The sequence below is a fragment of the Phacochoerus africanus genome, chromosome 1, assembly GCF_016906955.1.
Source record: "Phacochoerus africanus isolate WHEZ1 chromosome 1, ROS_Pafr_v1, whole genome shotgun sequence".
NCBI classification, from domain to species: Eukaryota; Metazoa; Chordata; class Mammalia; order Artiodactyla; family Suidae; genus Phacochoerus; species Phacochoerus africanus.
In genome coordinates this window covers 251,854,446-251,998,624 of record NC_062544.1, presented here as the reverse complement: position 1 = coordinate 251,998,624, position 144,179 = coordinate 251,854,446, and positions in this window count along the sequence as shown.

Below are 144,179 nucleotides of genomic sequence, written 5' to 3'. Positions count from 1 at the left end.
AAAACAATAGAGGAATGGAAAAACTATACATGAAACTCTGTTATCTGCATTCATGTTTTTCTCCAACTGAAAGCATTAATAGTAATGTTTGGATTAATAATAAAGGTAACATTAATGATCTTTGGATTAAAGGTAACATCATTCATGACCTTCCAGGTCATACATAGATATTTTTCAATATTTAAATATAATTCTGTATTTTAGGGTGTTCCTGTTGTGGCTCAGCAGAAACAAACCCGGTTAGTATCTATGAGGATGTGGGTTTGATCCCTGGCCCTGAGTTGCTGTAAGTTGTGTTGTAGGTCACAGATGCAGCTCGGATCTGGTGTTGCTGTGGCTGTGGAGTAGGCCGGCAGCTGCAGCTCTGATTCAACCCTGGAAACTTCCATATGCCACAGCTGCTGCCCTAAAACAAAAAACAAACACAAATTAAACATAATTTTATATTTTAAATAATTTATAGGAATGAGAAAATTTTCATAGTTCACAGACAATATTCAATACAGGTTTCAGAAACATAGATGTTCACACATATTAATATTTCCTTAAGAGATAGAAATCATTTTATTCTCATTATAATCTAGAGTATTTAAAAGTAAGATAGAGTTTCTAATTAACCTAAAGTATTGACAAGTTTCCAGGTTTAAAACTGACATTCATTTGTGATTGCCTTACTTTTGTACTCAACATAAAACGTGTGCCCAGGTAAATCCAGGGTTTTAAATCTTCATATACTGAAAGTATTCCATTGCAAGAGAATCTTTAGTTAACATATTATACGTTTAGTATATATTAAGTCAAAGAAGTCAGAATAAGCTTTCCTAATTGACCTTCCCCAAAGTTTATTTTCAATCATGATGTTTAAATTCTAATTACATTGTTTTATTTCCATATATGAGTGTTCAATCTAGTACTTGAATATGAATGTGTAACATTATTTTAAATAGCTTGAAAAAATATACTTCAAAGCATCAGATGTGCAACCATTTTGAATAATGTATTACTTTAGAGTGATTTTTCCCAGAAGAACTTAAAGTGAATACTATTATATTAAGTATGCTAAAATTATTTCAAATAATTAATGAGGAGAAATATTTTGTTACTTGACTTCTTTACAAATATTATCTCAAACAGTAAAGTCAGCGATATTGTATAACTGAAATAATCATATGTTATCATATTCTCAAAAATACACTAGAACACAAATTGAAAACAAACCACAGTATATTTTAAAACTGGAAACAAACCACAGTATATTTTAAAACCCAAACAATATATGAACTATTTTATATCAAAGACAGATACTGAGAAATTATTTGGAGTGTGCTTTTGAAGTTTTTATTAGATGTAAAGTTATTTCCTTTCCTTCAAAGTATCTTCTAATGTGAGGACTATATATTTGATTCTTTAATTTTTAATATGAATCTGAAGTCTACCACAGTAAACTGATAAAGTTTGGAAATGATTAGCTACTTGCTCAGCAATCCTTAGTTTTTTCACAGGTTCATTTTTTTCCTTTCCCAGGAGGAACACACCATTAAATTTTCTAAATCCTTAACTTGTAATGATCTTCCATTTTTAACCTGTTGCCAATTATTAGCCCCACAGAAGCTATCTGAACATGTGCTTAGTGCACAGATTAATAGCATTGCCCAACTGTTTTCATTTCATCCCGTGTTCAATCTAGATTCCAAAAACAGAAACAGGCTTGCATTGAATTACTCATAAATTGCTTATTAAGGTGCTAACATTACACTCTTACTGCTTCTTCACATTCCATGGGCCTTAGGAGCGATCAACCATGGCATTTTATTATTATACTTGCTCTCCATTTTAGGTCTGCTGTGGAATAGCTTTCAGTGATACCTTTCTAATTGGTTTCAGCTCCTTAAATATGGTTGGCTTCACATCCTCCCCATCTGCTGCTTCTTTATTTCATCCCTCTGTGCTTAGTTCTTGACCATTTAGTATTTGCAAGGCAAAAGTTTTCTATTTTAAAATTGCCAAAATATTGCTTGAAAGTATCTATAACTTTATCATAAAAATATATTTAAAAAACTGTTCAACCAGCAGACATTACTCTATTGTGTACTTGAGTTAAAATAACTACTTTTTAAAAATAACAAGGGCATGTCATGGTTATAATTCAAATCTTAAATAGGATATTTGGTGTATAAACATTTTCTGAATGCCTTGCTTCTTAAGCATATTACCTACATAAATAATAAAATTAAAATTTAAGTATATTGTAAGAATTATTGGTTTGAACTGATAAACATCTAATTATTTTACATGTAACAACTTTAACTTTCATATATTAACTTTCTTAATCAATACAATGTAGCTTCATATTCAAAATAATTCCTTCATGATCATAAAGAGAAATGATGACATATTTGCTACCATTATCAGCATATTAATTAGCCTGAAAGCAAGTTTAGACTGGACATTTTTATTAGTTGTTCAAATGTTAAAATAATACTTCCTGCTTTCCTATTAACACTTCTCAGAGGGCTGGAATCCTTAGTAATTTTGAGTTCTGACTGAACAACATTAAAAAATCTACATCTTAGAAAATAAAAATCATTTTTCCAACAGGAGCCAGAATATCTGCCACTTCATTAACCCTTTTACCAAATAAAACTACTAAAATTCATGTAGACATTTTACCCAGCAAAATGGACCACATGAATAATTATATAACTTATTTTCATTGGTTTAGAATTTAAAATTTTGAAGGTCACAACTGAAAGACTTTGCATGCTTTACCTGGAAAACTTCTATAAGTTCTTAGCATATTAATTGTTATATATTTTAATATATGAAATTTTTTAGGTATATTTTTGCCTCAGTGTGTTAATATTTTACAGCCATCTCTTAGGAGTATATTAATGTTTCATTTATTTTTCTCACTTTATAATGTTGCACTAAAAGTGTTTTGCTTTAATTAAGGATTTGATTTATTCAAGTATCCCTGCAATGAATTTGGGGAGATTTGAAGATGAATCAGGTAAATCACCTTTCCTAAATTAGCATAAAATCAACTTAATATAGCTTCCAATATATTTGTCAACAAGTCTACCTCCTCTCTTACATTCTGGGGCTTCTTCTTTCTGTGTCACTGGAATAATTTTATGATGTCAAGTTACTTCATACCAAAAATATTTTTCCATAATTTTTTGGATGTTTTCTGCAGGATTGGATGCCAATGCTACTATTTTTTTCTATATTGATAACACCTTCTCTGATTCTTTTGTGCTATTTATGGCTACATATGGCCTGTTTCACTGTTACCACTTTTTTTCTTTAACCATTAACTTAAAAAAATCAGAAGCATTGTAGTATAATGAACCTCATTCTAAACTCTTTTTATTTTCTTTTTATTTCTGGGGGTGGGTACTTAGTTAATACACAATATCCCCATTTATTTTACTCCTTAATAGTTTTGTTGATTCATTATTCATTCATTTACAATCAGAAATGGATTTAATTATAGCAATAAAAATTTAAAATTATAAAATTATTGTACATCACATATTTTCTCTGAAATTTTCACTCATATAATGTTTCACTCTCTCAAAATAAGTCTAGCTCTCCAAGATTTATCCTAGAATCATATACATTAATATATTTTAAAAGTTCTTCCATCAATAAACCTTAGCAATTATGTCTTTGATAAATCTGGATCCCTCACTAACTCATATTTGACAATAGCTATCTTGTTTCTCTTATTTCCATGATTAAATTTTTTGGTTCACAACAAGCTCTAACATAGGTGCCTAGGATTTTCTTTTTCAAATGCTATATACTCTATTACTTTCCTTTGAAATTGATTTCCCCTCTGCAAATTCTTTTTTCTCTGGATTCAAGATTACTCTTAGCCCTCCTCCATATACTACTCCTTAATTTAATTTATACTACATGCCACCACACTAGATAAATTAAATCATCTATGTGAAAAGAATGCATATTTAATTTTGCTCATCTTCTTTTCTTGCTCCCAAACTTACATTTATCAAAGATGATCTAAAGATGTAGTTTGTAGAAATCAGTTATTCTTCTACATATAAAATGATGGCAGGTTGAAATATTGATGATCTAGTACCTTTATTTTTGTCTGTGTTCTCTTCAGTCTTTTTTCAAGTGAGTGAGCAGCACCCATGATTCCTTTGAAGAGAAGCAAGATTTTATATGTTACATAAAAACAAATGAATATTTAATCTTTTTTGTTTGCTTGGTTTTGCTGTGGCTTATTTTCCATTTCTTCTTTGGAAAACCATAAAAAAAGTGACCCTGTAAATGGATACTTTCAGGCATGGTGGGAGAAGAGCTGGGGGAGGCCATGTGAAAGAACCTACACAGAGGAGAGGAGATGAAGGTGAGGCATGATCACCATCTAAGGCCAGCACCAGGGAGTTTCTAGTGAGTGGAATGATGCTGGTGGACCACCTATCCATTGAAAATAAAAAGACCATTTTATCTACTCCGAAGAACAGGTATTTAGGTCATGATAGGCTCCTTAAAAGGGCCTGAATTAGTACCTCATCCAGGAAAAGGCCAAATTCTAGTTCGGGGACTCTCTATCCGAATGATATTGAGAAAATTGCCTTACTTTTCTGCATTCTTAGTTTACAAAACTGTAAAATGGTCAGTAATTGTAAGAATACCTACTCTTCGAGTATAATGAGAAATGATGTAATGATATAAAGAGTTAAATTCTTGATACATGGTCTTTAATAAAGTAAGGCAATTTAAAATTACTTTGTTTAATGGTATCCTTAGGGAAATATGTTTATAGCAATCAACTATTTCTGTATGATTTCTGGTTCCTATTTTTTTTTTTCAAATAAACACCAAATTTAAAAAAATAGCTGTTTTTTTGCTTATTTCCCATTTTAAATCTCTTATGTCCCATCTTTGACTATAGAATCCAACTACTCTTCTTTTGGCTGTGATTTGAGAACTTGATTCAAGTCCAAGTTTTCTTCTATTCCACAAAATATGGAGGGCTGTGGGAATCTGGTCAATCGGTACCTGCTGAATAGCACAGGGGCTCTACCCAATATATTGTGATAACCTCTATGGGAAAAAAAAATCTGAAAAAAGAATTGCAAGGTATATATATATATATATATATATATATATATATATATATATATATAAATAACTGAATCACTCTGTAGGAAACAGAAATTAACACAACATTGTAAAAATCTATAATAAAAAATTGTTTTTAATGGAAAAGAAAAATGAAAACACTCATAAGTACAACCCCTAGGTTACAGGAAGTTAGGGGAGGGTGGGAAATAATTTTTGTTACTGGGGAATGAAAACCAATGCTTCTCCCTCTTCTCCACCAGATAAGCACTTCTGAAATAAAGACTTCTAAAGTGTCCCCAGATATTACTGTGGGATTCAACACAAATTAGGAGTTGCCATCCTATTTTTGGATCTCCCACCTTCCCAATTTTACTACCTCCCAACACCTATGTATACTTCTCCACTCCTCCCCTCTGCTCTCTGGAATCAACCTCCAAATAAATTCTGTACATGCAAGATGGCCTTGCTCATAAGAAAATATGAGCTATGACAAGCTGCTAAACCCCTGCCTAGATAACTGAAACAATTTATCATCCAGATTCTAAAATTAATTCATAACTTAAACTGTTCAAACACCTTTGTAATGATGTGTTTTAACTGTTTCATATAGCAATGTTTTGTTCTCAGCAAAATTTGAAATTCTTAAATTTAGGGAATTTTATTTTCAATAAGCACTGGTAATATATCAAAACAGTATATATACTGATCTAAAAATAATTTTCCACAAACACATTCTTAGACATAGGAAATCACCTCAAAATGGTTACAATCTCATAAGGTTTCCAAGACCAGGCCCAGTTGTTTTACCTCAACAATATCTCCAGATGCACCTCTGATGCTTGCCAGTAGTCAATTAAGAAAGGGAGACAACAGAGATGACAACAAGGAGTTAGGCACAGGCCCTGGTGCCTTGAATAGAACATACATTCAGACTTTGGCATCTGGTTCCCACTTTTGCCAAATGTGCCTTGTTTGTATCCACAGCTGTTAAATGTGTTTGTTGAAAAAGGATAGACCAGGGGAAAGAAAACGATTGGTGAGGGATATGCCAGCTTCTGTGGGAGGCAGGGTAAAGCCAACATGCAATTGACTCACAGATAATTATTTGCTTTAGAAATCTGGTGTCATTTATTAGAATAATTGTGGTATGTGGTGAGTAGGAACCTCATGTTATAGCAGTGTCCCTTATATTTCATTGTAAATTAGGAACTTATAATTGCATTCAACTAATGAACATCTAAAGAGCAAACTTATCTTCATTTACCTCAAATAATATAAACTGACTGTTTAGATTGAATTATTAAAAGCAGGATTTATATAATCTCTAATCACACTTATAATTTTGGGTTTTTCTAAACAAATTAGCAAAAAAGGGCTTTTCCTGTGATACTCTATTAAGTACATGAAATTGTAAACCACTGAAAAATGACTAATATGTGGAATATTTAAACTTTTAGAGGTGTGCATATTTATTCCTACTCTATGCTTTATTTCTACAGCAAATAAAAGTATTTTAAAATATTTTGAAAGTGAGAGGTCAGTGCAATTGTGTATTAGAATAATTGGTATAACGAAAATTTGCTGAATTCACAGTTCTTTTATATTATTAATTAATTTTTAAAAATAGGATAATTTGTCATGAAAAGGTGGAGTATATATATATTTAACAAGTACTCAAATAAGTCATTCTACTATTCATTATTATTTAAGTTTCTAAAAATTACTGATGCATCTTATCAAAGGATAGTGTAAAATTTATCACAGTTGGATAGGTTGAATATATAGAGTGATAAAAAATATAGTTTTTCAACTACAAAGTCAATTTTTGCCTGTCATTTCAGATCAATGACAGTTAAATAAATTTAAAAGCACCTCTACTTACTCTGACACCCTACATTAGTTTACATTGCATATATCGTATAGTTTAAGATTTTATAACGCTCTATTTCCAGTCCCCTTAGAGTACTCTGCTAAACTAAAGAAATATAGGAGTGGATAAATGAATTAGGAATCACCATCTTTTTAATTATTTTAATGAGTTAACTATTGGGATTAAGTCCTTAGGTAGGTTTTTTTGGTTGACAAAAGCAAACTTAGAGATGTAAGCCACTTTTCCATTTTAGAAAACAGGCTTAGAAATTCTAAATATTCTCAGAATCTTAGTCTTCCTTCCTAAACTTTATGACCTTCTTATTCCAAAAGTTGTTTCAAAAGGAGATATGGGAAAAGAAATTCACTTTGCTCATGATAAAGGGAGAGTCCTGCTGCTCTTGTGATAAAAGAAAAAAAAAAAACCTTTTTATAACTCTCCTCTTCCTTTGTGATTAAAGTATCTCTTATGATCATAGAAAAGTTTCTCCTCCTCTTGTGACAATAAAAACTAATGACAAGAACCTTGATAATAAAAAGAGAAAAATTTTCTCCACCTATGTCCTTTTTTAAAGGTAACACATAAGTGAGAAGTCTAAACTGACATTCTGTTTTAGTATAGTCTAAAAGAATGCTTAATCCCACGGACAAGTTTATTTGGGGTAACTAGGCTGATATTGAATATGCTGTATAATTGTAAAAAAATACTTAATATTAGATTGGATATTTCTACTCACTGTTGTTGAGGGCAATGTGTTATTAGGCATAGCCAGTAGACCATGTTCATTGCATCCTTAGTTCAACTCTCTTTTTGGTAGTGCATGATTTGTGTGCATGTATGTGTGTGTTTTGCCTACCTATAGATTGTTGTCAGTTTAGTATCTTATTCCTAATGATTTTATCTTGATCTTTAAAAAGAGTTCATGATATAGAATGATGGCATCTAATGATATCTTGACACTGAGGGAGATGAAGTACATAAAAATTACGTAAAAACTAGAGAGGCAAAAGAGGGATTATTTATTATTTAAAAATAAAATTTAAATTATAAGCTTAAATGCTTTCCTTTGAAGCTAAAACAACCCCAACTAAACTTCTTTAAACAATATAAAGTTTTACTTCGTATGTAACTGAAAAATGAACATTTAGATTGGGCTTCAGGGCTCTGGTTCCCAATTTGAGAGGGTCTCTATCTCACTCACATTTGCATGATCTGTGTCCTGGGTTTCTTCATTTATTTTTTATTTATTTATTTTTCGCTTTTTAGGGCTGCACCTGTGGCATATGGAGGTTCCAAGGCCAGGGGTTGAATCAGAGCTACAGCTGCTCCATATCAGTGCAGCATCCAAGTCACATCTGTGACCTACACCACAGCTCATGGCAAGGACGGATTCTTAACTCACTGAGCAAGGCCAGGTATCGAATACACATCCTCATGGATCCTAGTCAGGTCTATTAACCACTGAGTCATGAAGGGAACTCTGGTTTCTTCATTTATAATATGCTGTCAACAGTTACAAGCTACATGCTTCCTCCTTTATACCTAAAGGAAATATAAAATAATAATTATTTTCCATAAGCCAGAATAAAATCCTGAAACTTGATCTTATTGGATCAACTGAACCCAATCACTGCAGCCAGTGTAATATCAGGAGATGACTGGTTTAATTAATTAGCTTAACCTGGATTGCTGCTCACTCCAGATAAAACCATCATTGTAATGCTTGACCTAACCAATGTGCCAAGTAGTATTATTTCAAGAGAATGGTTAATTTTCTAAAACTTGGTTAATGTTAAAAAGGAGATATAAACTGGGTAAGCTACGATTTTCTCTTTCTAATATTTACAGAAAAAAGAATGTTAATGTTTACAAAAACACTGAATGTGAGTTTTCAGACTTAATTATTTCTGCCCATATAAAATAGTTATTTATTACAATAATTTACATTCAATTTACTTCAAAATATAATGCATTTTACATGTATATTTCTAAAATTGCAGGAGTTTTAATTATTATAATTTATATCATGAATATTTAGTCAAAGGCAATAAAATCATTATTTTAAAAATAATGATACAGAATATACAAAAAATATACAGAATAAAATGTCTGTTGAGATAACAGCACTAAATTTCTAGTGGCTTTTCTCATTATTCACCTTCTAGGAGAAAATCAGGATATATACACACACACACATATATACAATTATATATCCAATTATGTATATATACATATGTATCATGTACACATGTATACACAAATATGTATATGTGTAAGTATCCATATATAAATGAATACATATAGGCAAGTGACAGAGAATACACACCAATGAATTCATCTACTTTTTAGTCATTTTCAGTAAGTGTCAGTCTGTATTTTGCAGAGAAAAAATATATATTTGAGGGATTATGAATTTTAGAAATATTAAATGCTCTAACTGGAACCCTACCACTGTTTGTTATGCAGTGCTGGTTGTTAGGACCATAAATCTGGATATATAATATTAAGGACAGGGTTGGAGCTGTTTGATTTGAAGCATATTAGGTTTTAACTGCCACAGATAATGTCAACCCAAATTATCATTTCCATTTCAACACAGATTAGAGGACAGGAAGACATAAATGAAAATTAAAAAAATAAATTCAGCACATATTTCAGAAAGTACCTTTTCATGTAGAGAATAATAAATACTTAGAAGAGCCTGAAGGCAAAGTTGTTAGGCAAAAAGCAGGCATGTCATTCAAGAAACAATTAAATGCCATCCTTGGGGAAATGGAGTACTAAAAAAGATATGTCTTGATGGGCCAAATGACCTTTATTCTCTCTCCAAAAATCTCTCATGTTCTTATAATTCTAACGGAGAAATATTTCAGCAATTTGGCCTCCAGCAATGTCAATTCTTACTTGAATTATTCACCTCACCAGTTCACTGCTGAGGAAGAACCTTGCTCATAGTGCTTACAAAGATTGCATATTGACCAAATGTAATCCCCAAAACTGTTGTTCATAGGCATTTTATTCACAAGGATGCTTTAGGTCTGATGCTACAAAGTGTTTGATTATAGAAGATTGCTTTAAATCCAAAGTGATTGCAAACTGGCCCAAACTGGAGAAGAGAGGTTCAATTAATGTCAGGAATCAGAGAAGGTTATGAAGATTATTTAAAATATATTCTTGGCAAACATTATTTCGACATGTGTGTGGTTCTTGAGGAATGTAGTCTATATAAATCTGTTTCTTAATTATTTTGGATATGTTAATGGGCTATCTATAACTATAGACTTTATTTCAATAAAATATTATGGAAATAAAAATAAGAAAATAGGTATCTTAAAAGAGGTTAACTGTAGTTAATCTAAAAACACATGCACATTTTAGAAAGTTAGCAATTGATGCTGAAGATATGTTACATACAAAATTTATGTGGTGAATTTGAGTAAAGTTAGAGAAATCAGCTACCTATAGGCTTCTGATTTTCGATAGATTTAGCTGAACACAGAATTTTTAAGAACCCAGGGACATTGTAAAAACTACATTCTCGCTATTATATTCTTAAAGTGACATTCAGTGAAAGAAAAAGAACATGTTTCTATCTGTCATTGAAATGGACTCCTAGAGTTCTTTCTCTGTTTATCACAAATTGGAACTCTGTGGTGAACTGAGTATCAAGAGCACATTTTTAAAGGCTAACAGAAGGTCACATAAATTGGATGGTTCAAAGCAAAAGAAAGTAGAGGCTTGAAGAACACCAGTATATTTAAGTGATTTTTAAAACAAATTAATATTTTATGAATTATTGCCCACTATGAAAATATTTAAAAATATATATATATTCATTATAGGGTAAATTATTTTTATAATGGATGAAATCTGCTAATAATGTGATACTTTTATAAAGTACTGTAACAAAGTATTATACTCATAATGTAAATGATAAAATTTATAAATCATCTTGTGCTAAAGAGATAATAGGTAAAAATATTATGCTAAATAATATGTTCTGTGGACTTTATCCTAGAACATTTTAAATCATAGCTAAAATAATGATTCAAACTGAACTTCCTATATGATAGATTATTTTCCATTTAGAAAATAAATTTTAACCCAGTTTTGAATGTATAGAAAACTTTATGACATAATTTATAAACAAGACAAAAACATTAAATTGAATAATTATCATACTTTGCACAAATGAGAATTTCTGTAACAAAAGTAGTAAACAGTTAATTACTACTCTTGTTCAAAATAATTATGTCAATTAGGTTAGTATTTCATTAGTTTATGAAATGCTAAAAAATATTTAAATATGAAATAGTTATAATTAATCCAATACTTTGTAAAATTGCCTATTACTCAATTTACTACAGTTAAAAATGGCATTTGGTCACTCTGACAGTTTTTTTGATATTTGAAGATAGCTAGAAGTCATTCAACTGTCTTATGAAAAATTTACATGTTCATTCTGGATAAGTAATCCACATTTTGTTCAATAATCTTCTATGGTTATAGTATGAGACCAAGTCTGTACTATTCTGGAATAAAAATTAGTATCAATACTGGTTTAGACTGATATTTTATGTTTAGCAAGTATATGGTTTGTTATCACAGCTACTTTACCTGAGAAAAGTCTCGTCCAATCAATAACCAACATTTCATATTGGTTTTGTTCTTATTTATAACTTCCTTACCTGATTGATTTTTCTAGTTATTGGAATTAGTCTAAAAGCAGTGAAATTTCTAATATTTAAAAAATCTTAATAAATTAAAATTTGATTTAACTCTAAGAAATAAAGTTATACATTTTTTAAAATGATGGGAAAACATTATTTTACTGTATGAATAAAAGAGGTGATATTAGATACAGAATTCTATAATTTGGAGATTAATAAAATATTTTGAAGACATTTTTCTTCCCTGCCAAGCCATGCAAGTTGATAAGTAGAAATTTTTAGGCTAGATAATTGATTCTGAAATAACAAAAATCCTGACACTCTTGAAAAGTGAATTGTATGTTCTGTTTCTGTTAAAGGAGGTCTATATAAATTGGACTAACACTTCCACTAAGAATTGGAAAAACTTGGCAAACTATTGAAAAAAACTTTGATGGTATCAGAGAAAGTACAAAGCAGTGAAAAATGACAGTGTCAAAAACTGAGAGAAAAAAGAGAAGAGAGCCTAGTATTTAGGATTACTTATCTCCTAGAACACTTCTATTTAAAATGTGGTCCATAGACCAGCTGATAGTCCTTGAACTGCTTGTTCTAGTCAGTGACAAAGTAAGAAGTCGTTTTGTGAAAAAAGATTTATGGTTAGACTACAAGCATATGAAAAGATGCTTTACATTTTTAGTCTTCAGACAAATGCAAATTCATACCATAATTAGGAGTCCTCATATACTGCTGGTGGGAATATAAATTGGTTATACAATTTTGTAAACTTACAAATCTTGCAGAATTGAACTCATGCAAATTTTTGAAGCAAAAACGACACTCCTTGACATATATCCCTAAGACTTTTCATTCCTCTTATCAGTTCTTCAACATTCAAATATCTAATACTTCTGTTTTAAATTTCTGGACATGTTGAATGAACTTACTGTAGGATTTACATCTGCTACCTGATGGAAACTTTCTCACAGGGCATATTTTGTTCTTGGTCTTTGAATTTTTCTGCAGCTTCTTGGCAGAGTTGAGGAGCATTCCTTTCTCTTCTAGCAATAGGAAATTTGAGTTGAATTTTTATAACATTTCATTTTAATTAATTTATTTTAATTTTATATTACTTTAAAAGTAATAATATCATCACCTTTTAAAGTCATGTAGTATAAGAATGTGTAGATACATGGAAAGTATTTAATCATGTATGGTTTTAGAAATCAGAGTAATATAAGAAACTTGTTTTAGAAAGAGATATATATGTAGGAATAAATATAAAGATGGAAAATACAATGAGAAAAGATTCATTTTGTTTACATATATTATGTTTTGTTAGATTATAGTGACCCCTCTTTTTAAATTTTTCTTGGTTATCAATATTTCTGTCTTAGCTCATTAATCCCCGCTAAATTACCTCAGTCCATATACAACCTCCCTTGAGCCTTGGTCAAGATAAATTAGGTTAATCTTGAAAACATATAGAATAGCTTTGGGAAGTGAGGTTTTCTGGGATGAAACAAATTAAAATGGCTATTGGAAAAAATGACTATTAAAATTTCTTTAAAATAATAATCAATATATTTTACCATTATATTTAGTTCAAAATGTTAATCTTTTACCTTTCAGCCTTTCGTTGTACGCTAAAGCACATTGCCTCAAAGAAAAAGTTGAAATCTCATGTTTGTTCTATACCAGAATATTATCCTTTCCAAGACTGACACAATTAATAGTTTGAAGATAGAGATGCCGTTTTTGAGTCTACAATGTAATAAACCCAAAATTGTAGAATTAAACACAGAAGACTATGTGGCAATTTATTTCCTCAAGTTGGAAGTGCAGGGAATTAACAGAAGTGATTGAGAACCTTAGGGGATAAAGCCATCAAGATTCCCCAGAAAGGAATATTAATAACACAATAACACTTTATAAAGTATTAACATTGCTACTTGGGAGAAGAAAGGTAATTTAAGTAGAGTCAAGGAAAAAAAAAGACATATTTTGCTTTAAATACTATTTGTGGAAAAAAAGCAAGACACTGACAAAAACAACTGTGAATGCAAATTTTCATTTGATACATGATATATGGAAACATATAATATGATTTACTCATAAGTACGTTTTGTAATATGTATTAACTTATAGGGACTTGGAAACATATACTAGTGTCTATTTTAATTTTACTTCTCAGAATATCTTACCACAGAATTTTTCCACTAACTCCAACTTTGCCCAAAATATTGGATTGATTGCTTGTCTGTTCCTTAATCTTCTCATATCTGGCTTTATTGATGGGGAGCAAACTACTGAGTACATGATCAGCATCAAGGGAGTTTTTGTGCCTATGTGAATCAAAAGCTAAAACTCCCTAAAATTGATCCCCAATGATTTAATTCTAAAAATTAGAGTCTATGATATTCAAAAACAGAATTTAAATCATCAAATTGTAATTAAAAAATGCATCAATAGAAACAAAATCAAAACCTTAAAATACATTAAAGAAGGCTGGAGTTCCTGCCTTAGTGCAATTGGTTATGAATTCGACTGCAGTGGCTTGGGTGGATGCATGGATTTGATCCACAGCCCAGTGCAGTGGATCTGGCCTTGCTTCAGCTGCAGCATAGCTATGGCTCAGATTCAAGCCCTGGCCTGGGAACTTCCATATGCCTCGAGTGCAGCCATAAGGGGAAAATTAAAAAAGGAAAAAAACGTTCAAGAAAGCTAAAACCACTATTAAACTTCAATGATATATTTTAAAAATATTGTTTCATTATATACAGTTTATATAGGTAACATTGAATGAAATTCAGATTTTTAATATCTGTAAAATAAGGGAGTCCATTTTATTTTGTCTTAGAATGATCCTTAAATTTATTTTAGCTATCTGTGTCTGTTCAATAAAGAAGTATTATTTGTATTTTAAAGGTTAAATAGTTTGGTTTAGATCAACAATGAATATATTAGTACTTTTACCCATTTTGCATTTACATGAATAACAATAAACCTAATATTTTATTCTTTGATTTTTAATAGTGACTAGTGTAAATAATTTATTGATAGGTAATTATATATTAGTATTGATGTATTAATAGTAATTAGTGTGATATTTATTTCTTTGATAATATTTATTAATATTAAACAATTTAATAGTTTGATTAAATGAGTTTAATTGTGACAAAAAGTTTAAATGATTAGCAATATTATTTTAAGATAATAATCGATAAATGTTAAATATTAATGATATCTTTAACACTTTAAATGAGTAAATTGAGTCTCAGCGAAGTGGGCTTTTTTTTATATCTGTGTCTTTCCTTATAGTTTCATCATACTTTACAAGATAGAAAAAATTTTCTGCACTCATCTTTATGGTCTTTATAAGAATCCTATAAGATAGGCATAGTGACAATTATCTCCATTTTATTGGTGACTCAGAAAAATTTAATAGCTTACTAAATCTCACATATCTTGTTTATTGTGATGTTAGAATTACTTCCAGTCCACTAGAATTTCCAACAAATCACATTTCCTTTGACATTGTCACCTCAATGTCAGTGGAGAAATCACTCAGAACCCTCAATTGCTGTGAAAGCAAAAGCAAATTTATATTCTCACTACAAAGTTCCCTTTGTCACATGGAACTGCAAAATATCAGTAACAATTATTCTGAAAATAGATTTAAAAAACTATAAAATATATGTATTAAACTGGATAAAAGGAAATACAAGAATTTCAAAAGTAAATAATAAGTAGACACATTTATAAGTCCCAGACACAGATGGGCACTGGACACTGCATCCTGTCAGGACTTATTTCTACAGTTACATTATAAATAATTGAAGATCTAAGGAATTAAAGAGAGAGATTGGATGCATCATCTACTATGTATCCTGTGCATCATCTACTATACTACATGCAATTATTTTTTAACTTTATTTGAATTTGCAAAATGGACTCTCCTCAAAATGACACTTCCTTTTATTTTATCATTTCAGATGTTCCTAAAACATTTTTAACACACAATTTCATGCATCAGTATGTTGTTATGTATATTTAATGTCCTTTGACTTAATCATTTGTTATAAGATTATATAATAAGATGAATCTTATTTTAAGCAGAAATGAGATACAGATATAGATTTACAGATGCTATGGCCCCCTGGTTAGAACAATTTCTTCAGGAGAGCATGTAACATTTCAACTGCCTATGAACCTCAAAATCTAATAATATGGGCTTCAAATTACTAATCACAATGACAACCAAGGATCTTATCAGACTATCGTAATGTGAATGAAACGACTAAAACAAGGAAGGTCTGTGGATTTCCTGTTGCAGCTCATGGAAACCAACCCAACTAGTATCCATGATGATGTGGGTTCAATCCCTGGCCTTGAGCAGTGGGTTAAGTATCCGGTGTTGCCTCAGGCTTTGGCATAGGTCTCAGGTGCAGCTTGGACCCATGTTGCTGTGGCGTAGGCCAGCAGTTGCAGCCCAAATTCACCCCCTAGGCTGGGAAGTTCCATAACCACAGGTACAGCTCTAAAAAGAAAAGAAAGAAAGAAAGAAAGAAAAGAAAGAAAGAAGGAAGGAAGGAAGGAAGGAAGGAAGGAAGGAAGGAAGGAAGGAAATCATGTCATACAAATTTCTCAAGTAATAGTGATATCAAACTTTCAAATAGAGATTATTAACAGATGAATTTCATTTACTGCAATATCTAATGCTAATAGATTGAATTTAAAATATTAAACAATTTTTTTTTCTAATACCTATTACTTTTTTTCCAGGTTTATGGCTATATTGCATCATATAAGTTTAAAGTGTACAACATAAATATCTGACATAAGTATATATTGCCAAGTGATTATCACAATAAGTTTCTTTAACATCCATCACCTCACATAGTTACATTTTCTTCCCTTGGATGCAAAACATTCAACATCTACTATATTAGCAACTTTCAAATATTCAGTAAAGTGTTATTAATTATCATCATATACTTTTGACTTTCTCATTTAAAATTTGGCATAGAGCTGTCAAAGTAACAGTTATCTTTAATAAATCTATTTTCTAAAAATGATTTATAGAAACTATTTTAGTAGATGTGAGATCTGTCAGCTAACAATCAAGCTTGAAGACTACAAAAATGCAATTTCTATAAATTACTTTCTTACCCTTTATAAAATATGTTAAATCATTGCTTTCAGCAAGTATTTATTTGTTAGTGTCTTAATATTTCTATTTTCTAAAAAATCATGAATTTATAGTGTCTCAAAATAGATGTATTTCAAATTATACCCTTTAATTAGTTCACTTTATAAGTACTTATTGCTTATTCACATAAACTACATAATTTACAAAAATTAACAGAGGCATTTATTGGTGATCTAATCTAGTGTACATTGATCGAAAGGATATAGATCTGTGCTATTCAATACAGTATACTCTAGCACAGGTGGATAGTTAATATAAACTAATTAAATTAAATGTAAAATTTAAAATTAAATGGCTACCATATTGGGCAGTACAGTTATAGAATATTTCTATCATCACAGAAAGTTTGCTGAATGAAGCTGACCTAGATGGTCTGAAGCATTCCATACAATAATAATTTAAAAGAAAATTACCTAAAATTTTGCAAATATGATGCAACCTACACACAATTTTTTAAGTGGACAATATTGTCTTGTTAACAATAGACACCTCGTTGTACAGAAAATCTCTAGTATAACTGAGACTTTATACTCAAAAGTAACAATTTCTATTTCCCCACCACTTAGTGCCTGGCAACCATTATCATATTTTCAGCTTCTTATGAGCTTACTTTAGATCTCTTATATAAGTAGAATCATATAATATTTGTGCTTATGTGACTGGCTTATTTCATTTGGTATAATGTCCTTCAGGGTCATTTATGTTGTAACAAATGGCAGAATTTCTTTCTCTTTTTTTTTTTTTTTTTTGATGCTATATACACACACATAATGCTGTTTTTATCCATTCATTTCTTGTTGGGCATTTGGGTTGTTTCCATATCTTGGCTGATATGAATAGTACTGAAATAAACACAGGAGTGCAGATACCTCTTCAAGGTCCTACTTTGGTTCTTTTGGATGTATACCCACAGGTGTAATTGTGATCTTGTGTGACCAAATTCACTCTTTCAAGGAGAAGAAGTTAGAATGAAAACCCAACAGGGTTTAAATGTGTGACCAGTAATGATCTAATTATTTGCTTTATACAACATTATGCATTAATTCTAATAATACACACAAATGCTTGGTAGTTCTTTGGATAAGTTTTGTTAATGATTACACTCACATCTAAAAATGTCTTACATGATAAATATTGCATTAAGAAACTCATTTCCATCCTGGAAAACATTCCCGCTTAGCCTTTCTGCTTTGCTTGAATACACACTCACTACTTTTTTTATTAAGAACCTAAAACTCATCAGAATCTTTTTCTTCTTATTGTTATTACTACTATTATACGTAATAGCAGAGAAGACGAATTGTATGAATTACTTTTGTTTGTTTTAATTTCATTAGGAGTATGTGTAGCATCATATAAAATGTGCATATTGGTTAAGAGAAAGCTATGAATATGAAGCTTAATAATCCATTTCTATAGTTTTTTGATGCCGAAGAAAATGAATTCTGTCCACTAAGTCAAAATGATTTATCCTCTTTTATTTTAAATTATTGACATGTTAAGTAAGACATGAAGAACCACTACATTTGCTCTACTTCATTTTAATAAAGTATTTGACTTTTTTGCACTGCTTATTTTGAGATTTAAAAATGGGGTTCCCATTATGGCTCAGAGGTAACAAAACCAACTAGGATCTATGAGGACATGGGTTCGATCCCTGGCCTTACTCAGTGGTTAAGGATCTGGTGGTGCCATGAGCTGTGGGGTAGGCTGCAGACGCAGTTCGGATGCCCCGTTGCTGTGGCTGAGGTGTAGGTCAGCAGCTGTAGCTCTGATTCAACCTCTAGCTTGGGGACTTCCATATGCCACATGTGCAGCCCTAAAAAGCAGAAAATAAAAAAAGAAAAAAGAAAAATGTGCATCAATAAGAACCATGAGAAGGTAATGTTTACTTACTTATTTATTGAATGCATTTTTTTTTTTTTAGGAAACCAGTGAATCCAAAAGTGGTTTTAAGAAACATCTGCATCAAAATAGATAAAATGTTTCATTTTTAATTTATTAATGGGTTTACAAAAGAGATACAAAAACAATATATCCCTTTCATAATAAAATAATGAGCACATTATTACATGATAACTTGAGATCATACTCTAAGGCTCAACAATTTTTCATTTTTCCCTGATCAAGCTACTATGAATATTTTGTTTGTACACAAGGGAAGATGATGGTCACTTGTCACAGTCACTGTGGCAAGCCTATTATGATCCAAAGTTTAGAGAGATGGACTGATAAAAGCTGTATTTTCAAGATTGGAAGGAGCTTTAGCCTCCACAGCGTCACAAGTAGAAATCTGCCTCCAAAGAAGTAGTGTCATCCTTTTTCAAACCACCTGATGAAAAACCAACAACCAGTCTTAATCTTTCCTCTATCATTTAGTTTTTCAGTTTTTTAAAAGATGGAATTATAACTTCATTTCAGAAATCTTTTTCCATCCCTTTTTCAAGACCTCAGACTCCACAGGGACTATATGTTCTACACAGTCTCTAAGAGAGTCACGAGGGGAACTGAGTTTTGAGTGCCCAGGCAGGACCAGTCCATAGCATATGCTTCAATGTCTTTTGTTCTCCATTTAATTCCCTCTAGTTCTTCACTCTGCTGCCTTGAAGCCACCTCCCAATAAACTGCTTGCTTTCAAATTCCGGTCTTAGGCTCTGCTTTTGAAATAATCCAAGAAAGAAAAGATAAGGAAACTGGTTTGTCATGATTTTTCAGTATTTTTAAGAAATCCAAGTGGAAATGTATAGACCATTCAAAAACTTCTGAAACTAAACATGAATGAACTCCTTCCCAGGGAGAGAGACTCTGAACAGCAAAAATAGCCAAGAGCCTGGCTTTGATTAAATGAAATATATCAAGGTAGGTAGAGGAGGATGAGCTGGCAACAGAGGCAGAGAGAGGCTAGGGAAATTAACAGAGTGACTCTAAATGAGGAGAAAAGCTTAGTCAAGCAAAGCATGGTACATTATTTGTGTTTCCAGTGGTTAAATAAAGCAATGACTAAAAATATCTCTATTATGTTTAAGAGACATGAAAGTCATTTTTTTTTGCAAGAGTAATAGGCAGAAGCCACTTGGAATTGGTTTATTAGAAACAATGGAGATCTTCCTTGTAAACAACAAATCCATGCATGAGTAGAGAACCTGCTAGTTCAATGGACAATCGCATTCAATGAAAAATTCAGAGAATCTATTCATTCATGAGATTTAGAAAAATCTGTTTGTTCACATTTGACTAAGAACAGATCTGAGATTTTAACAACAGTGCTTCGGGCATTCAACTATTTATGAATGCTCTAACTTGAAGGCACAACTTCATTTTGTTTGAATATTACCACAAAAATTCATCATGTATTTACACACTTAAACCTACATGAAAAATAGCACATCTTTTTGTATGCTGAATTTTGTCCTCGGTCAGATGTCATGCAGTAAACTCAAATAAGCATGCCTTGTTATCTTGCCTTTAAAACTGATGTATATTAGTACTGTTAAAAAAAACTCCTTTCATTTAGATAAAATAACATTGTGATAAAATAAATATTACTGATAATAATGAAAAGTACTTATATCTTCTCTGAGTGACAAAAGGTATAACGCCATCCTTAGGAATACAAGCTCTGAAATTAAACTACCCAAGTTTAAATCCTTTGTTCACCCTTTCCTGTCTTTGTGATTTTATCTGCTTATGCCATAATAGTCTGAAAACTCAGTATGATTATTAAAAGTGCTTCATAGGATTGGCAGGGGATTTAATGAGCTAATCCAGATAAGCATTTAAAATTTGAGTGGTATGGAGTAAGCACTCAGTTAATATTAACTATTTTATTAAGTATGCATTATATACTCATAAGTATTTTATAGCATTACCACTTTTAAACTACTCTTTGAGACATTAAATTTACTGAAGTCCAAAGACTTTAAATAATGGGTTGATGAGTCTAAACAAAAAATAACTGTGCTTATTTAAAAATAGCTTCACTGGAGTTCCCACTGTGGTTCAGTGGAAGAGAATCTGACTGGTATCCATGAAGATGCAGGTCTGATCCCTGGCTTTGCTCAGTGGGTTAAGGATCCAATGTTGCTCTGAGCTGTGGTGTAGGTCACAGATGCAGCTTGGATCTGGCATTACTGTGGCTGTGGTGTAGAATGGCAGCTGCAAATCTGATTCGACCCCTAGGCTGGGAACCTCCCTATGCCACAGGTGCAGCCCTAAAAAGACCAAAAAAAAAAAAAGCTTCCTTTCTTGTATACTATGAATATTGCAACGCAGAATACATTAAGTTGTTTATCACCTTCCCCTTCGGCAAATTTGTTTTTTTATTAATATACATTTGGGGATATTTACTTTATATCGTTAAAGTAATTTGTTCATGTGACAGGCAGTCTTCATTTTCTTTGAGAATGGACACTTGGGAATTAATAACATTTAAAAGTTTAGACAGTATTACTTTTATTACTTGCATAAGGAAAGAACAGACACATTGCTCAAGAATAACAGAGAATGGAAGATATATTTTCATTTGCAGGGCAATGAAATAAGAAATAGAAATGATGTTATCAGTACAACTTATCTTGCCTGTTATACTTGTCAGGTTTGGCTCTTTCTTTGCCTATGTTCATACCTCTCTCTACTTACATACACATCTGCTGTTCAACTGTGTGTGGCCTAGACTTTTCCTTCAGCATCAATAATCAGAGACTACTACTTTAGGAGAGACCCCAAGATGGTTATACTGATTCATTTAAGTTCCACAATCTCCTGCAAAGTGTAGCACTCCTAGATTTACAGATGAGTCACTGGTTGTTAGGTAGGTGAGTAAATTACACATAAATAAGAGACCTGATAGTTAAAATTAAATGTATCCTTCTCCCTCTAACTTGTGCCTTTCTAAAATACTAGATTATACTATTTTCTACTGATTTAAGGTTTTCTACATTATTCTTTGAAATGATAGTGGAACAGACACATGCTTGGGAATCATAACTCAAATCATAGGAATTGGCACCAAGGCTAATGACAAATGTAGCTAAATATGCTTTCTAACAGTAGACAAAGCCCTAACACAGAGAAATGGTTATTGAATTGTAAGAATTTCCAATACCTTGACAAGCATATGGGGGAGAAATTATGGAGACTCAGAAGCCATCTAATCAGAAGCCCAGCGTTGTACCGGAGATTGTCAATGATTATTCAGGACTGGGCCATGGTCTCAACTCATAAGGAAGCTTTTATTGGAAAACAGTGGTTCAGATGTCTACCAGATTAGTTTTGAAACAGAATTGAAAGTGTACATAAAATAGGAGAGTGAGGCTTGTTTTTCTTGTCTAGTGTTGTGTGCACCTATTTTCAGAGTTATTGCTCTATGGAGTACATCTTGTCCCTAGTGCAGTACCTGAATAAGGGTCATGGCTAACAAAAGTAAAAGATTAATAAATAGCCATAAAAAATAGGAAAATTCTGTGTCTGATTTAGTTATATATTTGAAATTCAGTACATTTTTATGGCTAATGATTATACAAGAATTTATTAGTTTTAATTGCAATTATTTCTAAAGAGACACTGAAATTCACATTAAAAAGTCAAGTCATCTAAATTCCAAGATGCAGAACAATTTATTAAATTTTGGAATCTCTACTTAATGCCTCTTTCAACGTCCTGAAACCATTCTCATTTTAATATTTTTCTCATCTTTTACCTTTTCTTAAATCACTTTTTTTTTCCTATAGTAATGTTCTAAATTAAAAGCTGAAAATCATGTGATCCAAAACACCATATTAATAAAAATACTTCGATCTCTGATTGTCAAAGTAGTTTTCACTGCAAGCTATACTCTTTTATAAAGCAGACTATTCAAATGTAAAAGTGGGAAAATTATATTCATAACAAATCTTATGGTATCTTTCAGGTAGGCTAATAGCACTTTTTTAATTGGGAAAGTGGTAGAATCTTAAACATATTTAAATGATTTGCAAGATTCTCTTTCACTTAAAAGATGAGAATATGCAAAATATGAACAGGCAGTTTTTCAATGAATAATAAATAGATATATGTTTGCAAATAAACAGGATCAACATGAGTGGGCCTAAAATGCAAGTTTCTTATGCAGAGAGGATTTCCCTGGAGAAACTAAGATAACAATCCAATTAAGCTGTTACTGTATGTAAATGAGAAATTGCAACTTAAGTTACCATAATAAGGAAGAAATCCAAAAGCAGAATTATGTATTTCTTGTTTTATTTCAAACAAGTCAAATGATAAGTTATCAAAGAAGTAGGTAAGCTTTAGGTGATCAGGAGCTGAAGGGAATCGATTTGTAAAATATAGTTAATGATGGATGGCTTTGAGTGTTAGCAGAAAACCGTATCATCACTTTACAATTAAAAATTCATTAGAACTTTTGAGGCTAGGATAACATTTAGTAAATAGAAGCAGCATGTGAGAAATTTGAATGAGTAGGAGTGCTTAATAGAATAATCAATGCTCAAACTAGAATACCTCAAATATCAATTTATAAATATTCATACTCCAAAGTCTTACCACTAACTAAAAACTATGTTTTTTGTTCCAAATATTATTAGCATTAAACCACTTAATTATGTGTCATAGTATTTAGTCAAAGCTAAATTGTTTTAAAATAGAAGAGAATATTCAAGTTCAAATGCTATATGCAGGTTGAATATTCAAGTTCAAATTCAAGTTCTACTCTCTTTTAGGGAAAATTTTTCAGTGTCCACTGAATAGGGTGATCCCTCAACTCTCAAACAACTTTTGTTTAAATTATGATATTACTCACATACAGGTAGGCACTGTCCCATTCAAAGGCAGGGTAAACTTTCAGAAAAAAAAAGATTATTATTTTGCAAATCTTAGGAAACTGAACAATAGTCTTTTTACAAAAAAAGAATTTTAAAATGTTGATTAGATTGAATGCATGAACAAAGAGAGTGAAAAGAATGACATACTCAAAGCAAACATTTTATCTCTCTGTACTAATACTGTGAGATGAAGAACCCAAAGCATGCATGTCAAATAAGAGACCTCACTCAAGATTTCCTAGTTTGCACAGAATGTTTAAAAATATTTTAATTTGTTGCTTATATTGAAATCTCAAGAAATTTAATATAGAACATAAATTCATACTCTCAGAAAATAAGATTTGGTAATACTCTCCCCACATTTCATAGGACAATGACATGACGTGTTACCTGAGTCTAGGTTATATCTTAGAACAAATGTTCAGCTATTTACCCATTAGCTCATTTCTCTAATTTACTCTCCTGAACCCTTATCTTTGTTACGGGATTTGTTTACAGAAGAACAAAAATGCAGTTATTCAAAAAATTAACAATGAAATACTGTATAATACCTGTTCTTATTAAAAAAGAAAAGAGGTTTGCTTTATATACATTATATTCTTTAAATATTCAAGAATTAATGTTTAACATACTTGCCAAAGACTGCCATGAGCCAGATAAGAATCAAGTGAGTCTGTCAATTAATTAATGTTTTAGTAAAAGCATAGCACTTTTATAACTTTTTCAGCATCATTTTACTGAAGAAACAGTGAACATAATCTTTGCAATTCTTTCCTTTGTCTCAGAAAACGTGTGTGAGTTAACCAAAGAAATCTTAATAAGCCATAAGGCCTTCTGATTTCAATAATTTTTATCAAAAAAGTACTTACCTATTACACATTCATGAAAAACAGCCCTCAAGTGTATGCTTTTCCATGAAGTTTTTTTTTTCCAATCTTTTGAAGAGTTACCTGTAATTTTATTACAAGTTTTACATTCAGATTTTTCAAGTTTATATGAATTTTATATCTTTCTGAAATGACATTATTTGTCTAAAGGTTCTCTGAAATTTTCCTTTTTATTTCTTTTATTTACACCTTGCATTATATAGCATTACTATCTCCCAGAAAACAAAACAAAACATGTGCTTCCATTGTGTACTGGAGTTTGGCACTTGCCATCTAACTCTACATAGACTGAATCATAAGCCACTGTAGGTGCTGACCCTCAACACACCCTGAGCAGAGCTCAGTGTGGAGACCAGGAGTGAGGCACTCTGTGCTCTGGGAAAACAGGCAGAAAAGCTCTCAGACAGTTAGATATTTTCAGGAAAATATTTTATGAGCTCAATTCTTACATCTTCTCGTATCTAGAAAATCAGTAAAATCTTTCATGGTGACAACTGCTCCTCATGACCAATAATAACCTTCAGGAAACCAGCAACTAACTTCTGTTAAATGTGTGCTTGGTTGCATGTACCCCCCCCTTTGCCAAAATTACCTATGCACTGGCAATTCCCCAGCCTCTTTGGCATGGTATTTCAGAGCTATCTGAAATGCTGCCTCCCAGGCTATAGTTCTCATTTTTTCCCAAATAAAACTTAACTCTCAGCTTCTCAGTTGTGCATATTTAAGTCAACATTATTCACTAAAATAATCAGCTTAATAATTACACAAATTTCAATAATTTCCAATCATCAGTAGTACAGTAACATGACTTTAGCAGTTTTGCTGAAAATGTCAAAGTGACAGTCCCCACCAGCCACTATACTAAACATGTGCCTGTGAAGCACTTTTCTGAAAGGTATGTGAACCTACAGCCCTTATTAGCTACAGGAGCTACATTAATTTATATAGTGCAGAGAAAAAACAGAAAAACAAAGATATCCTTGTCATAGTTGAGTTTTCCTCTAGAAGGAAGAGCTTGATAGATTAAACAAAACAAAAACAACCAAGAAAGCAAAAACATCTAAGGAAAGAATGATTAAAAGCATTTTTAACAAATACATTCACTACTAAATCCCTCCCCCCAAAATTACTCATCCTGAAAAACAAAACTCAGATTTAAAATAATAGCACACAAATGATAATGATTCACTAACTGGTAATTATTTTTACACTGCTTGCTTTTGTGATGAAGTATTTTGTTGTTATTAATAAGATCTAAACAGGCAAATTAAATATTTGAACAGTTTCTTCCAGACTTCATACAAATTCTGTATTTCATCTGTTAATTCGCTCTTTCTATTTGAAGCATTAGGGACTTGAGAACCAAAACACCACCTGTGGTTCTATTTTATTCTTAACACATTCCTCACTTGCATCAAAGGAAGGCTCTTAAGGTGAATGTCCTCATTGTCATTCCAGAAAAATAATATGGTATTATTTCTTAGTGATGTGGCTCACATCTATAATCATGCTAAACCCAACTTATTCCTTTATTTTTTTTCAAAGTCTTAAATGTTTAGCAGGGAGATAGAGTAGGAAACATATCTGATTGCATACTTTCTGTTTTGCTTAAGAAATGCAATTTTATTAACCATAGGCATTCTTCATTTATGCTTTACATTATATCCAGCTATCTTACTGAATATTTCCATAATCTGAATATTTTCATAATCTCTTAGATAATTATTAATGGGCATTTTCCTCAAAATAAAATAAGTTTATCTTTAAGTTGAGTACTTATAAAGTACCTAGGGATTTTTTAAAATGCCCCTTACAACAATAAAGAAAGAAAATCTTTATTCAGAAAGCATTAATATTAATAAATTAAATATCTTAATTATCTATGAGTATTACATCTAAAAATTAATAACAACCATAAACTCCATGTTATATTTAGATTTTCCAATAGGTTTTTAAACACTCTAAATTAAGGATGGCTTGAAGGAAAACTGCCTTGAAAGAAAATAAAAATCTGAGTGAATTTTTGGTAATTTTATGTAGATTATGACAATATTTTTCACATTAATGTGAAGGTAATGGTAAGGCCAGCACATATTTTTCACTCTATATGCAGGAAAATATAACTGATGTTTAAAAAAATTATTCAAAATATTCTGGGTCAGTGGCTTCTCAAAAATAGTATACTTTACTGTAGAAAAAATATATATGCAATCTAAAATATTTACTACCATAGCACCCTAAATTTTTGTTACTCTCACTTTATAACATTTTAATTTTTTTCAGAAAATCTAAAATTTAAAATTTCTTGATTACTGTGGCTTTGTAATGTTGCCTGAGGTCAATCCTGCATGATCTTAGAAAATGTATTGGAATTAAATAAAATTGCTCATTATTTAGTTGAAATCTAAATATTAAGAAATATTTCATTGGAAATGGAGCATAGAATAGCAATTGCTACAGCACTCATGCTACAGAAGAGTGCTTGAATGGTTAGGACCACTCCAACTTTTGCTAGGTAATTTTGCTGTTTTATCATTTAAAATGTGTATGTTTACAGTGAATATATATATTTGCATAAATAATGTCCAGCAAAATACATAAATATCAGAACTAAAAACATTTACATGTACTTTCTAAGATTGTTTTTAAATGCATTCCAATATACAAAATAATAAAAATTGAGCTTCTATAATTTACAATTGTTATTATATCACATTTATCTTAATACATCGAAGCTGTAATTGCAAATAATTGAACTTCCAATACACAAGTAAAAGAAATTGCTGAACCAAAATAAAATTAGCATTGATTGCAGTTTGAATAAAGTGAGCAGATTTGGTAGTTCTGACTTATGAGGTATGAACTAGTCCTAAACCCATTAACACAAAGATTTAATTAAAGTTTTGTGATTTTTAACAACAAATACAAGAAGTGGTAACAACCATAAAAATATCCTTCTATTTTAGTAATGAAAATCAATATGAAAATTGCAAGAGTATCACCCTTAATTTAATGCTAGACAACTAAAAGAAAATTAAACATAAAATTATACTTTGATAGCCCCTAATAATATGAAATAAACTACATGATTTCTATATTGATATTTGTTTACCTTTCATACCTGGAATTAACATTTGGAGCAACAGTACATAATTTCTTAGAACTCTGTAAAATGGAGATACCATCTGTTTACTTATTTCAATAATTAACTCTGCATCTATAAATAACATTGGCCCAGCTGATACAAAGAAAAATTACATTATGTCCACAGTTAGCTAATACTTTTAGCAAAAGAGTTTATTCAACTGAATGAAGATAATTTACACAAATCTCCTCGTCACATTACATAAGTACAACAAAGTTTTTTTTGCAATTGTGTTCATTGGTCCTCCATTAAAAATCATTCCATTATTAGGCAAACAAAAATACCAGCTGCTTTCTTTCTTTAAGTCAATTCTATTTTGTGACAAGTGTTTTCAAGACAAAACTAGTTCAGATTAATTAATTTTATAGGTGAGAAATGTATTCAGCCTGTTACTGTATTTCTTATCATCTAATTTTAATGAATTAATCACTCATTTAAACTTCACTGCTTTCAACCCGAATAAAACCACTGAAGCTGTCACGAGAGTAATTCCGACTGAATTTACAAGTGGCCAGTACAAGTCTTCTTAGCAATACCTATTTTGAACTATCCAAATTAATGAAACTAAAACAAAGCCAATAAAAGAAATTACCCATGTAGTATCCAACCTAATTAAGACCAATCAGCTATGACACTAGGTTAGAATTCCACACGTGTTCGTATTTTACTTGAATTTAACATCTTGAGTAAAGAAGAATGACATTTATATATTTTAATTTTTAGGGTCAAATTCATGTGATGAAGGGAGAGGCAACATAGTAGTCAAAGTATCCAAAATACAATCCTTGTTTCTTTTAAGAAACATATTATTCATAATTAAAGAATCAATTTAAGACTGGAAAATTTATAAAAGGAAAAGGAAATTTATAAAAGGAAAATATAAAGAAGAAAAAAATAAGTAATCTCTACTGAAAATATTCTATACTGAAAGTAACCACACAATGTTCCTAAGAGGGGAAATAGTGTAATTGAGAGATGATATTTTACATGATTTCACTATCTAGGGTCAAGTAAGGTGTTATGAAAAGTCAGCTGAAGATGAATCACCATATTTTGGTGGCCTAATTATCACCCAAATGCAGAAACAACTTTATTGATTCCATGAAAAATAGTTACAGGCTTAAATTTTAAATTATCAACTTTATTGACTGTAAGAATGACAATGGCAACATCACTGATGTTTTTCTGGTGTTAAAAGGAGAATAACTGGCGACAATGTATTTTCCCATAGTAGTTAGCAGGATCTCTAAGCAAATAAACTAGGTTGCTTCATTTCTTGTTAAAAAAGTTACATTGTATTGCAACAGCACTATTGGTTCACAAACTGGCCACCATACCCATGCAGAACCAGTAAAGACTGAAGAGGCAGATCAGTCTAAATTTGTATGGGGTAGTTTCAATAAGCAAGGGAACTTACGTTTAATGCTTGCCTTGCTTGCCTTGGGTGGCCACAAGGCAAGCAGATCTCTGTACCCACCTGCCAGAATTTTTAAAGTTTACGTAGAGGCCTTAACTGAATTCAGTCACGTATGCCATCCAGATGGTCTCGAGATAACAACACATTGCTTCCTCAAGACTGTGTCTTTAAAAATGGCCCCCACTGTGGGATGGGTGGGCCAAACATATATTCTAGGGATAGAGAAGGGGGTGAGGAGCCTTTGATTCCCTGAGCTAAGTTTGCAGGTCAATCAGCTGTGCTCTGCATTCAATGACCTCCTCCAGCATGGTCAGAGAATCGAGATTCTATGACAACCTCTCAAAAAAAAAAAAAAAAAGTACTTCTGGCCACAGGCTCTCAAACTGTATCTAATTCTGCTCTCCCCCATTCTCCCTACACTTTGTCCTAGTTTACTTTTGTTTCATGAACACACATTTTCCTAAGTAAGGAAAGTTACATATGGTGTGCCTTCTTTCTGAGAGGACTCTTTCTTCTTTCTCCACAAGGCTTGATCTTTTCATTTCTTCAGTTATCACTCTCAATTTATACATCACATGCCTCTAAGAGAGGCATAAAAGAGTACAGCTTTTTCCTATTTTTTTCTCTTACATACTACTGTCATTCCTTTTTCAAGGACTCAGAACAAATAAGGAAGGTTAATTTTTAACCTTGATCCACATAAAAGAGTACAGCTTTTTCCTATTTTTTTCTCTTACATACTACTGTCATTCCTTTTTCAAGGACTCAGAACAAATAAGGAAGGTTAATTTTTAATTTTTTTATTATCTATGCTTCACTAAGTTGCTTTATGAGTGCAGGACCATACCTTAGTGTGGTATGTGTGTATGTGTGTGCTGTATTCTAGATAGTAACACATTATCTTCAGTCCATAGCTGCTCAATAAATATTTACAGAATGAATGATTGAATGTATGCCTTAATTTATTAAAAATTTGTGAAGCATCAACACCTAGGTACTTTTCTAGTGATTAATCCTAAAAGCAGATAATCTAATGGACACATTTCACCAGTATACATCTAGCCCTCGGCATCTTATTTTCCTTCAGAGATTTTATTTAAATAAGGTATTGAGGCATCTACCATCTGTCTACCTATCTATCTATTACGGCATTTTGCAATCAACTAAATATGGTATATCAAGCTAAAAAATTGGGTTAAAGAAAAATAGTATAAAATATAAATGGGAGTTTCTGTCATGGCTCGGCAGAAACAAATCTGACTAGCATCCATGAGGATGCAGGTTCAATTCCTGGCCTTGCTCAGTGGGTTAAGGATCTGGAATTGCCATGACCTGTGGCGTAGGTCGCAGATAGGGCTCGGATCCTGCGTTGCTGAGACTGTGGTATAGGCCAGCAGCTACAGTTCCAATTTGACCTGTAGCCTGGGAACCTCCATATGCGGCAGGTGCAGCCCCAAAAAGCAAAGCATTAGTTATATATGTATGTATAACTAATAGCATAATATACAATATAAATTATGAAGATAGGAAGATATGTAAAAATAATTAAAAGAAAACACTTCAAGTTATAGTATACATCCATAAAACAGCTTATGAACTTGCTATTAATACACTCTGCAAATTTAAGCCTCTGCTCCTAGGAGAAATTAGGTAGCTCCATGCATAATAGAAAGCATGATAATGATTAACAAGCAGGAATTATTTTCTTCATCTGGAAATCTCAGTATTTCAGGTTGACATTTTTGCTCTTGTGTTTATTTTTTTTTAATTTGTTTACTATATTTTGACTCAGGGAATCAAGGATAATTTATTTACAATGAAAGACAAGAAGACATATCAAAATAAGTGTTCTATTTGTCAAGACATTAGAGACATGTCTAATAAAGGCATTATAGTAGGAAGATTTTCAGTTATATTATTAGTAGTGCAACTTAAACAGCTTAGTTAAATAACCCAAGTACAAAATCACTGTAGGCCTGGCAAGTCACACATCTCTGAACTGTAAAGCATATGTCAGTCTCATGGTGAGGAAGCAGAGACATAAACCATGTGGCTTTCCTCTCTAACAGACTGAGGGAACAATGGCCAAGAAAAGGTTCTGTCTTAGTGGTAGGACAGCATCTTGGAAAAAGACTTTTAAACATTAACTTAAATTAGAAATGGTGACAATTTTACATAACATTGAGTGACAATAATACTATAAAGATAATATTAAAAAGGGTACACTAAAAGTGGAGCACTTATAATTTGATAAAACAAAACCAGTCACATTTACCATGTTTGTCTGAGGGAAATTTATCATAGATAAGATTATCATGGAAAGCTTTTGAAGAAGTGATATCTGCATTAGTTTCCTATTACTATTCTAACATTACCACAAATTCAATGGCTTAAAAACAAATTTATGTTATAGTTCTAGAGGTCAGAAGTCTAAAAATAGTTCTGCAAAGCTGTATTCCTTCTGGAAGATCTCAGGGAGAATCTATTTGCTTGCCTTTTCTCACTTCTAGATGTTACTTACCTTCCTTGTTTTGTGGTCCTTCTTCCATCTTTGGAATCAGCAGTGAACCATATTTTCTCCTCTCTAAATTCTGCTTCTATTCTCTCTTCTCTTTCTGAGTATTTATAAGAAACCTTGCAATTACATTGGACACAACAGGATAAATCAGGATAATCTTTTCATTTCAAAAACCTGAAGTTAATCAAGTGTGGAGAGTCCTTTTAACCATGTAATATAACATATTTGTAGATTTCAGGAAATAGGACATAGACTGTTTTGAGAGACTACTATCTACTATTCAGCCTAATATTTAAGCTGAATTCTGAAGGAAAATAAGTCAGTGGCATAAAAACTGGAACAGACCATGTCCTAGAAAGAAAATCTTTTGTCAGGTACTTGAGAGGAGGTAGTTTATTTGGGAAGTAATACTAGGAAGCATAAGTGAGAACTGTGAACTGAAAGAGTGAAGAGAAACAAGGATGTGCTAATGAAAACATTATCAATATGAGTAACTGGAGTCCTCCTGGATACTCTTTTAGAAACACATATCAGACTTGTACCAATGGCATATGGAAAGTCTAGTTGTTCCTGACACTCCAGTTTCTCTTCATTTGAAGGACGTGAAATCCTCAGTAAATTGCTGTGCACCAGGGCTAAGGAAGCTTCTCAAGTGTTCAGGAAAGTCTTTAGGCAGAACGGCAAAGAAGTCAGAAGGAGAGAGACAACAATGCTTGATATGGGAGGCTGTCAGCTCCTCATGGGTGCTCTGGGAACTCAGGAAGTTGACTACATATTTTTTTTTTTTAAAGCAATAGTGTCTGGTCCAGATGGCAACAATAAAAACATTACAGGACAAACCCAAGGCATTCAAATATCCTGCAATACAATATAGTATATAAAACAACATTGCTGAAATAATTAGAAAATGATAAAGCATAATAATTCACCACATGTTCTGGAAAAAATATGCACTATTGCAAAAATATTTTTAAAATGGAATAGAGGAGGGATGAGTTTGGTCTAAAAGACAGGTTGACTTATAGACCTATGGAATGGCAAGAAAGAGTTTGTATAGCTCAAGAGAAGAAAGATTTGTAAAGATAGAGAAAACGATATAAGCAAAAAGAATAAAAGTGTGATGATGACATAGCATGTTTTGCAATACATTAGAAGAATACTGGATGATGAACAGTGTTTTAATTTTAAGAGAGAAAGATATGCTAAGTTGCCTGCCAATAGTAAATATTTGTTTCACTCATTCGATCACTCAAAACAGTTATTAAATCTCTAATACGTATTAGACACTATTTTAGACATTGGCTTTATGTTATTGAATGGAATGGTGAAAAGCCCTGGCCCTCAAGCTGTTTTCATATATGACCTTTATGAAAAACTTACAATTACAAAAAGATAACATATGTTGATGTATAAAGTTTATCTTTATATGTATTTATAATACAAGTAATGAATATATTTAAGTAAGACTCATGACATAATCAAACACACATGTACTTTTATTTCCTTGTATCCTTTTAAAATATATTTAGTTTTTCCCCTTTAACTAGATAAAAATTTCTCAGGTGCATGACCTATTTTGTTAGTCTTAAAATATAAGTTTACAAGATAATTTAAATTGCCAAGACAGTGTCACTTTTCTATTCAACATTTCAATCATATTCAATTTGTAAAACTTCCTCTTACCAATGGAAATGACATTTGAGCTCAGAATTGTACCAATGTGCCATCTGAGAGCAGGCACTTCCATCTTGTCCTCTCTGTGAACAAGGACTTTGGCAGATGAAAATCACTGTCATTAGCAATCTTCTCTCCTTCTCAGGTCAACTCCTTTCCTCCTGAACTTTATCAGCTCCCTGGTAGCACTGGCATGGGAGGAAGGCTTGGAGGCTATTGGCTTCCTCCCATAAGCACTCACAAGACAGGATATACCACCTCTCCTGAAAAGAAGATTTTGGAGATGCATCTTCATGCCTACCACATTCTGCCTGTCATGGCTCAGCTCTGTTTCTCTGAATATATTTGTCTGAGGAGCTGCTCCCAAAGAACTCCAGTTGTCCTCTTTTTCAGAGGGAAAATTTGGAAAAGTAAAAATGACAGCCCAGTCTGCTGCAGTTATTCATAAGGACCATGATTTATACACAGCATCTTCCTCAAACTAAGTTGTATTAAATCAAAACAGGAATCACATGTTCTCTATCTAGAAGCCAGATGAATTTGTTAAAATAGTTATTAGGACTTTGTTTTTAGTGATAGGTTTTTATTATATATAGAGTTGGTACTGATGGTATTTGAGGAGAGATCCACCAAGTATATTTTCAGCCTTTCAAATGCAGTAAATATAAATTTGAATCTAGTACTGAATTGTACAGGAAAGTACCAATGAGTCTTGCCAGAGCATCCACATGAGGTAATAAATGTGGAGCATTTGTATAAAAAATAAACTAAGTCTCACTGTGGCATATGTAATAATTGCATATTTCTGATTGTTCACTTTTGTCCTGGCATTACACAGCCACAAATTTCCCATTAAATAAAATGGCTCAATAGCTGTTATAATACTTTAAAACAAACATGCAAGTACTCCGTGTAAAGACAAACACAATTTGTTGCAGATGCCAAATCTTTATTACTTTTCTGGCTAACAGCAGAAAGACTTGAAGAGTGAATCTAAATGTGTTCATACTGGCAATGGAGAGCATATAAATAAAGTGCATTTTAGCCCTTGCCTGAGACACATCAAAGTTACCAAGAAATACCGGAAGTAATAGGTCACAAGGTTTTACTCAGATAACCAGAGAGAGAATGTTCCAAATAGATTCTGGCCCCCAAATTATTTCTATCCCTCTCAACATTTATTTCCTGACTAGGGCAAAGAGCAAATATGTTTCTGCCATTTTGCCAAAGGAGAAAGAGAGAGAGATTAGTTTTCCTCAAGGAATACTAATTTCCTCTCTCTCCTTCCTCCCTTTCTCTCTCCTTACCAGAGGAAGCAGGAATTGTTGAGAAATCATGTGTTGCTATCTACCTGTACTTAGGCAAGTGGTAACACTTACTTAACACTCGCTGCACAATAAACTCTTTCGGAGTCCTAGTATAACTATATAAATTTTCAGCCCCCATCTCTCCCCACTAAATCCCTAGAGGTAGGTTGCCAGCAAAGGTCATTTATTTATTTTTTTGGTAAGACCAATAGATGGTTCTAAGGCACAGCCAAGGTTGGGAACTTCTACCATATCAAAACATATAGGGTGAGTTCCCATTGTGGTTCAGTGGATTAAGAATCTGACCAGTATCCATGAGGATGTGGGTTTGATCCCTTGCCTTGCTCAGTGGGTTAAAGGATCCAGTGTTGCTGTGAACTATGGTATAGTCACAGACACAGCTTGGATCTGGCATTGTTGTGGCTATGGTGTAGCCAAGCAGCTACAGCTCTGATTTGACTCTTAGCCTGGGAACTTCCAAATGCCTCAGGTGCAGCCCTGAAAAGACAAGAAAAAAAAAAGAAAAAAAAGAAAAAAAAAGAAAGTACACCCCCCCACAGATACAAATATACAATTTTTAACTCCTAATTATAAAGATCCATCTGTCCAATGCACAACAAATGTAAACTTTCACTTTATATGAGAACGTATTCAAAGTCATTTATTGCTAGTAGTTTTAAAAGGGTTTGAAAATAACTTGAAAGGGATAAGTTTTATGTGATATGATCATATATAGTGAAAACTAAAAATATAATAATATTCTTTTTTGTATGACCTATTCCAGATATTCTAGGCCAAATGAACTTTTTTTTCTACCCCATAGATCTATACTGATGTAAATTCTATTAAGTTGGTGTCAAATTCAGTTCAGGCTGCTCTAACAGAATATAATAGACAGGTGGCTTAATTAACAGGAATTTATTTCTCACAGTTCTACCACCTGGGGAGTCCAAGATTAAGGGGGCAGCATATCCAGTGTTTTGATGAGGGTACTCTTCCTCGTTTGCTATCAACTGAATTCTAGTTGTGACCTCACATGGCAAAGAACAAGAAAGAGGGAAAGCAAGCTCTCTAGTCTCCTCTTAAGTGGGCACTCTTCTTATTCATGAGACCCCCACCCTCATGACCTAATTATTTCCAAAGACTCCATTTCCTAATACTGTCACACCGTGGCCTGAAACTTTTAACACATGAATTTTGATGGAGACATAATATTCAGTCCATAACAGCAAGCTAAGGGAGTTCTAAATTCTGAGAAGAGAAAGGACAGAGCTTTTCTGTAAAAATACATAAAATAAAAACAGGAGAATTATACATCCATTCTTAAAATGTAACACTGATTCTTCAATTAAGCAAATTTTAATCAAAATATCTACTTGAAAACGTTTATGTTTAAACTGTTATATTTTGACATTTTATTATATTACTACCACAATGATTATTTTACATGGATAAAAATTATTTTATATTATAGATTATTACATAAACATTTCAAACTAATGTCTAATATTGGTATATTCAATAAATAAAAATGTAAAGATTGGCATCAAGATATTTTTAAATATAATATTCTTAAAATAAGTAATCAAAGTCTATGTCCAAAACAAACTAAGCCCAATAGGGTGCAACTTTCATTTATTTTAATGAGGTTTAATTATTGTCCAAAAAGTAATTCTCAGGTTAGACAAATAATGCTTAATGTATACCAGGAATAATATATTCCTGTTTGTGACAAGTTTTTTATTACCTTCAATTTTTATAATCATGCCAATAAATATTCATAATACCTTCTAATATTAGAATTTTAAATAATTGTTATTTGTGGTAATCTAAATCTTACTTATCACATTATGTTCAATTAGATGATTATTTCTAAATATTTGGAGGAAAAATTTTATTTTATCCTCTATTTAGAAGAATACCACTTTTTCTCTAAAAACAACAATCATTTTTATTGTACTTACTATGACAACATCGTGATTATTATGTATGTATGATTTATTTTCAGCAGATGTATAATTATTTCTAAAACAAGCAGATATACATGGTTTTATAAAATGAACTTTTTAAATTTTAAGTTGTGAATTTTAAGTTCTAAGTCATAGAACTTGAACCCTTTAAACTTCCAGTCTTCATCTTTGACATTAAATAAAATTTAGCAGTTCTGACAAAAAGCGTCTTAAAACAGAACTAATTTACTGGAGTAAAGCAGTCCAACAGATAATATGCTTGCCTTCTAACTTTTTCTTCTTGACCCTTGGTGCCAGAAAGGTAGTTTCTTATGATGGCAAGGAAAACACAGTCCCTCTAATGCTCAAAAAAGTAAGTAAATTCTTTCAAATTATGTTTTCATCTTGACTATAACCACATGACTGTTAGATCTCCAGAATTATTCATCTTAGTGTTTGGGGTTATAATCATTGTACAACCACACAATACTTCTAACCAGTCTTGTTATTAAGATAACATAAATTTGTTCCTCTACTTCTGATCTTCCAACAAGGTGAAAGGCCTCAATTGATGGAACTCTTGGAAATACCTAGGGCAGAGTTGTAATCTATCTGTAGATGGTAGAGCCTCTTCGTAATTCCACAGATGAATGGATTAAGAAGATGTAGCATTAAGAAAGACATGGCTGCTGGAGTTCCAGCCGTGACACAGTGGGTTGAGAATACAACTGCAGTGGCTCTGGTCACTGTGGAGGTGCAGGTTTGATCCCTGGCCTGGCACAGTGGGTTAGAGGATACAGCATTTAGCCTGTGAATTTCCATATGCTGTGGGTACAACCTTGAAAATTAAAAAAAAAAAAAAAAAGGAATTCCTTTTGTGGCTTGGTGGTAATGAACCTGGCTAGTATCCATGAGGAGGTGGGTTCAATCCTGGTCCTGCTTAGTGGGTTAAGGATTCCATGTTGCCATGAGCTGCAGTGTAGTTTGTAGACGCAACTTAGATCTGGCATTGCTGTGGCTATGGTATAGGTTGGCTACTGCAGATCTGATTAGACCCCTAGCCTGGGAAATTCCATATGCTGTTAGTGCAACCCTAAAATTAAAAGAAAAAAGAAAAAAAAAAGGAAAGAAAACATGACCGTAGAGAAACTACAACAGCTATTAAAAAGGAAAAAAGGAAAACAAAAAGAGAAGATTTCTGGTACAACTATACTACAAAATTATTTTATAAAAAGCATGCAAATTCAGCAAAATAAAATTTTATTGCCTTGATTTTTAACTTTGAAAATTAGAATTTTTCTATCACTAAGCTAAGAATACACCTTTGCCTACACAGAATAATTTTGGTACTTTCACAATTCTGTCCTTGGTCATTTCAAGGGTTCTAAAAACTTAGGGCTTTCAAAATGTATAAACCATGCCCTACTCATGTATAATCTAGTTATGTCCAACAAATCAATATAGATTCCACACCTATTAGATTTATCAATAATTTAATATACACACCCGTATGTTCATTGCTGCAATATTTGCAATAGCCAAGACATGGAAACAACCTGAATGTCCATCAACAGATAAATGGATTAAGAAGATGTGGTACATATACACAATGGAATACTACTTAGCCATAAAAAGGACAAAATGATGCCATTCGCAGCAACATGGATGGAATTAAAGACTCTCATGCTAAGTGAAGTCAGAAAGGGAAAGACAAATACCTTATGATATCACTTACATCTGGAATCTAACATATGGCACAAATGAACCTTTCCACAGAAAAGAAACTCATGGACTTTGAAGAACAGACTTGTGGTTGCCAAGGGGGAGGGGAAGGGGGAGGGATTGGGATGGATTGGAAATCTGGAGTTAAAGATGCGAACCATTGCATTTGGATTGGATAAGCAATGAGATCATGCTGTATAGCACAGGGAACTATATCTAGTCAATTGTGGTGGAATATGATGGAGGATAATGTGAGAATACTAATATATATATGTGTGACTGGGTGACTTTGCTGTAGAGTAGAAAATTGGCAGAACACTGTGAACCAACTAAAATGGAAAAAGTAAAAATCATTTAAAAATAAATAATTTAAAATATTATCTCAATCTATGGATGCTATTATGTCTTATCTGTTTTCTGATTTAAATAATGATGGCAGATCCTCATTAGAATAGATCTGTAAGCTTTCATGGTTTGTTAATATAAGCAATAATTCAGTCTTTATTTGTTAACAGACTAAGCTATAGCAGGTTGTTGCCATTTGCATTTATGACAATGGATTATCAGCAATGGAATTTTAAATGCTCTAGTCAGACAGTTCCCTAACCAGCCAGTGGTGACACATTATAATTTTAACTGGTACTATTTGAGTTTTGAGAACAGTTAACAAGCAATAGTTAACAGTATATCTCAGCAACATACACAAAATCTTGAGGGTATCCTAAGCTGAAAATTAAAAAAAAAAGCATTGAAAGAAACATGAAAATTAAAACAGCACAAATATGCTACAAATAAAATAGTGCAAAATAATAGCAAACATTTTTAGAGTTTGCTTTTTTTTTCTTGATCATTATTTCCAAGAACTTTATGTATAATCCATTTCTTGTAATAAACTTTGACTTAGATTACATTATTATCCACATTTACAAAGTCTTTGTGATGGTAAGTGGCACTATTTGGACTTCAACCCAAATAGCTTGGTGTCAAAGATGGTCCTTTAAACTATGACATTACATTGCTTCTTTGTGCAATGTTTCTAGGATTATATGCAAAATATACCCATATGTAGGGAGTCTAAAGTATGTTAAGTAGAGTTAATGAAAATTTCTGTTATTTTAAATTATGTGAAAAAGAAATATTTAAGTGCTAATTATTAGGCCAGTGATTATTATGTCATATTGGAAACTGAAGCACTTTAAAAAAACAGATTTTCTAGGTCATATATTTTACAAGTTGTTTTCACAAGATATCCTTAAGGATATTTCATTAGATAAGATATGATAATTTATTACAATTTAAATAAACATAATTTCCTCTGAAGGTGCCGCTATCAATCAATGCACATGTCATGTGTAATCAATAATCTTAATATATTTTATAAGCAGTAATCTACTAAGAATATTCTATGTGTATGACTATTAAATTGAGCACACTAAAATGTGCAAATTGATGTGAGTAATGAAGAACAATTGTTAGAAATGTTCACAGGTAAAAATATATATAATTCATTGCCCAAGCCTACATGATTATATTACTGTCTAAAAAGGTAGGTGGTTGCTTACTTATAAAGTTAAAAGTTATAGGGCCATGAAGTTTACAACGTTCTAATTTATATTATTATATCATTTATGTATTAAAAAGCAAAAGACACATTTTAATGTATCTTTGAAAGTGTATCCATTTTAGGATCATATTACGTGGAGGAAGTATCATATGCATTGCTAAATTCATAAACATTATTCTGCAATAAGGAAAATACAGTTCCAACTGTATTTTAGTAATCCCCTGAATTTTCAGAAATCCCCACCCATACTAATATAGTTCCTCTTTATATACATATTTTTTCTTTCTTGACCACACCTACGGCATATGGAAGTTCCCAGGCTGGGGACTGACTTTGAGCCACAACTGTGAACTATGCCACAACTGTGGCAACACCAGATCCTCAATCCACTGTGCCACAGTGGGCATTCCCATATTTCCTCTTTAATTCACCCATACAGTATCCTAATTTTATTCATCTCTAGTTTCACCTAAATACACATTTCAGCAGGAAATGCTCTGACTAGCAAGACTGCATCCTATAGGAATTTTGGCCAAAAGAGAACAGAAAAGGATGAGCTAAGAGATGTCTGGATTTTATTTTTAGTCACAAACCTTTTCTCCCTACTCTTTCGAACCAACTTGACATTTCTTTAACAATAACAAGAATAACAAACAGAACCATGAAAATGAGGTCCTTGATGTATCTATAATTTCCCCTTTCTTTTTAGCCTTTTTGAAAAGTCATCCTGTTGTAACGGCTTTTGTTCCAAATGATGAAACTATTAAAAAAAATCAGTTAACAGATTACACTTGTTTAAGCAAAAGAGAGGCTTAGATGAATTGAAAATCAGAAATAGTTATTGGAGGTCAGTACATATAAGAGAATATCCAAAGCTTCATGAAATATCAACCCTGCATATAATTTATATGAATGTAGATGCTTACATTTTAGTCTAATGTATGTTCTGGGATAAGACATGAAAAAAACATATGTACACATATACACACAAATATTCACGCAATGGATATATATATTCTGAGTAAATTTCAGATGCAAATTAAATGTTATATCAATTCCTAAACTTCTGTTTTTTTATTAGAATTTGACTATTGATTTCCAACCATGGAAAATTTTCTTACTCAGAATATAAATATTTTTTACTTCTACCAAAATTACAACTGGAATATCTCTGAGAAGTGCTACTCTGTTAATGTCACCATCTATGTGTTTTGACAGGGTAGTTAACTAATATCAGGATTTGGAAAGCCCCTAACGAACAAATAGTGAGTCACAGCATTTCTGTCTTAAGAACTAGAATGTGTCAAGAATGGTTTCCCCACTCCATCAGCAAACCTGCAGTGTGGTGACATTGACACTTTTGGTAACTAAGGTGCTGTAGTGTTTTGTTAGGAATTATAAAGCACTTCAAAAAGACAAGTGGTAATAGTAGTTATTAATTTAACCTTAATCTGGAATATTTACTTATGATTCATTAATCAGAATATTAGAAAAGCACTGATAAATTTATCTGCATTCACTGAATTAGAAAATTAACAAAATCATAAAAGGTTATTCAAGAGAAAAACATAAAACAAGTATAGAAATAGGCTATTTCTTTTGACATGCATGTTTCATATTACACATAAAATAAAGGACAATATTTTATTTTCACCTAAAGGCATTTTCATGCAGTGACTTTGAGTTAGTCATTATGTGCACTGAAAATCTTTGTTCAGTGCATACATGCAGCTAGGTCTTAAAGAATTCCCATGGATCCAAATTATTTTAAGGCTACTATAAAAGGAATAAGTTCAATTATGTGAATTTTTGAAGAGGTTGAAGGTTTTGAGATTAGGAAATTTTATGAAAAATAACTTTTTCATCAAATGTGATTTATTGTGAAGTTTTATTATTTCACTTTGAAAAAGTTTATGACTGAATATTTTTTTTTAAACTGTAATCATTCCCTGGGAGATAACCTCTGGTTTTCTGCCAACAGCATAGTTTATTAGAAGATCAACTCATAACTTGCTGGAAAGCCGATAGGAAACATAAGGATAACTTTGGAATGAAGTCAAAGATAGGTGTTAAAGAAAGTAGACCAAAGTTTTAAGAAGGAAAACAATAATATCTTAATGACAAACACTTCTGTAAAAGCAGTAAGGGTATATTTTGCCTAGTAAACAGTTTTGTCCAAATTTTGCTCTGCTTAAAAAAAAGAAACAACCAAGATTGAAACTTGTGTGACAAAGTGCTCTGTGAGAGTATGGGAAAACATAAACTTATGATTTCAGTCAGAAAATTTTTAACCCTGTTGTAGTAAACATAAGGGTGAGAATGCAAATGGTCAAATGCATAAAGTATTTTATACTATAGATGAACACAAGCTTCTTTGCTAAATACCAGCATAGTAAGATCAAGGGGAGCTTAAAACTATATTAAAGACAAAATAAAATGTTTCATAAAATGGGTAGGAAAGTTTATAGAATTCAGAGCAAATCCATGGAAAATGGTACAGACAAGAAATTTCTTTGCACATAGAAGAGTTGGAACAAAACTATGAATGATAGGGTAATAGTATTTTAACTAATATAATCTATAATCTATAAACCTAAACCTTAAGGTTATAGCCAGGGAGGCTAAGCTCTCTCATCATGCTTATTTGGAAAACTCTATGTAAAACAATTTGAAGCTTCAAGAACCATATTTGTATCACACTAAATTGTGAGAACTCCATGATCCAGCCATGTAAGGAGATGCTAAATTGTATTTACCAGTTTATTAATACAAGGAATAAAAAAGAATGGGTTTCAAGTCCCAACGTTTATGAACTTAACATGGAATGTTAAAAGCAGAGGTGAATAAGGCCTAAAAGAATAATAAATAAAATTCAACACTGCCTTAAAATAGCAGGTGATAGTCTTATAACCTCACTAGCTCCATGCATTACTTTCTATTGATGTGGTAACAAATTGAATTACTACAGATTTGGTTGATTAAAACTTCACAAATATATTCTGTTATCATTATGAGTGCTGGAGGTCAGAAGTACCAAATTGATTTCACTGGGTAAAACCCAAGAAAACAGGGCTGCTCTTTTATGGAGGCTCTAATGAGAGAAGCTCTTGCCTTGCATTTTTTAGATTCTAATCACCATCTGTATTCCTTGACTTGTAGCCGCATCCTCCATCTTCAAAGTGCATAAGTCAAATCTCTGTATCAAACATTGCATCTTTTCACTGTGACTCTCTTGCATTCCTCCTAAACAGACCCTTATGACTATAGAAGTAATAGACTATCTCCTCATCTGGAGATTCTTAATCACATTTGCAAAGTCCTTTTCATGTCATGTAAGAAAGTACAGGTTCAACAGATTACAATGTGGACATATTTTGTGACCATTTTTCAGTTGCCTCTAATACCCTGATACATAGGAATAAGCATACATACATTAGCAAATTCTTAAGCTCATTTTTTTTTGTCTGTTGTTGTTGTTGTTGTTGTTGCTATTTCTTGGGCCGCTCCCGGGCATATGGAGGTTCCCAGGCTAGGGGTTGAATCGGAGCTGTAGCCACCGGCCTACGCCAGAGCCACAGCAATGCGGGATCCCAGCCGCATCTGCAACCTACACCACAGCTCACGGCAACGTCGGATCGTTAACCCACTGAGCAAGGGCAGGGATCGAACCCGCAACCTCATGGTTCCTAGTCGGATTCGTTAACCACTGCGCCACGACGGGAACTCCCTAAGCTCATATTTTAAAATAACTTGTTGCAGGGAGCCGAGGAGATGCAGGGACTCAAAAAAAAAAAAAAAAAAAAAGACCTTGCCTGATGGCAAAAAAACCTGAAGGCAGGTTCCTAACCAAGGAAGGGAGCTCACCTGAATGCTACATGCCGAAGGTGGGCTTCTGGTCAGGATAAAAGCCTGCCTGTATGGTACAAGCTGAGGGCAGGCCTCAGGTTACGCAGCTCTCATTTTGATGTTTTTGGGAAAGAATTGGGGCTTTCCTGGGAAAACAATTTCCATGTTTGCGCTGGAGAACATGGATTGTTTCTTGGGTGACCTAGTCTTTCCTGTTGTTTTATTTGTTATTCAGTTTTCCTCAGTCTTTCCTGATTATTTGCTTATTATTCTTATTTCCCATTCTTATTTTCCTGTGATGATTTGTGATTTAACAAAATTACAATAATAATATAATAAGAATTTCATCCTGAAGGACTTCCCCCTATTTAAATCCAACTTAATTAAAACATAGTATTTATCTACTAACTAGTTATATAGTAAACTTTAGAGTTAGAATTTTAATGAGGTCCATAGAAGTTAGACATATATTATTCTTGATCAAAAGAAACCTAGCTGTGAGTTTTGTCCTTGATTTTAGAAACTTTTAGCAGTAGCTAGCTAAGTTGATTTGTATTTTCTCACACTGTCTCCCTGCAAAAGACGCTTTGAAGATAGACACTAGTTTGAAGACAGGATTTTTTGTGCCTGTAACTTCTTCAGCTTGTGGGAACTGGCTGGCCATGAGATGGTTTGTGCTGGGTCTCCTCTTTCCCACATGATATGCTGCGCCTGTTTGTCCTTGAATTGTACTCACTAAATTTAGTTAGACTAAAGATTTTAAAACATGACGTATTGCTGTTGTACCATGTGATCAAAAAACAAAGCCTAATAGTTTACCAATGTACTTTTAACACTATGATGTAATCTGCAGTAAAAAAACTGTCTATATAATTAACCACTTATGCCAATAAAATTTGAGCAGTCCAGCGCCCTGAAAGAAGGGACAATGAGGCTGTCTCCGTTCCTTCACCGACACTGTCCATCACCTTCAGGATGTATACTCCCTGGCCGCTGGAGCTGGCCTCCGGCAACTTGTTGCAAATTCTTCAGAAGTTAGTTATATTGACTACTTGGCCATTATGTTGAACCTGATTTTTTGAGAAAAAATGTGCACATAGTTTCAAAATTTCAATATTAGAAAACAGAATTCATCGTAAGATTCAAAAAAATATGTATAGGAGTTCCCATAATGGCTCAGAGGTAACAAATCCAACTAGTATCTATGAGGACACCAGTTCAATCCCTGGCCTCGCTCAGTGGGTTAAGGATTCATCATTGCTGTGAGCGGTGGTGTAAGTCTCAGACACAGCTTGTATCTGGTGTTGCTGTGGCTGTGGTGTAGGCCTGCAGAGCAGATTCGGTCCCTAGCGTGAGAATTTCCACATGCTGCAGGTGCAGCTCTAAAAGACAAATATGTACATATGTGTGTGTATACACACACACACACACACATACATGCACACACATACATGCATATATATATGTATACACACACACACACACACACACACACACATATATGTATATATTTTAGGAGGAAATTATAGTGACTCAGTGTTGTGCTCCAAGACACTTCTATAATATACAATCTTGGAAAAGGAGGGAGGAAAAACTTTTATTTATGCATTTTTATTTTTTCAATGAATTTCACATTTAAGGGATCAGAAAGTATGGGAAAAAGTCAGGCACCTCAAATGAAAATAGGCAGATTTTTCTCTATCCCTTTGTTAATTGATTCCTGTTCTAAAAACTCTTAAAGAACAAGCTATAGAGAAATCCATAGGGAAAATACTTCAGAGAATTCACCTGGGATATCCATAGAACAGTTGATGAGGTCAGATTTTGGTTCACCATGAGGACACAAAAAGGATGCTACCAATTCTCTTATAGTTTGTGTGAATTTTTCAGATATTTTAATAGAGATGATTCAATCTTGAATTAACTATTGCCAATATTTTCTTAGAAAAAAATGTTGTATTCATAATTTAATAGTGTAAGATTAGCAAGTTCCTAAAAGAAGGAAGAAACAAGCAATAAAATAAAATCAATGCCATATTTTTTCTGTGTGACTACTTTGACCTCCATTATCTGACACTCTAGTGCAACATAACAATAACAAGAATAACAACAAAAACGAGCCCTCACAAGACAATAGTGGCATATATAATATATTGTCTACTTATATGGATAGTTATAAAGGTGCTTCACCTTGGCTGTGATTGTTCACATGTCCAGTTGTCAGTGTATCTAAGATGTCATTGGTTGGAACAACTGGGGTAGTCTGACTTTCATGTTTTCATATTTTACCCTCAAGCAGACCATTCTGAGTATGTGCTCAAGGTGATAGCAAAGAAGCAACAGAGCAAACAGTAACATTCAAGTACTCCCTCAAGCCTTTCCTGGTTGAGTATGCTAAAATTTAATTTCCAAAGCAAGATTCAGAAATTAAACTTGGAGTCAGTGGTGAGAGAATGCAACAAAATTACGGGTCACTGATTCAATCAACATAGACATCTCAAATCTGAAAATTTTGATTATTCAAATTTGAATATTTGTTTTAGTCAATTCATACAAGTAGGAATTTTTATAAAATAAATATTCAAGGAAGTGTTTTATAAGAATGAGCAAAAGAACAGTCTCATAATGCTGTACATTCTACATATTATCCCATGATATTTATTTTACTATTAATTCATAAAACATAATATGGTAAAATAAACTCTTGCTCCATCTCAATTCAGCAAAGCATTACTCACATATTGAATCTAAAGACATAGTTTCTTTTTAAAAAGTCTACAAGAAACTATGTGTTTAGATTCAATAACAAGTCTACAAATACAAAATGGTTTGGAGGGTGTGGAGAAAAGGGAACCATCCTACACTATTAGTGGCAATGTAAATTAGTATAATACTATAGAAAACAGTATGGAAGTTCCTCAGAAAACTAAATATAGAAATGCTATATGATCAGCTATACCACTCTTGGACATATATCGGACAAAACTACAACTGAAAAAAAGATTTATGCAACCATATGTTCATTCACAATAGCCAATATATGGATAAAATCTCAATGTCCATGGACAGATGAATGGATTAGGAAGTTTTGTTACATATACACATTGGACTACTACTCAGCCATAAAAAGTAACAAAATAATGCCATTTGCAGCAACATGGTTGCAACTACAGATTCTCATTTAAGTGAAGTAAGTCAGAAAGAGAAAAACAAATACCATAGGATATCACTTATACATGGAATCTAAAATATGGCACAGATGAACCTATTTACAAAACAGAAACAGACATAAAGAAATGAGGAACAGGCTTGTAGTTGCCAAGGGGAAGGAGGAAGGAGTACAATGGACTAAAAGTTTGGGGTTAGAAGATGCAAACTATTACATTTAGAATAGATAAGCAATGAGGTCTACTGTACAGCATAGGGAACTATGTCCACTTTGATAGAACATAATGGAAAATAGTATGAGAAAAAGAATATATATATATATATATATATATATATATATATGACTAGGTCACTATTGCTGCATGGCAGAAATTGGCACAACACGGTAAATCAACTATATTTTAATTAAAAAAAAGTCAAAAAAATAAAAAGGAAACTAGCTGCTAATTAAAAAGACAGTTTCAAACTTAAAATTCCCTAATAATGTTTGTCAATGTTATAAATTACTGCATTTCTCATTTGAATGTTATTTGAGTCAGAATTCCTTTGTTAGTTTAGAAAAAAGCAAAAAAAATTTTTTTTCACTGATTTGTTTGAAAAGTTTTAGTTTAAAATTAATATATTATAATTATTATATGTTTTCCTCAGGTGACAACTTCTGCTGACCAGCTTGAAGTTTTTAGTTGGAAGAGACTAGCTTGGTAGCATCACTGCAAACTAAGCTTTCTTCCCTCCACTTACAACTTCTTTATTTCATCATGAAATTATTTGTAAAGGATAACAGGAATGGGGTAGCACTGTGTATACTCTGCTTTTGAACACAGTAACCAATTTGCCATCTTTGCCAAGAGGTGAATAAAAATATGTCTGTTGCTAAATAGCTACTTGTATCTGAGAGAATCTTTGCATCTTTCCATAGAGTTGAGAGCAGTCACAGATTTATATAAATGATATTAAAGCCCCTTTATGGTCCCTTTTACTTCCTGTGATTATGTTGCTAAGATCTCTAACTCCACTGTTTGGAAGCTGACCTTCTTGTTTATTGAGTGCTTGGTGACAGATAAATTGCTATTGTTCTTTATCAATGAAATAATCTGTCTTTTGGTTTCTTAAACCTAGGCTCTGACACTAGCTTTCAAGGTTGTTGGTCTTTTTTATTGTTATTTTTTTAAATAGGCTTAAGTTAAGAAGAATTTCTCTTTCCCCAAGAAAGCTATTCTTAGCATAGTTACTGGTTTCACAGAAGTCCCATATTATGCTGTATTTTATTGAATAAGTTGAATAATGTATTGCACTCAAGAAGGTTTTATTGTGGTAGAAACCTTCTATTTTCAAATGCTTTTGTAACAGGATCTACTCAATTCTTCAAAAAGAAATGAGTAATGCATATGCAGGGCAAGACCCCAGGAAACTAAACTCTAAGGTTTCCATTATATAATTATCCCTCAAACATTCCTAAAAGCTAAGAGAAGGACTTCATTTAAATGTACAGGCTCCAACCAACTTAGCTATTTGTAAAATAGGAATAATAAGAGAACTCATACCCATAGAGATGCTGGGAGATTGAATAAGAATATTCTCAACAATCTTTGCAAAAACTCAAATTCTTTGAAAAATAAGAGTGCCATTTACATGTGTGATGCTTTTATGAAGGCTTGAGGTTGGGGAGCAGGTAACTGTATTTAGAAGGAAGGCTTTGTCACCTAGTCCTTGAATTCTTCTTTATCACCAGTCTAAGCACCTGGAACCATTTTTCAAAGTTGTTGCTATTTTGCACCAGAGAGTTTTCAAGTGGTGGGATACAGAAGGAGGAGATATTAATTACATGTCTGTGGATATTTTTAAAGGGAAAAAAAGTTTAAATATAATGACCCCAAACCAGGTCACAGTTTATATACATTATCTGCCACCATCAAGAAGAGATTTTCATACAAATTTCAGGTGTAAATGTGGTTTCATAAACAATATTTTAGCTTGGGTCTTTACACAGTATATTTTATTCCTAGTACAAAAGGATAATAATAAATCAACTGACCAATATCTTCAGTCACAAAGTATAAGGATATTCTCACAGGTTTCTGTGGCTTTTTGATTGGATATATAGAGATCATATTTGGAAAGAGTGAAATATAAGGCTGATGAGAGAGCAGGTTTGCTGATGCAAATGAGTTAATTGTAACTCTGAAAAACAAGGGAGTGAGAGCTGTCAAATTATAAAAATAAAATCTGATAAATAATAAAAGAATACACATCCATAAAGTATTTATTGTGAATTGTAGAACTACACAATCAATCATGCTTTCTAAAAATATAAACACTTTAAATAAAAATAAAAATTTCAGTTTAATTCAACATTTCCTTAAACACCTCTGAATTTTTTTATATTTTCAGGCACTTTAGCAGTTTTTCTCACCCTATTTTAAAATGCAACTGTTGATCTTGGAAATGTTCTTCCACTAAGGAATCCTAATATACTTAAGTTTCAATGATTTTGTTTCTGCCAAAGTGTACAAAAGATCACATTCTGAACAGTGTATTACATTGCTTCATGCTAAGTACAGTCACAGAATGTCCAGCATAGCAGATTCTAGAAATACAGCATTTGTTAGAAATAAGATTGATAGCAAAAAAGAAATGAATACATATTCTCCTAGGGAATTAGGGCATCTGTAATACAGCCTGAGAGAAAGATAAACAGTTGCACAGCCTGACAAATTTCTTCTGACAAGCATATGATGAAATATAAGAAAGTTTGTTGAGGTCAAAAAGCCAATACTTCCCACAACAAAACTAAACAACACAAGAAAATGGATAGACTACCACTAGTCTAAATTTATGATTAATTTTCAAAACTTCAAAACCAATTTAACAACCTCATTTTCCTGGATTTGAATACTCAAGCACATCTGATGTCATATCCTCTGAACTCATAATAATTCCTGGACTTCATCCTAATCAGTTGAGAACAGCTTAGCCTCTCATGTTCGTGTTCTCTTATTGAATCTGGAAATCCATGAATCTGGCAAAATATAGAATAATGATGACCTTTTGTGCTTGATGTCTAGCCTGAGCTACCTAATTCTATAGAGAATATCTAGATCATGCTAAGTTTACTCATTTGGTAAATCTCATTATCTCAGGAACTTTGAGGGCTTATGCTTCAATTTATACAACACAGAATATGCCACAATTGGACAACTAGATATTGCTGGCTACAAGGTTCTGACAAGCATTCTACATATTAGTCATTTTATGAGGTAAATTTTTAAAATGACAAATTGCAGTGGATTATAATACATGTGGCAATGCCCCTACTAACATAGATTTTATTTGTGAAGTTTAAGTCATTTATACTCTCTTGTGGCTTTTTATATTCTTTATGATATTTTAAAAATATAGCAAATATTACAATTCTTAGTGAAATAGGACCTTATGTGTGTTTGTGATCTACATATTTTAATAAACATAGCAGTGCTTTGGGCTTTATATCTCCTGGTCATGTTTTTCTATTCTGTATATTTAGTCACAATAGAAATGAGTAGGGTGTAGTCTTTTTTCTGACACCTCCCAGGGGTCTTTAAATAGATTGATATTCCTCACAATTCCCAAATTCATTTCTCTTGAGAGGATTTTATCTTAGTGATAATAAGTAGAGAGTTTCTTCTGAGACTTATTTTATTCAGTGATATTTATTGCTGTTTCCATTCTTCTAAAATAGATATATAGGGACTTGAAACTAATAATCTAAAGTGAAGTAAACAGACCATTTTCCAATTAAAATAATACAATAGCACTCATTGATACATATAGGAATTTTCAAATTACAACACCAGGTATACATAGAAAAAGCAGTACTGACTTATTGGGCACTTCATATTTTTTTAAGCCAGGTTTTTACAGTGCTTCTCTTTTTACAAAGAGTACTTTTACCATAATTCCCAAGTTATTAGCCTGACTGTTTCATCAACTTCATTTCTGAAACTGCAATTTTAATATATTAGATACTCATTCTCCTGTACACATTCCCCACATTTTTTCCACTACTTATCCCTCTAATCTTATCTCAATATTTACTTATATTTCCATTTGATAGACTATATTTTAATTGATATCCTGGGTCTAATAAACAAATAAATACCACTTTTAACATATTATGAAAACTACAGGCACTGACTTTGGACAACATCACCAAGCAGGTAAATATGACAATTTAGAAGAGTTTTTAAAACACCTGTCACTACTTCCAAATTTCCATAATTTCCAGTGGTGTAAATAGCCTCTCAGTGGAAGCTGATATTGTAATGCTACTTCTCAGCAGTAGCTCTAGACTAATGATGTGGGAAAGATATAGAGTATGCAGAAACTATTTGAATGCATTAAGCCATTTTGGGATAAAATAGAAAAAGACCAAATAATAGAACTCTTCTATTACAGGCTTGGAAATAACTTCCAAAAGTATTCTGATATTTTCAATGCTTTTTTACAGATATTTTCAAATTATATATGAATTATTATTGAAAATCTGTGTGTATAACAAAGAGATGTATATAGAATCATACTTATTCTTAATATCAAAGACGCATTTTCCAAAACACATTTCTGTATTCCAAAATGCTGGTCTGCATATACAATTAAAAACATTCAGGGTAAAAAAAGTTGTGAATGTCTTGACAGATCTTAACTAGACTTGTTAACTATTAGACTATTGTTAACTATAAAATTTGTGGTGATCAAATCATTATGTTGTACACCTGAAACTAATGTAATGTGTCGATTATACTTCAATAAAAAACAAAAACAGAAAGCATGTTTAAAAAAAAAAAAGCCAAAAACACAATTTAGGAAATGAGTTTTACTTCATGAAACACTAATTTTGCCAGCAGAAAAGCTAGCAAATTTGACTAGAACTGTTAATTTTATACTTAATACTTGAATATCCAATCTGAAATATGAATTAAATTTAATGTCATTGTCATTCATATAAACTCCATTATCTGTTCTGCCATGCTCCCTACTTTATTTCCTTATTCTGCTTCATTTAACTTCATATCAACATTTATTGCATAATGTTTATTAATTTCTATATCCCTCCAATAGAATCAAATTTCAAGAAAGTAAGAAAGTAAGAAAGAAGACTTCTGGGCATGTCACGATGCCATGGAAATAACAATATTTGACTAAATAAATGAATTCTCTAGCTGAAGCAATTCATTCAAAAGTCAGTTTTTAGAAGAATTACTTGACAATTATTTACTGTTATATTATTTTTTGTACAAAATTGATGTTCCATTTATTTTAAAAGTTTATTCTTTATGTAAAACTCTTATTTAGTGCTAACTTAATTTTTTTTCCCTCTTTCCAAGTCATCAAAGACAGTGCTGAAATGATAGGCATGATCCAAATAAAATCAGATGGCCAAGTGGCATGTATACATAACCACCTTCAGTGGTGTTCACTGGAGAAAACTTATAGACAATACGACCAGTAGCAGTTAGCCCACCGTGACCAAAAAATCTGGCAAATCAAAATCAGACTCTGGGAAAGTGATCTCCAACATGTGGATTTTTGTATTTTAAGTGGCATGATTGGGAAGCATTGGCCTTTGTTACTGTTGGGAGCAATGGTAAGGATGCAAGAAAATAGAAACTTGGTTTTCCCCCATCCTGTCTACTCAGTGTATAGTTGGCAACAGCATCATTCCTGTGTTGTGATCAGGGGATGGTGAGTTGCAGATATTATGAGAAGGTAGTGGTAGAATTTATCACATCTTCTTTTCTTCTGGCAAAATTATAGAGATAAATTGGGGGGTAGAGGCACCAACATTCACATCGTGGTTGACAAGGACTAAATGGTTTCTTGTGCTTTTTAAGAGACCTGTTCCTTTCCTCAGAGTCAAGACTACAGATGATGAATTTTATACAAATTAATCCTTACTATTTAGTAAAATATAAAATTGGTTAGATGTTATTACCCAGGACACAAAGATTGTAGGTGAAAGATCGATGAGGTTTGAAAATAGTGGGAGTCAGAAAATAGAATATGGGAATTTTTCTCGAATATTTTGAGAAAAATTATGGCCTATATGTGAAAAAAAGTTATAGATTTTTTCCAAATTTGCATAAATCCTAATTTTCATTAAATTATTAATAATGTGTTGTGAAGATGAAAAATACTAACTTACTAATAATTTTTTAACATATGTTGATCAATCATGCTAGAGGAAAATATAAATTATGTTTCTCTTTTCTCTATAGATGATATTATATCCAGTAATACTTAATCCAAATAGAAAAAGCATTTTAGAATATAGAAATCTATTAAATAATTCATGTCTTAATTTTTTTTTTGTCTCTTTTCTATTTCTTGGGCCGCTCCCGCGGCATATGGAGGTTCCCAGGCTAGGGGTTGAATCGGAGCTGTAGCCACCGGCCTACGCCAGAGCCACAGCAACGCGGGATCCGAGCCGCGTCTGCAACCTACACCACAGCTCACGGCAACGCCGGATCGTTAACCCACTGAGCAAGGGCGGGGACCGAACCCACAACCTCATGGTTCGTAGTTGGATTCGTTAACCACTGCGCCACGACGGGAATTCCCATGTTTTACTTTTTGAATTTTGTGAGGTTTGTGGCACTTGTTATCACTTTACCACTTATAATTTATCATGATGTATCATGTCATTTTAAATAAATATTCATATCTAATTTTAAATTTTAATTGCTTTATTTTTCTTAAAGAGAACCTCCCCAAACCTGATTTTCCCTGTTATTAAAGATTTTTAAAATTAATAATTTCAGCTCATCTACAGCTAAAATTGTTTCTAATTTACATTTAATAAAACTTCTTATTGTTAACACATGGGGCAAATTTCAATAAACAGAAACACTTATTATATTTTATTCAGTAACTTTTAACCTCTGTCCCTCAACAGAATGCAATATCTCTTAATGCACAGTCACCTTGAAATTGAACCTGTAGTTTCTTATTTCATCTAAGATAAGGAATAGGTCTGTCATATATATCACCTTCAACCTGCCTTAGTGTAAAGGATAAAGGTTATATCCTCTCAGAAATGAAAATGTCAAATATCCAGGCAAGGTTCAATTATTTCTGAAAAGAGATTTCTATAAATGGGCAATCTATAGTGGTGAAATTCACATAATAGAATTATAAACAGTTCTGATTTTTAAATCATCTCTGAAAAGGTATATAATATTGTACAAATTTCAGAAGAATAACACAGAAAAACAATGCATGAATTCATAAATATGGGAGCAATTTATTCAGAGAATCATCATTTAAAATACATGGAAATGTCTTTCCTTCTGGAATATATACTTTTGATTAAAACCATAGTATAAAAGTGACTGGCTACACAGCAATATGAATTCAGATTAATAGTAACAGTCAATCATTGTTTATATAGGAATTGTACAACAAGCTGTAATCATTTTTCTGTTTTAATATTAAGTTAGGACTTCAGAAAATTAATGGATTGCTAGTTCACTTCAATCATGGGCCTCTTTTGTTTCCTCAAATGGTATACTATCTGTGGCTACTCAATAACTTAATACTTTGCCTTATTTTCCTTCCTAAATTATTGCATATTTAGAATGTCATCTTTCAATTAAGACAGTAATTTTGACACTCAGGAACTACTATATATTAAGATTAGCCAAAAAATTATCAAAAAAAGAGGATAACCCTATAGAGTCCCTGAGTATTTCAATTTTGCTGAAAATAAATAGAACAAATAGGGATACAGGAATTTTCAACCCTGGTTACCACTGGCACAATGTGCATTACTTAGAGTACAGTAATGAACATCCCTATGCCAAAGATTAGCTATAACTATGACCCTACTGTTTAACCTTGTTGTTGCTGCGTTCTTCCTTGATTTAATTGCTTAAGCAACTGGAATTTTCACGTTCCTGTGGGGAATGCCTAATAAAGAAATCTTTATTGTATTACCATCTTAAATAGTTCAATTCAATAAGTACTTTATTAAACACATCTAGCTCTAGATGTACAGTGAAGACTAAGAAAAAACATTTGGCATCTCTGGAAGTTTTGCCTATAGCCAAGAAAGTGAGGCATATCAATATTATTAATGTTATAAGCAATATGAAAATATTAACACACAATACTAACCACATGAGCATATATAATATTAATAATGTAATCAACACCTGAGTAGATGATAACTAAATTTTGAGTTATTGGGGGAAAAAAATTAACCTGAGATGGAGGTAAAATAAAAAGAAAAAAAGTGAACAATAAATTTGAGACAGTATTATGTGCTTCATCTCTACTCTTAAAGTTATCTTTCAAATTATACATATATATATGTGTGTATGTGTATATTATATACTCATTTATTTATTAATCTCTAAAATACCCTTTTTCAAAATACATATTCAAACATTAAATACATTTTCAGGGAAATTAACTAAAACTAAATATTGCTGATTTATAGTTGAAGACTTCTAGTGGAATAACTGAACAAGTAACTTGAGATGACTGGGATTCCTATAAACAAATTGCATAAAATGTATTATAAAACTATGTAAACAGTACAGTTTCTATAAATGAGAAAAACATACTTTTCCTAGAAAACATTTCTGAAACTTTGATCATATATAGTATTAAGGAATGCTAAAGACCAAGAGTTTCTAAACAAACACGAGTATCTAATTAAGAATTATATCTTCATGTCTTTCTTATTTTGTAATTTAATGAACAATAAATAGTTTTCTTTATTTTAAGGCATACTTATTACCTGAATTTTAAGTACAGCAGGACTAAAAGTAACTATTTATGTTTGTTACTTGTTAACATATTTACTGTTTGTTTTCTTGTGGCACCTAAGTAATCTTATTTCTCCAAGTGGCATTATGTTATGAAATCAAACTGCTTAATATTAAGACAAATTCCTTTTGGGTTCCCCAAGCTGCTAACTTGGACTAATTCTTTACCAAAGATCAAAAAAGTATTAATTATTTGTCACAAATGGCTAACCTAGAGGATTTGGATCTTCATAGATGTCCTGGAAATTAAACCCATGAAAGCAATTCCAGGCATTTCAGTATGATGATTTTCTAACGGAAGAGAATTTAGACATTGGGTACATCAATAATTGTTAATACAAAATGTTCAGGTAAAATTTCTACTGTGGGATTACTAAAATTGGTTTGCAGAGGAGAAGGCAACATTTACATTCTACAAGTTAACTATCTAATAAATTATTCATCTTAAGGGTTCAGTTTATTCAGGAAAAGCATATGTATAACTCACATCAGAACCTTTAAATAACTCATCTATTGCTCTGGAAATAAGGTTGGACTGCTTCCTTGGGTGTCAATGGATCTCCATCCTACAGATTTGGAAGACTTTGCATTCTGAGCTTTACTTCACACATACTGTCTTTTCTTCAGTGAGTGATTGCTATTCTCCATACTTATCAATAATGAAAATGTCTATCTCAAAATATATGGCACAAAATACTGTATTATTTTAGTTATGTAATAATTTGAGGCATAAATCTTGTAATGTTGATAGTTTGAAGTAATTTCCCAGTATTTCATTAATTCGGAAAATTCTCAATCATAAAGGCAAAACTATGTATTGACTTTTTTTTTTTTTTAGGGCTGCACTCGTGGCTTATGGAGGTTCCCAGGCTAGGAGTCTAATCAGGGCTGTGTTTGTCAGCCTACGCCATAGCAACAGCAATGCCAGATCTGAGCCATGTCTGTGATCTACACCACAGCTCACAGCAATGCCAGATCCTTAACCCACTGAGTGAGGCCAAGGATCGAACCTGCCACCTCATAGTTTCTAGTTGGATTCATTTCCACTGCGCCACGATGGGAACTTCCAAAACCACGTATTGAAAATTTTCAATCAGTATAGCAATGACAGAAAATTCTAATTCAATTACCACAGGTGAGAGTTTGTATACTTTAATGGTCACACATTTTATAGTATTATTTTAGTATAAAGATTAATATACAATTATGGATTTTCTATTTCCCAGAATATATTTATTTGAATAAATATTTTCCAATATAAATAATAGTTGTCAGTTGAGTGGTTCATAACTAAATTTGTATTTTACCCCAAAAACTCAGTAATGGAAAGAGTTACACAAAGAAACAAAAATATAGCAATCAGAAAAAAAAATTAAAAAAAGAACTGAATTATATCTCAACCTATTGGTTTAATTTCTCCCTGTAAATTATTTTTATTATTTTATTTACATATACTCCTCTATAAAATGTGCATTATTTGTCCACAAAACATTACTTTTCCAAATATAACCTTAAATAAATTATAGGAAAATTTACTAGACTAGAATTAAATCTATAGATAGATCCTAGTTCCAGTTTTTCAGTTGAAAGACTAAACAAGACACTGGATATACATCTATTTAGAATATTCAATGAAATGTCTTACACAACCATTTAAAATTAGCAACCAGTTACAAAGCAGCAAAAATACTTTCAGATATACGTGTGTGCGTGTGTATTTCATATATAACTATTAGGTTTTTGGATTATAAAATACTTTGAATCTGTAGACATACTTCCTAGCCTCCAAGTAAATTGTGAAGCCCAGGGGACGGAATACCCAGCAGATGGCTATGTAAACATAACACTCAGATAGCTGAGTAGTTCCTTTACATTGCCATCTGCCATGTAATCCTCTCAGAGATTGAAATCTTTCAACTATAAAATGTTCTGCCAAGGTTTCACAATGCCCATCAGCCCAAATAACAGGTAAGAAGAATTCTGCAATGGATGAAAAGACCTCTAAAATATCTCTTAATGTAAATTTTCTGGAAAAATTATTAATATATTTAAAATTAATTAAATGTGTCACTATGTCAAGCTTTAGTAGAACAACTACATTTACATTTTCATAGCCATCTGCTAGTATTTACATAGTCATACCTCCTGGGTTGCAAAAACTTACTCCACAAAGATCACAGTGTTTGTCAGTATGCTTGCACACCTGCCAATCAGTTCTGTTATCTACATATCCAGAAAAATAAAAAGTTGGGGAGAGGAGAAATCAACTTAGTTGTCTCAGTATATCAGTGATTGACAATTCTATTCAAAGGTAAAAAAAAAAAAAACTGTTTAGACCCCTTATCACACACATTTTTATTAATTTAAGACACAAACTGTTCCTAATATTTACTTCTACATCTTTTTAAATGGGGGAAAAAGAACAATATTTCCTTAAGCATGAATTAAATATTAAGAAAAATTGATAATAATTGTTATGAAAAAATGTTTCTGATATCTATTGCACCATCTACTCAATACACATATAATTCTCTCTTCCCTTAATGCAAGTGTAAGTGTAAACATGTATATTTGTTTACACTGTGGAACTAATCTAAGATATGATTTTTTCTGCTCTAAAACTGCAAACTCCTAAACAACATCACCATACTAAAATGTGTGTGTATCAAATGCAAACACTGTCCAGTAGTTATTTAATATTTATATCCAGAGAACCTAAATAGTATAAGAATAAAAAAAAGATTTGCAGGGAGTTCCCATTGTGGCCCCATGGGTTATGAACCTGACTAATACTCATGAAGATGTAGGTTCAATCCTTGGCCTTGCTCAGTGTATTAAGGATCTAGCCAGTGCTCTGAGCTGTGGTATAAGTTTCATATGGGACTTGGATCCCATGTTGCTGTGGCTGTGCTGTAGGCCAGCAGCCGCAATTCTGATTCAGCCCCTATCCCGGGTATTTTCATTTGCTCACAGACGGAGCTTTAAAAAAAAAAAAAAGATTTGCAGTGGAAAGGACAAAATAATTTGAACTAGTAGATAAAGGAATATTCATAAGTAAATACAGAACTCTGATACCTGTATTAGAAATGAAATTAGGTAGAAAGTCAATGTAAAAAGTTAAAATAAAATAGCACTTTAAAATCAGAGAAGGTAGGATGCATAAAAGGAAAGTGAACCTATAAGAAAAATCTCAGAAATCAAAAGGTTTGTTCTTAAAAAAAATAATAAAAATACTAAATACTACTACTAATAATAATATTACTAAAAATAATAAAAATACAGCATATGATAGATTAAGTTTAAAAAAATAATCTAACAATTTCAAGAATGAAAAATATGTATCAACTAGAGTGACATGATGAAAAGAAAGTAAGTATATTTGATAAGCAACTCCATCCAATAAATTTCACATTTTACATGAAAAGAATCAAGTCCTTATAAAAAGCCAACTTTCCAAAATAACACATAAAAGAAATACAAAATTATATTACTACATATCTTTTATAAAAATATTATCTATATCTAAAAACTTTCTGCAAGACAATTGTAAGCCTGGAAGTGTCATTTTTTTCCAAACATTTGATGACTAAATAATATCAATTTTATGCAATATCTTCTAGATAATAAAGAGTGTAATTTCCACTTCATTTCATGAGGCCAGAGAAAATCCAGGTCTCATAAATAAAACTTGAAAAAATGACATTACCAAAGTGAAACTATAGGGCAATATCTCCCATAAACTAGTTATAAAAATTCATAATTAAATAACCAAAAATTAAATACAAATATAAAGAATAATAATAAATATAAATCAAGACAATTTCATGATAAACAAAAAATATGATATGCACATTTCAATAGGCAGAAAAACATCTGACCAAAGTAAACACTTGTTCATAAAATGTAGGAATGGAGTGGTATACTACTAATTTAATAAAGAGAATAAGTATAAAAATAGCTGATAGCAAATATCATACTTATTTGTGAAATACTAAACACTATTCTCCAAGTTCATGAATAAGAGGAGATGCTGATTATCATTACTTCTATTCAAATTATACTGAATGCCATTAAAGCAATAAGAAAAAAATATAAAAATGGAAAAAGGAGAATACTTAAGCTTTCATTACAAATGACATAAATTAATAATAACAATAATTCAAAAGAATCTATAAAGTTTAAAAATGAACATAAATTTAGCTAAGTCACTGAGCAATATCCAAAAATTTTGCCATTTTGTATATTAGGAGCTAACAATTACAAAGGTATCATTCACTTTAAAAAACTAACAAAAATACACTAGATCTCTACATAAAAAGTATAAAGTATTGGAGAAAAACTAAGGAAGGCCTGTAGAATTGGAGAGATATTAGATTTATATATTTATGAGTTGGAAGATTGAAAATTTGTACTGGTCAGTGTTCTCCAGAGAAACAGAAGCAAAACGATGTATATATTTCTATGATGTATTTTAATAAATATTTTATATAGTAAACACAATTTTAGAGAAAGAGAAAGGTTTTAAGGAATCAACTCACAATTGCGAGGACTGCCATATCTGAAATCTGAAGAGTAGATGGGCAGGCTAGAGACCCAAGGAAAAGTTGATGTTTCAGCTCAAGTCTAAAGGCAGTGTCAAGGCAGAATTGCCTCTTATAAGATTGGATTAGGAGTAACCAGTGTTAATATTTTGCATTTTTCTATTCATCTAAAACATGCACTTTGATTCTGAAATTTATGTGGAAAATGACAAATCTTAAAAACAAAATTTGAGAAATCATGGCATCACAGATCAATACAAAGATATATAAACATGCAAAAATTAAGAAAATGTGGTTTGGGCATAAAGAAACATGTATAAAGTGTATACTCTGGATGTGAGTTTGGTTGGTTATTGATGTTATATATACCTTCTCCAAGTTCACTGCTATGGTTTCACATTCTTAGTGGTATCTTTTGATGAACAGAACTCCATAATTTCAAGGTCAATGAATCAATCTTGTTATGTGATTAGTGACTTCTGTAAATTGTTGAAGATACAAGTCATAAAGATATTCTACTTTCTTTCCTTTCTATGAGCTTTATTATCTTAACATTTACAATAGATCTGTTAGTAATCCCAAAGTGTTTATTTGCATATGTAGTTTAGTGTAGGTGTTGTGGGGTTTCTAAATGATACAGCACCATGTATTTCGAGAGTCTTAATTTTTCACTGAATTACAGAAGTATTGGCACCACAAATTGGGCAATATTAATGGGTAGACTTTACTTTAGATTGTTTTGACAGATAAAAGTCTAAATAAGAAGCCTTAAGTCCTCAGATACCAGCAAACATGGAAACATGAAATACCAGCAAAATGGAAATTCCTTCTCTAGAATAACTTTTGAATTACTCTTAGAAGTATTTAGAGGCAGATTTAGATAGATGGTGAGGGTTAAACTTAAAAGACTAGATGGGGTTTGGAGAGGTTGTTTCATTCAGTTTATCTTCAATTGCTCACCTATATACCTCTTTTTTTCATGATTTCTTTATCAATACTGCCTTCAGTCTCCCTGTAACTCTGCATTCATTTTCATCAAACAAACAAACAAAAAAACCTCTAGGCACATATCTGGGTATAATGCCTTCCTCTCTAGGTTGCAGGCACAAGACTTCATTCCATGTGGGTACTGAATTATTGAAAATCACTGTCTTGATATAAATCTATTACTCTGAGCTTTTGAAAACAATTCCTTTTCAATTTTCTCCTTTTTATTTTTAAGGTTTTTTTTTTTTTTTTTCTATTAGAGTTGATTTACAATTTTCTGACAATTACTGCTGGACAGCAAAGTGACCCAGTCATTATTCTCCATCATGTTCCATCACAAGTGACTAGATAAAGTTCCCTGTGCTATACAGAAGGATCTCATTGCTTATCCACTCCAAATGCAACAGTTTGCATCTACTAACCCCAAACTCCCAGTCCTTCCCACTCCCTCTCCTCCCCCTTGGCAACCACAAGTCTGTTCTCCTTTTCACCTTTATTTCAATAGAATTGTATTAGATATTTGAAGTTGAAAAAATATGACATTTAACTTAAACCAAATTATTTTATATAACCAAAATAATACTAAATGGAAATGAATAATCATTTGTATGAATTAGTATTTCTTGATAAATGGCATGGTAAAACCTATTTGAATGATTTCAGAATTGAAAATTGCAGGCTGATGGTATATATGATGTACGCAACATTTTTAACAAAAGTGAAGCAGAAACAGTTATAAATGTATAGAATAGAAGTATAGCAATACACAGTTGACCACAATCTTGTAATTAAATCAAAAAAGTCAACATTTATTTTCTTATTTGTCTACATATTTTGGAATATCATAATTAGAATATTCACAGAAGAAAACTTCAAAAATATATTTGACCACAACTCTATAAAAATGAGTTTATTTAATTAAAGTTCAAATGCAAATTAAAAATGTTTATATATTTAAAAACAAATATTTTCTCTGTGATTCACTATAACTAACAATATTTTATTAAGAGAATTTCAGAGCTCTTTGACTTTTGAGATGCCTTATTTTGACACACTTTTTTTCATTAAAGACTTTTTAAGAGCAGTTTTAGGTTTAAAACAAAATTGAGAGGGAAGGACAGAAATTTCACATATACTCCCTGCCCCTACACATTTATAAGCTCCTGCATTATCAGCATCACTCAACTGAATTAGTGTTTTTTTTTTTGTTTTTTTTTTTTTTTTTTTTTTTTTTTTGCTAGGATGAACCTACATTGACACATCATAATCACTAAGAACCCATAGTTTACCTTAGGGTTCATTCTTGGTGTTTTAATTATATGGGTTTGGAGTAATATATAAGGAAATAAATCTATAATCACAACATCATATGAAGTATTTTCACTCCCCTGAAGATCTTCCATGGTCTGCTCATTTTTCTCTTTCCTGCTTTGACATAACTTTAAAAGCCCTTGTTCTTTACTTAATTTCTTTATTTTCCTTATTGAAATGGCTTTACTTAAATCACTGAAATGAGGCTTACTACTACTACTAAGGGAACTAATCAAATGCTTTGCTCCTTATCCTGAAAATTTGCATGAACTTTTTATTCTAAGAGTTCAAATAACCCTCTGATAGGTTATGCATTTATTAAATCTATATTAAAATATTTCAAACTACTGCTTATTTTTCCCTATTTATTTGTCTGAAGATTTTTGCTATATTAGTAATAGAAGTTTTAAAACTTTTTAAACATTGCAAATACTATTCCATTTATTTGATATTTTTTGTTAAAATGAGAATTAAGGAGGATAATGAAATTTTCAAAATTTTGTGTTTTAGGAAAATAAATATTCTAATTAAATTAAAACACTAATGATAATAAATTCCATGCATTAGATATTTATTTTACTGAACATAGTATAACGAAGTTATAAGGAAGTTTCCATATTAAAAGGTGATATCAGAATTAAATTATTTACAATTGAATAAAAAGTAAAATAAAATATCAAGTGACCATAAAATAAGCTGAAAAAGTGTTTAAATAAAATGTTTAAAAATATGCTATGGAGGAACCTAAAAGAGATTATTATAACTAGCTAATAAAAAAAAATAGGGGATGATATACTGGGATTAAACAAATGAGTGTTTCGACAGGGATTTAATAAAAGAGGAAAAGGTATAATTTTTAAAACAATGAGAAATAGAGATAAGTCAGTTTAACTTAGGACACAGTGGAAGTTAAAATTGGATCAATAGTATGTAGCCATCTGGGAATGAGGTTTGAGGTATGTATGGTCCAACATTTAAACTTGAAATAAATTCAGAGAGCAATACGTACAGGCATGCACATTTCCATGAAGAAAGAATATAATCAGAAATTTATATTAAAAGCAGAAAAGTATCAGTGTTAAGAATGAAAGAGCGGAGTAAGTAGAAAAAAGATACAAGGAAAATAGTAAGAAACTATATTATCCCTATTCTGGTGAGACATAAGGAAATCTAAATCAAGGGTGATTAAGAGAATGGATAGAACTTATTGATCAGTTTGAAAAATATTGCTTATGAAAAACTTAAAATTTTTAAAATTGTGTGAATGAACAAAAAAAGGCACTATATTTTATAGGGAGTTGAATTAGACAGTGTCACAGTTGAAGTAGGTAAAACCATTACTATCCTGCACTGCTTAGTTATTTTTATTATTCCTTATTTGATTTTGGAACACTGCACTAAGAAGTGGACTTATTAATGATGGCCATTCTTACTGGTGTGAGGTGGTATCTCATGGTAGTTTTGATGCAAACTTGCAAACTGTTGCTCATGGAATGGATTTACAATAAGATCCTGCTGTGTAGCACTAAGCTATATCTAGATACTTACAACGCAGCACAACAATGGGAGAAAAAATTATGTATACATTTATGTGTAACTGGGTCCCCATGCTTTACAGTGGGAAAAAAGGAGTGTTGGGGGAAATAACAATAAAAAATAAATTAAAAAAAATTTCAATAAAGTTAAAAGGATTCAAGACAAAAAAAATTAAATCATTTTTGTTGCTTACCTTAAATTATGCACTGCTCAATATCAATTATAGCTCAATAAAACTAGAGTAAAATATCAAGAATAAAATAAATTTTAGGAAATGCTTATTAAGTATAACTCTATATCAATTAACATAATCTCCTGAATATTTTAAGATTTTTATAATGTGAAAAATTATTTTATTTTTAATATATTTATCTACACTGGATACACATTATGACATTTTTTTTTCATAAGCAGTTAATCTCCAAGATTCCAAAGAGAAGAAACTGGGTATTAACAGATTTGAAAAAAGTGGCAGCCTGCTGTACAGACCATCCCCAATTTTGTATGATTCAACTTATAGTTTCAACTTCAGGATGATATGAAAGCAACATGCATTCAGTAGAAACCATAGTTTGAATTTTGAATTTTGATTTTTTTCTGGACTAGTGATTTGTATTCAAATGCTTTTTTTGTCATACTGGGCAGCAGCAGCAGAGCTGCAGCTACCAGTCAGCCAGGCAAGGGTATCACCAGGGTAAACAACCAATGGACTGACAATTATCCCAAATCATCCACTTGCTTTTCAATTTCTGCACACTATTCAATAAATTACAGGAGATATTCAGCACTTTAGTATAGAATAGGCTTTGTGTTAGATGACTTTCCCCAACTATAAGCTAATATGTGTCCTGCTTACAATTGGAATGATGATTCCTTGATTCTTGTCTTCAAAATATTCAGTTAAGAGTCAGAGCAGTTCCAAGTGGCAGGAGTTTGCTAAAGACAAAGTACACTCTTGAGAAGGAAGGAGAGTGGGTTGGCTGGACACCAGATGAAGCCCTGGGGTGAGGTTTAAGTTTGGTTTATATGTTCTCTAAAAGGGGTGGAAAGCTCCTTGCTGCATTCCTTGTCACTTTGATTGGCATGTTGATTGAGTTTTGGATTATATAACTTTTATCTTTAAGCACATGTGCTTATCCATAATTAAGCACATAATTAATCCATAATCCAAGGGAAGCCTACATGGGATGGTGTGGTGAACAGCAATGCTAATTTATTAAAATTACAGTATGATGACTTCTTGGATCAATGACCTCTTAAGTATGGCTGTGCCATTTTGGGTTGGTGGTTTGGAAATCCTATTTTGGTTTCTGGTATTCTGTTTAGCTTTGGTAAAATGGGAAATTCAACAGTCTTAAGCCTCATAGGAGACCCCTGGGTGTGTTTGGGGAAGAAAGAAGAGGTAACAAGGTTGGGGCAGGACCTACTCATGTCTAACTAACTACCTAATATTCTAAGCACATTATGATAGGCTAGGCCAACCTAATTTGCTTGGTAGGTAGATATATTGAATGCATTTTTCACCCAGAGTATTTTCAGTTTAGGATGGGTTTAGCAGGATGTAACTCCATTTTAATCTGAGGAAGATCTGTACAAGGCTATTTCCATTTCCTTTGTAAGAAAGGGAGAAAGGTTAGATGCAGATATTTTGTCACCCAAAATCGGGAGAATAGCCAGTCTCTAGAGGCACTTGTTAAAATTGTCTTAAGGACTTAGAGTTCCCTTTTGTTGTAGTGGGTAATGGGTACAGTGTTGTCACTGCAGCTGGGGTCACTACTGTGGCATGGGTTTGATCCCTGGCCTGGAAACTTCTTCATGCCATGGGTATGGCCAAGAAAAGAAAAGTGTCTTAGGCTCTCGACAAAATGAAACCCACACAAATAACCTTAACTACATTAGGTATTGAAATATGGAAACAGAGATATCCTATGTTATTCACATTGGTGGTCTCTCTTTTAGGTAGTCAGAACTGAAAGCCTGCACATGGACTCTCTCATGCCTTAGAGAGAACATGCCAGTCTTATAAAACCCATATATATATATATATATATATATATATATATATATATATATATTTTAAATACTTATTTGAAATAAAGGGTCCAGAGGAGGTCTATGATGGCAGAATGTCAGGGGATAAGGCTCACCTATTCCCACAAATACATTGAAAATACAACTACATGTGGAACTATTCACACAGAAAATTTGTGAAAAACTGACAAAAGACCTCAAGATGATGATAAAATAAGAAAACCGTTACAAAACCAGATAGGACATAAGAAAGAAGAAACAAGAAGAACAAGAGAAAAAGAAGTGAAAGGAAATGATATTGGACCTGCTCTCCCATGAGGGAGTTGGAAAGAGGAATAGCTGATGCACCCCAGGCCAAAAACAGATGGGGAACTCTAGACAAGTGGTGTAAAGCAGTTAAAAAAGAGACGGTCCTACACAAATGGTCAGCGCTACAGGCAATGGGCAACCATTGGCAGGTGACAGCAGGTGTTAAAACCTACAACTTTGCCTAAGAGATCAGACCCAGAGAAAGATGAGGCCAGCTATGTGGAGGAAATATTGGGCTTGGCTATGTGGGAAAAAAAAGCCTGGAAGGACTAGAGTATAGGGTGACCACAATGGAGAGCATATCAATGGAGACAACCCAGTCAGGCTTAGAGAGTAGATGCCATTGTTTGCGGATGCTGCAAGGAAGGGGCAGGATCCACCACTATAGCCTTGTTCCCTACACCCCCTCTCTCAAGCTACAGGAACTTCCTGCCTCAGCTAGGAGAACCACTTGGAAGTAGCGGCTGCCTAGCCATGGCTGGGAAGCAGCCCCACCTGTAGGTGTCAGACTTCTTGGGCAGGTGGAATAACTGTCTGGGAGGATAAAATAAGTTCCCATTTCCTGCCGATGGGGGACCCTCATGCCAGTGGATCCCAACCTGCACTAAAAGAGCTGCCAGTAGTGGTAATACCCATCCCCCCAAGAGATCAGGGAAAACACAGGGGCTTCAGCTCTGCCCAGAGAATCTGCAGAGGCTTGCATCAGTGGGACAGCACCAGAAAAGTTGCTGGTAACGGCACCCACTCCCTGCAAAAGCAGTTACCTGCTTGAGCAGGGAAAACATAGGCGTCTCATTTCCCCCCAGAGAATCTCCAGAGGCTTTTGCCAGTGGGGCAGTGCCAGAAGAGCTGCGGGCAGCAGTGCTCATTCCCCCAAAAAGGCTGCCAGTGCTGCTTCCAGATGGAGCTGTGGGCTGCTCAAACGGAGAAAAGCCCAAGATATAGGGCCCCTGCCAGTAGCACTGTGAAGGCATTTGTTCCACACCATGGAAGTCAGCAGAGGCCCATTAACCCATATTCCAATATGCAGGGCTACAGAGAGCACTCCTGCCAGCAGCATGGCAAGGGGAGGGACCAGAGAAACATACATCCTACTGCTACAGAGAGAGCCTGTGAGCAACAATTAGGGAGAAGCCTTCCACCCCTGAGGCTTTAGAAAGAGATCCCTAGAGTTGGCAAACAAGAGGAGTGTGGCAGAACAGCAGCACCTGCCCATATATCTACAGAGATCAGTTCTGAGAGCCTACCCAAAAAAGAGAATGGCAGCAGAAGAAATTGCTGACATTGCAAGCTATGAAAAATAGCCCTCAAAGCTATTTGCTAGCAGGATGGTCTCTATGAGACACTGCTACCCCTGTGAGCTACAAAAGCAATCCTGTGAATGATGAAATACTGCCACCTGCCTCATGGACCCTATCCCTATCCCTAGCAGCCCCCCAGGTACAGGAGAAGAAGTGTGATGCCATTACTCCAAACATGTGCTCTGGGTACATGTGAACCACTACCATCCCTGAGAACTCTATGACTGGACACCTGATTCAACATCTACATACCAACTCTCAAGGGGACGATAAACAGACAGAAGGGTAGATATTATGAGATGACAAACAAGCAGCTTTCAGACAAAGGAAGAGACAAAAACACACAAAAACTACTAAATGATGAGGGGATAGGCAACTTACCTGAAAAAGAATGAAGATTGTAAAGATGATCCAAGATTTGGAAAATGAATGAAGAGACAGATTGAGAACTTAAAAGAAATGTTTAACAAAGAGCTAGAGAATTCAAAGAGCAAAGTGAACAGTGCAATAGCTGAAATCAAAACAAATCTATAAGGAACCAGTAGCAGGTTAACGGAGGCAGAAAAACAAATAAATGAGGTTGAAGACAGTGGTACAAATAAGTGAGGTTGAAGACAGTGGTAGAGATCACTGCTACAGAAAAGAATAAAGAAAAAAGAATATAAAAAACTTAGAAGAGTCTAAGATACCACTGTGACAACATTAAACCTAGCAACATTCACATCATAGGTATTCTAGAAAGAGAAGAGAGAGAGAAAGAGCTAAAGAAAATATTTGAAGAGATTATAACTGAAAATTTCCCAAATATGGGAAATGAAACAGTCACTCAAGTACAGAGAATTCCATACAAAATAAATCCCAGAAGAAATACAGCAAATGCACATACTAATAAAACAGACAAAAATTAAGTTCAAAGAAAAATAGTAAGAGCCACAAGGGAAAAGTTAAAAAAAAAACACATATAAGGGAATTTCCATAAGAATAACAGCTGAACTTTCAGCAGAAACTCTACAAAACAGAAGGGAGTTGCAAAATATATATGAAGTAATGAAGAGAAGGAACCTAGAAACCAAGAATATTCTACCCTGAAAAGCTCTCATTCAGTTTTGACGGCGAGATCAAAAGCTTCACAGACAAGTAAAAGTCAAGAGAACATAGCACCTCCAAACCAGCTCTATATCAACTACTAAAGGAACTTCTCTGTGGAGAAAATGAAAAGCCACAATTAGAAAGGAGAATATTAAAAATGAAAAAGCTCACTGGTAAAGGCAAAGATAATTTAAAAGTAGGAAATCACCCATTCACAAATATGGTATCTAAACTAGCAAGCATGAGAAGAGGAGAAGACAAGTGTAGAACATTGAAAATGCATTTGAAATTAAGAGACCAGCAAGCAGAAACAATTCTGCACACATATAGATGGATATGTCAAAATATAAGGGGAACCACTAATCAGATAACTAAGAGAATGAAATCAGAGAATAAATTCAGAACATTTTCTAACACTATACACAAAAATAAACTCAAATGGATTAATGACTTCAATTTAAAGCCAGATATTATGAAACTCCTATAGGAAAATGTAGGCACAATTCGCTTTGACATAAATCACAGCAATATCTTGTTTGATCCTACTCTTAGAATATAGACAATAAAGACATTGATGGAACTTAATTAAACTCAAAATCTTCTGCACAGCAAAGGAAACCATTTTAAAAAAATGAAAAGACAACCCACAGAATGGGAGAAAATTTTTGCAAATTTTATTGTCCAAAATATACAAACAACTCATGCAACTCAACAACAACAAAACAATTTAAAAATGGGCAGAAGACCTAAAAAGACATTTCTCCAAAGAAGACACACAGATGGCCAGCAGGCACATGAAAAAATGCTCAACATCACTCATCATTAGAGAAATGCAAATCAAAACTACTATGAGGTACCACCTCACACCAGTTAGAGTGGCCATCTTTAACAAGTCAACAAATAACAAATGCTGGAGAGGATGTGGAAAAAGGAACCCCCCTACACTGTTGGAGGGAATGTAAATTGGTACAACCACTTTGGAAAACAGTATGCAAATACCTCAGAAAACTAAGTATATAACTACCATATGACCGACCAAGCCCACTCCTGGGCATTTATCTAGACAAAACTTTTATTGAAAAATATACATGCACCTGTATGTTAATCGCAGCACTATTCACAATAGCCAAGACAGGGAAACAACATAAATGTCCATCAACAAATAAATGAATTAGAAAGATGTGGTACATATATACAATGGAATACTATCCAGACATAAAAAAGGACAAAATGATGCCTTTTGCAGTGGCATGGATGGAACTATAGAGTGAAGTAAGTAATACTTATTTCATACTGAGTGAAGCAAGAAAGAGAAATATAAACACCATATGATATAACTTATATGTGGAATCTAAATTATGGTACAAATGATCTAGCTACACAACAGAAAAGATCATGGACATGTAGGACAGACTGGTGTTTGCTGGAGAGAGAGGGAGCGAGTGGGATGGACTGGCAGTCTAGGGTTAGCAGATGAAAACTATTGCATTTGAAGTAGACAGGCAGTGAGATCCTGTTGTATAGCACATGGAACTATGTATCTAATCACTTATGATGGAACATGATGGAGGATAATGTGAGAAAAAGAATATATATATATATATATATATATATATATATATATATATATATGACTGGGTCACTTTTATGAACCGCAGGAATTGACAGAACATTATAAATTAATTGTTATAAAAATTTACGAAAAAGAAATAAAGGGACCAAAGCAAGTTGGACTATGAATAAAAAAATCTCCAAGAATATATACTATTCATATAAGAAGTTCCAAGTTTCTACTGAGTGAAGATTTTCAAATTAATATCCATATAGTTTTTCCAAATTGTCCAATCATAGGTCAGCTATTCTTAAAATCAAAAATTGTATTGAATCTGTGCTTAGATGGGGAGAGAGACAAATAAAAGCCCCTCACCAAAGGAAGAAACAGGGTTTGGGATTCAAGGAAAAAGGGAGTTTAGTCCTTGACTATGAAGTGGATCAGAATCCTAATTCTTGGAAACCATGGAGTTAAGATAAACGTGGGTTTCATGCCAAATTTCAAAGTTCCGTATCTCAATCATTTTCTCGCCTCTATTCAAGGTTTGCTTGTGCTACCACTTGATACTGACCCTAATGTGTGTTTGAACATTCCTTAACTTCTGCAGAAATTCTGAGGGCCCTTGTGCTCAGGGACACAATGTCATTTAAACTGCCATTAGGTGAGTAAGAAAGGGTCTTGTGTGCTTGTATCCTGTTTTCCACATAGGCCCATCTCAAGCAAAATTGAACACAAATAAGATTTTAAAGTTTTAGGTATATTTACACTATAGCAATAACCACCATAGATCTGAGCAGTGAAGTACCATGTTCCACAACAACTCAGATCTGTAAGTATACTATTTTATTTTTTATATGTTTAATCTGATTTTATTAAAATATCCTTAGCAGGTAAAGAATCCTTTCTCCTTCTCCCTTTTCATGCCTTTTTTTATAATCACTTTTTCCCCCTTGTTTTGATCCTCCATGTTTCATCCTTATTTAGTATTAGCTTATTGTAGGAATGTATTCCTCAACAAAATTATTTTATCACATTTTCTCATTATTTCTTTGAGGGGACATGGTAACATTTACTTACAGAATCAATAAAATAGAAATAATTGGGGAGTTCCCTGGTGGAAAGGCTCATTTGTGCCATATATTAGATTCCAGCTATAAGTGATATTATATGGTATTTATCTTTCTCTCTCTGACTTACTTCACTTAGTATGAGAATCTCTAGTTCTATCCATGTTGCTGTGAATGGCATTATTTTGTTATTTTTATGGCTGAGTAGTATCCCATTGTGTATATCCACCACATCTTCTTAATTCAATCAACTGTTGATGGACATTTATGTTGTTTCCATGACTTGGCTGTTGTGAATAGTGCTGCATTGAACATACGGGTGCATGTGTCTTTTTCAAGGAAAGTTTTTTCTGGATATATGTCCATGAGTAGGATTGGTGGGTCATGTGGTAGTTCTATATATAGTTTCTAAGGTACCTCCATACAGACTTCCATGGTGGTTGTACCAATTTACATTCCCCAATAGTGCAGTTTCCTTTTCTCCACACCCCCTCCAGCATTTGTTATTTGGGGAATTATTAGTGATGGCCATTCTGACTGTTATAAGGTGGTATGTTATACTAGTTTTGGTTTGCATTTCTCTAATAATTGGTGATATTGACAATTTCTCATGTGCTTGTTGGCCATCTGTATATCTTCTTTGGAGCAATGTCTATTCATGTATTTTGTCCATTTTTCCATTAGGTTGTTGGCTTATTTGCTGTTGAGTTGTATAAGTTGTTTGTATATTTTGGATATTAAGCCCTTGTCAATTGCATCATTTGAAACTATTTTCTCCCATTCTGTAAGTTATCTTTTTGTTTTCTTTCGGGTTTCCTTTGCTGTGCAAAATTTTGTCAGTTTGACTAGGTTCCATAGGTTTACTTTTGCTTTTATTTCTGTTGCTTTGGGAGACTGACCTGAGAAAATATTCATAACGTTGATGTCGGAAAATGTTTTGCCTGTGTTCTCTTCCAGGCATTTGATGGTGTCTTATCTTACGTTTAAGTCTTTCAGCCATTTTGAGTTTATTTTTGTGCATGGTGTGAGGGTGTGTTCCAATTTCATTTATCTACATGCAGCTGTCCAGTTTTCCCAGTAACACTTATTAAAAAGACTGTCTTTTTCCCATTTTATATTCTTGCCTCCTTTGTCAAAGATTAATTGACCATAGGTGTCTGGGTTTATTTCTGGGTTCTCTATTCTGTTCGATTGGGCTGTCTGTCTGTTTTGGTATCAGAAACACACTGTCTTGATTACTGTGGCTCTATAATATTCCCTGAAGTCTGGAAGAGTTATGTGTTCTGCTTGGTTTTTTGTTCCTCAGGATTGCTTTGGCAATTCTGGATCTTCTGTGGTTCCATATAAATTTTTGGAGGTTTGTTCTAGTTCTGTGAAAAATGTAATTTGATAAGGATTGCATTGAATCTGTAGATTGCTTTGTGTAGTATGGCCATTTTTACCATATTAATTTTTCCAACCCAGGATCATGGAATCTTTTCATTTCTTTGAATTCTCTTTAATTTCCTTGATTAATGTTTTACACTTTTGGCATATGAGTTTTTTCACCTTGGTCAGGTTTATTTCAGGTATTTGATTTTTTTGGGGGGTTGCAATTTTAAAAGGTATTTTATTTTTGTACTCCATTTTTAATATTTCATTGTTAGTATACAGAATCGTGAGTGGTTTCTGAATGTTAATCTTTTATCCTGCTACTTTGCTGATTTTGTTGATCAGTTTGAGTTTTTGGGTTGAGTCCTTAGAGTTTCCTATATATAGTATCATGTCATCTGCATACAGTTACAGTTTTACCTCTTCTCTTCCTATTTGAATGCCTCTTTTTGTTTGTTTATCTGATTGCTGTGGCTAGGACATCCAGTACTCTGTTGAATAAGAGTGGTGATAGTGGGCATTCTTGTCTTGTTCCAGATTTTAGTGGGAAGGTTTTCAGCTTTTCTCCATTGAGTATTATATAAATTTTTCATAAATGGCTTTTATTATGCTAAGGTTTGTTCCCTCTAAAACCACTTTGGCAAGAGTTTTTATCATGAAATAATGTTGGACATTGTCAAATGCTTTTTCTGCATCTATTGAGATGATCATGTGGTTTTTGACATTTCTTTTGTTAATGCGGTTGATTGATTTGCATATATTTAACCATCCTTGTGAACCTGGGATGAATCCCACTTGGTTGTGGTGTATGATTTTTTTTTATATGTTGTTGGATTCAGTTGGCTAAAATTTTGTTGAGAATATTTGCATCTATATTCATTAAAGATATTGGCCTATAGTTTTCTTTTTTGGTGGTATCCTTGTCTGGTTTTGGTATTAGGGTGATGGTGGCATCATAGAATACCTTTGGGAGTGGTCCTACTTCTTCAAACTTTTGCAAAAGTTTAAACAGAATGGGTATTAGTTCCTCTTTGTATATTTAGTAGAATTTGCCTGTGAAGCCATGTGGTCCTGGACTTTTACTTGTAGGGAGTGTTTTTATGAATATTCAATTTAATTTCTAGTGATTGGTCTATTCAGTTGATCCATATCTTCTTGATTTAGTTTTAGCAGGGTATAAGTCTCTAGGAATTTTTCTATTTTTTCTAGGTTGTCAAATTAGTTGGCAGACAATTATTCATAGTATGATCTTATTTTTTTTTATTTCTTCAGTATCCATTATGATTTCTCCTTTTTCATTTATTTTGTTTATTTGCATTTTTTCTTTCCTCTTCTTGGTGAGTCTGGACAGAGGTTTGTCAACTTTGTTTATCTTTCCAAAGAACAAGTTCTTGGTTTTATTTTTTTTTTCTATTTTTTTTGAATCTCTATTTAATTGATTTCCTCTTTGATCTTTATGATTTCCTTCCTTCTGCAGACTTTAGGTTTTGTTTTCTCTTCTATTTCTAATTCACTTAGATGGTGGTTAAGCTGTGATTTGAGATTTTTCCTTTTTTTTTTTAAGCAGTCCTGTATCACTATGAATTTCCCTCTGAGCACTGCTTTTGTAGAGTCCATAGATTTTGAGTCATTGTGTTTTCATTATCACTTGTCGAGGTATTTTTTAATTTCCTTCTTGATTTCCACATTGACCCATTGGTTTTTTAGTAGCATGTTGTTCAGTCTCCATGTAGTAAGTTTTTTTCTCATTTATTTTCCTGTAGTTGATTTGTGCTTTCATGCCATCATGGTCAGAGAAGACACTTGAAATCATTTCTGTACTCTTAAATATGTTGAGGTTATCTTTGTGCCCCATTATGTGATCAACCCTTGAGAATGTTCCATGCGCACTTGAGAAGAATGTATATTCTGATTTTTTTTTTGGATGTAATGTCCTGAAAATGTCAATTAAGTGTAATTTTTCCATTGTGTCATTTAGGATCTCTGATGCCTTATTGATTTTCTGTCTAGAGGATCTGTCCATTGATGTGAGTGGGGTGTCAAAATCTCCTACTATGATTGTATTCCCATCAATTTCTCCTTTTATTTCTGTTAGTATTTGTTGTAGGTATCTGGGTGCTCCTATATTAGGGGCATATGTAGTGATGATTGTAACATCCTCTTCTTAAATGGATCCTTTTACTATTAAATTTTGTCCTTCTTTGTCTTTCTTTATGGCCTTCATTTTAGTTTATTTTGTCTGATATGAGTATTGCTACTCATGCTTTCCTGTCTTGTCCATTGGCATGAAAATCTTTTCCCATCCCCTCACTTTCAATCTATATGTGTCCTTTGCCCTCAGGTGAGTCTCTTGTAGAGAGCAGATTAACGGTTTATGCTGTTTTATCCAATCTGTATTTTATACTATTGTTTTATACTATTGTAAATTAAATTATTTTACTGTTAAACTACAGAGTTCTGAAAAATAGTTCAAAGAACAAAAACACAATGCATTTATTTTGAATTCTCATGTCATCATTTAATATTTTTCTCCTAGAAAACTTGAAATAAAATAACCAGGATCTTTACTGCAGAATGGAAAAAAAATTACTAGTGACTATTATGTTAACTTCTTTTTTTATGTCATGCTGCAATGTCAATTATGAGAAAGCCAAGGTAACCAATTTTGTTATTCCTGTAAAAAGTGTATTCTGATGATTTATATTTATCTTCTCAGATTTAAGTCTGAATTTTGAAAAAACTGTTAAAAGATCATTTATATTCATAATATACTGGAGTTTTCTGGAAAATCATTGATAATGTGAATTTTTTTTACCTTATGCAAAAATAATAAAAGAAACAATTAGGTTTGTAGATTCCAACTATCTCCAAGTTACTAGATTATGAGTTATTATAAGGGTTTTATGAAAATTATGAAATTACCTAATATATTAAAATTGATATGATTTATTACTTAAGGCAGATTTTTACCAAAACTTTTCTCAATAATTATGTGCTTTTTAGTTTTAGAAGAGAAATATACACGTTTGCAGCAAAAACATGCAATAATGTCCAACAAACTGATTTTGTTTCTAGCTTTCAAAATATTTTTGATTAGAAACACTTATAGCATATTTAATAGCAGAAATCAAATGGCCCTGAAGGTTTCCAAGATAACAATTTACCAGATTTTTATAGATTAAATTTCTCTTGTAACAATAAAATATCCCATTCTTTTCATTCCTTATTCAGTTTACGGAAAAAACAATAGAATAAAATACAAAATATGAAATAAAAATTATAATTTAAATATACTATAATTTAAAATACAAAAATTATAATATCAGTATTATAGCCAACAGGAATATATGGCCTTCCTTCACCAGAAATACCGTCATTTTCTGAATGGTCTTAGGCATAGTTTACAGCAGAAAGTCTATTCTTGAAACTAATTTAAAAATACCTTATGAGGAGTTACTGTCAGTGGCTCAGCAGTTAACAAAGTGACTAGTATCCATAAGGATGTGGGTTCGATCCCTGGCCTTGCTCAGTGGGTTAAGAACCTGGTGTTGCCATGAACTTTAGTGAAGCTCACAGATGCAGCTTGGATCCTGCATTGCTGCGGCTGTGGTATAGGCCAGCAGCTATAGCCCGAATGGACCCCTATCCTGGAACCCCCATATGCCACAGGTGCAGCCCTTAAAAAGACAAATAAATAAAAAAAAAATAATTAATTAAATTAAAATACCTCATAAGATACAGTTAAAATTTAGCATCGTGATAAAATTCCAAGGGACTGTACATAAAGTACAAGTTTTCCATCCAAAATATCATATATTTTTGCAAGAAAGAATTAGAAAAATGCTTGTGCTCCTTACTTGCCAATGCAAGGATTAAGACTTTTAAAAAAATATTTTTATTTATTTAATTTAAATGACTTTTTATTTCTTTAACAGAGTTTCCTGACAGTTAATGAAATGTGCATAATAGAATATTTAGTGCTCTTTAATATGAATAATAATAATAATAAAACAATATGTATCATTGTATTTGGAGAATAATGTGAGACAAAATTCTAAATGAAATTTATAGTGTTATATCTACATAAGTCATTTAAGACCAGATAATAGAAAAAGACTTTAGAATAGCAGTTTATCATGCATATTAATAGGCCTTCTCAGGAAAATAATATTTTTAATGGATAAATGCATTTCCTACTAAACATTTAAATGAATGTTAACTACTAAGCAGTTTAAAATTATACAGTTACTACACAAATATAACTTAGAATGTTCCCAAATAATACACTATTTTACACTTTTCTAGAATGACATTTACTATGTTTTCTCCCCAAACTTTGGAAAATAAAATCCACTAAAATATGGACCTAGCAGGACTACTAGACCCTCTTTCCCAGAAAAAAAAAAAAAAAAACTGATACACTTTATTTACTTAATTTTCTTACTTTGCTTTGAATGTTCGAAACACTGCTATTTTAAGTAAATTTTTATTTCAATATGAAGTATAATATGTATAAAGTATATAATTAATAAGTATATATCTATATGTCTCATCATGAAGTGAATGTACTGTTAAATTTCACTTAGAAGCAACATCCAGAAACTGCCCTAAGACCACCTTCAGTCATGAGCTCTACTGTGCATAACAATGTTGACTATTATGAAATTGTTTCTGAGATTTATATGTGATAAAATATGCTACTTTTGTTTCTGACTTTTTATCAGTCGCAATTATGTTAATAATATTCATATACCATGTTGGGAAGAGTTGCAGTTTATTTATTCTAATAATATGGTAATATAGTATTAAATTCCATTGATTAAATCATGATGCATTTAGTCATTCAAAGTTGATGTAGATTTAGTTTGTATATCTGGATTGTGGCAAATTAGTTATACAAATAACATTATTTTATATATCTTTTGGTGAATATGTGTACTCAATCTTATTAGACATATATTTAGGGATATAAATGTTAAGTCTATTCAGCTTCATTAGATATAGCCAAAATGGTCTTATAGTGGCTGTACTAATTTATATTTTCACCATCAATCTGTAAGAATTTCATTTATTTCATATTTTAATTCCCTTTTACTTTAGCTATTTTGATGTGTATAATGTTATATTATGCTTTTTTAATCAAATTTTTGATTTGCAAACAATAAAATGCACAATTATAATTTTATAGTTGGATTAGTTTTGAAAAATGGATATCCATGTAACTGCCTTTGAAAGAAAGATTTTTGTATACCTCAGTTACCTGAAAAAGTTTTCTTAGGCCCCATTCCAGTCAATCCTTGCCCAAATCTCAAGGTCAGGCAATGTCTGATATACTTTCTTTTCTAGAGACAAATTTAAATAAAAGCATTCAGGATGGATCCTACAGTGCATGGCTTCTTTAGAGGTACAAATGTGTTGATGTTTGTTCATATTCTTATCTATGTTAGTTGCATTTTCTACTTCATTGCTAAGTACTATTTTAATATGGACATTAAAAAAATAGTTCATCCATTCAATAGATGGCAAGATTTTCATTACTTACAGTTTTTGGTTATTACCAGTATAGGCCAGCATTTGGTATTTGAGCAGTAAATTAGAACTTTATAGAATAAGATTTATTTCTTAAATACTTCTTTAAAAGGTGTACTCAAATTTTAAAAATGAAGCATAGAACCATTTTTGTATTTCTCATTGTTTTTTCAGATTGACTCTAGAAAGGACAAAATATTTTATTTAGCAGACATGTATTGATTTCAGTGTTTAGAAAGATTCATAATCCTGAGGGAGAATACCATATATTTTTAAAATTTATATTCTTTGAAGATATTATATTTTTCCTACAAATTAAATTAGGTGAATAATTTTCTAATTAATGTGTCATTAAAAATACCTCCTTAGAGTGTTGCAATGAAAATATCAGGTGTGTAGATGTGAACTTTTAATAAAAAAGATTTATGGGAAGTACAAAACCCCTGTTTAGTAAGATTGTTTTCTTTAATGATGGTGCACAAACCTACATAACTTAAATTTTCCTTTAATCTTTTTTTAATTTTCAAAAAATAGGCTTTAAGACATTCTATCAAGGAACACGTTGGCTCCCTGTGCTTTAACATACATAGTATCCGACTAGTGATGAGGAGAATAAATCCTTCCAGTGTATCCTGGAGTGATGAGTCTCTGCCCCACTATAATTTGTATGAAGTTGAAATTTATACAAATATACTATACTTATTGGAAATATCTTTCGTATATAACTTTGAAATAGTATTTTGTGTTGGCAGTTCCCAATAAATATTTTCTTATATATGTATATTTATTTTTCAAATGACTCTATTTTTAATGCCATTGTAATGCAAATCTTTCCAAGAGCAGGTGTGCAAGTACGTATAAGATGCACTATATATGCTTTCTAGAACTCAGTTTATGTATAGAGTAAGCATTCACATTTTTAATATAATAATTATTGTTACATATAAAATTACTGAAAGTTTTGTTTGGAACTAAGAAAATATAGCCAAATTATAGAAAAAATTTTAGTGATTTCAAATCGATAAAATTCAGAAAATTTAAGCTAAGTCTTGGTACTCAACATATACAACTGAGTAGGAATATTTTTTTAGATCTTAGAGGGCCTCATGGACCTAAGCTTTGAGACAATGCATGGTAAATTTGGCAATAAGCTTGCTATTAAGGACCGTGTGTGTGTGGTGGGGGGTGCATATGGTCAGACAGTAAAGAAGCAAACAAAAGACAACAAAAGATATTGAACAGTAACATATGCATTGAAGGCAATTTGAACAAGGAATGACTGGGTTAAAATGTATTTACATTGCTTATTCAGAAAGTACTTCTTTGAGCATTTCTCATTTAAGCAGAGACCTGAATGTCCAGATCTAGTAGAATATGTCAGAGAAGGAATGGCAAGTACAAAGGCTATGAATTGAGAAAAAAGTAAGTAAATAAAAAAAAAAATTTAAATAGGCACAGGAAATCATTTATATGATACTATAATAGTGGATACATAGTATAAATCTGTAGCATATATAATACAAAGAGTAAACAATAATGTACACTATGGACTTTGGGTGATGATATGTGATAGAGATTCATGAATTGTAACAAAAATACTACTCTGGTGGGGGATATTGATAACAGAGGAAGCTAAGAATGTGTGGAGGCAGAGGGCATTTGGGAAATCTCTGTATCTTCTTCTCAGTTTTACTGTGGAATTTAAACCGCTCTGAAAAATTAGTCTGAATGGGCATATAATTATAACAATAAGAAGATAAAGAGTGATCTATTTTACTTAAATAATTACAAAGTATAAGAGAATGATTGAATGATAAATTGAAAGTTGCATAGGTTGTGTGCCTAAGATCAGAAAATATAAAGCCATTCAATTTCATTCAGAAAAATAAAATTCTCTGAAAGCATAAAGAAGGACAAAAAATGCTTAATAATGTTAGTTGTTATATTTTTAAAGATCTTCTTCTCACTATTTGTATTCAACATTTAAGAGTCCCCTCAGACTTATTCTTTAACCTTTTTTTCCATGCAAACATGGCTCCTCTAGTGTCATTAACACCATATGCATCACACTGGTGATATAGTCTAAAAACTTCCCAACTGTAGAGACCATATTTTGCTTATGTTTTCTTACTAAGTATCCAGAAAATGTGTGTCACATTTTAAACAACCAATAAACGTACATGGGATTTTTTTTTAAATATTCTCTTAGCTAAAAGAAGGAGGGAAAGGACCAAAAAAAAAAAGCAATGAATGGCAGAACAGAAAAGAAAAAGAGAAAAATGGTAAAATAAATCCAACCATCAATAATTGCATAGAAAGATTTAGATTGAATAAAAAAGCTTGACCCAAGCATATGGTGTATAAACAAAGGGATGTGAAAATAATACCTAAATACTAATCATGAGAAAAGTTGCACTTGTGAGAACCCGTAAGTGATTATCTTATTAAATTTTATATCTTAGGAGTTTCATTGTCTCATTCTAGTCTCAACTTTGTTCTGAAATCTCTTTCAAGTGGTCAGATAGGCAATGAACACTATACAGCCTTTGGATTTCAGCACAGTATAAGCTTTTTCCTGTGACAAATAAAACATTTTAAATTTTCTAGTTTGGGGGAAAAATATATAATTGCTGTATGTAAATGGGGGATCGGTTTGTAGCTTGACTGATATTAAGGCAGATTTTAAATTAATCAAATGGATAAAATGGATTTACTCTTTCATAGCTTCTAGCCCTTTACCAACTTTCTTGATCTTTTCTATCCTTGAACATATTAACACTATTTCCCTAAAGTCTCTATCTTTGATTCTGTTTTACCCATGAATCCCCATTGTTTTTAATTCATATGATCCTTTCTTCTTGAGTCAGGTTTGATTCCTTATCAGGTATGCTACTAAAATTTTAGACAAAAACTGAGGTTAGTATTATATTTTTATTTTGAGAGTTTACGTGTTTTATGTTGCAAACGCTTAAGCACTGGTATTCACAAGTGAAAACAGTTCCAAGGCTGAAATTGGACTTCCAGTTACTGGACTCCAATTAATTGTATTCCTTCTATGACTACAAGATTCTTAAAAGTTTCAATTAGCTTCTTAATATCTGAACACATTACTTTGGAATTGTAAAACTCTGATAAAAGAAATACAGACTCAATGATATAGATTCATCTTTGTGAGTTTATATATTATTTTCAAATTCTGTCATCACACTCTTCACTATTTTCTTTACTGATTCCTTCAGTTAGATATATTAAAAATTGTGATCAACTTCTCCAGTTGTCAGTAGGAGTTTTGAATCAAATTAACCTGTACTATTTCTAGTCAGTAGAATCCGTGATAAAAAAAGTTTTTAGCTAATTTTCCATCCTCTTTTCAGTATAGGTTATGTCATGTAACTAGACATTTATGAGGAAATGGTATGTTTTACTCTCAGCCTGTGTATTAAAATATAAATATTCTCACCATAATCCTTCCCCTTTTTATATCTTGCATTCTGATAGTTATACAGGACAGAGACACAGATTTCAGATTTAACCATGCACATGCAGATGACACACCAGATTATTTTGAGGAAACAGTATAGAAAGAAACAGTGTCCTTATTTGACTTTGTCTTATTATTTATCTTAAGACTGAAATGTAAGTAAGTAATATATTTTTATATAATTAAAAACTGCATTTTGAGATATCCAACAGTTTAAAGTTTACTCAAACTGAGATAGTACAACAGTTTGGCCTTTACTCAAACTGAAAAATATATAGATAGAATATTGAGTAAGGGATTGACTATATTAGTCATGAGTTCAGGGGAGAAGCCTGAGCTGCAAAAGTCCCCATACAGAGAGTACATTTAATGCCACAAGGCTAAACGATACCTGTACAGAGTGTAAACATAACAGTTTAGAAAGATTTGACTATGAATGTGCAAACATATCTGAGAAGAGACAATAAGGAGATATATGATTGAGTGACATCTCAGCATTCAATGAAAAAAGTTTTTTTTTTAAAGGTATGTTTGCAATATCAAATGCTGCCAACAAATTGAATAAAATGTATCACAGATTTAGTTTGTGAAGATCGTTAGTGACATTGGCAAGAGCTGTTTTGACAGAAAGGTGGGGTGAAAGCTTGATGGAAATTGATTGATAAAAGAAAGAGAATGAAGAAAATGGATAGGACAATCATCTGCAATACCATTAATACTCTGTTAAGCTGAACAGAGTTAGGAGGACAGATGTTTGAGGAGGTAATAGCTTCCAAGAAATACATTTTTTCTTTAATTTAATTTTACTAAAATATAGTTGATTTACAATGTTGTGTCAATTTCTGCTGTACAGTGAAGTGATTCAGTTATATATATATATATGTGTGTGTGTATATATATACACACATTCTTATATATATACACATTCTTTTTATATTTTTTCCATTACAGTTAACTACAGAATATTGAATATAGTTCACTGTGCTATACAGTAGGACCTTGTTTTTTATCCATTTGATATATAATAATTTGTTTGTGCTAACCACAAATTTCAAGTACACTCCCACCCACCCTCCCACTTGCCAACAAGTTTGTTCTGTGAATCTGTTTCTGTTTCATAGATAGGTTCATTTGTTTAATATTTTAGATTCTATATATAAATGAAATCATACAGTATTTATCTTTCTCTTTCTGACTTACTTCACTTAGTATGATAATCTCTAGGTCCACACATGTTTATGCAAATGATATTATTTCATTATTTTTTATGGTTGAGTATTCAAGGAATTTTTCTATTTAAATATGACTGATATGTTATATAAGTTTATGTAAGTAATACAGAAAAGAAGGGAATGATAAAGAGTAGGCTTTGGTTAACAAAGAAAATGTCCATGGCTTTAACATAAGACAAAGCAAACGGATTTCAGGTACAGGTATGTTGGTAGACTTGATGAAAATATTGGAAAAAATTATCATTTATACTGTTTTATCTTTTATTGTCTTTACCTTTTCTTTTTTTTTTTTTTACTGAATCAAGAATATAAATAAACACTGCAGAGTAATCAGGTAATCAGGGAGGATATATATTGGAGGCTTCAGGAAAATGAGGGTGTTGTTCAAGGGTCAGATAAAAGAATAAAGGAATCCAGGAGCTAGAAAATATGCATAAGCTAATCTCTTATCCCACTTGAATATATACAGGGTAAAAATTTCTATTAAACAGTCAGCATAGATTTATATTTTTCTCTAGACCTGGATTAAGAAGAGTAATCTAATTAGGTTGAGTTTTAGCCAGTTAAGTAAAAAAGTTGGAGCAAGAGACAAAGAAGCTGATGATTGGGTGATTGTGGTAGTAGATAATGGAATCTAAACCAGCTAAGAAAAATGCAGGGATTTGAGGGGGATGAGGAAGAGTAACAAGTGGTATATCTAAAAGGCTGAATAGCATGATTGGGTCAATAAATAATAAGATTCATTGTAGAACTAAATAAGGTAAAAAATGATAATAGGAGTCAATTGTTAGAAAGGATCACCATTAACAGCATATGCCAGTGTCAGATGCCACAGGAGATTCAAATTTGGATTTATTTTTATGGTTAAAATTCATCATCAGTATTTCAAATAGATTGATTAATGGCATGCATTTTAGATGTTTTGATGAAGTTTTTATCTTCTTTTTCATTCATTAAAATAATTTGACATTTAAATATAATAAAAATATAATTTTAAGGAGGTGATATCTTCAAAGAGTAACTTTGTTCAATATTTTTTATATATAAAGCATCGCTGGTTCAGTTTTAGAGCACTGTTCCTTATTTTTTAACTCTAATTTTCATTCAGCTCTCTGTTCTTTTTTTTCTATAGAAATGTTATATTTTACTTAAAGACCAAATTTTTTATCTGCTCACTATGATATTCCATATAAATTAATGTGCATTGTTACTTTTAAGATAACTTTCTATTCAAGCTGGATGTTTTTATTACATGGATTTGACATGTTTCCATTGTTTGAGTTTGTTCTTACATTAAACTAGAAACAAATAATATACATTATGATAATATAAAGTAAGGGAAAGAAGAAACTCATGGACAATGAGAACAGACTTGTAGTTACCAAAGGGGAGGGGGTAGGAGCAGGATAGAATGAGAGTCTGGGGTTAGTAGATGTAAACTATTTCATTTGGTGTGCATAAGCAACAAGATCCTGTGTATAGCACAGGGAACTTGTGATGGAACTTGTGATGATAGAAGATGAAGTGAGTAAAAGAATGTATATGTCTATATATGTGTGTATATAGGTGTATATACATGTATGTTTGTGTGACTGGTCATTTTGCTATACAACAGAAATTAAAAATATTGTAAATGAACTATAATAGAAATATAAAACTCTTAAAAAATAAAATAAAGGGAGTATACTATTCAAGAACTTCCATAAAACTTTTAATACTTGATTTTCTGTAAGTGATGAATAATGTGGAATTCATTTCCCACAAAATGAGTCAGCCTACTTTCTGAAATATTCAGATATATAGGACTCTTTTACTCAGCATGAATGCATTTTTATATCATACTACATCTTATAGGAAAACTGTAATCAAGTCATTTGTATCAAATAATTGCCCAAGTTAGAAATACAAAATATGCTACAGATTATAAAGTTCCCTTTTTATTGCAAATGCCCGCACCAAAGACAAGCTATTCCTTTCAGTGCATTTCTCTATATCTGTCAAACTTTAGATATCTAGCCAGTAATAAAAACTCTATTTCTTCTCAAAGGAGAATCTTTAATAACACTAGATTATTTATGTCTTAATGCTATTTGATAGTTTGCCTTTAATTTTATTCTTTCCATTTCATTTAATATATCTTAGAACTCTTCCCACACTCATCGACATGTCAGTTACCTTTTCTATTTCTACACTGTTTAGGAATATTAATCAGTTTTTTTTAATGTTTTCTTCGAATCATGTAGAGAAAAATTAGTACAGATATCACATTTTACATAATCTCTAATTGTAGCTGTAATTAAAATAAAAATATATTTTTAAGAGATCTTGGGGTAATATATTTGAGGTGTAGGATAAAATATCTGGAAGAAAAGTAGAATGTAAGTGTTACTAAGTTTAGGAAAATAAAATGCAGCTAATTAGGTTTATATTTCTATGTCCTAATGCCAGTACAGTAAATGAAAATTTGTTACAATAAATAATGTGATCTGTGTGTGGGTGTGGGTGTGTAATAGTGGTGATGGGTCTCATAAAACAGAAGAATTGCAAATAATGACTTTATTTGTGCTTTAATCTCAATCTAAACTCCCCATATTACTAAACACATCTACTTCAAGGTTACATTTATTAATGGCTTTCATTTTCTTTTTTTCTTCCAAAAGGTAATTTTGTGTTTTCCAATTATGTTAAAACTTATTGAGAGAGAAGATAAAATTACACAGTGGTAGGATGTGAAGCTCACCTACTCCTACAAAAACACTGAGAGTACATCTACATGTGGAACAATTTGCAGAGAAAGTTTGCTGAACACTGGCAAAAGACCAGGATACTGATAGAGCAAGAAAAATCTCCACAAATCCACGTAAGACAAAAGAAAGAATAAAAAAGAAAAAGAAAATCAGAAAGGAAGTGGGGGCATGACCTGCACCCCCTAGAATGGAGTTAGAAAGAAGAAAAACTCTTGCACTCCTGCAAATTACCCCTGCACCCTGGCAGAGAAGTGATATCAACTGGAACAGAGGAAGAACTTTAGAATCTTGGAGGGGAATATAGTAACTGGTGTGAAATAATTTAAATGGAAACAATACTCCAGAATCAGTCAGTGTTATTGCCCTCACTTCCCAACCATATGCTGGTACCATATGTTGGGAACTTAAACTTGGGCTTTGGAGCTAAGATGCAGAGAGAGAGCTGGGAAGGTGGGGGCCATTGGGACAAAACTAGGGTTGGTGGCATGAAAACAGTCTAGAGGGACTAGAGTCTAGGATATTCACATTTGAGGGTGTAAGATGAGGAAACATGGATGGTTTGCAGGCAAGCCACCATGGTTTGTGGGTACTGGAGAGAAGGGGTGAGATCCACCACTATAGCCTTATTCCCTACAAGAACTCTCAGGCTAGAGGATACCACTTGCTCCAGCTCCAGGAGCCACAGCAGGAACAGCTACTGCCTAACAAGAGCTAGGGAGCAGCTCCCACTCTTAGGGCTACAAGAGCACTCCCAATAGAGGTGCAGTAAGAGACTAAGTACATGAAGTTCACAGTACCCTGCAGCTACAGAGAGTGCTGCAAAGCAAGAGCTAGGGAGTACTCCCTGCATTTGGGGCTACAAAGAATGCTCCTATGAGCTACCCAGCCAAGCAAAGAACCCAGGGAACAGTGTCAGTCCCTGCAGTTACACAGAGTAGTTCTGAGAGCCAATCAAGCAAAGGAAAGGACTGCAGAATCAGCTGCCATTACCAACTACAGGAAATGGTTGAGAGCTGCACAGCAATGGGAGTGGTCATAGAAGCCACTGTTTTCCCTGCAGAATAACGGAGCAGAAGTAAATGAAATAGAGACAGATAAAACAGTAGAGAAGATCAATGAGACCAAAAGTTTAGTTCTTTGAAAAGATCTATAAAATTGATAAACATTTAGCCAGACTCATTAAGGAAAAAAAAAAAAACAGGCTTTAAATCACTAAAATCAGAAATGAAAAAGGAGAAATTACAACTGTCTCCACAGAAATACAAAGGATCATAAGAGATTGCTATTAGCAACTATATGCCAATAAAATGGACAACCTAGAAGAAAGGGAAAGATTCTTACAAAAGTACCAACTTTCAAAACTGTACCAGGAAGAAATAGAAAACATAAATAGACCAATCATAATTTCTAAAATTGAAAAATTGATTTTTAAAATTTGCAAACAATGAAAGTCCAGGACCCAATGGCTTCAAAGGCAAGTTCTATCAAACATTCAGAAAAGAGTTAACATCTATTCTTCTGAAACTCATCCAAAGATTTTCAGAGGAAGGAACACTCCCAAGCTCATTCTATGAGGCTACTGTCATCCTGATACCAGAACCAGACAAAGATACCACAAAAAAAAAAAAGAAGAAAATGACAGGCCAATATTACTGATGAACATAGATGCTAAAATCCTCAAGAATTATTAGCAAATCAATCCAACTATATATTAAAATGATATAAGCCATGATCAAGTGGGATTTATCCCAGGGACGCAAAGATTCTTCAATATATGCAAATCAGTTAATTTGATACACCATATAAACAAACTGAAAAATAAAAACCATATCATCATCTCAATAGATGCAGAAAAAGCTTATGACAAAATTCAACACCTGTTTCTGATAAAAAGTCTCCAGAAAATAGAGATAGTACCTATCTCAACATCATAAAAGCCATATATGACAAACTCACAGCTGACATTCTCAATGGTGAAAAACTGAAAACACTTCCAAGATCAGGAAGAAAAGAAGGATGTCTTCTTTCACTACTATTATTCAACAGAGTTTGGAAGTCCTATTCACAGCAATCAAAGAACAAAAAAAAGGAGTTCAAAACTGGAAAAAAAGAAGTAAAATTATCACTGTTTGCAGATGATATGATACTGTACTTAGAAAATCGTAAAGATACTACCACAAAGCTGGTAAATTTTGGTAAAGATGCAGGATATAAAATTAATACAAAGAACTCAGTTGCATTTCTATGTGATAACAATGAAAGATCAGAGTAAGAAACTAGGGAAACGATCCTATTTACCATTGCATTAAAAAAGAGTAAAACACCTAGGAATAAACCTTCCTAAAGAGACAAAAGACCTATATTCTGATAACTAGAAGATGATAATGAAAGAAATCAAAGATAACACAAACAGATGGAAAGATATACCATTCTCTTGGACTGGAAGTATCAATATTGTCAAAATGAATATATTGCCAAATGCAATGCTCAGATTCAATGCAATCCCTATCAAATTACCAAGGGCATTCTTCAAAGAACTAGGACAGAATATTTTTAAATTTCTATGAAAAAAAGACCCTGAATAGCCAATAGAATCTCTAGAAAGAAAAACAGAAATGGAGAAATCAGACTCCCTGATTTCAGACAATACTACAGAGCTACAATCATCAAAAGAGTATAGTACTGGCACAAAAACAGAAATATACATCAGTGGAACAGGATAGAAGCCCTAAATAAAAACGATGCACCTATCGCAAACTAATCTATGACAAAGGACAAAATACAGTAAAGGAAAGACAGTCTCTTCAATAAATTATGCTGGGGAAACTGGAAAGCTACATGTAAAAGAATGAAATTAAAACATTCTCTAACACCATATATAAAAATAAACTCAAAATGGATTTAGACCTAAATACAAGGGCAGATACTATAAAACTCCTAGAGTAAAACATAGGCAGAATACTCTTTGACATAAGCCACAGAAACATCTTGTTTGATACACCTCCTAGATTAATGACAATAAAAACAAAAATAAACCAATGGGATCTAATTAAACTCAAAACTTTTGAGTATCAAAGGAAATCATAACAAACAAATAAAAAATAAATATAATCCAGAGAATGGGAGAAAAGCTTTGCAAAGTATGCAAACAAGGGCTTAATCACCAAAATATACAAAAAACTCCCACAACTCAACAACAAAAAAACAAACAACCCTTTTGAAAAATAGGCAGAAGATCTAAATAGATATTCTTCAGCAAAGACATATGGATGGCCAGTAGGCACATGAGAAGATTCTTAATATCACTAATTATTAGAGAAACACAAATCAAAACTACAATAAATTATCAATTCATACCAGTGAGAATGGCCATCATTAATAAGTCCACAAGTAAATGCTGGAGAGGGTGTAGAGAAAAGAGGAACTTCCTTCACTGTTGGTGGGAATGTAAATTGGTACAATCACTATGGAAAACAGTATGGAGGTGCCTCAGAAAACTAAATATATAACTATAATGAAATCCAGCAATCCCACTCCTGGGTGTATATCTGAACAAAACTATAATTCAGAAAGATAAATGTGCTCCTATATTCAGCTCATCATAATTCACAATGGACAAGACATGGAAACAACCTCAATGTCCATCAGAAGATGAATGGATAAAGAGGATGTGGTATATATATTCAATGGAATATTACTCAGTCAAAAAAGAATGAAATAATACTATTTGCAGCCACATGGATGCAACTAGTGATTCTCATACTAAGTGAAGTAAGTCAGAAAGTGAAAGATAAATGCTATATGATATCACTTATACGTAGGATCTAAAATATGACACAAATGAACTTATCCACAAAACAGAAACAGACTCAAGACAGAGAAGAGACTAATGGTTGTCAAGGGGGAGAGGAGAAGCAATAGGAGGAACAGGGAGTTTGGGGTTCGTGAATGTAATATACTATATTTAGAATCAATAGGCAATGAGATCCTACAGTATAGCACGGGGATGTGCAACGTCTTGGGCTAGAATATGATGGATAATATTATGAGAAGGGGAATGTGTATATATACGTGTGTGTGTGTGTGTGTGTATGTGTATGATCACTTTGCCATACATCAGAAATTAGCACAACATTGTTAATCAGCTATACTTTAATGAAAAAATCATTGCTCTGTGTCTTTGAAGTAAAATATATTTTCCAAGTTTTTTTACGATGAGAGTTTCCATTAAATCCTAACTAGGTTTTTTAAACCATATCATTAGCAATGTGTTAATACAATAACACATACAAATGATCTGAACCTGTCTTTTTATAGATATATCTATTACAAGTTCATAAGCATATCTCAAAGCATTTTTAAAATAATATATATTCATTTTCAAATAATTTTTCCTCAATTTTAAGGTTATTCAATCAATAATTTTATATCTGTCCAATACTGACTCCCTTTAATCAATGAAGAATCTTTTAAATATTTTTCTTTCAATTTCTATTTAACCACATTTATGCTAGCTTCCTTTATTAAAATAAAATGTTTTGTTGGGGTCAATTTTTAAATTTTCTTATAGTTTAAGACAATATAAGAATCTTGTTAATATGTAATTACTATTTACACTAAGTAAAATTACCTCCAATTTTCTATTTCTCAATATTTTACCTTTATATGTATTAACATTATATTTTAAAAATTATATTATTCTATTTCACAAAAATATAATAGGATATGTCTTGCCTGTCCTCCACTTAAATGTTTTGCCCTATTTACTGATTATTAAATTTCCTCTTTACGAACTGAAATTTAAGCCAAGCACACTAATGTTTAATAGACTACTCTCTATTATAATCCCCACTGCTACTTACATCTATTAGTTGTTACATACCAATAATTGTATCTGTTCCAAAAATATAAGTTTATCAGGCACAGTGTTACTGTAATTATTTAGTTCAAATAAATATTATGTATATTATTAAATATAAGAGTGAAAGGAAGAGAATATTGGTTTTATACAAACTTAGTTGAGTTAGAAATTATCTACAGTTGAGAAGCTGGGTAACTTTCCAACATATTCAGTGTATGTGAAAAGACAGATTTTGGAAGGTATTATAATTCCAATTTATTTTCCACTAAATTTTCTCTGTACATGGTAAGAACCATGAAGACCTATCCCTACTCTAAAGAAACCTAAGCTGGACATAAAGAGATAATGCCAGAGAGACAATTCCTGTCAAAGAAATAATATTGGCAGAAAAGGTCTGGTTTGACTAATACATGGTTTTGATTACTTCACATGTTGTCACTCTCCAAACTGACCACTACTCAGATAACTAAGGTGAGATTTCCCTTTGACAAGAGAGGTTTTGGGGAGAAAATGAAGATATTATTTGGGGTAAAATCTTATGCTTCCAGTTTCAGCTGATGCTAATACTCAGAAATCCTTATAATTTGCATCTATTCTTACATTATGATAGAATTACAGATTTGTAAGTGATCTTAAAATATTTTAATTGAAGTATATTCTCTATACATGTATCTAACTTAAGAATATCTAGAGAAGATTATTTGAATAATGAATGCTTCATTTTGTTTGTGAATATCTCAGATTTTATGCATGTATTAGCTATTGGTATTTTAAAATAATAACTGTAAAATTTCTCAAAATTCTGTGGGTTGGCTGGCTGAGCCACTATTTAATCTGCTTAGACTCCCATGTGGCTGCAGTTAGCAAGAGGAACAACTAGCCTAAAATATTTGAGATGGCCCCACTTATGAGTATGCAGAGAGAGTGGCTGTCAGCTCTGGCATGTTAGTTCTAATCCACATCACTAGGTATGGAAGCAATAAGGCCCCTTTAGACCTAACCTCTGGATTTTGTATAATATAAATTCTACTATAGACTATGGTAAATGCAAACTACAAGGTCAGCAAAGTTTCAAATGTGGAGAAACAGACTCCAATATTTGAAAAGGAGCTACAAAATACTGTAGCCTTGTTTTTGAATCTGTCACATTGAGAAAGATTATTATTATTATTATTATTATTATTATTATTATACAAGTAATTTTTCTTTTAGGTCTTCACTAATTAACCCTGTTATAACCTTTATTCACATACAAATATAATCCAATGTTCAACATAATGGTCCTGTGGGTATTCAGACATAGCTGTATAGCTACCAGCTGTGATTACCCTTCAGATCCTTTATTTCCAATAACAGAGCTGTAATTCCCTTCAACATTTTATCTTCTTTCTTCTGTATGCATTTATCCATTCTCATATTATTTATTTTAAATTGTGGGTATCAAATTACTAAGCAACTATCCCATATCACTTAAGAACTATTCATTCTAATGACATATTTCTGAAGTTATCAACCACAGGAATGGATTGGTTTTACTTACATAAATTCCCTCTTCCTAAAATGCATCATTCATTCAAACACAGTCACTGATAATACAGAAAAGGTATACCAGAAAAAAAGTAATAGTCTCTATTTACCATTTGTACTTTTTTTAAAGTCCTTTATAAAGAAAGAAGTTATAGTCAGATTATAATTTATGCACCATGTTAGTTCTTTTTAGCTATATATGAAAATCATATGTATCATATATAGTAAATACTCTGAAAGCTGGAATAGAATATAATCTTCCATTTTACTAAGCTGAATATCAATTGAAAAACATCTTTAGCTAACAATTATTTAAATATTCTGAGATAAAATAGTCAAATACATACTCATAATATTTATTACTTTAGTAAAAATACATATTAAATCACATACAAAAATCATGTTCATTCAGATATAATATTTTACTTCTTCAAATATGTATTTGTGTATTTGAATCACTGTCTTTCATGAAAATGTCTCATAAGGCACTATAAAAAATGATTATGTAAAATATTTTAAACTGAGATAATGTGATGAAATAATACAACTATATGAAATAGGCCATGGATTATTGCTCAGACTAAAAGAGGAGTTGTGGATAATGTCAAAACCATGACCAAGATAAAGATTAGAGAATAAAAATTCAGTGCTAATATCTTCCATGTAGCTGAGGAAAATGATGTCTGCCTAAAACCATTTATAAACAATAAACTCTAAAAACAAGAAAGAAAATTTTAAGAAAACAATGAAATAACACAAAAACATTTTATCATCATAACCTGGATATAGAAAATGCCTAAATACTTCAAATTACCTTTGCATAAAAATTGTATTGAATGTATAAATCAATCAAATACTAGTGAGCTCCCCATTACATTTTCATGCCAAGTCTTTGTTGTGAATGCCAAAGAAGGGTAGTTTTGGTGGAATATGCACAGAAGAGAGCAGAGGGAATGCCGTAGCCTTTGAAAAACTAGTCTAAAGCCATTCCCCAAAGATAAAGTCTATACTAAAAACATGGTAAATATACCAACCACAGTGAAGCAATTTAAAGGTGAGCATAATCCAAAGCTGCATATTCTAAAGCCATTACTTCCTTAAGAGTAGATTTTAACCAGAAAGGGTGAGAATACCTTTGGAAATGAGGTATGGAAAAAAAAAAGTTACTCCCTTTGTACAAAATATGAATCAAAATGTCAAAGGAATATAAATATAAATAATATATGATAAAACTTATATATGGACTCGTAAAAATAATACAAAAGAATTTATTTATAAATCAGAAACAAACTCACAGATTTCAAAACAAATCTTATGGTTACCATGGGTAAAACCACTGAGAGGAGAGAAGAACTAGGAGGGTAAGAACATATTCACAATACTGTATAAAATAGATTTATGTCTCTTGCTTTTTAGGGCCACGTGTGTTTCATATGGAAGTTCCGAAGCTAGGGATCAAATCAGAACTGCAAATGTGGGACTATGTCACAACCACAGCAACTCAGGATCTGAGCTGCATCTGCGACTCATAACATACCGCAGAGCAACACCAGATCCTTAACTTAATGATAAAGGCTAGAGATTGAACCTGTATCCTCATGGTTACTAGATAGGTTTTTAACCCATTGAGCCACAACAGGAACTCCTAAAATAGATGATTAATGAGAACCTATTATATAGCACAAGAAAATCTACTCAACAGATCATAATAACCTATATAGGAAAAAGAATGATTGATTCACTTTGCTGTACACTAATACAACATTGTAAGTCAACTATACTCCAAAAAATTAAATTAAATATAAAATTGAATTAAAAATAGTACGTAAATAAATAAATTAAATAAATTAGAGGATACGAATCTGCTGCCTCTGCAGGAAAAATATATAAATATGCTTGCATACTGAGGCACTGAAGAACTTGTATTTCCCTACTCAAAAATAGAGTTCAAATCAACTAGGAATGTGTTCAACTGCTATAATGTCACACACACACACACACACACACATTAATTTATACAATGCTTCTGTAAGAATGAAAACACTAACTGATATTTGTTTTTCCTTAAAAAAATCATGAAGTAAAAGAAAACTGTAATACCATAGTCCAAAATAAAATACATATCCTCATTCACACATTTGGAGATAGTAAAAAAACTGAATTGCATATGTTATAAAAATATTTTTGGCCACACCTGTGGCATATGGAAATTCCTAGGCTAGGTATTGAACACACAACACAGCAGTAATCAGAGCTACATCAGTGACATTGCTAGATCCTCAACTTTCTGAGCTACAAGAGAACTCATAAAATTTAAAATATAAATGGAAAAAATATAAAATGAAGAGATTTTACTGAATTCAAAATAGAAGTAAAAAAAATCATAAAGTTCTCTCAGAAATGAAGATTAACTCATAAAGTTCTCAGAGGTTTACTAAAGGGAAATTTATTTTATTAAGGAGAATTAATGTAAAAGAAAGGAAGAAAACATTGAGGGCAATGAAAATAAGATAATATTAAGTATGCACCTGAAAAAATTTCCTGAAAAGGAAGGTAAGCAAAGAGAAAATAAAATGAATAAATTTCAGTTCCTGAAAAATATTTTTTAAAGTAGGAAACAATTAATACATATATAAAGATATAGATAGATTTTAACAGCTTTATCTAAATAAAAGGTGGAAAGATCTACACATTATAGCTAACTAAAATGTGCTTGACTGACAGAGAATGACCATTTTTAAGATATATTCTAGTAAAATTATTTTGCTTCAAAGATAAATTCCTCAGTGCTTTTAGGCAAAAAAGAAACCATTTAATATAGATAGAAATTAAACTAATATCAGAGTTCTAAAAAAATAACATAAAAATACAATAGTAGATTGACATTTCAAAAAACCACAAAAGAAAATGTGAACCCATGGTTTTATATACTTCTAAGATGTCCATTAAATATCAAAATTATAGATAAACAATGTTAAATAGAAAATTCACCCTTTTGAGCCCTTGAGGAATTCACTAAAGGACAGTCTTCATCAAACACGAAAAAAACAAGGGAAATAGGGGTAAATAAATAATAAGGCACATTTAATATCTTAAATTTTCCACTACAGACTAAACAAATTGAGGAAATAAATACAAGAATGGTATGGAAATGTATATTCTGACAAAAAAATGCAAATAGATATGAGAACAGAAGGGAGAGGGAAATGGAAAGGAGAATTTATTTATTGACTGTTGAAAAAATAAAATATGGGAGTCACTGGATACTATAGCAAGCTGGCAAAACAGATAATAAAAGGCTATAAAAAGGAAAATAAGGAAGTAATTACACAAAAAAAATGAATGAGTACAAAGGTAAATAGAATAAAATGCAAACATTCCTTATAAGCCAAAATAAAGTTTTAAATCACAGTTCAATTAAAAATGAATAAGAATAAAGGTAATAATGGCAGTTAAAAATACACTGATGAACATAGACACAAAAATCCTCATAAATTATTAACAAACTGAATTCAGCTATACATTAAAATGACAATACAACATGATCAAGTGGTATTTATCCCAGAGGGGCAAGGATTCTTCAATATATGCAAATCAAACAGTGTGAGATACCACATTAACAAACTGAATAAAACCATAGATCATCTCAATAGAGACAGAAAAAGCTTTTGATTAAATTCAACCCCATTTGTGAAAAAAACTTTCTCCAAAAAGTGGGCATAGAGGGAACCTATCTCAACATAACAAAGGCTACATACAACAAATCCACAGTTAACATCATTCGCAGTGGTGACAAACTGAAAGAATTTCTGCTAAGATCAGGAATGGGACAGTGTTGTCCACTCTCAACACTTTTATGCAACATAGTTTTTGAAGTCCTAGCCATGGCAATTAGAGAAGAAAAATAAATAAAACGAATCCAGATAGGATAAGAAGAAATAAATCTATCACTGTTTGCAGATGACATGATACTACTACACATAGAAAATCCTAAAGATACTATAAGATAATTATTAAAACTCATCAAGGAATTTTGCAAAGTTTCAGTATACAAATTTAATAAATAGAAATTGATTGCATTACTATAGACTAACAACAAAATATCAGCAAGAGAAATTGAGGAGACAATGCCATTTACCAATGCATTCAAAGGCATAAAAACCTAGGAATAAACCTATCTAAAGAGACAAAAGACTTCTACTCTGAAAACTGGTAAGACTGATAAAAGAAATCAAAGATGATACAAACAGATGGAAAGATATTCCATGATTTTGGATTGGAAGTATCAATATTGTCAAAATATCTATACTACTTACAGCAGTCTACCAATCCATTGCAATCCCTATCAAATTACGAATGGTATTATTCACAGAAGTAGAAGAAACATTTTTAAATGTGTATGGAAAAGACCTCAAATAGCCAAAGCAATCTTGAAAATGAAAAACAGAACTAGAAAAGTAAGTTTTCCAGGCTTCAGACTATACTAAAAAGGTACAATCATCAAATCAGTATGGTACTGGCACAGAAAAAGAAACATAGATCAGTGGAATTGGATATAAAGCCCAGTGATAAACCCTCATACCTATAATCATCAACTAGTCCATGACAAAAGAGGCAAGAATACACAGTGGGAGAAAGACAGTCTTTTCAATAAGTGGTGTTGGTAACACTGGGCAGCACATGTAAAAAAAAAAAAAAAATAGAACATTCTAGGGAGTTCCCATTATGGATCAGCATTAATGAACCCAGGTGGTATCCATGGGGATTCGGGTTCAATTCATGGCCTTACTCAGTGGGTTAAGACTCTGGCATTACCATGAACTGTGGTGCAGATCACAGATGCAGCTTGGATCATGAATTGCTGTGACTGTTATGTAGGCCATCCGCTGCAGCCCCTAGTCTGGGAACTTCCATTTGCTACTCATAGAGCAAAGAAAAAAAAAATGCAAGTGAGATTAGAACATTCACTAAAACTACACACAAAAATAAACTCAAAATTGATTAAAGACTTAAATATAAATCCAGACTATAAAACTCCTAGATCAAAACAGGCAGAACACTCTCTGACATAAATTGAACCATTTTTTAAAATCCACCTTCTAGAATAATTAAAATAAAATAAAAATAAATAGACAGAACCTAATAAACTCAAAAGCTTCTGCACAGCAAAGGAAACCATAAAAACCCCTAACAGACAACCCAAATAATAGGAGAAATTCTTTGCAAATGAAGAAACTGCCAAGGGACTAATCTCCAAAATTATAAATATTTCATACAGCTTTATATACAAAGAACCAAGAACCCCACAAACAGTATGATCAGATCATCTGAATAGACATTTCTTCAAAGACAGATGGCTAAAAAACATAAGAAAATTTGCTCAACATCACTGATTATTAGAGAAATGCAAATTAAAACTACACTGAGTTATTACCTCACACCAGAGTGGCCATTGGCAAAAAGTCTACAAACAAACAATAAGTACCAGAGGGGATGTGTAAAGAGGGGAACCCTTCCTACACTATTGGTGAGAATGGAAGCTGGTATAACCACTATGAAGAACAGTATGGAGTTTCCTTAAAAGACTAAAAATAGGACTATCATATGTTCAAGCAACTTCACTCCTTGGCATATATATATCTGGAGAAAACCGTATTTCAAACAGAAACATGCACCCTGATGTTCACCACAGCACTATTTACAATAACCAAGACATGGAAATGACCTAAATGTCCATCAATAGAGGAAAGGTAAAAAGATACTGTATGACATACATGGAATATTATTCAGCCATAACAAAGAATGGAATCGTGTCATTTGCAGCATCATGTATGGACACTGAAATTATCATATAACTGATTCACTCTGCTGTAATCCTGAAATTAATAAAACACTGTACATCAATTATACCACAATAAATATTTTTAAAAAGTAAAATAAAGTTAAAAAAATGAAAATACATCATGGGGCATAAAAACATAGAAAATATACCATATATGATTACAATTATATAAGTTTATTCCAAAGTATTTTATTTATGTATTTATTTATTGAATGGCATGTTGATTGGGATTTTTTTTTTTCATTTCATTTTCTGATATTTCATGGTTAATGCAGAGAAATACAGCTTATTTCTATATAACTACTTTGTATCCTGCAACTTACTGAATTCATTGAATAGCCCTAACAGTTTTCTGGTATCATCTTTAGGATTTTCTGTTTATTGCACCATTTCACCTAACAGTGATAATTTTACTTGTTTTTCCAATGTGTATTCCTTTTATTTATTTATTTTTTCTTCTCTGATTGTCATGGATAGGACTTCCAAAACTATGTTGAATAAAATTGGCAAGAGTGTATATCCTTGTTTCATTCCTGATCATAGAGGAAAACCATTTTGTTTTTCCCCACTGAGAATGATGATATCTGTGGGTTCGTCAGATATTGTCTTTATTACTTTGAGACATATTCCCTCTGTGCCCACTTTCTGAGAGGTTTTTATTTTTAATTATAAATGGATGTTGGATTTTATCGAAAGTTTTTTCTCCATTTATTGAGGTGATCATATGTTCTTTACTGTTCAATTAGTTAATGTATGTTGTTTAATTTGTTGATAATGAAAAATCCTTGCATCCCTAGGATAAATTCCACTTCACCATGGTATAAGATTGTTTTAATGTATTATTGGAATAAGATGCTAGATATATAACTAAGGCAGTAAAAGATCTATATTCAGAAAGCTGTAAGAAGACACTGATAAATTGAAGATGACACAAACAGATGGAAATATACATGGTATTCTTGGATTAGAAGAATCAATATTTTAAAAATGACCATACCACCCAAGACAATCTTCAGATTCAGTGTAATCCCTATCAAATTTCTAACGATATTTTTCCTCAGAACTGTAACAAAAAATTTTTTTAATTTGCGTGGAAGCACAGAAGATTTCAAATATCCAAAACAATCTTAAGAAAGAAGAACTGGAGTTCCTGTCGTGGGGCAGTGGTTAATGAATCCCACTAGGAACCATGAGGTTGAGGGTTAAATCCCTGGCCTTGCTCAGTGGGTTAAGGATCTGGTGTTGCCGTGAGCTGTGGTGTAGGTTGCAGACATGGCTCGGATCCCGCGTTGCTGTGGCTCTGGTGTAGGCCGGTGCCTGCAGCTCCCATTGGACCCATAGCCTGGGAACCTCCATATGCCGCAGGAGTGGCCCTAGAAAAAGGCAAAAAGACAAAAAAAAAAAGGAAGAAAAAAAGAAAGAAGAACAGAACTGGAGGAATCAGGTTCCCTGACTTCAGATTGTACTACAAAACTATGTTAATCAAGACTATTATTCTGGCATAAAACCAGAAATATAGATCAGTGGAATAAAACAGAAAAGCTAGTCCTTAAAAACTAAAAATAGAGTTACCAAATGATATTTTAATTCCATTCTAGGACATATATTTGGAGAAAATCATAATTTGAAAAGATATATGCATCCCATTGTTCAAAGCAGCACTGTTTATAATAGCCAAGCTACGGAAGCAACCTAAAGGTCCATTGACAGATGAATGGACAAAGAAGTACACACATACACACACACAGGAATATCACCCAGCTATAAAAAAGGATGAAAAATGCCATTTGCAGCAACAGAGATGCACCTAGAGACATTCATATTAAGTGAAGTAAGTTAGACAAAGACAAATACTGTAGGATAATTTTTATATGTTAAATCTAAAAAATGATACAAATGAACTTATTTATAAAACAGAAATTTACTGGCAGACATAGAAAACAAATTCATGGTTACCAAAGTGAAAAGGAGTTTGGGATTAACATACACACACTATTATATGAAATAGATAAAAAAACAAAGACCTACTGTATAGCATAGGGAACCATATTCTGTATCTTGAAATAAAGTATAATGGAAAATAATCTGAAAAAGTATATAACTGAATCACTTAGCTATACACCTGAAAATAACCCATCATAAATCAACTATACGTCATTTAAAAAAAAGTTATATGACAAAATTAAAAACTAAATGTAACATACAAAATAAATGTGCAAGCCAATCATTTTAGAGAAAAATATTTCCAATTTGTTTCAGATAAAAAGATGCCACCATCTGTTTTATATAAGTGATACACTTAAAGTGATTAAGAACAGTCTATGACTAAAGATATTGTCAAAGATACACCAGAGAAATTGAAACAATAAAGATGGAAGGCTAGTTATCCTCATCAAAGTGTAATTCAAATAGAATGGCTTAACTCATGCAAAAATGGTTCTCTTAAGCCTAAAACTGGTAATTCACAAATTAATTGAATATCCTTCCACTAAATGACATAGCATCCACCTCCTCTTGTCAAAAGAAAATTCAAGGACTCTCACCACACTACTGCTCAAGTAGACAAAGTATAAATAAAATATAGCAGACATAGACAATATAAATAATGTAAGGGCTTATGAATATGTATAAATATTATGCTTTCTTAATAGAGAAGTTATATTCAAAGTAGAATATCTAATCCCTGTTGGAAACATAAACTTTTAAATATTGTGGGCAAAAGAAAGTTAAACTTAACTATATATTGTCACAATTTACCTCCCAACAAGGTACTTAAAGGGAAATATAGTAACTTTGCAATGAGAAATCTATCAGAAGTCTACCTAACTAAAGTTATAAAGGTTAACATCATCAGTAATAGTACAAATATTCATCATAATATTTTTGTATGTCATTGAAAACTAAACAGCAGTCTATGGAATTCTTGCTAGAAAATTATAAGGTGAATGTATAACCATGGATGGATTGCAAGATAAACACAAATTATGAGATATTCTATACAATAATTTTCCTTTCTTCTTCAAATAACAAAGTCCTAAAAGACAAAGAAAAAATAAGAAATGTTTCTAAATTAGGGAGCTTAAAATACATGATAACTGATAAGGTGATCTGTGATTGGATTTTTATTATTTAGTTTGCTTCTAGTGGGACAACTGATGAATCTATGAATAGATTACATAATTATATTATATTAATATCCACTTTCTGAATTGATGATTACATTGTGACAATATAAGGCATGTATAATTTATTCTGGAGCATATACAGAGAGATGGAGAGAAAGGAGAGAATGAAAGCAAATATAATAAAAATGCTAACACATGAAATGTAGGTAAAAGTTTTATGGGAAGTTTTTATATTCTTTTCATAATTCTCCTATAAATAATGTATTTAAAATAAGGTTTTAAAAGTGCATTGTAAATTTTTTTCACTTACATTATTTGTTTCTATTCATTTTTAGAAGCACAGAGTCATAATGATAAGAAATTAAAGTTCAAGAACAAAAGCATGCAAAATTAATACAGGATTGAAAGCCCAAAATGAGTTTTAAAAAGTAAAACATTAAGAAAAATGGGAAATTAATTATATCATGGAAAATAATATGTAAAGAAAATTGAAATATAAAAATCACAAAGGTTTTAGAGGATAGGAAGGTAAGTTTTTATTCATATTTATTTTCAAAATAGTAAACAAATGTTACTGTTAGGACTACAAATTAAACATAAGCAAAATCTAACTCTACATTTTTTACTTTTTTTCCCTAAATACAATGGAAATACCAAAGTAATTCATATATTCATGTAAAAAATTCTTAAGCTACAATTGATGTCCATACTTGGAGAAACTGCACAAATCTGGGAGCCAGACATATCTGCATTTGAATAATACTCTTCCAATTTCCAGTTCTTTGACAAATGTTAGTTCTCTTTTTATAGAAAAGAAAACTGGCTAATTTTGTTACACTCTGTGAATTTTAAGATGAGTTTCAAAGAACACAGAAGGAGTTTAAATCTGTAGTTTTTAAGATGCTAGCTTGTTTCATTCAGCTAGCTAAGTCTTTGCCAGAGCATAATCCATATATATCTACATAAAATGTCCCCACCTAAAAATTCTGCTTCAGTGGATGTGGAGGTAGTCCAAGAATCTGCATGTTTAACAAGCACTCCCAGATGATTCAGATGTACATTATATTTTATGAATCACTGCTTTAGCTGGAAAAGCCCCAAGTTACTGCAAGACTAAGCTTCCTTTGAAAAATTAAAGTTATGTGAATCCTCCTAATAAGTCAGTTTACACATATTTGACTAAAAAAAATACAGAAATAAAACATTCTTAGATTATTTTTTCTATATAGCAGGTATGTTTGAGTTAGGAGAAAGCAAGACCAATAATAATTTAAGTTGTTAAAAAATCTTTGCCACAGTGATTGCCATATGTATTTTTTATTTATTTATTTATTTATTTATTTATTTATTTATTTAGTGTCTTTTGTTGTTGTTGCTATTTCTTGGGCGGCTCCCGCGGCATATGGAGGTTCCCATGCTAGGGATTGAATCGGAGCTGCAGCCACCGGCCTATGCCAGAGCCACAGCAAGGCGGGATCCGAGCCGCGTCTGCAACCTACACCACAGCTCACGGCAACGCTGGATCATTAACCCACTGAGCAAGGGCAGGGACCGAACCCGCAACCTCATGGTTCCTAGTCGGATTCGTTAACCACTGCGCCACAACGGGAACTCCTATTTTTATTTTTTTTATTTTATTTTTGTCTTTTCTAGGGCTGCACCTTCAGCATATGGAGGTTCCCAGTCTAGGGGTCCAATTGGAGCTGTAGCCGCCAGCCTATGCCACAGCAATGCCAGACCTGAGCCGCATCTGCAACCTACACCACAGCTCACGGCAACACCAGATCTTAACCCACTGAGCAAGGCCAGAGATCGAATCCACAACCTCATGGTTCCTAGTGGGATTCATTAACCACTGAGCCACGATGGGAACTCCATGTATTTTAAATAACAACAAAAAGATTGAAATAATTACAAATAAATTTAGAAATGGAAAGTAACTTGATTGGCCAATAATTGGGAGAAAAATAAAGAATAGAGAAAATGAGTTATACTAATCAAGGCACTTAAAGATAATTAAATTACACATCAGATTATTTTCAAAATACCTATAGTTAGGAAAGTAGAGAATTAAATTGCATAGTATTGTAAAGGGGATGGATAGGTAGATGGATTCATAATTATATAACAGATATTTTTGGTGAAAATCCTAAATGATATGTTTATCTTTCACAGAAATGTTTCTAGATTTAATCACTGCTCCCATTATTATCTAACCAAGAATTAATTATTCAAGGTAATTAAGTCAAAATTTAAATATAAATTTATTCACCTGTCCTTTCTTCAACTGGGAACAGCAGCTACCCTTGGTGAAAGAATATTGCCTTACATAGAATTTTTAAGATAGATAAAAATGCACAAACTGACAGGCAAATGCCAAAAAGTGTATTAACAATACCCCAGAGAAAATGTCATTACTTCCTCAGGACAGTTTTCTAACTAATGTTAATATTTTCTCCTTGACAGTGGCCAAAGTAGCATTTTATGGACAAGTATGGTAGTTACCTTCCATGACTAGATTTTTGAAAACAATAGCAGATTTTATTAGATGAGGCACTGGTAGTGAACTTCAACTCCATAAATTCCAATCTTTCCTTCTTTCTTAATCTACTTTGCTCAAAGATAGTAATGATACATAATTTGTCAGAGTTACAAATATATGTAGAGAGAGATATGTACATATACAGTTTATGTATCTTGTGGACTTCAACTTTGAATGAAAAGCTCCTAAAATATGAGGGAAATTATTAAGCATCAAAGAAAAATTAATATTTATTCATTTTTAAATAAGGGGTCACCAATTTTATTTTATTAATTGGGTAAGTTGAACAGAGACTTTTTAGGCAGATAATATCTACTTATGAAAATAAAATATTTCATTTGCAATCAACTATAGATTATAAGTATTTTTTGAGAAATTACATTTGTCTGCTAAAATGATTGTATAATTATTAAAACCTATTTCTTTCTTTTTTTTTTTTTTTGGTCTCTTGTCTTTTTAGGGCCACACTCGCGGCATAGGGAGGTTCCCAGGCTAGGGGTCCAATTGGAGCTACAGCTGCCAGCCTATGCCAGAGCCAGAGCAACTCTGGATCCAAGCGCATCTGGGACCAACACCACAGCTCATGGCAACACGGGATCCTTAATTTACTGAGCGAGGCCACGGATCAAAGGCGCAACATCATGGTTCCAAGTCAGATTCCTTTCTGCTGTGCCACGATGGTAATTCCAAAACCTATTTCTTAATGATACAGTTTTATTTTTACTCAAATTATAGTGAGAGCGATTAAGAAATTCTACTGTGGTTCATAACATAAATACCTGCATATTAAAATATTTTGTAATATGTATTCAAGAAACAAGTTTTAAGGTTAAAAATATAAGGGAGACAAAAACAAACAAAAGACAAAAAAAATAAATAAATAAAGGAGTTCCCGTTGTGGCTCAGTGGTTAATGAATCTGACTAGGAACCATGAGGTTGCATATATATATATATATATGGGAGAAACAAATTAAGCATTCTTAACTCTAATTCGAAAGAGGAATTAATAAGTAATATTAATAGTTGAGCTTGATATCTTAGATTTAAGGCATTGTCACTATTTTTAAATTTAGAAAGCTAAAATAAAATGGACTCATGATATATCTGTTCAAATATGAACACAGAACTATGTATGTAAAATGTAACTTTTAAAATCAATTGTTTTAGGGACAGTAAAACCTGCTTTCAGTGTTAGTGCTTTGGTAAATAAATTGCCTTATTTCTCATTTTCTCCTACTTTGACTTTGTAGGCATTCCCTCATTACCATATTCAATTAATTAGTGCACAAAGGTAATATTCTAGTGCTCACAACTCATGGAGTTGCATTATTGACTCCAAATAAATAGGCTGATTCTAAATGCAAGGTGAACATTCAGAGATCAGAGGGAACAAAGCAAAGAACTTTACACCTTTGTGAAAATACTAATACTAAAAATTCATTACCTGACCAAGAAGACCTCCTACAAGGACAAAAACACAGACAAAAGGAAAAAATAAATAAATAAAAGAGACAGAATGTTACAATTAAACGTAAAAAAAAAAAAAGTTACATTAATTTTTACCTCACCTTGACCTGACCTGACTGAGTGGGATTAAAACAAAACTATTTCTTTAGAAACCTACCTTCTCACATTCTGTGAGAAACTACAAGTATTATCTTGGCTTTGTAATTTTGGTATTTATTACCTTTGTACACCAGTGGCAAAAAGCATTTCAATCCATAGTATTTTCTGTATGTTCAAATGTTTCTTAATTCCTTACTGAGTTAATGCAGGAGGGTTTCACAGAGTGTTTTTTACATAGCTCTCTTCAAAAAAAAATGCAAATACAAAACTGATTTAAGATTTCTGAATCTTATATTCTGTTCTGCCTTGCCAATGGAGTCATTTTAGCATGTAACTTGGAAATAAAGTCCTTCTTAAAAACAAATTTTAAAGCAATGCCTTATGTTTGATCTTTAAATACAGCCAAATTCCATTACCTGCAACACAGGAGACATAATCCCTGTAACATCCACAGCAGTACTGTGATCAGCCACAGCCTCAGTTTCAGTCCTGCTGATTTTCTCCTTTTTCCTCGTAAGATCAACTATTCAACATCTTCCCTTCACTACTATTGACTTGAATGAGCCTCAATCTTGAGTAAAATAATAGCAATATAGCTTCAGGTAACATAGGTACATTGAAATGTCTCCTCACTGTATCCAATTGTAGACTCTTTGGTTTGCCTCATGGTATGTTCACTCTAAAATGGAAAGCAAACTGGGAAGATTTTGGAAATACCTCTCCTTTTAGTCTCTGCTGAACTTTGTGCTCTCTCAACTTCTCTTGCCCCTCCCTCCTTTTCTGGCTCTAGGTACAATGTTATTACAGCAGAACCTTTTCTGCTTCCAAGTCCCTTACCTTCTCACAGAAATGCCCTTGTGTAAAAAATGACCTTTTGCAAAAGTTCACAGAAAATTTAATTTACTGGTAAAATGGTCCAGAAGAAAGCACTTAAGCTTAAAAGACTGATTATCATGGAGAAAAATGCAGAAATTATATATGCAAGATGTAGAGGGCATCAATATCTGCCTCTCTTCCTTAAGACATTACCTTGTTTCCTCCATTATCCTCCCAATGGTCAGCCTTACTTTTTCTTCCATTAATGTTCCTCATGTCATTTTTTCTTCCATTTTCCTCTTCTTTGAAGTCATATTCCATTCCTTGATTTTCTCAGATCATTTTGTCCTTGTTGAATTTAAAGTCCTTAAAATTACTATTTTAATTAACTTTCAGTTAGTTATCAATTTTGAAAGAAACTTTGCCTTTTCAAATCAAATTACAGTGGATCAACAAATTATTTCAACTGGCTCACATTCCAGATAACTTTTTTTATTAGGGGACAAATTCTCTTACTTGGACCAATTTTAGAGCATGTTCTTGCTCATCACAAAGCAAACCATCTGCCCTAGAGCAAGTCTGCTGAATTTTAATTAGTTAAATCAAGTGCTTAGAGCTTTACATAAAATTTCAACACTATTTATGTTTTAACCCACATGTAGAAATTATATCTCATTAAAAACACATGATTTTGCTTCAATAACTGGAACATAAATGTTTGATTCAAGATAAAGTGGTTTCGGTTTTTCCTGGTTATTCTTAATTCTTTAAAGCAAAATTATAAAAGTGATCTAATGGTTTTTAGATGATTTCAACTTATTGCAAGTTACAACTAATATTCCCACCTTTTACTAGATCTAGAATTTTGAAAACACATTGATTTTCAGTTGATTTTAAGTGACAGTGTTTTTCTCATGTAAATAGAATAAGTTTGACTTTTATAATTATAATATGTATTTTTATAATTATATTACATGTAATTACATTTATAGGTTTGTACACATAGATTTTACTGCAACCAAATTTTATGACTATTAATTCTATGGAACTTAACATGAAATATTTAAGAATATTTAGTTATGCATAATGAAACATATATTCCTCTCAGAATCTTTTGAAAATTGTATGCAATTTTAAATATTTATTGAAAACACCACCATCATCTCTCAATTAGAGAGAAGAGGTATATAACTAACATGGCAATAAAAACACTTATACATAATAATACTGTATCATCTCTGAGAATTTTGAGAATTCATTGTGAATATTTAAACAAAATAAAACAAAAAGCCAAAACAGCATGAGGGACTATAAAACTGGCATGGTTAAGAAAAATTTAGATATGATGCACTGTTCAATTACTGTAAAAGCGCAGTACTTTTCCAAAATGTTGTACTAAATATATAACTTTATGTGAAAATAGTTTATGGCATAGAAAATAAGTTTCTCTATATTCAAATTAGAGTAAAATATAGCAGATCAGGGTGGAATAATTCTTCAAGCAGGGATGATTCTTGTCTGGACAATTCAAAACCTATAAAACTATGAGTTTTAAATAGACATTTAAATGTCAAAAATGGCATTGCGTATTTTAATTATTCAGTACTTAAAAGCTCAAAGGCATATAAGGGATTCTACCATGTGAGTATACGAATGCCACCTTCTGTAGCAGTGATACATATTCCAGATACTTACTCCCGTGGACATGAAGAGAAATAAGGTGGGAAAACAGAAACTTTCTCTCACTGCTACTCTCTAGTTTAAAATATCTGGGGAAAAGCTTAAAGAAATTTGTTACAATTTTCCTTTTTTTCCCCCTGAATATCAGCTTGTGAGAGTGGTATTGTGTGTATGCAAGAACAGATCTTGTTTAAGAAGTATTTCAGTGCTATGTTCCCTCAAGCTGAGTGATCTCTTTCTCTCTTTGAATGGCCTGCATAAATTGTGCTTTCTGGCATATGCATCCAACTAAAACAAATTAATAACTGCCCTCAATTGCACAGGAACATCGTTTTTCTCACCATTCATTACTACATTAGTCCTTCAGTCATTTAGGATGTCCCTCCTATGTAAGGATTTGAAAAAGTGGCCAAATGTTTATGTGAGAAATTCATTTCTTTGACAAAGGCAGTAGGTTTTACATTAGAAAACTGTCAACTGTTGCAAAAGCTCCAACAGTATGATTTTTGGCTAGAAAACACATACACATGGGTGGTGCGTGTGCTGACACACACACATACAGAACTTAGACAAGCTTATTCTCTAATAATAGGATTATCTGGTTGAAAGTCCTTATAGTCCATTCTTTTATGACACAACCACCATCTCCTTTCTTACTATGCACATTCTACTCACGAAGATCATTTTTCAATTACTTGCATCCAATTTCAGAATCACTATTATTTAAAAAAAAAAAAAAGGTATATGAAGTTCCTGTTCTTTCCGGCAAAGAAAAATTTGTATTCCTTCACCTTATCTGTAAGTCCAATATGAGATATTTGAATAAAAGTGTTAGAAGTCAATGGAGAAAGAAAAAAATTATCTTCCAACCAACATATCATTTATTAAATAAGACAAAAATATGTGTCAGTCTTCCAGACAGGTTAAACAAAATCTTTGTCTGAAAAATCATCTTTTTTTCGTACATTGATCAAAGACGTAAGTAGTATTATAAACAAGATCAGTCTTAGAAAAGAACCAGGAAATAGGTGAAGGTCAACATAAGAATTCCTTAAATACCAACATCATCTTCTCTCTAATTCTTGTTTCTATGCCATTTTTTTCTTCGTGTTTCTCTTTCTTGTTCTTTCCTCTCAATGGAAACATTCCTTAACTTGACCTAAGCTCTGTATGTGGCACTGATTCTGCCTGGCAGGCTTTTTGGATTCCTATTCCTGGGTTGTCTTTAATATGATCATAATAAAATGTGGCCATGAGTTAGATGAAATGAATCAACATTTTTCTAGAGCTTGATAGTAATACACTGCAAGTGACTTTAATGTTATGAATTTCAAACAAAGTAAAATAACGGTATAGGCAAAACCAACATATACTTCATCTTCTGCCTCTGTTTTTACTAACTGCTCACATCTAGTGCCAAAAAGGACCATGGAACACCCAGTTATTGTGGAGTAAATTCAGTGGGAGCAGTGAAAGTTTAAACATTTTTTTCTCTCCCTGTCCCATTCATGTAAAGCATCTTTTGGTTTGTAAAAAATCTAGGACACTATATACAATGTTTTTCTTATAAAGAAAATTCGGAAATATTCACTTATTATGTGAGTTCATCACATAATAAGTGATAATAAATACAAATGTATTTTCACTGCTACATGTTAACTTCTAACTCCTGAAAATTGTATCCATATCTCTATATACTTTGTGTGGAAAGCAAAGACCATAAAAAATGAATAAAATGTAGCGTTAATAATGACAGTATAGGAATATTCTTACATATCTTATAATTTGCCCCCCCACACACAAAGCTAAAATATCAGTGTGCTTTAGGATACAAAAGGAAGGTGAAATATTAAGCAAATAAATTCTAAAAGACTTTATTTTATTCTTTGACTCTGGGTCAACGATTTCTTTGCTCAGCATATAGTTCTTCATTGCCTAGCTTAATTAATTGATGACTGTAAAAGTTAATTAACATAATTTTTATCTTATCTGATTTGTGGATGAGTTATTCATAAAATATATAACATAGTATGGAAATTTTCATAGTATAATTTTATTCTTAATTCTCATTAATAGATATAAAATAGGAAATCGAAGTGACATTTTATTATATCAAGTACCATGTTATACATAAAGTATCAGTTTTTATCGTCAGATTTAGAAAATCATCACAAATGACTTGAAATCACTATGGCCAGTGGAATATTATTTAATAGTTATATTATTAGCTGTATTTTTAGTAGTTTATACACCTTGGGAATTATTCAAACTGCCATTTGTCATAACAGGTTTTTAAATGTGATTTAGGTTTAATTCTGAAACTGATATTGTAAAATGTGAAAAATGCGAAAAAAAATCTCTGAAAAGATTAAAAAGCAGATAATTTTGTTAGTAAACATTTATAACACCAAATTCATTAATACTATTAGCATGAACCCCTCCTGTAAAACTGATATAAGAATAAGTGTCAAACATTGGCTTATTTTCTTTCTTTTTTGTTTTCGTCTTTTTAGGGCCGCGCCCGTGGCATATAGAGGTTCCCAGGCTAAGGGTCCAATCAGAGCTGTAGCCACCAGCCTATGCCACAGCCACAGCAATGTCACATCTGAACCTTGGCTGTACCTATACCACAGCTCACAGCAATGCAGGATCCTTAACCCACTGAGCAAGGCCAGAGATCGAATCTGTGTCCTCATGGATGCTAGTCAGATTTGTTTCCACCAAGGCGCAAAGGGAACTCTGACTTATTTTCCATAAATTAATTTTGACTAAAAGTTAAATCACGTGATATCTGCTATGATCTTAGAAGGAGCAAAACCTTTTAAAATACAGAAGTCTCAATATAGTTCTGAGTTCAAAGACAATGGGAAATTGAAAACAGCAATGGTATGAGCAAGGGCTTTTGGACACAGACAGACCCATTTTTAAATGTTGGGTCAAATACATTCTTTGAGTATAAAAATTCAACAAGATATTTAATCATTGAGCTTATGGTTCTTATCTGTGAAATGGTGACCATTTTGATGATATATATACACAATACTTCACATCAGATATATGTATAGTAGATTTTCTTTTAGTATCAGTTTAATTTAACATGATTTCTTCCACAAGATCTTACAGCAAATGACATACTAAATCTAATATTAATAAACACTAACTGAGTACAATATTCAGGTCATCATCAGTTTTCTATGAACCAAATACAATAAAAAGGATTCTCTCTCAAGATTTCTTCTTATCCATGACGACAATAACAGAGACAACAACAACTTGTGGAAACATAAGCACAATTTTCTTAGCACTTGCTAAATATTTTTAGTTGTGTTCTATAATATTGACGAAATCTAATATTTTGAGTTTAGTTGAAAACTATTTTCAAAACACGTAGTCATGCAGGTGTGAAGTAACAAGCGGAATTCAAAACTGATTTTCTCTGTATTAAGCTTATGTTTGATGAAATATTAAATCACATTGTTTTTATAATATGTGTACGGTACTCTTTTTAAAAGTTAAATAAAATTCATGGTTAAAGTTTTCAGTGAAACATTGAAAATGATTACATTCCCTCAAGCAAAAAAGTAAGTATAAATTATGCAGTGAGAAATAACTTTTATTCATGGAAAGCTGGTAATAAAACTCAAGTTTCCCCCATTAAATTACAAGCTTCATCTTCCTATCTTTAATTTAGGAAGGAATTCTGTAGAAACTGGCCAAGCTGTTCTAACAGACTTGACACCATTTTGACAAACAAAGCCTAGAACACCCAAAGGCATTAGGGAGCAAGACTTCCCAAAGATCATGTGTACTTTGGCCATCTGTGTATTTTAAATTTTTGAGACTATTAAATCCCTCAAAATTGGATATTTTGCACAGACTTTTGCATGTTTGCATGTCTTTGATAAAACTGAATATAATTTTATGAAACTGATATTTCTCTAAAATATTTTTAGCAATTCTAAAATATAGAATCTTATTTTCCTACTAGTTGGTTATATATCTAAAATATTTTTCCAAAAACAATTTCTTAATATAGGATCTAATTATCCTACTGTTTTTCTATCATTGTTATGTGTTTCTCTGAAAAACTAGTTTTTAAAATATATTAAAATCTCACATTAAAGAATCTAGGTTTGGAATATATTGTGAACGACAAAATAATAGTAATTCTTAAAAGAATTTTCAAATAGAAATATAAATTATGAGGAAGTTTTTGACTTTTGTATAATGGTAATTTAATATTCTAAAGAAATAGCAACAATTATGAGGTAGTTAAAGATAAATGGAATGGCCTTGTGTTTGTATGTATTAAAACCTTTTCTTCCACAAGATCTTACAGCAAATGACATACTAAATCTAATATTAATAAACACTAACTGGGGTCCAGTCATTCTTTTAAATTAATTACCTCTTTGATATCCATAATAGGACTTTAGGTACTTTGCTCATGTTTTTAATAAAAAAAAAGGCCTTTTAAATAGTAGTACCAATATTGATAGTTAGATATGTTAACTAATTTGTCCATGGCTATATTTTTGATACGTTGTGAAATCACCTCAAACCTGATTCACTTGAATCCAAAACTCATGGCCTTCACCACTTTGCTCTAATGACTCAATGTAATTCTCTAAATTTTCTTTTTCTTTTTTGTCTTTTTAGGGCGGCAACCAAGGCATATGGAGGTTCCCAGGCTAGGGGTCTAATAGGAGCTATAGCTGCCGGCCTACACCCAAGCCACAGCAATACCAAATCAGAGCTACATCTGCAACCTATACAACAGCTCATGGCAATGCCAGATCCTTAACCCACAGAGAAAGGCCATGGATTGAACCTGCAACCTCATGATTCCTAGTCAGATTCATTTCCACTGCACCATGACAGGAACTCCTAATTCCCTAAACTTACTACCCATTCCCATTCTAACAAAACTATAGAAATTCCTGGCTTTTATTTTATTTTTTTTATTACAGTATAATTGATTTATAGTGTTGTGTCAATTTCTGCTATACTATATGATGACCCAGTCATATATACACATACATTCTTTTTCTCATACTATCTGGCTTTTAGAAATGAAAATTAATTTCTGAGTTCAGTAAGAAAAACTAAACTTGTAAGAAGATTTGAAAGGATAGGACAAAAGGATAACCATCAAATTATAGTTCAACTAAACTAAGTAAACCTTACTCATAGAATTTTGTCTAGAGAATAGTATGAAAATTTTAAATATATTATTTATAAATTTCCAGCCAGTTCAGATATCCATTTAAACTTGTTTTTCAACGATTCTTTAATTCAGGTTCTTAAGAACTTCCACGAAGAATTTGTAAGGAATGACTAAACTTTACATGGATCTGTTCATTAAGCTAAGGATATATATCTCAAAAATACTTTTTCATTGTATGTGTATTAAATGGCAAATTATGATATAAAATTTCAGCTCTTACCAATAAATTTTATTTTGGGGACACTATTCAAGAATAGATAAAGCAATGGTATCTTCCCTACCTTAAACGGTCTTTCCTCCAAATTCTGAGTCAGAAGGTACATGTTACTTTTAGAAAAATGAAAACAAAAACAGAAAAAGAAATGAAGTATTAAAAAAGTGAAACATGGACACATTCGCCAACACCACCCACCCCAGTATCACTCTTCCCCCCCGCCTGGTGTCTCACTGTTCATATCACCTTGAAGCAGGTCAGAGAAGCATACAAGTGGGACTGATACTCTAGGGGCCTTCTAAGACTTTCTAGAGTTTAACAGCTGGTTTGGGAAGATGGAAGGCCTACAGACCGGACCTCTAAGACCACTGGAAGTTGGAGTGCTGATGTGAAGGTATCTTTGCTCAGCTGTCTCAGACCACAAGACGGAAGGCAGGTATTAAGGATGGCAAACAGGATATTAGAAACAGCCTGGGGTCCTGACCCTGCTGAGCCATCCTGCCTTTGACACGAGTCAGAGAAATGAATTTATTTCTGGTTTAAGCTATTGTTTATAGGTCCCCTGTGATGGCAGCCTTACATACATCATAACAGAAATTACAAAGAGGAATATTTTGAGGTTTATGGCTTCATACTTTTTGAGCTTGGGAAATTCCATGTCTTCCCCAGATTCTGGTCTAAAATAGGAAAAACTCACAGAAGGATTTCCTCCTTCTGTGTTAACGTTCACTGTTATTGTTAAAGTTGTTGTTGCCACTAACATTTATTTAAATATACCAGGTGAAATGAGCATGCAAAAGACATAATATGGGATTCATCAAAATTAAAACTTTTGTGCATCAAAAGGACATTATTGAGACAGTGAAAAGACAACCTACAGAAAGCAAGAAAATATTTATAAATCATTTATCTGATAAGAGTCTAGTATCTAGATAAATAAAGGATTGTTACAACCCACCAAAAAAATAAACAATCCAATAAAAAAGTGGGCCAAAAAAAAAAGTGAAACTTGTCTGTGTATTTCCTAGGATTTTCTGAAGATGAACTTCTTAATGAAGAAAAGGTTGACTTACCACATGTATTACATTCTGTTCATAATCTCTCAGCATTTGGGCTTTTTTCTAAATTGCATTTATTTTATGATATTTAGAAATATGATACTAAAACATGATACTATCATGATATATGATATTTTGCAAAGATCAGTAACACTTAGAGGAATGACAGAATGATATAAACAGAATAAGTCTTTCATCTACACACGTGCATTACTCATTCTTCGCACACTAGGTATGTAATAGGTTTGAAGGGTTCAATAAAGAACAATTTCCATGCTCTCACCTTATGTGGTATATTGATTTGATATGATTTCAAATGCACTTTTTTGTTGGTTATTGTTTTAATCTAAGAATGAAATTTTTTGTTGTTCTAAGAGTGAAGTTGTTTATCTTGAGGAAGCTGTATCAGGGTGTCATTAGCCACATCTGTGGTTGTCCATAAGGATCAGGAGCATAAGCTCAGCTCCTGTTGAGCATTGCTGGGGTTATGGATAAGAATGATAAGAACTTGTGAAGGGGCAACAAAGGTTATAGTGTGGTTAAGCTTTAAATACCAAAAGGTTAGACCTGCAATTTAAGAGTATTGGATCTGGGCAAGAACACTCTTTGTCCATCTAAATAGCTTCCCAAAGACCCTGGGGCATTATTGCCTGTCTGGGCAAAGCAACTCTTTGCAAGGCAGTGGTAAAAGCTATGCAGCTGTCCAGAGAATATCATCTTGGTAGCCAACACCTATGTCTTCCTTCTCTAGCATCTGTCCTTTTCGCCTAGCAGGTGGACATCAGCTCATGGTTCGCTAAGCCAAATCCCCAGGGACAACCAACATACAAAAAGCTCACAGCAACTAAATTTGGACTTTATTCTTTTCATCTCCTCTATGCCTGGAACAATAGTGTGATTAATGTACTATTGGTTTGAAGTATCTTATCTTTTTATTGTCTTAAAGAGACATTATCCTGTATGCTATCAGGTTGTAAAATTATTATAATTCTCACAGTAAACCTATGCTAAGTGATTAATTGACAAAGACAATCTCAAGTCTCTGAGTATAATTTGCCACTTCTGGAAATAAAACACCTTACTTATCTTTTATAAAGTTTTAATATTAGGGGCAATATCATTCCAGATAATAAATTCACTTTTTTGTATTATTAACATCTTATGGAGCAAATGGGATATAAGCTAAACTTTGAAGTAGGAACGTAATTTGAATATTTAGACAACTTATAAAGCATCATGGCCACAAGCGAAGATGTGGAAAGAGAAAGAAAACCATGGTATTATTGTGAGGAATTACTTTTAAAAAGGCCCCAATTTATTTTCTAATACACAAAACATGCTTCTTCAACTTACTTAACTTGTAGATATTAATAATATTAAATTAATTTAAGCAAACATTCCTAGGATGCTACTTTGAAATGGTAGTAATACATCAGAAGCTAGTCTTCTTTCTCCTATGGGACTACATATTATGGAGAAGAGTATTTGGATTGCTAAATGCATCTGGAATACTGGCCAAGAACTTTCTCTAAAAATAATATTAAAACTGTGTTATTTCTTGACATGTGATAATTAGTAAGTCTGATAGGCACATGCCAAGTGTATTGAAACAAAAATTTGGTGTTCTGAATATAGGTCCTGGAATGAGGACAGAATACCCAGAGAGAGAGATTTCTAGTAAAATGAATTATAAAACAATTCAGACAGCAAAAATTAATAATGAAAAGATATTTGTGTTGTATAGTGAAATCAATATATAGGTATATATTTATATTTATTGTGATATATAACCTATAGTAAAGGTGTTGCAAAAACTTCATTTAAATATTTATCTTTGACTAATGATTAATACTGTTTTCATATTTTATGGGATAATTATTTAAGGGCCTCAGATTAGGAGAGGAAATACATGCATGGTAAACTAACTCCAGGCAGTTTTCTTTTCCCATAAAGCTCAAGGAAACTTCTTCAATGATGGCTTTTCACCTTAGAAATGTAAATGAAAGATAGAAAAGAAAGGTTTTTAAGAAATGTAGTCTAAGAGGTCAAAAACTATTTGAAGAAATATAGCAGTGACTATTATCATTAAGACATATACTGGCTTTCTTTCACAATTAGTGGTGGTTTGCAGTTGTCCACCATCATTCATCTGCCTGGTTCTCCCTCTGTGCCTGTTTTTGGACTGTACGGTGTTGCTGCACTCAAAGTGGCTGTAGCAAAGAAGAAAGAATAGAGAATTAGATATGAAGATGAAACAGTATTTGGAGTCAAAAATACTGAGTTGGGTGTTTATTACCTATGTGAATTTTGAAAAGCCACTTAAATTCTTTTAAATTGAATAGAGAATTAGATACAAAGATGAAACAGTATTTGGAGTCAAAAATACTGAGTTGGGTATTTATTACCTATGCGAATTTTGACAAGCCACTTAAATTCTTTTAAAATGATTTAATAATTTTAAATTTTAATTAGATATCTCCAAATATTACTCACTGATATCAAATGAAACAAGGAATAATTTAAAATTTATTATTTTCTAAAAATATTATTCTATTATAGATCTATTTTAAGTAAACATTTTAACAAAGAAAAGTGATATTCTTAAAGCAAATTACTGCCTAATGTATGATATTTAAACTGAACACTTAACTGTATATAGGTCAGGCTTGTGAATAAAATCAACTCCTCAATTTTAAACATTTCAGAATTCAAATTTCTCTCTCAATAAATATTAAGCACTTTAAGAGTTTAAACTACATTTCATGATGTCTCAAAATTCTATAAATGTTATAAACATTGTTTATGCTAGATGAACTAAAGACATATATATTTCATATGTAAGTGAAAAATTTTCTTGAAAAACAACTGCAAGTGTCTAATAGTAAATGTCATTTTTATATTAAAAACGCATATGGCTGGCTAGAATATTTTAGTCAATATTAATAATACATATGTCAAACTAAAAGTTATAATTTAAAAGTTTAGATTATTTCTATCAACTTTTTAAAATCAAGTATCATTTAACACTACTTTATTACATGGGCGTGGATTCAGTATAACTTGGTTTCATATGCTTATGGTAAGAACTATCTTATATTTTACTTTTTTAAAAAACAATTTATCTGTCCTAAGAAGAATTTTTAAATCTGTTTGTGAGATTCAATCCTCAGCAAATAGTAAGCCTAATCAGAAAAGAAATTTTTGTTATAGTTTCATAAGCTATATTGAAACACTCTGGCTTACTGCTTGGCTGTATAATCCTCTTTCACCTGCATATCAAGGATATACTTCTCACAGAAGTATGAGGATTAATATAAAAGTCATTAATAGAGTTTTCTATATGCTTCTTATTCCAAAAGACTTCAATAACAGATTTTTTTTTTCATTACTTAGAGCCTTCCCAAAAGGCATATAAGTAACAGAAATCTTAGAGATAAGAAAACTAATTCAAAGGGATTAAAACTTTACTGATATGATATCAAATATTTGTTTGAAACACAAAAAACACAATGTTCAACTGGTTTTTTTGTTGGGTCAGCAGTAACAGGTAGTGGACTGACAAGTCTTTGATAAAACGTAATTGAAAAAAGAGTCTTTCTTAATGAACTATATTTCAAACCGTTACATTATAGAATACAACAGATCAGAGAAGAATAAAACATTTGAAATGGCAGAGCCTACAGAGATCATCAACTCAGTGTAAATAAAAAAGCCACTAGGTAAGTGCACTGTCTGCTTTGAATATAAAGTGTTGTGATTTTAATATCTCCATACATACTGAACTTAGTAACATCCAAACAAAGTGAATTTTTCACTCTGTATGTATTCTTTCACATCCATTAAAAGTTTTTATTTAGTAAGATAACATTTTTCTCCAGAAATGATATTAATTCATTGCTGATTTTCTCGGCACAGTTTACTCTTTTCAGTGAAGCCACTTCATATGACTTTTCTTCATGGCTTACCTTGCTTGTGTTAAGATCCCGAGCTAAACATTTCAGCATCTTCTGGTCTACTTTATCAGATTAGCACAGAATCATATAATTTTAGGACAAGGAGGGAAAATGTAGATTATTTTCTCCTACCACCCTTCTATCTTCTCTATTTAACTTAAGAATAGTTTTATAAAGTGCTCTTGATTATCTTCTAAGTAGCAAATTCCCCATTTACACAAGTGTATTAAGAGAACTATTTCTGATGTTAAGTGAAAACTTGTCTCTTCCATTTATTTTTATTTCATATTTTTGGTAAAGGAAAACAAATGTAATAATTGTGCTTGACATTTGTCAACATCTGACTATTCCTGTGATGGCTTTCCCTCCCAAAATCAATTTTTTAGTCTATTTTTATTAATAAGGCATGATTTTGAGTTGCATTACCACCCTTGTTACTATGATAATCACTTTGAATTTTCTGTATATTTCTTAAAAGTCCCTATAAAAATGTAACATAATATTTCAAATAAGGTTAATGGCATTCTAAGAAGGTAGACCTATCACCTTTCTCATTCTGGATGTATCAGTCAGTCCAAGTAGACAAAAATAGTTTATTTAATGATTATATTTTACTTTTAGACCACACAAAATTTATAATTAATTAAAAGTTTGATGCACACATTCAAAATAATGACAATAAATGAAGAACAACTTCTTTCCTCCTCAAGTAGGAAAAATTTTATTTATCTTTGTGAAGTTTGATCTTGCTACATTTTGGTCATTGATTCTAATCAGTTATGATATTTTGGTTACTGGTATTGGTATTAATGCATTTCTCCCATTCTTGATAAATACAATTCAAAAATGCCAAGGGCATTCTTCACAGAACTAAAGCAAATGATTCTAAAATTTTCATGGAAACTCAGAATACTCTAAATAGCTGATACAATCTTGGAAAAGAAGAAAGAGTTGGAGGTATCATGTTCTTTAGTTTCAAATTACACCACAAAGCTACACTAATCAAAACATTATATTATAGGCACAAAAACAGACACATAGATCAATGGAACAGAACAGAGAGTCCAATTGATGGTATAGGCAACTAATCTATGACAAAGGAGGTGAGAATGCATAAACAATGGAGAAAGGCAGCCTCTTCAATAAATGGTGCTTAGAAAAATGAATAGATACGTGCAAAGGAATTCCTGGATCACCCTCTTATGCCATTGGAAAGAATTACATTTAAAATGGATTAAAGATTTAAATATAAGACCTGAAACCATAAAACTTCTAGAAGAAAACATGAACTGTAAGTTCTTTGACATTGGTATTGGTAATATTTTTTTGGTATATGTCCCAAGGCAGGGGAAATAAAAGCAAAATAAGCAAATGAGAGTACATCAAATTAAAAAGCTTTTGCACATCACCTAAACAAAACAAAACACATCTACTGAATGAGAGAATATATTGGCAAACAATATATCCTATAAGGGGTTAATATCTAAAACATGCAAAGAATCATACAACTCAACATCAGAAAAACAAAAAAAAACCCAATTTAAAAAAATGGGCAGAGCATCTGAATAGACATTTTTCCAAGGAAGACATTCAGATGGCCAAAAGGCACATGAGAAGATGCTGAACATCACTAATCATGAGGGAACTGCAAAGAAAAACCACAATGAGATATCACATCACATCACACTTGTTAGAATGGCTATTATTGAAGAGGCAACAAATAACAAGTGTTGAGAAAAGGGAAGCCTCTGGCTGGAATGTAAGTTGGTTCAGCCACTGTGGGAAAAAGGTACAAAGATTCCTTAAAAAATTAGAAATAGAACAATTATATGACCCAGCAATTCCACTCCTGGATATTTATTTCTTCAAAGAAAATGAAAACACGAATCAGAAAAGACATATGCAACCCTATGTTTATTTCAGCATTATTTATAGTCACCAAGATATGGAAGCATCCTAAATGTCTGTCAGAAAATGAAAAAAGAAGATACATTATATATACAATGGAATATTACTCAACCATAAAATGAATGAAATCCTGCCATTTGTAACAAAGATGGGTGTAGAGGGAATTATGCTATGTGAAATAAGTCAAAGGCAAATACTGTGTAACTTCAGTGGTATGCAGAATCTAAAAAAAAATAAACAAACAATCATAACAAAAAAGAAACAGAATTGCAGAAACAAAGAATGCAAAGTAGTCAACAGGAGGATAAGTATGGGAGGAGAAAATAAACAGGTGAGAAGACTAAAAGGCACAAATTTCTAGCTGCAAAATAATTGAATCACAAGTACAAAATGTACAGTGTGGGGAATATCGTCAGTAACTACATAAATAATCATGAGTGTTCTCTATATGTCTTTAATGAGTTACTGGTAAAATATGAAACATAGCAGGGGCAAGGGCACAGACATATACAAATCATTAAACATTTTCCTCCCAATGGAATGTGCTAAAATTATATACCACCATATCTGTGCCACCCAGGAGAGTGCCTAGATTCATTTTTTTTTCTTCCCAAAGTCAGTTCCATGACTTTTCAATACACTAGAATTTGGATTCTATATATTTGTCAGTGTTTTATGCCCTATAGGGTGTAGTTCTTTACTATGAGGCACTGGGACATTTATGTGTCTCTAGGAGTCCATTTGTTTTATATTTGCTCCTTTATCTATTAAATACATTAGTCATCAATTCATGGCTTTGATTCTCTTTGCTTATACAACTAATGACTCAAGGACTTGAAATATTGCTACAAGTTTATGATTATTATTAATTTTAAATATTTAATATTTCCTCTTTTTCTGATCTGTAATTTATTCATAATTTATATACTTATATAATTATGTCATAGTTATAACTTTATTAATATATTATTTGTGGTGCTGCTTTCATTTTTTTAATCCTGTTTTGCAACATTTTATAGTCTCTGTTAAATATTTCAGAGCAATGGGATTGGAGACTTCTTACATTCTGTGTGAGTATTGAGAACACTTTAATTATGGGAATCCAGAACTTCTTATTTCTCTTTAAAAGCCGTAAATTAAAAATGTATTTTAGTCTCAATGTAACCCCTACAGCTCTTGGGTACAGTATGAAAGTAAAACCAACATCTGGGTTTTTGTACTTCCCTGGCTAACTTCATTTTAATAAATGCCACCAAAACCACCCTAGGCTTAAGTTGCCTTGGCTCTAAAGAAATGCTATTTGAATACCCATTTTCCACACTTAAGAATTATCTTTAACATAGGTTGTGGCAAACTCATTCATTATTAGCACATTATCACCTATAAAATTTACCCAATCTTCAAATAGCAACTAGAAAATGTGCAGAAAAACATCTCAATTACTCAAGAGGATTATTCCTCTCTTCCAATTGCCTTACTTTTTTTCCCAGGGAGAGTCTTGAATAACTTGCCTTCTGTGAGCAAAGAATATTTAAATTGTTGACATATTACCATAATGGATTTTCATTAGGATAACTAATGAAATGTGTGTGTAGCATGTTCCAGGGACTGTGCTGAGATGTTTACATCAATAATTTCAGCTAAAGTCCAGATTAACTAATGATTTGATTCCTGTTTGTATATCCATTTTATAGCTCAACTTTAGAGATGTCAGGTAGACATCCATCTGATGATCAAGCTGTGGATTTGGCTTTCAGAATTTCTCCTCCTGGTTTTCTAGCTTTTAGTTACTTATTTCTGAGTGGAGTACTGTTAAGCAGTTCACACTTTTTTTTTTGAGAATTGGGTATATGTATTCATGTTTCCTATCTTCTAGCAGAGGTCTTTGTGTCTAAGAGTAATTTTCCTTTTACACTTTTAGTCTTTCATTTAGTATTATTTAATTTTCAATATTAAGAGCTTTAGATAAAGTAGTTTTATCCTTATGGAAAGCAGTATGTGTTTAAATAAATTTTAGGGTGGTGTACACCACGCCCACCTCAGAGTCCCAAAGACTCTGAACTTACCCACGGTTTTTATGCAATATTATTCAGTAATAATTACCTAAAAATCATACAGATAACTTTAGTTTTTCAGAGCATATAGGGAAGATTAAACAATGTTTCATATTAGCAAGGTAGGTTGTTGATAAGAAAGTCAACATCCAGTTAGAAGGCAGAATCCTGTGTTCTTTACTCTTCACCATGGCAGTATTTAGAGCAACATGTTGAAATGGTTATTCTGTAATAATAGGTCTCCTTAAAGAGATGGAGAGATGAAGGTTGGAAAGTGAATATGTTCAGTGATTACGCACCAAACATAATTTCTCTTTTTTCCATTTTTAAATTTATTTTTCAGTTGTGCCATTTTATTTTACATCATTTTTATTACTCAATTTCATTTATAGTTGTACAATAATAATCACAACCAAATTTTATAACATTTCCAACTCAAACCCCCAGCACACCCATCCATCCCCCCAACCTGTCTCTTTTGGAACCATAAGTTTTTCAAAGTCAGTAAGTATCTAGTCTGCAAAGAAGTTCTTTGTGTCCTTTTCTTAAATTCCACATGTAAGTGATAGCATTTGATGTTGGTGTCTCACTGTCTGACTGATTTCACCTAGCATGATATTTTCTGGGTCCATCCATGTCCCAGATCATACAGACAGAAAATCAGCAAAGAAACATAGCCCCTAAATGAAGCATTAGAGCAAATGGGCTTAAAGGATATTTGCAGGACATTCCATCCAAAGGCATCAGAATACACATTTGTCTCAAGTACCCATGGAACGTTCTGTAGGATTGATCACATTCTGGGCCACAAATCAAGCCTCAGGAACTTTAAGAAAACTGAAATCATATCAAGCATCTTCTCTGACCACAACACTATATGACTGGAAATCAACAACAAGAAAAAAACTGCAAAAAACACAAACATGTGGAGACTAAACAACACACTACCAAACAACCAATGGATTACTGAAGAAATCAAAGAGGAAATTAAAAAATACCTAGAAGCAAATGACAACAAAGATACAACACTCCAAAACCTATGGCATGCAGCAAAAGCAGTTCTAAGAGGGAAGTTTATAGCAATACAAGCCTACCTCAGGAATATGAAAAAGCTCAAATAAACAGTCTAACTTTACATCTAAAGCAGCTAGAGAGAGAACAGACAAGACCTAAAGTTGGTAGAAGGAAAGAAACCATAAAGATCAGAGCAGAAATCAATAAAATAGAAATGAAGAAAACCATAGAAAAGATCAATGAAACGAAAAGCTTGTTCTTTGAAAAGATCAACAAAATTGATAAACCCTTAACCAGACTAATCAAGAAAAAAAGAGAGAGGACTCAAATCAATAAAATTAGAAATGAAAAAGGAGATGTTACAACAGACATCACAGAAATACAAAGGGTTATAGAGACTACTACATGCAACTATATGCCAATAAGACGGAAAACCTAGAAGAAATGGAAAAAATTCTTAGAAAAGTACAATCTTTCAAGACTAAACCAGGATGAAATAGAAAAGACGAATGGACCAATCACAAGAACTGAAATTGAAACTGTGATTTAAAAATTTCCAACAAAGTCTTTTTTGCATTTTTATCAGAATCTTTACTATTTTAACAGTGGAAATACATGCAGTGTTTCCAAAATATGCTTGAACATGTTCTATTGAATACACTTGGGACATGATATTTTAGAGAAAAGGATAGACTCATTTCTTCCTCTATTCTAAAAAAAAAAAAAACGTGGCATAAGTCATGTTCAAACAAAGCAGGAAGTATTCTGAATTTGAAATTAGCAAATACATTCTAGATTTAAAAATAAATAAATTAAAAATGTAAGTAAATATCAAAGAGAGATCTGATTTCTGGATTAGATTATGATACTTAATGCTATAGAAATACATATTTCCTTGCTATGAGAGAGAAGACAGCTGACTCAAATATAGCAATCAAACTGTTAAGTTATTTCAGAACACATCTATGTTTTATAGGCATTCTACCTTGATTAAAATTAGAGAGAAGGAATGAGAGCATTGGTGAGATGCAAAAGAGATGGTAACAATAAATATAGATCTAAAATCTAATTAAAAAATCACACATGACTGGTACTGCCAAATTCCCCTATTTGTTAATTTTATCAAAGTTTAGCCTCATCTGCCACGTAAATCTTACAAAAATACTAACTGTATGTTGGTGATTAAAAACTAATGTGATTTAGGAGACTGTTATTTAAAAATAGTAATATTTGCCTTCATTGCTAATATCCTGAACTTTGGAATTTTACAATGCACTCACCTAAAAGAAACCTCAGTGAATTTTTAAGATGTTACGGTTTGTAATATTTAATCATCTATTATTATATACTTCTTTGTTGAATGTCCATGAATTATTTACTGAATATCATTTTGTAGCTTAAGAATTGTTTTGAATAATCTAAATCACAGCGCAAATTTTCCTGGGAAAATACATTGTTAGATCAATTTTTGAAAAGTAATGACAGGTCCTAAGTTTAGCTCAGTTTTACCTAACAGTGTTTTTATTAGACTAAGGAAATGATATTCTGGGGGGGATTAGGACTTAAATATCAAATAAAAATTAAAAGCAAAAAATATATAGTGACCAAAAATAGGTAGAATTTTCCAGCCAGCTGAACTAGAAAAGTACAAAAATAAAAATGTTTTATAACTAAAATCCCCTAATATTTATAAAGGTATGCTAATTGAGTACAATTAACCATGAAGTAAAATGTTTAGTAAGAGGAAAATGCATTATTAGTTTTCTTGTATCTACCCTGATCCAGACTGAGCCTGCATGCAAAGCAAAAATACAAGCTCCATTCCAAATTGCCAAAGTAACTGTTAGGCAAACAGTTTCGATTAGTGTAAAATGATCCAATTAATGCACCCCACAAAGGACTAAGAACAAATACCAATACCAAACAGGCTGCAGAAAGAAATCTTTGAAGTGGCTGTTTTGAAGAGACTATTAACAACATGAAATTTAGCTGAAATGTAACCAACCAGATGCCGGTGCTTGAATACAGCAAATAAAAAAGATTACTGTGCTATTAGAAAGGTAGCATAAATTTCTCCTTTATGTCACATAGTACAGCCAAGAGACTCACAGAGAAAGATTATGATTTTCCTTAGGTTCTTTCTATTTGTTACTTTTTGTATTTTACTTAATTGCGTTTGGTGGTGCTTGGGTGAATTTTGGGAGATGAAAATTTTCATCGCTAAAGTATTTATGATTTAGAGCCTTGAACTTACTGGGGGGAAAAGGAAATAAGAATGCAATAGCAAATGTACAACTATAGAAATTAGTTCTGTGGGAATGAGAAAGACATTTCTCTTCCTTTACTCAAATAACTCTTTTCAGATATCTGCAGTAAAGACTTCACTTTGCAGTCATTGCAAACATCTGGTTTAGCAATGTATCCTTGAGCACAATGGAATAGAGAGCAATGATGTAATAGTATGTGGCATTATACATTAGCCAAAACTCATAGAATATAAAATGCAAAGAATGAACGTTAATAAACCAGGGACTTTAGTTAATAATAATGTATCAATACTGACTTAGTTGTATATGTCCATTAATTAAAAAAATAGTAATACAGGAAAAATAGAATGTAGTATACTAGAATTTTTCCAAACTTAAAACAGCTTAAAAAAATTAAAAAATCAGTAATACAGGAAAAATAGAATGTAGTATACTAGAACTTTTCCAAACCTAAAACAGCTTAAAAAAAAAGCCTATTAATTAAAAAATTAACCCTTGATAGTTGATACACACTTTGGTCTACACAATATAGGCAGCCTCAGTATGTATTCTGGATATGCAGCTTCATTGACTGTTGCACAGTTCAGAACTTCGTTAATGTGGGCAGTTCGGATCAAAACCACTCTAGAATTTCTCTCAGAAATACTATGATAGGTATTTAAGCAGTTATTTTCTTTACATCAAGTTTCTATATATAGGAGTTCCCTTTTGGCCTAGAGAGTTAAGGATCTGGCATCATCACTGCTATAGCTCAGGTTGATGCTGTGGCGAGGGTTCAGTGCCTAGCCCCAGAATTTCTGCATATCATTAGTGTGGCCAAAAAATAAATAAATATAAGTTTCTAAATATAATTTTTAAGGCAAAGTTGTAATTTTTACATTTATAAGATGCACATTAACACTTGGTGTGGATTAAATTGTGTCCCCCTATTTATATGTTGAAGTCCTACCCCCCCAATGAAATAGTGTTTAGAGATGGGGTTTCTGGGGTGGAGTCAAGTTTAGGGGAGATTATGAGGGTGGAATCCTCATGATGGCACGTGTCCTTATAAAGGGATATCCTAAAAGAGATTGTCTTCTCTCTCTCACCCCACCCTCCTTCCCTCTCTCTCACACTCTCTCTCTCTCCATCTTCCTGGCATGTAAGAATATAGCAAAAAGGCCTTGTGCCAGTCAAGAAGAGACCTCTCACCACAAACTGACCATGTTGGCATGCTGATCTCAGACTTCTAATCCCCAGATTGTGAGGAAACAAACTTCTGTTCTTCAAGTCACCCAACCTATAGTACTTTTTAATGGCAGTCTTATCAGATTAAGACAATCTTTCATTGAGTTTAGGGTATGTACAAGAGGAAGGAGTGGAAAGAGCACTGAGCAAGGATTCAATATATATGGCATGCAGAACACCCATTGAATTAACCAACTCTGGAACATGGGCATTTATTATTATATCTTTTGAAACCTCAGTATTTTCATATTTATAATGAGACAGTTATCTTAACTGACCTATCCCTACTCTTATCCAGTTAAGGATATGCTTAAGAATTTGCATTACTTTTAAGTTTTCAATGGATGTTGATCCTAAAAGAATCAGAGTGATGTTAGACTCATAAGCCTTAATATATCCCTTTAACTTTTAAGGCTTCCTCCATTAATTCATATTTTGCCACCTGGAGATAATAGTTTATTACAGTCATTAAATCACCATTCAAGAAAATTTCAATTCTTTAATATTTTTTTCTCAAAATATTTCAAAATGAAACAGAATATTTTATAATATTTTTAAAGTAACTATCGTGATCATTGCTTAAAATGAGTACCATTAATATTCTGTACACATCTCACTAATATTTTCTACAAGTTAGGCCCCATATAATATTAAATATATTTTATAGATAAATGTCATGTTATCTGTAACCTTGACACAATCTTACTTTTTCTCCTTTCCTTTGAATCCAAACTTTCTAATGAACTTTGGAGTTATATATCCTTTGCAGTTCAAATAACTCCTGAAGAAACAAATAGCTTTGGTGATAAAATAGCCTTAAGCTATTCTGCCTTTTCACTAGATTTGTATGTGGGAAATACAGTACCTCTTTTGAAAAGTTTCTGTATTCCTTCCTGTTTCCTATCAAGTGTATAATTCAGGTCTTATCCTAACCGTTTACTTCACAGCCTTATTTAGGTTATTTTTTTTGTTATGGACAAGTACATGAGAAATGTATCATGTGTGCTGTGCCTGTCAATTTCTAATCCATGATCTCTTGTTTCTGTAGAAACATGTGAGGCACAGGAAGAAGTTTGAACTTTCTTTATCTAGAACACACTAATATTTTTATACATCTTTTCAGCTATAATTAGCATCTTTTTATTCCAGAATTCCCACCACCAGTATGGATAATAATATAGGGCATAATCAAATATTTCCATATTAGGAACTATATTCTCAAAATTATGTGACAGCTGTGTTTATAAACTTACTTTCTTCCTCCATTCAATATTTATGTATGACATCTAAACTTTCCTCTGTGAATATTCAAGTTTTTCTTGCTAATTTTTACTTTTTTTATTTTCAGTTCTCCTGACCTTATCTTTTTGCAGTTCCCAAGATACATGTTTGTGCTTTCCCATGTTATTTTCCTTTCTCGTCATTCTTGAGCTATAGCATCTAAAGATCCTTTGCAATCATAACTATAAATCATCTCCCTACCTTGCCTGGTCCCATTGTTTATCAAATTCCCAGTAAAACAGGGAGCATATTAAAGTAGAAATCAATGATGCTTCTTATCACTGGCCTGTGATTCATAATATAAGTCACTTCCATTATAAAATAAATAGTTCTTTATAAAAATATTATATCTACCAATTCCTAGAGAGAGTCCAGAGTGTCCAGTATGGCCTAGTTATATTTGATTGTTTAAACTTTGAGTCTTTAAAAATATTCATTGAGAACATTATTGTAGCATGTTAATATATACGTATATGTACACACATATATATAGTATATGTACATATATATGTTTACATATTGTTTTATGAATTATCTTTAGAAGATATAGGATATGAGTAAAACACAGAATGATAATCCTGTATCAATGTTATTATGGATATGGACAAATAATATTTGACAAGAGAAAGAGAAAAGTGCTTATGTATCATTTTTTAAAATTCCAGAGATTAATAAGTTATACTATGCAGGTGCTCCATTTCAAGAGGTTGATTCCAAATGAAATAAACTATACAATGTGGTAATGTACCTCATATAATTTTTCTTCTAATTTTATTTATTCTTCATAAGGCCATACTTGTGGCATATGGAAGTTCCCCAGGACAGGGGTCTAATCAGAGGAGCTGCAGCTGTGGCCTATGCCACACAATTGCTGGATCCAGCAATACCAGATTCTCCAAGCTGCATCTGCAAACTTTGCCACAGCTTGCAGCAATGCCATATCATTGACACACTGAGCCAGACCAGGGATCAAACCTATATCCTCACAGAGATAATGTTGCGTCCTTAACCCACTGAAACACAATGGGAATGTCTCTTCTAATTTTATTGATTTGGGGCCTCTCTATTTTTTCTTGATGAATGAGTCTCATTAAGGCTTATCAATTTTATCTTTCCAAAGAATCAACTTTTAATTTAATCTTTTTTATTGTTTTTTTAGGATTAATCCCTAAAATATAAAGCTTATACAGCTTAATATTAAAAACTTAAGCAATCAAAAATTGGTCAAAAGATATAAAAAGACATTTCTCTAAAAATTACATACAAATGGCCAAAAGTCACATTAGAAATTGTTCAACATCGCTAATTATTAGTGAAATGCCAATCAAAGGTAAAACAAGGTATCACTTCACACTGGTCAAAATGGCCATCATCAGAAAGTCTACAGATAAGAAATGCAGGAAAGAATGTGGAGAAAAAAAGGAACACTCCTATGCTGATGGTGGGAATGAAAACTGGTATAGCCATTATGGAGAACAGTATGGAAGTTCCTTAAAAAACAAAAACAGAGCTACCATACTGCAATCCCAGTCCTGAGAATATATCTGGAGAAAACTGTAATTCGAAAGGATGCATGTTCCCCAATGTTCATATCAGCGCTGTTTACAACAGAGAAGACATGGAAGTAACCTAAGTGTCCCAGTGTCGGCTGACAGATAAATGGATAAATATGTGGGACACAGCCCACATTTTTATCAATTATATGAGTGTGTGTGTGTGTGTGTGTGTGTGTGTGTGTGTGTATGTATATAATGAATATTTAGATAAATATATATATTAAGTGAAAATACAAAATACTTGCAAAAAGAACAAGGTCACAGGAAAGAAGGAAGGACTGAAGGAAGAAAGGGTGGCTGGAAGGAGGGGAGGGAGGAGGAGGTGAGGAGGGAGAAGGGAGTGGGGAGGGAGGGTGAAAAGGAAGAAAAAAAGAAGAAAATGGGGGGGGGAGAGATTAGACCTTAATTTGATCACTTAGTTGATATCCTGTGAATGAACAATTGGTTCAAATGCTTATACACCTATTTAAAACAGTCAAGACATGGAAGAAAACAAAGTGTCCATTAACAGAGGACTGGATAAAGAAGGAGTGGTGCATATATATACAACACAACACTACTCAACCATAAAAAAAGAATTAAATAATGCCATTTATAGCAATACAAAGGATCTAAAGATTGCCATATTAAGTGAAGTAAGACAGTGGAAGAAAAATATATCACTTACATGTAAAATCTAAAATAAATGACACAGGAGTTCTCATTGCAGTAATGAATCAGACTAGAATTCATGAGAATGAAGGCTTGATTCCCAGCCTTGCTCAGTGGGTTAAGGATGCAGCATTGACATGAGCTGTGAGGTAGGTTACAGATGCAGCTCAGATCCTGTGTGGCTGTGGCTGTGGCTGTGGCATTGGCCAGCAGCTGCAGCTCTGATTCAACCCTTAGCCTGGGAACACCCATGTGGCTTGGGTGCAGCCTTAAAAAGAAAAAAAAAAAAAATACAGGTGAATTTATTTATAAAACAGATACACAGACATAGAAAACAAATTTATGGTTACCAAAGGATAGAGGGGAGAGAAATAAATTAGGGCATTGGGATTAAAATATATACATTGCTATATATAAATTAGATAACCCACAAGGGCCTACTGTATGGCATGGGGAATTATACCCAATGTCTTGTACTTATGATGGAAGAGAATGTTAAAAAAAGACTATACCTATATATTTCTATATTTATATATAACTGAATCATTTTACTGTATACTCGAAGCTAACATAACATTGTAAATCAAATGTATTTCAATATTTTATTTTATTTTTTCAAAGAGCTCAGCTTCTTTCTATGACTAACCAGGCTATGGAAAAAAAGACAAAGAAATCCAACAATAAAAATGGTATTTGTAGCCATTAACTAAATTGTTTAATAGCAATGATTTTCAGTAGCATCAAAGTCATGATACTTGGAAGACACTGAATATACATTGTGTGCATTGCATTGTCTTGGTATATGCAAAAAGACATTAAACCTGAAGCAATGCTCATGATATAGTTAAAGAAGCTAATATAGAAAAAAAATGTCAGCAATTACAAATATATCAGAAAATATAAAATTAAAAAAAATGTATATAAGAGTTTTTCTGAACAATGCTACAACAATTACTCAAATATATTTAGTTCTGGGCATAAACCAGATATCAAAATAATTGCTTTACAAATAATGTCTTTTTGGTCTTCATCAAAACCCTATGAGGAATATCATCTTAGCTTCACTTTCTAGACTAAAAAAAAAGATTTAGAAAGGCTAATTAAATTTTTCAAGGCCACATATTGGGAAAGAGGCACATATAATCTCTGAAATTACCTTTTGCCCCCTTAACTTCTGTGCTAAACAGCCTAAATGACATGAGTTGAAGCAGTGCTTCAGAGTCTTGTAGGACATAAATTTGTTAATGCATCACTGGAAAATTCCTTCAATTTTCTGCTTAAATTAAGATGTGCATAGACAGGAAATTTTCTTTTTCTTCTTTTCTTTTTCTTTTTATGCTACTTAACCATCACCATTTACGGAACACAAAAGCATTTCTAAAGATATGTCAGGAAAAAAAATCCAACACCCACCACCAGTAGCAAACTACAATGAATCTAACAACAGACCTTACCACTTAGTTTTAAAGGTCATTTGTGTGCTCAAAAAATACAAGTTTAAAAGGTTAGATTCCATGAAGCTTTAAATAGTGAATCAAAGTTTTGTTTGCATTAGCTTTATTCAGTGTCACTTTCATTCTTCCATTTCACTACAAACCTCTTCAGGAAATGCCTGCTTAGCTTTTTTTCAGAAGAAAGCCCAAGGCAAAGTACCAGAGAAATATTTAAAAATTCATTCATACTCTAAAGAAAAAAAATAGGTTATCCGTGTACAGTCTTAGTCCATTTGCAGAAGTTTATTATAATCAATATTGCTTTATAAAAATATCTGTTACTTAGAACAGTAAAAAGTCTTTAGTTCACATTATTGTTCTTAAATTCTATGAAGCCCCAGAAATTTTGCTTAAGTTTTTTTTTTTTAATTGATAGAACAGATTTTTCTCTTATAATTTTTTTTTGTCTTTTTGTTATTTCTTTGGGCCGCTCCTGCGGCATATGGAGGTTCCAAGGCCAGGGGTCGAATCGGAGCTGTAGCCCCGGCCTACGCCAGAGCCACAGCAACACAGGATCCAAGCCGCGTCTGCAACCTACACCACAGCTCATGGCAACACCACCACTCATGGCAGCACCGGATCGTTAACCCACTGAGCAAGGGCAGGGACCGAACCCGCAACCTCATGGTCCTAGTCGGATTCGTTAACCACTGCGCCACGACGGGAACTCCTAAAATATTTTGTTGAATTTATCAACATATAAGCCTATTGACTTTAAATTGCTTTATATTTTGTGTTGAATTGACAATTATCCTATAATTAAGGAAAAATACTATTTAACTTTTGAGATAGACCTGTATGGTTTCAGAAGGCCAAAATTATATTAGTTGTGGCTAATATGCCAATTTCATCTCAACTAGCAAAAATAACATATATGGTCATTGCTTCATCACAATTAAAAATGGGATGAGATTATCTAAAGGAAAGGATTTGGAATATTGTTAGGAACCCAAATGATTCACAGTTGATACACATAGTAGACTGGCAAGAACTGTTTTTAATAACTACATGGGTTTCTGTTTATCCTTTGTTGGCTAAACATGTAATAAAAGATGGTCTGAAAGGATAAGGTAGGATTGATTGCAAGTCTTTAGCAAAGCAGTAACAGTGGAAAATAGTAACATGATATGAACCCAAGTGGATTTTAAAAGATAGAACAGAATGGTTAGTCTTTTTACTCTGCTGCACACTGGGAAATCTTAAAACTCCAATTTTAATAAGGAATGCCACAAATAGTTCCAGATATTATTCAGTGACTATGTTTGAGAAAAGTGTCATTCACCTTTATAGATGTCAGATAGATGATTATTTTACTTACTTTAAAAATTTAGGTCTTACAGTCATTAAACAAGATTAATCTACAGATACTCTTTTCTAAGATGTGATATAAACTTGGATTCAGGATGATGCAATTTCAGAGGGAATGGGGTAAATAAATTTACTTCAACAGGTATGTTCCTACTCTTCAGTCACTAGGTGAAACAGAGCGGCATATGTAAGAAGTAAAATTCCTCAGTCCTTTCAGAGTTATAATTCTGGTCTGATGGTGACTTGAATTGAACTATCCAGTATAGGTTCCCATACTTTTATTTTCTTAGTTGTACTACTTTCTTTGGTAAAATTGACTTGAAAAGCAAAACAAAGGAAAAGAAAACACAGTTCAATCAAATTACAAGTTATACACCAATCTGCCCATAAAATAGGCCTAATTTCTAAGAGAGTATAGTAAAAAAAAATAACCACAAAGGAAGTTATCAAATGAATGTAAAGTTAATTTGACCACATCTTTATAGTTTACTCAAGCAGAACTTTGAAGTAACATGAAGTTGTAAAGTAGGAATCAAAGAAAATACAAAAGGCTGCTTCTCTCACGGATGTATCCCCTTAGGGAGTTACAGCAGTGCACTCTCTACTTTCCTAAATCCTAAGTTTATCACTCTTTGGTCCTGAAAACAATTGCTTATAGTTTTTTTCAACCAGACAGATGTACCTTAGTTTTGAGACAGACTAGATCCATGAGCTATTCTTTTTCTTTTTTAAACTGTGAAAAGTAGTTCAAATTTTAAAAGTAGTCATGCAAACTAATTTAATGTGGTGATTTATGTTGAAAGTGTATAATGTCCAGGCACATGTCTGTTATACAACCACATATAAAGAAGTAGAAGGGTGGCTACTGCCAAAGTCAGAATTAAAACAAAACTAAAAAGACAGTTCTATTATAAATTTTCACTTGATAAAATCTACACATTATATGTCTCCTCCTTTTATATGTCAGTCAACTATTCATTAAATTTCCAAGGAAATATACATCACTGAAATTTTCAAAGTCTTTGTGCTTCTCCAAGATCAGTTAAAGAGGAATCTAGTGAACATTCCAGGATAAACACACACAATAATTTACAGTTGTAATATAATAAATATGTTAAAGGAACTAAAAATTTTGACACAATCTCAAGATATGTAAAACTGCAAATATATAGCAAACATACAAAATGAAAAACATTTTAGTGACAGAACTGGGTCAGAATTCATTGTTCCTTAAAATAAACACTACAAAAGTCCACCGATGTCTTAAATAGCACCAGATATTCAGAATTAAAATAGATTTGCTTTCTGAAGGGCTTCATTGCTCACAAAGTAAAAGAGATAATCGAACTCTGCTATTAAATGCCATCAGATTCACTGCAAGAGAGAAAACATTCGCATGGTAGGATTCACACATGTACATATAAAGGATATATTAGCCCTCCCTCATCTCTGTCTTTTGCCTATTGCACCACAGAACAAAACGGTTCTACTGTTTCTTATCTCTGGTCAGCATTCCCTTAACTGATATTTGGAGGGTAAAAATTTTTTGCTGTTATCACCAAAATTAGTTCCCAGCTTATATATTTCTCCTTTCAGATATAATATTTTATGGTGGTATTTTGTAAGTGTACAAAGTGGGGAGTAGATAACTGTACAATTGAAGATGTGGAAATAGAACCATGAATGATATGATGTGGAAGGGCTGCCTTTGTAGTAACAGAAGTTCCTCAGAAAACTCAATAGGCTAGAGTAAGCCTAAATACTAAAAGGAGATTTTGGAGTTTGGGTCTGGAATGGAGGGAGTGTCTTAGTCTGCTTGGGCTGCCACAATAAAATACCACTGATTATTTTGCTTAAACAAAAGAAATGTATTTTCTCAAATTTCTGGAGGCTAGAAAGTCAAAGATCTTCTTTGTCCCACATGGCCTTTCCACGGTGCATCCACATGGAGAGAGAGAGAGAGAGAGAGAGAGAGAGAGAGAGAGAGAGAGAGAGAGAGCAAGCTCTCTGGTGTTTCTTATAAAAATACAATTCCTATGGGATCAGGGTCCCATCATGATCTTATTTAAATTTAATTACTTTCTTAGAGACCTTATCTCCACATATAGCTCTAATGGGGGAAAGGGTTTCAAAATATGCAATGAAATGTTCTACTCATGATCTATATCCCCAAGGCTTTGACATATGCATTTTGGTGAGGAAGCAAATCTTTAGTCCATAACAGGTAGTGAAACATCAAGTGGTATCAGCAGACATAGTGTCGAAAACAATGCCTACAAAAAAATCCTTCAGCTTGGCAAATACAGACCTTTCTCTCATTACTGTTTTCTGGATATATGTAGAGAGACTTAAGTAACAATGTGATTCTGAGTTTTAGAGTGAGTCTTAGAATATCTCTGAGAGGGTGGATGCTATTTGTGCCTCTTTTTTTTTTTTTCAACTCTGGTTCTCTGCAATATCTAGTCACTGATTTTTTGAGAAAGACTGATGTTTTTGAGAACTCTAGTCACTGATTTTTTTCAGAGCAGAGAGGAATAAAAAGGAAAAATGTCTGTTGAATTTATAATACCTTTGTGGGAAAATTAGAAAAATGTCTAAAAGGAAATATAAAATCAAAACAAACAAGCTTCATGACAAGGCATAATGTCACAGTAATAAAAGTTGAGGAAAAATAAAGAAAATTTACCCACATTTTAATACAAAATGTGGAGATTACTCCATCTCCAGTCTCCTATTTAGTGATGCTGCTGAAGAGTCTTCATGTATTTTGTGCCTCCCTCCCACATGATCACAAATATAATGTATGCCATTCTTCCTCTACTCCAAACATGAAAGTTTTGGTTCTTGAATTGTTTGCAGATAACCTCTGAGAATATTTTGTCCCAGGTCAAGGGAGGGAGTCAAACTTTAGCTGAACAATAAGGATCACTTTAGAATGACCCTTGCTCCATGATTATCTGAACCTCCATTTCATTAGACTATATTACACATTTTTCATATTGCACATTCCTTGTATTGAGTTTCTTATGAAGGTGTCTGAGTAGAGTGGTCTGTTAAGATTTAGTATTTCTCACTAAAACAAAGGTAGAGGCTCAGCCTACAGCATCAAATTCTTAGTGTGATGCTTTACCATAAAGCCCGTGTTCTTGGGGATTTTGGAAAACAATGATATTTAACATCATTCCTCTTGCCCTATGATAGAGACACATTTTATTGAGATGGTCATGATATTATTTTTTTAGTACAATAGAATAGGGTGACTACTTTTGCACATTTATTACAAGTGACAAGTTCATCTATTTTAACTCTTCATCAAAGAAAAAAGGAAGGAAGGAAAAAAGGAAGGCAGGAAACAGTATATAGTTCACTATCAATGAGATCTTTTTAATTTAAAGCCTGGATGTTAAGAATTGAATTACAGGTGGTGCCACTGTCTTGTGTTGAAATAATAAATGTTAAGCAACTGGGATGATTTAGGTTACTACTGGGTCTTCTATATTTTTGAAGAAATGATGTAAATGACAGCAATTTGCTATCTAAAAAATAAAAATAAAAATCATACATTCTCTAGAAAACAGCAAATGAATTAGTGATAACTTCATGAGGGGGACCTGACCTTTCTTTAAGAATGTAGTTAGAACTATGATTCTTGGAAATGCCAGGGTGATATTTGATATATGTACAAACCTTCACCAAATCCGAAAGGGTCACTGGCTTGGCTAGACACTGAACCAGGGCATCTTATCAAAACTTTTTTTTTTTTCCTCAACCCCCAGAAAAAAAAGGCAAAAATATGCATCAAAACAAAACTTTTTGCATAACTTAGGAATTAAAATATTCTTGACATTTATTTATGGACCTGAAAGTAAGAATTGGTAAAATAGGTCTGTCTACAAATAGAGAAATAGAGAATTTGTGAGAATAAAAAACTACATCCTGCATAGTCATTTGAGACAATATCTTAAAATAAATCTTTTTAAGTATATAAACACATTATATTGGTTCTGTTTCTATGAAGAACTCTAACTTATAATTGCTCTTGCATATTATGCCCCCCAAAATCCATCTAGTAAATTAAAAATTCATCAAATTCAAAAATAAAAAAAATAGTAAAATAATAATCAGAGGACTAGATAAGCATTTCAAATGATAAATTTTAAAAATTTCCTATGGTTATTCTGCATTTCAGTTATGTATTTTATGTCAAATATTTTAGATAGTCTTCTATATCAAATTGCTGTATATTACTCATTTTATTTCACATGAGACAACATCTGTTTACCTTGCTACATAAAAATATACATAAAAATGAATATTTAGTCACAGGAATTCAACAAAATAAACCAAAAAACCTGGGTTTTTTTCAGGGTTTTTAGAAGTGGAAGAATATTAACAGATACTTTCATAAATTCAAGACTAATTAAACACTACACAAATTTTTCTATTTTATATTTCAATAAATATATTATTATAATGAACTGCAAAAATTATGTCAGTAACTATCAATGAATGAAACTATAATTGTATTTAATAAATATAAACAATTTTTAAATTATATTTAATACCAGTTATCAAGGCTAAATCACAATTTGATAGAGAGATGCATTTCTTTACTAATATGGCATTAAAATATATTGGTATTAAAAAATAAACAAAAAATAATTTTGAAAAATTATGTTTCCTACCACTACTATGGAAATTTTACAATATTCAAAATATACACAACCAAATATGTTGAAAGAAATAGTTATTTTAGAAACATTTTTGAAACAGACTAATAAGTAAGATGACTGGAAAATACTTATATAAACTATGAGTGCTCTAACATTAATGGTGATTAACAGAATAAAAATCATATTACTTTTTAATAAACTATGTGCCATTTTGAGATGTAATCCTTTTAAAAGAAATTTGAAGATGGATGCTTCTAGGACCCGTAGAAAGAGACTTATAAGACATAAAGAATTTCCTCTCTAAATTCTGATGTCATAAATTTTTCCTTTACTTTTGCTCTGAGGAAATTCAAGTAAGACATTTGTTCATGTATTAAACCTTAATTTAAGAATAAAACAGGAGTTCCCATCGTGGCACAGTGGTTAACGAATCCAACTAGGAACCATGAGGTTGAGGGTTCGATCCCTGCCCTTGCTCAGTGGGTTAACGATCCGGCGTTGCCAGTGAGCTGTGGTGTAGATTGCAGACGCAGCTTGGATCCTGCGTTGCTGTGGCTCTGGCCTGGGCCGGTGGCTACAGCTCCGATTGGACCCCTAGCCTGGGAACCTCCATATGCCACGGGAGCGGCCCAAGAAATAGCAAAAAGACAAAAAAAAAAAAAAGAATAAAGCAAATGATTGAATGTGTTCATAGCTACCTTATCTCACTAAGAGCTCTAGCCAAGACTCCTAGGAATATACTTGTGTTACAATAAGGAAAAACACACACATAATAGAAGCATCTCAGTAAAGATGGTACTATAAAGCACTTATTTTATGTGTTAGAGATGTGTTTTATGATTTTAGGGAGAATTTAAGTGGTGGGGCTTGGCTCATGGATTGGATTGGTTTTACTTTCAAGAAGTGAAGGTTTTTCTATGATTATATATCTTCCTATTTAGAAAGATAGAAGACAAGTATGAGGCCAAAATTGTAACTGGTAAAGAGGCAGGTATCATTCATTTTAGTCAGGATAGGGAAATATTGAGTCATTTTATTGCTTGGACAAAATAGTCTTCTTTTTTTTTTTTTTTTTTTTGAACCATTGTGGTCAGAGTGGCTTTGATGATGGTGATATTCTATAAAATTGCTTATGCTTAACAGAAGAACAAAACCTAGCTGTCAGTTTGCAGATGTCAGGGGCTGCTTTTCTTTTTCTTACTAATCTGCATAAAATTTAAAATTTCTCTCAAACAATTTATATATCCCTCTCCATTGCCAGTCTCCTAACTTGTTTTCTGCTTTTAACCTTAACTTTTTTCTCATCCAGTTTTTAAGGTGATTTTAAAAACACCTTGTGATCATGCCCAATTTTCTGCTTGTAACCCTTCAATGACATTGCTCTGTCTTTAGGACAAATTCCAACCTCCTTAACAAGCACTAGAAGGCCAGCATTCTGGTATAGAAAATTGGCATTTACTCTTTTTATGAAAGGGTGAAACAAATACATTTTCAAGCTCATCATTCCAAAAGATTGCTATTACTAAACTTCTCCATCCTGTGAGCTCTCCAATACAAATGAGGGTGCACCTGTGTGTGCATTCACACATGCATACTTATGCATACATACTATCATTCCATATTCTAACTATAATGTATTATTTTATTTGTCCTAGTGTGATATACTTTCTTCTGCCTCAGAGAATTAGCTCATGAATTATAACAGATTACAATACTTCACGGCTGTTATTGTCCCACCACAACCCTGCTTCAAACTCTATGCATATTCTTTTTCTTCCCTTTCTTTTTTGCTTGCTTGCTTGCTTTTTTTAGGGCCACACTCATGGCATATGGAAATCCCAGTCTGGGAGCTGAATCAGAGCTAAGCTGCCAGCCTACACCACAACCATGGCAACACAGGATCCAAGCCATATCTATCACCTACAACACAGGTCACAACAATGCCGGATCACTGACCCAGTGAGCGAAGCCAGGGATCAAACCCAGATTCTCATGGATACCTGTCAGATTCATTTCCACTGTACCCCAATGGAACTCCTCCAAACACGGTGTATATTCTGGATTCATCATTCATAGCTTAATTTAGAAGTCACTCCTTTCTATTTGTGGAAGGAACAAATCCCTAACAGGTCTCTCTCAACTATTAATTTGGAAGCTCATTGAGAATACATAATATTTATGCCTTTGCATTTCCATTATCCAGAACTGTATTTGACCTATAATAACTGTAGTTAATAAAGTTAGTAATATTAGTAAGAGTTATAAATCTCTTAATATGAAAGTATTTACACCTTTTTTTTCCAACCTATGGATAACAGCTCCCATGGAGGGATATTTAAGTATACTTTAAATACCCAGACTTAATTTACTTGTTCAGTATAACACTGAAATAGAGGATAACATATCTGAGTATTTTTCTGGACTCACATTCATCAGTCATCATTATTTTTGATATCATCTGAGGTAATGATAATCAGGGATCATAGCTCTTTTACTTTGCTCAAATAATTTTCTTCTCTTTTTGAAACATAAATATATCAAATTATACTATAAAAAAGGGAAAATCAGGAAAATTATCAGAGATTTTTTTCCCTTCAAGAGTGTTGGGGAGTTCCCATAGTGGCTCAGTGATAATGAACCCAATTAGTATCCATGAGGATGCAGATTTGATCCCTGGCCTTGCTCAATGGACTAAATATCCACTGCTGATGTAAGCTGTGGTGTAGGTGGCAGGTGCAGCTCAGTTCCCATGTCAGTGTGGTGTAGGCCAGCAGCTGCAGCTCTGATTTGACAGCCAGCCTGGGAATTTCCATATGTTGCATGTGTGGCCCTAAAATAAAAAAAAAAGAGTTGTCACTAAAATATAGGAATTTTTTTTTGTCACTTTAAACATTATTCAAATTTTGAAATACAAAAAAAGATGTGTTGGCACTCTTTCTTTCTGTATTAATTTTCTGATGAGAATAATTGTCAGGAGCCATTCATGAAAGTCTGCCTGCTGACAAAGCCCAGGAGACTGAGGACCCCAGACTGCACAGCATGTCTGGGAAAGCGATGGTCCTGCTTCTTCTTCTCTGCCTACTTATGCTGTTAATAAAAACTATGGGAGCTGGGAAATTGCTGTTAAGTAAAGTTGCCCCAAAAAAGACCCCAGGGAGGGTAAACGTCGGGGCCTAGTGCTTACCCACAAATTCCTACTATCCCCCTGTTCTATGATCATCATCCGTTTCTAAGACTCCCTCCTTTTCTAAAGAGACCCTAATAGAATGCTTTCATATTTAGACTGTTACTGTTTAACATGTGAAAAAATCCTGGAGGCATAATAGAGGCTTGAGGCACAGGTCTCTCCATGCTCCAGCAGGTACTTCTTTTCTATGCTAGAGACTAGTTGATGAATAGGGTAGATATTGGGCCTTAGTTATAGAAAAACTTGTATGGTTTGCACCACGTAATTGAATCCAAGTCAGGAAATTACCTACTTTCAGTCAATTGTATAATGTTACATCTGCCCTGTTGGCCCAAACTTAAGGAGTGTCAATGCTATGGTTTCTAGTTCTTTGAGAATCAAATAACTTTTGATAAATATGATTAACCTTTACTAATAGAATATAGTTTGGGCTTAGGTTTTAGGCACATAAAAATATTTTTAATTATAAAGTTAATAAGTTTCTGCTTTTGCAACCCACAAAGTTAGATCATAAACATGAGTACATTTAATTCTAAAAAGTCAAGTGGAAAGTACAAAAAGAGCACTGTTTGTGTTCCCAAATGTACATGATCATGTGCTGGGTCATAAGGTAACATTTGATGGAGTTGAAAGTTAAAAAATATCACCAGATGTATGATACATGATGTATGCTAAAGGAAAATAAGAATTGTTTATAAGATTGGTTGATTCAAACAATAAACGAGCAGTCCTACAAAATCATCAGGCCTGTGTCCATTCCTATGCCAACGATGCCCATGCTTCGGGAAACCCTGGACCTGCTGGAGCTGGACTCCGGCAAATAATATTTTCTCTAACTACATTTGGCACTAGAAATAGTTAATGTAAAATCAGTGAGCATTCCACAAAAGAAATCAATTGGCTCAAAAAGAATGATCATCTTTATAAAAGTAGAGAAATAGTATACCCTTTGTTTTAGGTTTCACAAAAGATTGTTAAAATCATAATTATTGGAGGAAGAGTGATAGTGAATTTCAAAAACTATACACTCTTATAAAAATTACAGGAAAAATAAGCCAAGTTTCTTACTTCTAACCATAGCAACATATTCCTTGCTCCTGCCCTAAATAAACAAATAGTCCAAAACAAACATAACTGAAAGTAACACAATCAGTGGTTGCAAGTAAATTAACACACAGTTTATCTATATGGAATAAAATTCTTCAGGCAAAACCATTATATATATATATTTGTATATTTTATATATGTACTTCATATATACATATGGACAGTATTGCAGGACTGCCGAGACCAGCTCAGGAGGATGGGGCTGAAGAAGGACTGCTGTGAAATTTAAGGAAAAATTTTTAACATAAAACAAGACACAGAGACATTTACCTTAAGTAAAGGTGGGAACCGGGGGACTCAAGGTCTCAGGGACCAAGAGCACCACCTTAAGAAACCACACTGCTTTTATTGTGTTTTTTAGGATTGTGTCAAGTGAGAAGGGGGTTGTAGGTGCAGGATATAGGATTTTTTAAGTTATTTTAAAAGTCACATAACCAGTTGCTGATTAAGCTTTTACTCAGACCTTTAGGCATTTAACAATCATTAGCATTTGAGGAAGCTAGGCCTCAGCTATCTAGGCATAGCATCTAGAGAATCACCATTGTGCTTCTGCAGACAGGGGGCCTATCTGCAGCAACCCTGTATGCCTAGGTTTGCACCTCAGTTCTCCTTGCTAATGCATATCCAGCTAACGACCCCTCATAAACCCCTTGGGGCCATGAAGCTCCTCTTTTATTCTTAAGAGGATGTCTCATGCTGTGCAAACAGTGTGCCAATCTGCACAGGTCTGGAGAGCCTAGACCAATGCATTAAGTCATCATTCAGCTGACCCTATGAATAACTTATGCCTTGAGGTCTTTGATCTTAAGCTTAAGTCATTTACCAGCACTGTGACTGTTCTCCAAGCAGGAAGATGGGGTAAAGTAAAGCAAGACAAGATGGAGTTTTCAGCAAAGAGGCTAAGAAAATATTGTAGAAACATGTCTTGTGACACAGGACTGTACCCTAAACCTGTGAAATCTGATGCTATCTCCAGGTAGACAGTGCCATAACTGATTTCAACTTCCAGATACCCTGCTGGTGTCCAGGAATTGCTTTTTGGTGTTGCAAGCCCATCCTACTAAGACACACATGTTGGAATCTGTTGTGTCCCATAACACAAGGTGGGGTTTGAGAACAACATACTTTTCATCGGATAAGAATCAAAGTATATATGTTATAGGAGATTCTTACAATACTTATATTGTCCTAGACATCAATATATAATTTATATTAGGTAAGAAAAACATTGGCTATTCCAGAAAATTGTTAGGTGGGCATTCACTAAGATACTGTCTACTCTGAGACACAGCAAATCCAGTTCTGAGAGGAAAGCTTATTGCAATATAATGTTATTTCAGGAAATAAGAAAAATCTCAACTAGACAACACAATCTTACACCTAAAACAGCCAGAGAAGTAAGAACAGACAAAGCTTAAAGTTAGTAAAGAAAAAAAAATCATAAAGATCAGAGCATAAGTAAATAAAATAGAGACAAAGTAAACAACAGAGAAGATCAAAGAAACCAAAAGTTGGTTCTTCAAAAAGATCAACAAAGTTGATAAATCTTTAGCCAGACTCATCATGAGTAAAAGGGAGAGGGCTCAAATTAGTATAATTAGAAACAGTAAAGGAGGAGTTACAACAGACACCACAGAAATATCAAGGATCATGAAACTATAAGAAATTGCATTCATAATAAATTGGACAACCTAGAAGAAATGGTTCTTTTGTTGTCCATTCAAACAAAGGTACAACCTTCCAAGAGTGAATAAAGAAGAAACAGAAAATATGAATGACTAATCACAAGTACTGAAATTAAAACTGTGATTGAAAATTCAAAAAAAAAGCCTAGGACTTGGTAGCTTCAGAGGTGAATTCTACCAAACATTCAGGGAGGAGTTAACACCTATTATTTTGAAACACTTCCAAAATATTTCAGAAAAAGGAACATTCCAAAGCTCTATCTATGAGGCCACCATGACCCTGATAGCAAAACCAGACAAAGACATTACCTCAAAAAAATAAAATCATAGGCTGATATCACTGATGAAAATAGAGGTAAAAATCCTCAATAAAATATTAGCAAATTAAATCCAACTATATATCAAAAACATCATACTCCATGACAAAGTGGGGTTTATCCCAAGGATGCAAGGATTCTTCAAAATATGCAAGTCAATTAATATTATATACCACATAAACAGAAGAATAAAAACCATATGATCATCTCAATAAATGCAGAAAAAGCTTTTTTACTAAATGAAATAGCCATTTCTAACAAAAACCTCCAGAAAGTAGGCATAAAGGGAACATACCTCACAT